The following is a 119,551-nucleotide window of genomic DNA, read 5'->3' on the forward strand; positions in this document are numbered from 1 at the left end:
TTCCCGATCTGTGAGCAGAAGATGGCTTCCAGAAGAATAGCCATGTTCTTTCAACTGCAGATCAAAAGAGCCCCATTTTGTGTGTGGACACTTTGCATGCTCTTTCAAAAAAGGGTCTGACTTTCCCAAAGAACTTGCTAGTGTAGACATGGCCAAAGTGAACAAGGAATGTAATGTTAATGTCAAATAGCTTCCTAAAATGTAAAAAGATACACCAAGTTCTGTTAAAAATGTTTATAATCTTTGGAACATAAGTAAGGTATCATTTTAAGTGATTTATTTTTGTCTAGTTAAGGGCAGTAGCTCTTTAGACATGCTGTCAAATACAGTGAATGAAGTCTACCATAGTTAAGGCTGATTTTGAAAATTAACTTTATCACAATTCCAGCCTCTTACCACAATTCCTCATGCTCTGGTACAGTTAAAAATGCACATCTACATAGATACTCCAATGGTCAAGATCTCTCTCTCCTTCATTCAAAATTGCATGTGGCTGGAAGATGATATAGAGGCAACATCATTTAGGTCTGGAAATGCAAGAAGGTAGCTGCAGAAAACTGTGAGCCAGCAGTAGTACAATATATTGTATTATGTATTTCTGATTTAAATTGTTTGGCTTAACATGTCATAAATGCATATATATTTACATACCATAAAATAAATAAATAGATTAAGATGCACATTTATTTTATAAAAATATGTCCTGTATTGCCTATATGGAACTGCATTATATTAACATTTATTTTCATTAGGGATCTCATGCAAAACCCATTAAGTTTAGCAGGAGATTCTTTCCACTGATTTCAGTGAGATTTGGATGAGGCCCTAAAATGAAATGTAACAAGAAAGAACAGGGTCTAACTTTATACCAAATGTAAAAGCAAAGCAAGTTCCCACTTCTCTGAGTGGAAAAAATAACTCACATCCTTTTCTCAAAATGACACTTGCAGGAAACTGTCCAGAGTTGTGAATAATTGATAGTAATCCAGGATTGCATATAATGAAAATAGACTGAGCCACCAGTGATAACATCATTAACTTTTGTGGCTTTTAGTGTATCTGGATTTATCCCTTATTTTCATGAGGAAACAGAAACCTAATCTATGATTACATAAGAAATCACAGTTGTTAGTCACCTTCCTCCATCTGACCTAGAGGTGAGAAGGCATGACCTTCAGCTGCAGAAAAACAGACTGTGACTTGGGGCATTAAAGAATCTTGTTCCAGGAGCAAGAACAAACATGAATATCTGTAAGACCTGCCATTCAACAGAGGGCAGTCGTAGACACACGCGGAAGCTAGTGTTTTATACTGGGAGGACCGGCAAAACCTTTCATCTCTTTGTAAATGTTTTCCTTGGATTTTTCTGATGCAAGAGGAATGCAGAGATTACATTAGAATATTGATCAGCTGAGCCCATGGCACAAACCCATATGTAGTTATTAACTCTGAAGGCTCCCAGAAGTACAGCTGTATCTTGATACACAAAGTACTGGTATAACATTAAGAGAATATCTATCACACTTCAGATATTAAAATTAAGTTTTAAAGGTAAAAATATAAAGTAATAAAGAATATTGAGACTTAAATTAATATATATTTAACTAATTTACAACACATGTACTGCACTAGCATATGCTTTACAGCAAAGTGAAAATGCAGATGTTCAGTTATCCCTAGTCTAGGCTGCTTTCCAATGTCATCTGAGTCATCTGATGAGTCATATAACTGAAATGTGCAGGAATTCTGCCAGAGAGGAAAAAAAACACATTTTCCCCAATTACTGAGAAGTAAAATATTTTTGGAGCAGAGCTCAGTATGTGTTAGGAATATTAAGGGATTGATTCTTGCTTTGTCTGACATTGCATTCTTTCAAAAAGCATGCAGCCTAGATTCCCTTCTTAAATCCTTTTTCATGGCTCTGTGTGAAACAGAGTACAATACTGTATTTCACGTTCAAAGAGAAAATGACTTTTACTCATTCATCTCTTCATCATATTTAAAATCTACAGCCCCAGGACCAATTTGACCTGCACTTTTTAAATAAAATGTGGGCTGTAGAAATTTGTGGGTTTTAGAACTTTGAAGGTTTACGTCAAAGTAAGATGGATTTTGAAGAACGAACAATATCCCTAGTTCAGTTCAAGTTTCCATTGCTATACAAAATAATGTGTTGAATTCAAACCCTAGAACCCACTCCACCTTGAAATGTGATCTTTTGACGACTACCTACCCTCCGAGTGCTGGTGATACTTTTTAAAGTCACTGACAGTCCTACTTATGACAGCTTAATTAGTAAATAAATGAAGATGCAGAGCTTCACCGTTTAGGTGGTGGATGGTCGTATTAGCTGGTCTTTTGTTAATCCACAGACAGCCTGGCTTTGAGCAAGCTCTCGGCTCCATGGGGGAGGAGGGGTGAGGCTGAGCTCCCACCTCACGTGCTGATGAAAATCAGCTCATGTGCCACTCTTGGCACCCATGCCAGGAATTGCTGACCTCTGCCTTAGAAATACTATGATGTGTGGTCAGTTTTCCTATATTAATAAATGCCTGATGAGGAGGGTCGGGAAAAACAATGCTGGAAAATAAAATCACCACACCTCTAGTAGTGCAGGACACCTTCTGCCCTCAGACATTCATGAACAACTCCCATGACCTCTGCAATTGGAGCAATGCAGAGAGCAGAACTTGGGCTGTTATCAGCAAACACTGCAGAGGTATGAGAGGGGTAGCCAAGTTTGTCTGCATCTTCAAAAACAACAAGTCGTCCTGTGGCAACTTATAGACTAACATATTTTGGAGCATAAGCTTTCGTGGGCAAAGACCCACTTCATCAGATGTTGCATCTGATGAAGCGGGTCTTTGTCCACGAAAACTTATGCTCCGAAATATCTATAAGGTGCCACAGGACTTCTTGTTGTTACTGCAGAGGTAGAAATCTAAAGAAAAGGGGATAAAAGTTGATTACTGTTTCAATCAATGCAGAGCCAAAGATCAGAACAGAGTGGTCCCCAAATCAAAGTATTTTCCCTGTACGTTACATTATAACCTCTAGTACTTATAAACATTGCAGTTTGCTAGAGAAAACAGTAGTACAGGCTGAACCTCTCTCGTTCAGCACTCTTGGGACCTCACTGGTTCTGGACAAGAGAATTTGCCGGACCATGGGAAGTCAATATTGTCTAGCAGGAACACCAGCACTTCCACTGCTTCCTGGGATCTTAGAACATATTTAGGAGTAATTTATATCTAAATAACAGCACAGAACACAGAGAGCCAGGAATGGTGGCTGGAAACAAACATTATGAGACCACTGGAAACTTGGCCCCACCCATGATAAGTGGTCAGCTGGCTAACTAAATTCCTGCCAGATTAAGGATGTGGTCAGACGTAAGTGTCAGAATAGAGAGGTTCAACTTAGATTATAAATAGGCTATTGCAAACCAATGAATCTCTACAAAACAGCACTTCTGGTAGGCTCACTGATGACATTGCAACAGGGCCTCTGCTCAACGGTGGGCTGCTTCCTCATGGCTGTGTGTAGGGAACTGTTCCGCCCAGTCTGACATCCCTTCCTCTCTCTTGTTCTCACTGAAGCCCCTCTCACACTCCAGGAATTGTGGTGCATCCTGTCCAGGATTTAAGAGTGCTCCCTCTGTCACTGGCTTTCCAGCCAGGTCACTCTGTGGTGCCCCTTCCTGAAGTAAGTCTCACCAAACTGGCTGCTTGGGTATTGTTCCTTCTAATACAAAGCTATGTCACTTCCTCAGCAGCTGAACATGGGCCCACCCGCTGCTCCAGGTTCAGCTCCAGGATGTGCCAATCTCTGGCCAAGTGCTGCACTGTCCCAAACCTTGCTACTGTTTTGCTGTCTTTTCTTGCACCTCCACATGGGTGGTATGTCAAGTAGTCCTCTGCCTCACTTCTTCCACATCCCACAAACCCAGAGTCCCAGTACCATAGCTGCCAGCCCTGTCTCAGGAGACCTAGAGCCTGCAACCCCCCTCAGTCCCAGAGCGCTAGGAGGGAGATTGCATGGTGGTGCTGCTGCTTCCACCACCCTGGAGCACCAGGGGGGAGAGTGCAAAGTACCACCACAGCCCTCTCCAGCCTGACAGCACTAGGGAGGGAAGCTGTTGCAGCCCCCTGCCTCTCAGCCCCAGAAGGTGGACATCATGGCCTCAGCCCCTTGAACTCAGTAGCATAGCTGAAGTGGGGCCTGGGAGAGGATTGTAGACAGGGCCATATGTGGCTGTTTGGGGAGGCACAGTCTCCCCCAGCCTCTTCTACTTCTTGCCCATGTTTCTCCACTCTTCCATGTCGGTCCTTCCCACAGGACCTGGGCCCCTGGACTTTTACTCTCCCACTGGGTGCCCTCGTTTCCCTCTCTAATTCTGCAATACCTAGAAGTTTGTGTGTTCTTTCTCTGCCCTGTGTCTTTCAGGTGATAAAACAGCACTTTTTTTTTTTTTTTTTTAATACTTCCGTTCCCCAGGGTTTTCATATTGGAATTACTACCATTTCCACCCTACCAGAATCACTCCTTTTTGCCATTTAGCATGTTAAATAATTACAAGATAACCCTTAAACTGCTGTCAGAGAAATACTTAAACAATGTTGTGCATGGTATCTTTACTTGTGATATATTCTTGCTGATATTAGTAGCTGTCTCAAGTTCTTGCATATCAACCCATTCATTCAAGTACAATATCTTCAAATTTACCTCAACTACATGTTAGAATAGGATTCTTTTCAGTGAGTTCTCTTGTAATCGGGAGGAAAACTTCATTTTGTTTTTCATCATTATTTGCCCCGCTGAAAGCTTCTGCTAAAATGGCTCTCATTGTCAGAGCTTCTAGCTATGTTAGCAGGCCCAGTAAGACATGAATGTGACTGCTCTGTCTGACCTCCATGCATTCTGCTGATTGCCTGCATATTTCTGGTATCTTAGTACATGTTGAACCTCTGTAAGCTGGAACTCTCCCTGTAGTCTGGGATGATTTTAGTTAGCTGGATGATCACTTATGGGTGTGGCCGCGTTTCCCCATGGTCCCAGAAAGTTTGTTTGCAGCCACCAATCCTGGCTCTCGGTGTTCTGTGCTGTTATTTAGCTGTAATTTATCCCAAATGTCTTCTAAGAGCCCTGTAAGCAATGGAAGTGTTAGTAATGTGATAGAAAATATCGACCTCCCATCATCCAGCAAATTCTCTTATCTGGCACTGTTCAGATCCTAAGGGTGCCAGACGAGAGAGATTCAACTTGTATCTTTGTTTATTTACAAATAGCACTTCTTTCAGCTCCCCTTCTTTGAGCTTTTTATAATGGATTGTGCTGTTGTCTTACTTTTTTTATTCTTCATTATAATTATTGCTATTTAAGGGATTTTGTTCGTGTCTTTAACTGCCATTTTGCATGCTTCATTCCAGCATGGAAATAAGATGATTTCTGGAGAACGTCAGTATCCCAGCTTTGGCTACCGTAGCTACTGTTTTAAGCCCTTTATAACATTATCATTTAAATTCTGTCACCAGTCACACAACGATTATTCACAAAATCAGTATGTTTACTTGTAAATAATTCCCAATTAACTTTCTTAAAATTCCAGGTGGGTAATTTTCCATTACCTTACACCCTACCTTGCCCTTGAAAAGTAGTAAGAATAGGGTAACGATCTCTTCCCATTTCTTCTTTCTTACATATTTCTCAATTGCATTTACTTGCAATATCTGTTGTTATAATTCCCTGGTCTAAGCAGAAAAAAAAAACAAACCTACCATCTGCTGCATTAAGTCTAATTGGGGTGCCTCCATTTAAAACCACGGGATTATTTTTATCAATTAACTTTTCTAAACAGGGGCCATATTTATCAGTTCTTACGTCCCTGAAATTTAGTAGTTATAACACTGCATATAATACGTGGTCTTATAGCTCCAGACATTTTAGTTTCCCTTTGGGTTATAGATATTATAAATCCTTAAAGAAAAACTCCTCTTTGGCATTGGGATCTCAACAGCATTATATGTTAGGTTGAATTCTTCTCTTTCTAGTAGTTTCACTTTCTCTTATGAACGTACAAACGGCTCATCCTCTTTCTAGTTGTCAGTCTTGCCTAAAGGCAAAATACCCTAGAATTTTAAAAGCCACCTTTTCAGCCAATCCTGTTTCCTGGGTACATATGTTAACTGATGTAGGTATTCATTTCCAGGTCATTTCCTTTTAGTTCTTGACCATCTGTTAGCAGACTGTGCCCATCCCAACAGAAGAGCGAGATCCCTCTAGCAGTCATATTTCTCCATTAATTCAATTCAAAAATGGATTTAATACAGTCTTTGACAAGTTGATAATATACATAGAAGTATTTGTTCCCTACCCTTGCTGCAGTTTTCATTTTTTCTGATTTTTATCATTTGTGATATATAATTTATTACTTTTACATAAATGCAATAAATCTTTCTTTCATTACTAATATGGTGCCTATTCCTATTCCTCCAGTATTTATAATTTTTTTATAAAAATATAGGCTGTGTCTGCAGTACACCTTTTCCTGTGCTAGTTGACTCTTCCCTCTTCACCAGATACTTTGAGAATCTCCTTACAGTTTCCACATAAGACATTCTACCAATTTTTATCTTTTGTATCTTTTTCACTTGCCATGTTGCAATACACCCTTTGGGTGCTGGCCTGTGATTACATTCGACCTCTGTCCCCTCTATACAAGTTTCATGGGAATATTCTCCCCTATGTTTACCAGCTCTTGTTTTCCCTTTACAAAAACCTGCTACACAACCATACCATTGGCACTGGTAACACCTTAGCAGATGGGGAATTTATGATTTGGTTCTGAATATCAGAGATCCTGGTAGCGTTAATTTCTCTGGTAGAGTCCCTGTCATAAATGGAATTAGAATCATTAATGATCTCTTGTTTTCTTTTCCTTTGCTAATCAGGTGCTTGCTTACCTGCTCTGATGTCTTCTCTAGTGCTCATTATTTGACAGCCCTAAAAACACTCCCTATGTCACCTCCTTCCTTTTGGGTCACATACTTTAGTAGCTGGCAACTTCTTTTAACTTTACCTAGCATTTTCATTTTGAGCAGTGCAGCAGCTTGCTCCTTATTTTACACTCAGCTAGCAGACCCCTGCATCTCCTAGCCTTCTAGCTCTTATAATGTCCCATGTGCTTTTTAAAATCCAGGCAGCTGCTTTCCCCAGATTCACATCACCTACTTTTATTTCTTGGGCTGGGAATCTTATAACACTTCAGTTCCTTCCTCAGCTTTGTTCTTTTGCCGATATCATCATCGTCATCTGCATCCGCTTCCTCTCCCTCTCCCTTTGTAGGGATTCTTCCTCTCTAGCAGAGTTTTCAGTTTTTAGCATTACTATATGTGGGATCAAAAAAAAAATCCTTCCTCTCTTTCTGGCCTTACACCAGCCTCACCTGCTCCTACTCAGCTTGACACCATCCTCCATTAGGGATTTCTTATCAAACCTAATTCTCCCCCAGGTGTAGTGTGGCAGGTTAACCATGTCGCACTCTGGTGGTGATTTAATGGGTCCTGGGCTCCAGCTGGTGCCACTCCTGCCATAGCAGTGGCAGCTGGGAGCCCTGGGTCCTTTTGAATTGCCAGGCCCTATAGCAACTGTCGCTGCTCACCCCATTGGCACAGGAGAATCAGGCTCTACCAGTTAAGCTGACACTGGGGCAGTCCCAGTACTGAGCAGGATGTGCTGCACCTGCCACCAGTGACAGCCAACACCAAGGGATATCAGCCAGCTCCCACCAGGGCCACTGGGGGGTCTTGCTTATGGTAACGGGGGTGGAAGTCTGTAGCTTTCACTTGACTTGTGAGGCTGTCAGGGCTTGGCCCTGGCTCTGCCCAGCACCTGTTCCCTTGCATCAGTGTGTAAACTGCCCTTGGGAAGCAGGAGTGCTAGTAGTACGGAAGGGGCAGGAGAGCAGTGGAAAGATGCACCCCATGCCTAGGATCCCTCTGTTGGTACACATGGTTTATACTTTGTAACGCAACCTCAGGCTTGTCCTTGGGGTCCTTGCACTGTGTTGTGGTTTAAAAGCAGCTTCAGAGGCCTGCTGTGTCCCTCGCTCTGCTTCCTGTACTCATAGGGGCTGGATCACAGCATCACCAGGCCATTCTCATCATTGGCTAGTCCAAAAATGCAGCCTTTCAGGGAGGAGGCTCGCTCCTTGCCTGACGTGGTGTGCGGGGAACCCAGTCCCCTCCCACACATCCTGGGTTCCAGCCCAGGGACCCTAGACAGCTCAGGCAGGAGGGGCTTCCCTCCTTGGGCCTCCTAGTGCCACAGTCTGCCTCCCTGAGCCAGACCCCCTTTTCCCCAGTACCTTCCTCCAATAATCACAGTTCCTCTCCCTTATAAGACCTTCTCTCCACAAGCCCAGTCCATCCTCTATCACCTTCCCCTTCCTTCCTGGGGGAAGCTTTTTTTCAAGGGCTGCGCAGACCTTGATTGGCCACAGCTGCTTAATTAGCCCCAGGTGTTGGCATACCCTGGTGTTGTAGGCTGCTGCTTCCTGGGGAACACAAAAGGACACACCCAGCTGCCTATATATCTCCCTTCCGACAGGGTGGTGTAGCTGGCTGCGGGCCTGGGTCTATCACAATGTATATAGTGACAAATTAATTTTCTCAAGCTGTGTTAACAGTGGGCTACAGTGTGTCTTGCAGCAATAGAGGTGTTCCTCGGGGAAAGTTTGGGAACCTCTGGCTTAGGCAATGCTGTGCTGGGTACAAACCCTCCAGTTTCAGCCATGCCATCACTGCTGCTACCCCTGCTACTGTGGCTATGCTGCTGATTATGCTTGTGGTAGTTGAATGGTAGTGAGCACAAATCTGCGCACGTGAGTAGGGGAATTACGTGCACATTGTAGTACAGCTAGAGACAAAATAAATTATAAAATGGGCCTCAGGAGGTCATCTAGTTCATCTCCCTGTACTGAGGCTGGTCCTAAATCGCCAATAATAGGTGTTTGTCTCATCCGGTAAAAACATCCATTATTAGGGATTCCACAGCGCCCCCCTTATTACTCTGTTCAGCTATCCTTCAATTAAAAGCTTTTCTTAACATCTGCCCTAAATCTCCCTGGCTGCACAGTAAGTCTATTACTTCTTATCATACATTCAGTGGACATAAAAGAAAATTGATCCCAGTCCACTTTCTAACAGCACTTAACATATTAGAAGACAATTACCACCATTCCTCTCCATCATCCTTTCTGAAGATTAAACATACCCAGTTTTTTAACTTTTCCTGCACATGGATCCAGTTGCTGGATCCAGTTTTCTAACCTGTTTACTGTTTGTGTTGCTCTCCTCTGGACTCCCTTCAGTTTGTTCACATCTTTGTTGAAGACTGATGCCCAAAACTGGACACTGGACTCCAGCTGAGGCCAAACCAGTCCTGAGTAGATTGAAAACCTGTCTCCCACGTCTTACATGCACTAGCCCCCCAGAATAATATTAGCTTTTCTGCAACTGTATCACTTTGCTGGTTCACATTTATACCACCCCCCTCCTCAATTATTACCACTGTTTCATCAATTATTCCACACTGAGCAGCTGTACATTTGGCTAGCACCTCCAAACAGAAAGGGCTGCCCCAGGTTCTAACCTATTTTGGGCTCCCATAAGGTTATTTGTCTTCATTCTCGTACCAGAGAGACACAATCCCTAGTAGCTTCTCAGGCTCACCTTCAAAAGTAAGGAAGTCATCTCCTTATTCCTACAGACTGGGAAAACCATTCTACGGTAGTGGGGATGAATGTCTTAGAGCTAGAATGTGGGTGTGGGCACCTCACACATTGAAACTGGCACTGAGGAAGTGGACTGAGGAAATCGAGAAGAGTTGTTCCAGGTCCAGCTTGCTTAGTGACCCACCTGCAAAAACTGAGCACTTTCCAGAGAAAGGCATAGTGAATACCTGCTGTGAAGTTACAAGGGCAAGTGCTAGAGAACGTTGGGTGCATACCAATGGCTCTCACAGGTGCACACCCGAGCATTTTTCCTAAGGTGAGCTACATGTTTGGATGTAAGTGGAAAATGTCCATCATCCAGAGAGAGGCCAGAAGTTCTGATCATTCCTGCTAAGCTGTTCCTCCCTGGGACTGAATACAAGACGGCCTGTGGCCACTGAAGAGTTGCAGCACCAGTTCTTCAAATGAAGTATGGGAAGATTGGGGCATGTGTGGAAAGTGTAAAATAACATAGTTGAGGTTTTTAAGTAGAGACACGGAGACTTGCAAATTTATACCACTCTGGCTTTGGTGTTTCAGTGAACGTTAATGCTCCATTTTTTAAAAATTAAACCAGGAGTACTATTTGAAGTGTGGTCTTCATTTCCACCCCTGTTTTATTACTATCTGCTATAATATTACAGTACCACAAAGACTGCAGCTGAGGTCAGAGTCTTATGGTGCTGGATCAGGGACTCCACAGTTACAACTCCATGTTATTTCATATGTAAACATCTGAAACCCCGAAACTGACGATTTGTAAAATCCTATGTCCATGAAACTGACCAAAATGGACCAGAAATGTGGTAGGTCCCTAACTATGGAGAGGACCTTGGTGTATAGCAGGTGACAGAGGTAGGGCATGTGGGAGGGGACTGTCATGCTTTGGCAAGGCCCCCGGAAGAGAGGAGATGGTTCCAAATTAGCTGACACTTTCTAGCCTCGTATTTACAGTAGCATAGTGCAGCAAGAGCAGCTTTGACGAAATATTGCCTTGTAGGACTGCAGTTACCTCACTCAGAAAGTCAAATCAAATCCCAGCCCTGATGTCCCAAGAGTTGTTCCTGTCTCTGTCATTGAGAAAAATGACCCAAGAGCGAGACTTCTAATCAAATTGCAATCTTTGGAGAAGCAGCAGCACAGATAAGTAATGCTCCCTCTTTCCTGCCCCAAACCCAAATACTTTGGAGGGTCCGCCCTCCTATCCTGTGACTTTGGACACACAAGCGGAATGATATAGACCTAGACATCTCTCCAGCAGGATCCTACGTTGTTTACCAACAAGTCAAAAATTTTTTTGCTTCCACCAGTACTGCTGCAGAAACAATCTAGCTGGGGAAGAACACACAGACACCATCAGAAAAAATCACCAGCTAAGCACTGATTGACAAATACTTTTATTGATGTTATTTGGCAATACAGTGTGAAGCAAAAAGGAAGAAGTTGCATACTTACACTTTGCTGAGACTATGGTTAGGAAAAATCTTACTTTGACTGAAGTGATCAAATGGTTATGACCATCAAAACATCACTTTACAAAGTTACGTTTCTGACCATCATTACAATCAATTGCCTGCTTCTCATTTATTCTGAAATGCTGAGGCTTTTAACAGATTGTGTGTGTAATACACCCTTCATTCCACTCAAAAATAATAACCTTTATATTTAGTAATGGTAGGAAATAATTGACATTGCAATTATTTTTAACACTCTATGGCTACGTCTACACGTGAAGCCTACATCGAAGTAGCTTATTTCAATGTAGCAACATCGAAATAGGCTATTTTGATGAATAACGTCTACACGTCCTCCAGGGCGGGCAACGTCGATGTTCAACATCGATGTTGCGCAGCACCACATCGACATAGGCGCTGCAAGGGAACGTCTACACGCCAAAGTAGCACACATCAAAATAAGGGTGCCAGGCACAGCTGCAGACAGGGTCACAGGGCGGACTCAACAGCAAGCCGCTCCCTTAAAGGGCCCCTCCCAGACACAGTTGCACTAAACAACACAAGATCCACAGAGCCGACAACTGGTTGCAGACCCTCTGCCTGCAGCATGGATCCCCAGCTGCCGCAGCAGCAGCCAGAAGCCCTGGGCTAAGGGCTGCTGCCCACGGTGACCATAGAGCCCCGCAGGGGCTGGAGAGAGAGCGTCTCTCAACCCCTCAGCTGATGGCTGCCATGGCGGACCCCGCTATTTCTAAGTTGCGGGACGTGCAATGACTACACGTTCCCTACTTCGACATTGAACATCGAAGTAGGGCGCTATCCCCATCTCCTGATGAGGATAGCAACTTCGACGTCTTGCTGCCTAATGTCGAAGTTAACTTCGAAATAGCGCCCGACGCGTGTAGCCGTGACGGGCGCTATTTCGAAGTTAGTGCTGCTACTTCGAAGTAGTGTGCACGTGTAGACATGGCTTATAGTAGCACATCAACATTGAGATTGAGATTACTCAAGTAAATTGTTTTTAATCAATTTTGTCACCCTATTTTCAATAGCAACAAGGGCTAGACCCCTTTTTTTTTTCCTTAGCAGCCTCAAAAAAATGACACAGAGAAATGATATAATGGAATTACAGGCACCTTAGGAGAATATAATGATAAGCCAAATGAAAAATACAGTACAGGTTGGACCTCTCTTGTCTGGCACCTGAATGGTTCTGAACCAGGGTAGGTTAATGCTGCCTTGCTGTCCACCAGCCCCATCCCAGGCTCCCCTCCAGGCCATTGGTTGACTCCCAGTTATCAGCTTCCGGGCCAGTGGCTCGGCTTCTTGGCTGCCAGCCACTGGCTTCGCAGCCCCCACCAGCCTGGCTCCACAGCCCCCACCAGACTGGCTCAGGTGGCAACTGTCCAGCTCCTGCTGGGCTCCCAGCTGCTGGACTCCCCAGCTGGCCCCCACTCCTGGCAGCCAGGGTGCTCTCTCTCTCTCTCTCTCTACTGGACCATGGATATTCCAGTCCTGGATTTCAGAGGTTCAGCTTGTACAGAGACTGAGCTGATCACACAAACCACCACCACCACCACCACATTCCCCAGTGCTACAGATATGGCAGAGTAACCGATAGTTAATGTAATTTACTTCTGGGGAAGAATCAGAGATAAACCGTACTTTTACAGAAGTCAATTTTCCCTTTGCACTTTCTTCTGAATTTTTTAAATCAAATTACTTGCCACATAAAGCTGTGTAATAGTTCACTTTTTATATTGCCTTCACATATCAAGCCCTGTTTCCAAACATGGCTGCTAAGGGATCCCTTTTTGCTCTTATTAAATAATTCAATAATAAAACTAGTTTTTGCTACATGTTAGAATGGTTTTGTTCTTTCAATGTAAAAGGCTAGTGCTCTGAGGACATTCCACGAATGAAGCCTCTGCTCCTTGCCACTTGCGTCTTAGAACACTGGGGGTGCGTCTACACTAGCCGGCTACTTTGAAGTAGCTGGCACAACGTCGAAATAGCACCCATCGCGTCTACACGTGCCGTGTGCTATTTTGATGTTGGAATAGATGTTAGGCGGCGAGAATCGAAATCACTATTCCTATCTGAAGATGGGAATAGCACCCTACTTCAATGTTCAACATCCAAGTAGGGCATGTGTAGATGATCCACATCCCGTTACATCGAAATGGGGGGTCCTCCATGGCGGCCATCAGCTGAGGGGTTGAGAAACACTCTGTCCAGCCCCTGCAGGGCTCTGTGGTCACCGCATGCAGCAGCCCTTAGCCCAGGTCTTCTGGCTGCTGCTGCTGCTGCAGCTGGGGGGTCCATGTTCTGTGCACAGGGTCTGCAACTGGTTGTCGGCTCTGTGGACCTCGTGTTGCGCAGGCCGAATATTTCTGGGAGGGGTCCTTTAAGGGAGCTGTTGCTCTTGCCCCAGAAGGGCTAGTCCAGCCTGTGACCCCGTCCACAGTCTTTGTTGGCTCCCTATTTCAATGGAGAATGCTTGTGCGTGTGGATGCTCCACATTTCCTTCTGGGGCAGCTCCTATGATTTTATGATAGTTCCCCATTGCTACTTTGACGTTGAACATCGTCGGCACCAGCCCTGGAGAACGTGTAGCTGATATGCGTGGAAGTAGTCTATTTCGATGTTCTTACTTTGAAATAGGCTACTTTGATGTAGTGCGCTAGAGTAGACGTCGCCTGGGAGGTAGATGTCTTGGTTGATGTGAAATTGGGAGTCAACTTTTGGGAGGAAAGCTGGATGTGGCCTGTGCTGAACCTTGTGCTTTTGGAACATAGTGTAGAGAGGCTCCAATATTAGAGCCTTGAGCCGAGACAAAATCCTGTCTGAGGTTATCACTACCAGAAATGCCACCTTGTAGGAGGGGTATAAAGGAGGGGACAAGTTGCCACCGGTTCAAAAGGCAGCCTCATTAATTTGGAAAGGACAAGACTGAGGTCCCAGGCTGGGACCAGTTGCCACATGTGGATGTAGCCTGTTGAGACTTTTCCGCAAATGACCATAGGTTGGCAAAGACTGACCCGCCCTCTAAGCCTGGACTGAAGCAGAGATGGTGGCCAAATGAACTCTTATTGATGACATGGACAGCCCCTACAGTTTGAAGTGGAAAGTGGTATAGAAGTGAGTGCTGGGGAAAGACAGTTTTGCACCATCCAGATGGAAAATTTCTTGTCATAGGAAGCCATAGTGTAAGGTTTCCTATTGAAAAGGAAGACTCGTCTAGCCTGGCCTGAGCAGAAGAGCTCCAATGGATTTCAGACATGGATCTTCCAAGCCATGAATGACTCAAAAGTTCAGGTGCTGTGATCCTTAGCATTAAATCCAGGAGGAGTGGTAAGATAACTGGGGCTTCCATGGACATCTTAGGTAGAGATATTTCAGTGTTGGTGGGGCCAAGCTGAAGCTAACAATATCACTGAAGCCTGTTTCCCCATTATCTTCAGGAGAATCTCATGATCTCTTGAATGAGATCTATTTATGAAAAACTCTACAGCTGGAAGGCTTAGTTTAGTACATTGAGGCATATGGCTCATGTGTGGCTATTTAATGACCCATTGAGATAGTCTGCCAACTTGTTCTGTACCCCAGAATTAATTTCTGCATTGAAGTCTTTCCATAGGCAGTATTTTTACCCTAATTTGATAATACCTACGATCTCAGTGCTGATGCTATATATGATACTCATTTTTAACATTAAAGTTACTAATGAACATTTATAACAGATTTGAGATAAGTTATTTGGAGCACTTCTAATTGTGGCAATTTAGATTATTTTTAAGTGTGAAAAAACTGTATGAAATAATAAAACAATAAATAAATAAAAATGGGAAATTTCGTGTTTTCCTTTCTAGAATGCAAACACAGCAAGGTACTGCTTAAAAAAAAAAAATCTGACCTGAAAAATTTTCAGGGATTATGAACTAAAAACATGAGACTATAACAAAAGCCCTGAAACAACTATATCCGTAATGGGAACTATCATTATTAATGTTGAACTTCCAGAGAGTAGACAGTATTCAATAGAAGCATGTTGCCAACATAAGTATTCTCCAACTTCAAAGATTCGGGGCTGAGTCTGTACTGTGCTGAGATTCAAAAATAAGATTAAAATCAATATGAAAAAGTAGAGAGTAAACCTTTCTGAAACCAAGGTTGAACATTCTGAAACAGGTTGAACTCCAGTTCTGGGCACCGCAGTTCAGGAAGGATGTGGAGAAATTGGAGAGGGTCCAGAGGAGAGCAATGAGAATGATCAAAGGTCTAGAGAACATGACCTATGAAGAAAGGCTGAAAGAATTGGGCTTGTTTAGTTTGGAAAAGAGAAGATTGAGGCGGGGGGGGGATGTGATAGCAGTTTTCAGGTATCTAAAAGGATGTCATAAGGCAGACGGAGGGAACTTGTTCTTCCTTGCCTCTGAGGATAGAGCAAGAGGCAATGGACTTAAATTGCAGCAGGGGAGATTCAGGTTGGACCTTAGGAAAAAGTTCCTAACTGTCAGGGTGATCAAACAGTGGAACGAATTGGCAAGGGAGGTGGTAGAATCTCCATCACTGGAGATATTTAAGAAGAGGTTAGATAGATGGCTTTCAGGGATGGTCTAGAAAGTGCTTGGTCCTGCCATAAGGGCAGGGGGCTGGACTCGATGGCCTCTCAATGTCCCTTCCAGTCCTACTCTTCTATGATTTTATGATAGTATATAGTACATTCACCATACGTTTACTGCCATCTGCTGCCAAACATTTATACTGCAATAGCTAATATGCAGAAAACAAGCTAGTAAAATAAGAAAAACACATGGTATATTTAGAGTTCACAGTGTTTGACATAATCCAGCCTTTGAAATAGAAATGTTCTTATAACTACAGACTAGTAGGATTATAATGTTACTAATGATGTTGCTATACATATATATCTTCATACAATTAGAGATTTTCATAAAGCAAAATCTCATGATAAATTTATTCCAGGAAATGTAAAGGCACATTACCACCTTGAAACTTCTGGTCTTATATTTGAGCACAAGTTATTGGAATATATGTGCAATTTCCCACTTCTCTTTTTCTGCCAGATTCTTTTAGAGAATATGACACATGAGTGACAGAGCCCTGGTTGAACTATAAAAGCTCCAGCCCCCTGACATACTAGATGATGGGTACTTTGACATTTGCCAGCTCACAGGAACAGAAGTTGATGGCAGTGAAACAATGATTAGAACAGCTGAAAACACGCTCATATGTTTGCCAGTGACAGGAAATAGTGCAATTTTTGGCTTGAAGGGCTACAGTAAACATCTCACTTACCATTTCTGAAGGAAAACCAAAGATTTTTAAAATTAGATAAAATGCATTTTTTGCAGAAAGAACTCCAATCAGTGTCAAGAAAGACATTCAGTACAGTCATTTTCAGCTCCCCAAAGCTGTACTAGCTGACTTCCTGTACTTGCTCTATATAATGAATCCCTCACTCTCAGAAACTAGAAACATCATTCCATGAGGTCACAACTGACTTCAAGTAACTATTGTAGAACACAGTTTTGCAAAGCCTCTCTTACATCCCAAGAACTTACCTTCTTTCCTCAGAGAGAGGTGTGAGGGCTACTAGAAAAGCATCTACTTAAGTTCCTTTGCGTGTGTATTTTCTGAAGTAGAATCTTATAAAGAACACCACATGAACAGCCCTGCTCAGTCAGATCAAAAGTCAATTTAGCTCAGTTTCCTCTCTTTCAGCAGTGGCCAATACCAGATGTTCCAAAGGAATGAACAGAACAGGTAATCATCAAGGCAACATCTGCACTACAGTGTGCTTTTGAAAGACACCCTTTGGAAGATCGCCTTTTGAAAGCATGCATCTACACACAAAAAGCAGAGCGAGACTGAGATCTGCTCTTTCGCAAGACTGTGTCCACGCAGCTACCGGTGCACTTTTGAAAGAATGGGCCAAGAAACACCACGGATGGGGTTGCATGGTGGACAAGCCCTTTGGGGCCCTGCAGCCAGCCGCTCCCTTGAACAACTCCTCCCAAACACCCTCACCCTGCACATGCTGAGGCCTGCAGAGCTGTCACAAGCTCCACAGAGCCCAAAGATGCCTGGAAGACAGTCACCATGGACAACCATCCTTGATGCCATGCTTGGCCACCTCACCATGGTGGTCATGGCTGCCCTCCACCTCCTTCTGGGCGTGATTCCCCCCCACTGGGGCTCTGGAACCACTTGAACTGGAATCCTGTTGGCAACCTCCCTCCCCCCAACCCCACTGCCTCTGGAGCCACCCCAGCAGCACAAACTGGTGGGAGCAGCTGGTGCTGGGAGACTGGGACAACACCAGGTGGGTGTTTCTGCACGAGCAGGCGGACCTTCCAAGAGCTCTGCCACTGACTCACCCCAGCCCTGAGACACCAGGACACTCCCATGTGGCCCGCCCTTTGCCTTGAAAAACGGGTGGCCATTGCCTTCTAGAAGCTGGCCACCCTGGACAGTTACCAGCCAATGGGGCACCAATTCAGGGTTGGCAAGGCCACCATCAGGGCTGTCACCATGCAGATAAGGCATGCTTGGGGCACATACCCACCACATGGAGGGGGCCCTGGGGCAAGGGGGACCCTTGGCAGCTTGGGGCACGGGGAGGGGTCCGGGCACATCCCATCACACCCTTACAAGAACACATGCCCTCCTTCCCATGCAGGTTGTGCCTGCCATCAACGGCATGCTACTGCACAGGGTCGTCCCTGTGGGGGCATGGATGCAGTGGTCATGCGATACGCAGCTCACAGCTTTCCAAACTGGCTTCCGAACTGTACATTCCTACATAAAAGAGTGCTTTATCAAAGTACCAGATTAGCTGTACAGTGATTTAAAAAAAAAAACAAAACTGTTCTGAATCTAGCGTCCTCCAGAAAGAAAAGGTTCTGGAGAGAAAGTCAGGAAGCGAGTGGTACAAATACACACATGTAAAGAGTGAGGAAACAGAGTACATAAAAAGTTTGTGAATGTACTGCAGTAAAAATGTATTGCATTACGAATCATTATGTGTGTGCCGTTCTTAAAACAGGATTTACAGAAAGTATGGTTTGATGTTATTTATTAAGGACCATCTTGTATTCACATGCATTGCAGCTCTTGAGTTTTTTTTTTGTTTTTTTTTTTAACTGAATTTGAAAAAAAATGGCTCTTCTTGCTATTTTGGTTGCCAACTCCTGAGCTAACTAAATACGAAAAAGATCTTCTGGAATTAATTAGTAAAATATGTAATTGGAAAATTCAAACAAGTGTTATTCTTAAACAAATGTCCACCAACATGAAAGCAAAGTGCAACTGATGCTTTTCACACAGCCACAATGAAGCAGGAAGGTAAGAACAATTCAGTTCCCTCATTATCTGCAATTATTTCAGAACTGCGTCTCTCAACTGACACCACGAGAAGTGGGTGAAATAACATCTTTTATTGGACCATCTTCTGTTGGTGAGAGAGACAAGCTTTTAACCTTGCACATGGTTCTTTCAACTTGGCAACTGCAGTAGTGTGTTACATTGGTAACAAACCGCTTGCATGGGGTTTGATCGGAGGGGTTACACTGGTAACTTAAATACCACTTTTAGTGCATGGTAAGAGAGAAGTAGCCGTGTTAGTCTGTATTCTAACAAAACAAACTAGCAGTCATGTAGCACTTTAAAGACTAACAAAATAATTTATTAGAGTGCCACATGAATGCTGTTTTTTTTAGAATATAGACTAACATGGCTGCCTCACTCTTACTATGCACCAGAAGTGGTATTTAAGTTATCAATGTCTCTTGTGAATTCATTCTCACAATTAATAAAAAATGAGTGGAAGCTGCTTTTCAAAGAAAAACCGATCTTTTAGGAAGACTGAAAGGGAAAAGTTTATTTCCTAGTAAAAGAGAGGTGTTCAGGTCAAAACTAAATTGTGAAGAGAACACACATCCATCCCCTCACTCAGACAAGTTTTCTTCGAACAGCTCTTTTAACCTGGTCACTCAGAGCCAATTACAAAGGAAAAAAAAATGCTAGGCAACACATCCATTGAAGGTCTGGTGCTACTGGTACCTAAAGACTCCCTTAAAACTAATGTTACTGTCTATAAAATGCGATAGAAGTATTGGGAAAAAAAAAGTAGTGCTAATTTACAAACCAAATTTATCATATAAAAAACACACCACGACTTCAGAAATTATATAAAAAGTTAACTTTATTGTAAGTACATTAACACTGAAAGAACACACTTATTAGATGCTTCACTGTGCACCTGAGTTGTGACCCACTGTGTGATACATACAAACACTGATAGGCAGTATCTATTCACTGAATTATTTCCAAACTATACTACCGTAATAAATCTTAACTGACTAAGTTTATGAAGTACAAGTTAAGAGGTATCATCATCATCATCATCAACAACCATGGGCTCAAGGCCATTGGTGTCTGATGCCTTAAGAGGTATCAGAATTGAAATTTATTCAAGTAAACAACACATGAAAATATTTTAGAGAAGTTATGTTTAAAGAGTGGTTCTACTCGGAAAAGTGACTATACAAAACCAGCACTGGCTTACATAATAGATCTGCATAGCATGGATTTTCCCTCATTTTAGTAAAAAAATGACAAATTAGTTCTTAGAGCTTTTCTTACTTGTCAGCCTAAGGTCACTCTTGTAGTAATCAAGACTCAGTGAGCTAGAAGATTACAGACCATCTTGTACCTCAGCAACAGAATTGTTCATTAAGCTTTGTTAAGTTATATGCATGAAAAGGCATTCAAGGAAATGGGGCTGCAAAGGTCTTATGAGAGCACAAATTTGCTTTGCAGAACTTTTCTTACTTGCCATGACGCATACATAACATAGCAAAAGGCTCAATTTGCAGAGTTGGAAGGTAGAAAAAAAATAACTTTATACTTTGCAAGAGAGCACATTTAATTAAGAAATAATTGAGAGCAAACACCACAATGTCATTTATACAGTCACTATTCAGAGGAGAACCAGGCTTCAAAGCTGCCACAACAATGGACCGAGTTACAGTGAGCTCTATTTATTGTACCTGACTTCCAGGCTATGGCCTCCTATTTGTCTGCAGCATCAAACAGTTTTGTGAACTAACACTTGTTCACACAGGTACTGAAATATTTAACACTTAAACTCTTTATGAAAAAATGTGCATAAATGAAGTAAATACTGTGTGCACACATACAGTATTAGTATCAGTTATCTGTGTGGACAGGTGTTACCGCACAGAAAGTATGCATGGAGATGTATGCTTGCAATGAGCTGCATGCAAAGAAATGGAGGTCCCAATGAAAATCAGTACCTCAGATTATCCCATTTAACTACTCTGTGACCTCAGGAGAGTCATAATTTTTTAATCAGTTCATGGTAACTATTTTGAACTGGAAAGCAGCATTTGTTTTTGCAAACCAAAAGCAAACATACTCAATCTGTAATGGCTGTGAGACTTAAATCTATGTTAACAATAACTTAAAAACATGATGTGGCACCGTGAAAGACATCTTCCCATTTATGTACCTCAGATATAATACAGATATATGTTGGCCCTGGGTTAGATACACATGTTTAATTTTAAACATCTGCTTACATCCCATTGTCTTAGATGGGACTTAAGTGCTCTTCTGAAATACAGATGCTTTTCTGAACTGGGTCTTTATGTTTTTTGCTGATGCATGTTCCCTGCTCAGTTATCTTAAGACATGTGGCCTGGCTAGGAAACAGTGACACCATGTGGAGGAGTAAGCATTTACTGAAAAATGAATATTATTTTAAAACATGCTAGCAGGGAGGCTTTTGAAAGGCACAATTGGCAATTAGGTTCTCATCTGCCCTTTGGGTCTTTGAAAATTTTCCTGAACCCTTGGAAAGTAGCATTTCAACAACTATTCATCTGATTACATTCCAATAGCTGAAGCAGCTTATGTGGCTATGGTCACTATGTTAAATTATGAGGTAATGATGTCAGAAAAAAGGATAATCGAGGAACATAGTAACACAATAATACAAGAACAAGCATTTGCAGAAGCCCTTTTCCATCCACAGAGCACCACAAAGAAGTTTAAAAAAGTATGAGTACATCAATTTCACTGACATGAAAACCAGCACAGAGCAGTTAAGTGTCTTGCTCAAGGTCACATTAATTCCACAGATCAGGAACACCACCTAGACCTCCTGCATCTCCATCCTTTGCCCTATTCGAAGTGCCACAGAGTTCTATGGCTGTGAGATTAGCAAATATTCAAACACATATGTGCCATGTTACGTGCAATTAATGCAGGAGGAAAAAAAGCAATGCTGCCCCAATGAAATCCAACAAACCTCAAATTTGGGCTAATACGATTATACAGCATCAGCAATCATAGTTTAAACTTTCCTGTTGAAAGTTATTTCAGGTAAGTCAGAGATTCTACTACTGAGTCCTCAAAGGTTTTTAAAATATTGTTTAAATACTAGTTAGGAATTCAGGGCAGTTCCTTAGTTGTGGTGAACCTGAAATATATTTGATGAATATTGTATTTTATGGTAAATTCTAAAAATAAGGGATAATTTCTTTAAGCTACTTTGGAAATACATATACATATGAAAAAAAGCCATGACCCCACCCAGCAGCAGAAGCACTGAAATGATCTAAAAAGAAATGGCACATATCCTCACTGAAGGCAGTAACTGGATTTTATCACGTGTTAATGACAATACTCAGCTTAACTTCTGTCTTGGCATAATGTACCTTTCCCTTCAAGACATATGTTTTACTATGCATAGGACGAAAACATTTGCAAGTTATACAAAAACACAACTTTCTAGCACATAATATAAAAAGACAAAGTCAAAATATTTACATTAACATTTACACAGGACTGCAGACTAATCTGTAGTTTATGACTATTTAATTCCATGATTAGGTCCTCTGCAACATATTTCATCTTTTGAGTCAATTAAATAAGAAATCTTTCATCCACCAAAGTTTTGGATGCCAAATTCTTCTGCCCAGCAGTATTACGAATAAATCTAAAAATCTAAAAATAATAAAATTGAACACATTTCTTAACAAAGGGAGAACCATTTTAAATAATTCATTTTCTGTACATGATATAAAGTAATTAATCAATTATGTACTGCATCAAATGTTGGGACTTTCCACAACAGTACAACTTCAATAGGCAGGCTCCTGTACTAACACTAGGCTTCCTTAACATTTGATTTCAAATAAAGGACAGATATTATTACATCTCAATAGTTAAGAGTCTGAGTTAAGGGCCTTTAAAAACCTGTAAGCTGTGGTCACAATAATGGTAATAATGAATGACCTGGATTGCCTTTCTGTCACACTAACGATATTGTAAGTGTGGAGAATCAAGCAATTTGTTATCATGTCCACAATAAGAATCCTTTAATTATATTTGTAGCATCCCTTCCCTTATAAGAAACAGACTGAAACCCACAAATATTTATGACTTTTGTACTTATTACATCAAAACTTTACATTCATATTTTAAAACAGTTTATATCATATATTCCAAAAATCTTTACAACTGGTAACATTTATAAACATGATCAAATTTATCACATATGGAATTGTGTGAAGCAGAAAGAGGAAGAAAGTACCCATTCATGGAAATGCACTTATGTTGGAGATTTCCGAGAGGAGCATAAGAGACCTAGGTGCTCAGCTCATTAGATTTCACAGGATTTGGGCACTTAACTCCCTTATGCCCCTTTCAAAGCCTCAGTATTAGCTACGTTGGGACTCTGATTAATTTTCATTGCTCTGTTTACAGTGTGGGTTTTTCTCTTCTTTTTTGGGGGGTGGGGGGACACTTATTTGTGTCTTATACAGACATGGTACATAAAACACACAGTGTACTTTATTAGGGGAGTCATAAATCTTTTCTTAGTTTATGAGAAAATCCAGTATTCTTAAAAACAGTTTTGTAGTATAGTTTCCTGTGAATACATCCTGTTAAATACATATATTAGATACACCAAGTTACTTTTAAAATACCAGGTTTAAAAATGCAAATTTACCTCCTGTTGTAAATATGTGAGAACAGCTGCTAGGACAAAACTTTGGGAAGCCAAATCCACAACAGAGAAAAACAGGATGTCAAAGATAAGAAGCGTGGCCTCGTTGCCGTAAAAGAGAACATCGCTAAAAGAATGTCCTTCATCTATAGAAAGAAAATAATTTGTTGCAAATATATAAATTAAATCTGAATTTCTGTAATAATAATTTGTAAAGTTCTTTAATACAGATCAGCATGTCTTCTAAGATTATACAACATAACTGATAAAAAAAATAATGGAAACTAAGAAGGAAACACACCACAGAAGCATAATCATGATGTTGTTCTCAACCAAAGAGCACAGCTTTTAAAAATAATCTTACATCACTTTCCTGACCAAGTGCCAAATTTTCAAAAACAGATGTGTTGCATTCACAACTACAAGCAACTAATCTGAAAGTCTGAACCAGATGGTCAGTGAAATGAGCCATTTTTATGCCTATCTACATTCAAGTTACTTGTCACAGCTCAAGTCAGTACTGTCTCCAGCTCTAATTCAGCAAAGTAATTAAATGTATTTAAATACTTTGCTGAATCAGGACCTCAGCAACAGGAGGTCTTTAATTACGTCTCCTCATTTAGTTTTCAAGCCAGAGTGATCTCTTTGTTTTAATATAGTGTGTTTTCAAGTTTAGATCATTTATCCTCTTTGTTGTCTTTTATCAATAGGTAACATTCCCTACAGAGAAACATGAATGTATACACATAGTAAAGAAAAAGAAAGAATATAAAAAGATCAGAACACATTTTGCCCAGGAAGCATAAAATCCAGTAACAGATCTACTTGACTATAAGTAACTGGAGAAGAGATATCATCCCCCAATTTTTCCACAGCTTCAAGGAAGTACACGTCTAATTTGGTTCCCAATGATTAGCCAATTTACATATATCTTATGGTGAATATCACTAGGCTGCACCTTGACACATTTCAAGGAGTATCTCCATTTTCTTCTCTCAAGAACTTGCCAAACAAGGCCCAAACACAACTTACACTGTGTGTGGTTAGCACCCTAACCTTCCCTCACAGCTGGGCTGGAGCTGCAAGCCCCGCCACACTTGCCTGCAGGCTCTGCCCTGTAACTCCCATTGGTTGGGAACCGAGGCCAATAGGAGCTGCAAGGGGCAGTGCCTGCATAGGACCATACATCAGCACACAGAACCACCTGCCCCTCCCTCTGGGACTGCTGTACCAATGGGAAGCTACCCCAGGTAAGTGCCCCAGGCCTCAACCTTTTGCCCCAGCTCTGAGCCCTACCTAGCAAACTAACTCCTATCCAGATCCTGCCCCAGCCTTGAACTTCCTCCCACCCACATCCACACCTCAGTCTCTTAGCCTGACCCCCTCCTGTACTCCAAACCCGCTTCCTCCCAGTCTGGAGTCTTCTCTTGCATGCAAAATACCTCACCTCCAGCCCCACAGCCCTCACCCCCTGCCACACCTAACTGTGCCTCAATTAACAGCTCCTTCCTGTATTCTGAACACCTCATTTTTAGTCCCGCCCCCAGAGCCTAGGGGACCTCACAAAATCTAATAGCTCCAGGCCCCAGAAGAGTTAATCCAGCACTGGAGAAGCTATAATGAAAGCTGTGCAGACTCATCCTCCTCATGTCCTTCCACTAAATCCTGGAGTCCTAAGGAAACTGAACTTCAAGAAAGATGGGGAGGTGAGTGGATATTGCAAATATGTAAAGGCAACAGTCTTAAGTAAAGAGAAGTTACTCACCTGTGTAGTAACGATGGTTCTTCGAGATGTGTCCCCATGGGTGCTCCACAGTAGGTGTCGGGCTCGCCCCGGCACCGCAGATTGGAAATTTCCAGCAGCCTCCATCGGGTTGCGCATGCGCCGTTGCACGTCGGTCCTTTGCGTGCTATCGGTCACGTGCACGATCCAGTCCCCACCAGTTCCTTGACCGACCACCCAGGATGCTTCTGAAAAACACGAAACAGAGCTCTGAAGTGGGGAGGAATGGGTGGGTAGTGGAGCACCCACAGGGACACATCTCGAAGAACCATCGTTACAACACAGGTGAGTAACTTCTCTTTCTTCTTCAAGTGGTCCCCATGGGTGCTCCACAGTAGGTGACTACCCAGCAGTGACCCCAATTAAGGAGGTGGGTACCCGATTTATGTGCAGCTTGCCCTTGAAAGGACTGCTGTCGACAGGCATGTATCCTCATCAAACACCCGGTGCATGGCATAATGCTTGGCGAAGGTGTCGTAAGATGACCAAGTCGCCGCTCTGCAGATGTCTCTTAGCGCGATTCCCTTGAAGAAGGCCATTGATGCCGCCATCACTCTGGTGGAGTGAGCCCTGGGCGGAACTAGCAGAGGGGTCTTATGAAGCTCATAACGCAGTCTTATGCAGGATACGATGTGATTTGAAATCCTTTGTGAGGACAGGCCTTCCTCTTTCGACCTGGGTGCGAGGGACACCAGGAGTCTGTCCGTTTTCTGGAAGAGCTTAGTTCTGTCTATGTAAAAGGCCAAGGCCCGCCTGACATCTAGTAGGTGCAGCCGCACCTCCTTGCTGGAGTTGTGAGGCTTACGATAAAATGAGGGCAATACTATTGGTTCGTTAATGTGGAACTCTGAGGAAACCTTTGGAACGAAGGCTGGGTGTAATCGTAAGATCACCGCTTCCTTTGAGAATACTGTGCAGGGCGGCGTTGCCATTATTGCTGCAAGTTCGCTCACCCTACGGGCTGACGTAATTGCGAGAAGGAAGGTTGTCTTCATGGTAAGTAACCGGAGGGGTACCGTGGCCAATGGTTTGAAGGGTGGTCCCGACAGCGTGTGGAGGACCAAGTCCAAGCTGCATGACGGTGGTAGCAGTTTCCGAGGGGGGTACAGGTTTGCCAGCCCCTTTAGGAACCGAGTGACGATAGGATGGGCGAGTATGGTTGGCCCTTCCTCTTTGTGTTGAAATGCTGATATGGCTGTGAGATAGACCTTTAGTGAGGATAGGGAGAGCCAGTCTCGTTTTCGCTCCAGCAGGTATTCTAGAATTACAGTTATAGGGATGTCCAAAGGAGCTAACTGCTTAAAAGAGCACCAGGAGATAAATCGTTTCCACTTCTGCGCGAGTCCTTCTAGTTGAATTCCTTTGACTGAACTCCAAAACTTGTTTCACTCCCTCCGAACATGGGCTCTCTAAGGCGCTGAGCCATGGATTAGCCACGCCTGTAGGTGGAGTCCTTGAGGATGTGGGTGCACTATGGACCCCTGAGCCTGCGTGAGAAGGCCCGGCACTACTGGGAGGGGGAGTGGTGGGCAGCATGACATGCGCAGAAGCAGAGGGAACCATTGCTGTCGGTCCCAGGTTGGGACTATGAGTATCATGTGTGCTCTCTCCCTTTTGGCTTTCTCTAAAACCTTGTGGATGAGTGTTGTGGGAGGGAACGCGTAGAGTAGAGGGCCCTTCCATGGCACCATGAAGATGTCCCCCAAGGATCCCTGTCCTATGCCTGCTCTGGAGCAGTACTGAGGGCATTTCTTGTTGTTGTGAGTGGCAAACAAATCGATTTGGGGAAACCCCCATTTGTGAAACACTTGTCGGAGCAGATCGGAACAGATCTGCCACTCGTGCGTGAGTGCAAAGCGTCTGCTGAGTTGGTCCACCTTCACGTTGTGGACACCTGGTAAGTATGAGGCTTTTAGGGTTATATTGCTGACAATACACCAGTTCCACAACCGGACCGCCTCCGCGCAGAGCGCACGAGATCTGGCCCCTCCTTGTCGGTTGATATAAAACATAGTGGAGGTGTTGTCGGTATTTATCCCGACTACTTTGCCGTGCAGGTATTTTCGAAAACGTCTGCATGCATTGAATACTGCTCTGAGCTCTAGTATGTTTATGTGCAGTGTCTTTTCTGAGGGGGAACATAGCCCTTGAGTTACTTTGTTTTCGATGTGCGCTCCCCATCTTATGTGGGATGCGTCTGTCGTAAGAAAAATCGTAATTTGTGGTTGGTGGAAGGGCACCCCTACTAGCAAGTCCTTGGGATCTGCCCACCATGCCAGTGACCTTCGTACCTCCATTGTGGGCAATACTGCCCTGTGGATGGTATGGACTATTGGTTTGTAAACGCTCGCCAACCAATGCTGCAGGCCTCGCATATACAGCCTGGCATTCTGTACCACAAACGTGGTGGTCGCCATGTGTCCCAACAGCTGTAGACATTAGGATTGGCACTGTGGGGCTGTACGTCATTACTTGTACCAGGGATTTGATGGCGCGGAAATGGGCATCAGGCAGGTATACTCTTGATGTAATAGAGTCTATGCGTGCCCCTATAAACTCTATATTTTGCGTGGGCTCGGTCTTTGATTTCGAAAGGTTGATAACTAGGCCCAATGAGGCGAATGTGTTTGTAGTGACGCGTATCATGCGTAGGACCTCTGCCTTCGAAACCCCTTTCAGTAGGCAGTTGTCTAGATATGGAAAAATGAAGACACCCTGCCTGTGTAGGTAAGCTGATACTACCGCCAGCGTTTTGGTAAAAACTCTGGGCGCCTAAGAGAGACCGCATGGAAGAATTCTGTATTGGAAATGCTCCCTGCCTACTGTGAATCGGAGAAAACGTCTGTGTGCTGGGTGAATTGTTATATGAAAATACACGTCCTGTAAGTCGAGGGCTGCAAACCAGTCTCCATCATCCAGTGCCGTGATTATGGAGGCAATTGTAGTCATCCTGAAATGCTGTTTGTGCAAATGCAGGTTGAGGGCCCTTAAATCCAGGATTGGCCTCCAGCCTCCTGTCTTCTTCTCTGTTAGGAAGTATTGTGAGTAGAAGCCTTTGCCTTGGAAATGTTCTGGTACTCTCTCCACCGCCCCAAAAACATGAGATGGTCTACCTCCTGTTTTAACCTTGTCTCGTGAGAGGGGTCCTTGAAACAGGACCTGGTGGGAAGTTTCGGTGGTGGTAGTGATTGGAAGGGGATCATGTATCCTGTGGCTATAATCTCCAGTACCCATCTGTCTGCAGTGACGTTTCGCCATTGAGAACAGAATGGTTTGAGCCGATGGTAAAACGTGCTGAGATTGCAATTGAGAGATGGTCTTGATCTTGCAGTCCTCGACATACCCGTCAAACTTGCTGTCTCAGGGCTTGCCTGGAGGGTGCACGACCCTGCTGGGGGCGACGTCTGGGGGCCCTATACTGCTGCTGCTGTTGGTGGCGCCCCGGTCATAACCCCGTTGATATTGTGTGTGCTGTGGTTGATAAGTGTAATGCCTTTGCTGTGGGTAAAACTTCTTCCTCCTGTACAGGGGGGTGTATATACCCAGGGTCCTAAGTGTGGCTCTCGAGTCCTTGCTGGAGTGTAGGACCAAGTTGGTTGAATCTGCAAATAACCTTTGTCTATCAAATGGAAGATCTACAATTTTTGTTTGCAGATCTCTGGGAATACCCGACGTCTGGAGGCATGATTCCCTATGCATTACCATTGCTGTGGCTGTGGAACGTGCTGCCGTGTCCGCCACATCCAGGGCAATCTGAACTCCTGCTCGTGAGGCTGTGTAGCCCTCCTGGACAATTGCTTTCAGAACCGGTTTCTTGTCCTCTGGAAGGAAATCCATGAGGGAGGTAAGTCTGGAATAATTGTTGAAGTTGTGGTTTGACAGGTGTGCGGCATAATTTGCCATTCGCAGTAGTAAGGTAGAGGAGGAATAGACTTTCCTGCCGAATAGGTCTAATTTCCTCGCATCTTTATCTGACCCTCCTGACTTATATTGGGGTGTCTTGGCTCTATGCTGTAATGATTCGACCACCAGGGAATTCAGCTGGGGATGGCTAAACAAGGATTCCATGCATTTGGCTGGAACAATGTATTTCTTATCCGTCCTCTTATTCGTGGGTGGGATGGAGGCCAGAGTCTACCATATATTGGTGGCTGATTCCATAATCGCTTCATCTAGTGGGATGGCGATCTTGGATGAAGCTGGGGGTCTCAAGTTTTTCAGGAGTTTATGATGTTTTTCCTGCACCTCTGCTATTGGAATGTCCTGTTTGTGCTGCCCTCTTGAACAGTTCTTGGAATTGCTTAAGGTCATCCGGGGGAGAGATATCCCTGGGGACAACCGCCTCATGTGGGGAGGACGAGGAGGCATCGCTATGATATACCTTCTCTAATTCCTCAGGTTCCTAACTCTGTTCGTATGCTTGCTCTTTTGAGGGTTCAGGAGGGGGATCCAGGGCCTTTGGACCACTTTCCGGCTGGGAAAGCTGTGATCTTCCCACAGAGTGAGACTGTGTGAAGGGGTGTTGGCGAGGTGTGGATGGGGATCTACCCGCAGATCTGGGCCCCTTGTGCCGGTGTTCAGTATGGTAAGGACGGCCATAACAACAGGGGCAAGGGCCTGGTGATGGAGATCTGGAGCACAACCGGAATGTGTACATATGGTGCCTAGAAGGGCGTGACCTCCAAGATGATGTTGACAATGGCGGAGATGCTCTGTGTTAGTATTCATAGGGATCCCTGCTGGAGGTTGGTGAAAGTTGTCTGAGCCAGGGGGATGGTGGTTGAAGAAACAGGGATGGAGGTCTGAAGCAGGCTGTTGGAGTTGCTGCCTGGAGTATCTCGGGGCCTGGGGGCGGGGAGCTAGGTTATAATGGCAACGTGATGACGTCCAGAGATGGGCTGCGGTGCCGGGTTTTGGCCTTTGCTTTTCCCCGTTCCTGAGTAGCAGGTGCCGCCCCCTCCGGTGCCAGGGACCTCGGCACCGTAGTCGGCGCCACGCTTGGTGCCGCTGTGCACGGTGCTGGGCAGGTAGTTTCCTCTGGCACCGTTGGGCCCTGTCTTGGGTACCCTTGTTCTGGTGCCGTCGGTGCCGCGATGCTCGGTGCTGCCGATTCCGGCGCCTGCGGGGCCCTCGGTGCCGACTGCTTAATGGTCGGAGGCCCTTGCACAGCTGTGTCGCCGCGGTCTTCCCACTATGAGTGGCCAATGGGTCAGGGCCCTGTGCTCCGCTCGTCCCGCTAGTGGATGTCACCAGTGGGGATTGAGCTGGGGAGAGCTTCTTCTTCTTTTGCACAGAGGAGGTTAGGGAAGTTGCCTTCCTCTTGTGCGACCCTGAGGGCCCCTCTTTGTGGGGCTTCTCTGATGGTCCAGGTTGGAGGGCCTTATCAAATAGAATCATCTTCAGCCTCATTTCCCTGTCCTTTCGGGCTCTAGCTGTAAGATTAGAGCAATGAGGACACTTTTGTGGAATGTGGGTCTCCCCGAGGCAACGAATACACTTGCTATGCCCATCTGAGGCAGGCATGGCCTCACGGCATGACTCACATTTCTTAAACCCTGGCGAAGACATTGCCCAGCATTTAAGTCTTTGAATGTTAATAGAGCACTTAACATCTAGTCAGTCCTGGAACAGACAACGTTCGCGGCCTTAAGATAGCAGACCTGCCTGAGGCGGCCGCCTCTGTTCTTCTCTCTCTCTCTCTTTTTTTTTTTTTTTTTTAAACTATATACACCTCTAACACAAACAACTTCAACGGTAATAACTAAACTATCAACTAATAACTATTAACAGTAAGGAAACACAGTTTTATCTTTCTCAGGCGTTGGAGCCGGAGCAGATTCCGTCTGCAGCCGTTGGCGGTTGAGAAGGAACTGGCGGGGACCAGATCGTGCACGTGACCAAAAGCGCGCGAAGGACCGACGCGCATCGGCGCATGCGCGACCTGACGGAGACTGCTGGAAATTTCCGATCTGCAGCGCCGGGGTGAGCCCGACACCTACTGTGGAGCACCCACAGGGACCACTCGAAGAAGAACAATAGTTCTTGATGAATAAACTTGCTTTTACTTCAGAAAATGGCTTTTGCAAATTCCCCACTTCAGGGAGTTTAACAAGCAATACAACCACCAACTCTGCAGAAAGGCATTCCAATTAAACAAGGACTACTGGCCAGATGGTTGGACTGCCCACCCCTTCAATGTGAGCATCAGACCAAGATGCCAAGTCATAAAGAGTACTGAGCAAACATGTACACAGCTCCAGGCAGCAACCCTTTGCTTATCTAAGACTGAAACATTATAAAGGCATGCCACTAAAGCACAATGCTCATGATCTGAAGGCACTGTCACTCTGGCTAATGCACAGCATCATCTCCCGTACCTTCACAACCCTCAACGTCACACTACTGTGTAGTAAATTTCAATTTAGACTGTGAACCTCAAGGACAGGGGCATACCATTTTAATGTGTTTGCACAGCAACCTGCACATTTATAGTGAAATAAGTAATAAGTAAAGAGATCAAGATGATACCATTGTAAAATATACTTTTTTCCATTGGTTCCATGAACTCCATGCCAAGAACTCGTTCAAGCAGCAACTTGTCCTTGACAATATAATCCATATCCTTATGAACCTACAAGATAAAAAAAAAACAAAACACAACCGAACCTGCTAATAATCAGCTCTGGGATCCTCAGAGTAAAAGGTCTAGAAGTGCACTTTAAAAAACATGGAGTGTGACTACTTACAACAACAGTTTGAATTTAAAGACCACTGTTTACTCTGTTTACTCCTGAAGGAATCCTGATCCAAAAATTTTAAAAAATTCTGCACATAGTATTTTAAAATTTGACACATTTTATTTGCCAATATGTAGCTGTGGAAGCTCCAGCATAGCAGTGGGAAGCACAAGCCGCTAGCTACACAGAGGTGCAAGATCATCCTCCAAATCAGTCACAGGACATCAACTCAGTGGTGATGATACACCTGATAGTGCAAAGGCCAGGCCTGCCCCTGAAATCCAGGTCGGAGCCTCTATATTTATTTATTAACACGTAAAATGTGCAGAACTTTGCAGAATTTAAAATAGTGTGCAGAATTTTTATTTTTGATGCAGAAGTGCCTCATGAGTAGTAGGGCCAGCAACTCACTAGGTTGCGCAGAACAGCACAAGGCACCCCATGTGTGCCCAGGCAGGATCTAGTGGGGGAATCCTGGTGTGGGGCAATCTGGGCACAGGTGGCATCTGAATGTACAGGGGCTTATTGGGGGGACTCTGTATACCGGAGCAATGGGATTCTACAGCGGACTCCAGGTGAAGGTAGTTGGGGCACAGCAGGAGAGGTGAGAGCACTCTGAATGTGAGGCCCTGGGGCTCAGCAGAACGTGATCAGGATTGCTCAGCGAGGACACTTGGGCGTGGGGAACTGAAGCATGGTGGCAGTGCAGGTGCAACTTGGGGTTCAGAGAGGTGGGGACCAGGTGCAGTGGGCTCAGGGGATGGTTTCAAGTGTAGCAAGGAGGGGGTTTGAGTGCAGGAAAAGGTTTGGTTGCAGGAATGGGGGTCTCGATGCAGTGGGGTTGGGCAGATGGGGAACAGCTCCCTGCACAGTGACCACTCCCTTTGCAGCCGAGGAGTGATTTGGGAGGTACAGAGCCAAAGGAGGTTTCTGAGGGTTGATCTGACCTGACCTTGGCCTATCCAGTCTATTCAGAGGAAATGTGCTTCTCTTTCACCTCCATCTTAGCTAGGACAAGCAGCTGAACCCAGCACAGGACAGGAGCCCCTCACCAGGATGAGACTGAGGAGGGCTGTGTACAGGGGGATGGGGCTCACAGTGGTGAGCTGAGGGGTGGGGTGGAGCTCAACAGGATTGGGTCTGAGCTGGCCCCTGCCCCACATTCACCATAGTGATTTGCTTTTCAGCAGTTGCTCTGGATGCCCAAAACGACACTCCCATGCTGCTGGAGAGGGACGCATAACTGCTTTGGTGGATTCAGTTTGTTTCTCCATCAGAAAGTAATTTGTCTGCAGAGAAGCAACAAAATCTACACAGACCATGAATTCTACCCCCAGGAATAACAATTATACAGTGAATTCATGTGAAAAAGGGACTTGATCAAGTGAAAAGTATGTTGGTGTTGCACAGCAACACACTTATTTTTGCCTCCTGCAAAGCAGTACAGTAGTAACCATCTGATCTCTAATGATCAGTCTCTAAACTTTTATTACAAAAGGTAAATGTAAAAGGTAGATCTCTTATGTCTCACTCACATTCTATTTAGCTTTATAAATAAAGTTTGTCTACATACATGGTCAATAAAGGAGCCAAGAAATTTATTCATGGTGTGGTATGCCTTAGTGCTCTGTTCAAAAGTAGTCGCAGATGATGCTAAAAGTCTAGCAGGACCATGTTTCTGAAAAATATTACGAGGTGAAAAATTAATTTAAAGAGTGCACACACCTCTGGTCTGTCATGTTTTAATATACACAGCAAAATGCCAGTATAAAAATATCATACTTACCCTTGTTAGGGTTTCATGAATCCTATCATACTGCTGTCTCATCTTGCTTGAAATGGAAATCTGAAATGTTTGGCCATCTGTGTTGGGTAATAAGCCTCTTTGACTACATAAATTTTCCTGCACAATTGAAACAACAAATAGTATAAAGAAATGGAAATATGCACATACATGCCAAAAAAACCCCTAAGAGTTTGTCCATCTCTTCTTTCTCATGCAAGTACAGAAGGTTTGATACATCTGAATATTTGAACCCTTTGGCATTGTTAAGTCTATTACAGCAAAAGCATTTTAGGACAAGAACTCCTGACAACTATATTCTACTTTAGACTAGTGTACAGTTTGTTAGTTTTAGAACATTTTTGATCTGCATGCACACTCTTCACTTTGTTAGATGCTTACAATATATTCAGTTAATTTTTTGCTATCCCTCACCCTTCTCCTATAAATTCCAAACTCTTTCCATCTTTTAATTTGTTCATACTTAAAAAAACAAACCCAAAACCTAATGGCAAAGAAAGAAAGACAGATGTTTCAAAAATGGGATGTTTTTACAGAATGAAAGTGCTTCTCTCTATTATTATTTTAAATTAAGCTATGAAGGGAATAATGTGTGTGTGGAGAGGAGAAATCAATTTAAATGGAACTTTTTGGGGGGTTAAAAGCCTGACATTTTAAAATTACGTTTGTCCTTATTTAGTAGATTGTGAAAGTTCTTTGTTGCTTTATAGTACTCTCTTTTCCTTCCTACTTCATCCTGCAGGAGAGAGTTGAAATTTAATGACAGGTCACTAATATCAAGTTAATTTCACTGCATGATTAAGCAGATGCATATTTTAGGATGGAGTAGAAAACTTCTATTCAATCTCATTTCCAATGCCACCAGAGAGCTGAATTTTGAACCGAAGAATGTGAGCAGACTAAACTGCTTTTTCTGCAAGTGTTTTTCAATTTTCCCTCTTTATGGAAGTCTTAGTAGACACCTCTTTACAGAGCGCTAAGAGAATCGAAAAGAGGCTGTCAAAGCAACAGTATCTAACTGCATGAGAAGAATTAATATTTTAGAAAGACAGGACTTTCCATAACTCAAGCAAGCAATCTCTGAAGTAGAAATTATTCCTGTTACGGGACCAACTCCTACAATTCTCTCTATTTCAGTAACATGATGACAAACAGAATCAAATATGGCCTAACACTGTGCTCTTGTAAAACAAAAATTCTTTATATTCAGTTACAAAAAGGGAATGAAAAGATGTATATTTGTATTTCCTTTACATACCGCTTCTCTCTTTAGGTTCATGTTCATTTCTTCCATATTGGTATCTGCATGTCCATGCACAGACCGACCATGGATATAGTATCCAAAACATCTGTGTGACAAGAGAAATACTGAAATCTGAAAAATGAAAAGGGAAAAATTAGTTTATTTAACACATGGATTCAAAACTACCCTACCACTTGGACAAAATAAGTCCTGAAGTATGTGTGTCAGAAAAGTGTTTAGTAACAACTTGCGTAATACATATAATTTAATTTTGCCAGTTTAAGATTTCAGATTATTATCAGCGAGTGTCACTATCCGTTTTCCTCAGTAGAAAATCTAAGTAAAGGACTCTCAATAAAAATGATAGCTTTTATTCTGTTAAATTTTTTTAAAAGGCATTCAGTGGGGTAAGTTCAGTTGTTTCAGTTCAATTCCCAACAAGTTATCTATAACTGAATTCTACTCAAGAAGAAATATAATTTGTCTCTCATAATAAATATGAAAGCTGTCATACTAAATAAAGCTGTTTGGGTCATCTCCAAGTAGTAAATTTTAGTTTAGCTCTACAGGCTATCTTATACATCAGAGCAGGAGTCAGTTCTCAGATTCCACAAGGAATGGATAACTTGATAGTCACCGGTTCTGTTTGTTCTCTCTGGGGCACCTGACATTGGTCACTGCCAGCAGACAAGATATTGGGCTACAAGGACCTCTGTTCTAACCCACTATGTCCATTCTGCAGTGATCCCTGCCCCTGGGTGTCCCCTGACATTTAATCAGTTAACTGGTTAAACTTAATTTTGCCAAGTTAACTAATTAAATGAGATTTTATGTCCCTAATCAAGCACATAAATTCTTGCAATTCCTGCTATGAAAGTACCACATGGAATGCCATATTCTTACTTTCAGATACACACACACATATATGCACATCTCCTAGAACTAGAAGGGACCTAGGGAGGTCATCTAGTCCAGCCCTCTGCCCTCTTGGCAGGGCCAAGCACCATCCCTGACATCTATTTGCCCCAATCCCTAAATGGCCTCTGCAAGGATTGAACTCACAACCCTGGGTTTAGCAGGCCCATGCTCAAACCACTGAGCTACCCTTCCCCCCTAAAAAAATGACATTGTAAATAAAAGACCAATAGCATTATCTCTCAAGTGTAAAAAAGCTTGTTTCCTTAGCAATTGACTGAACAAGAAGTTGGACTGCATGGAATTGTAGGCTCTAAAGTTATTCGTTGTTTTGTTTCTGAGTGCAACTATGTAACAAAAAATAAAATACAATAAAATAAAATAAAAATCACATTTATAACTTGCACAATAAAAGAGACTGCTTTATGGTACTTGTATGAAGTGAATTGAAAATACTATTTCTTTTATAATTATACCGTGCAAATAACTGTAATAAAATAATATAAAGTGAGCACTATGTATCTTGAAGTCTGTGTTGTAACTGAAAAATCAATATATGCAGCTCTAGATCCCTCCCTCTCAGGGCTAGTCACTAGCTGAGGAGCACAGCCCTGGCCACCTCGGGAGGAGCTGCTGGCCTGGAAGTACTGTCCTGGCTCCCTGCTACAGCAGTCCCATGTTCACACTGCCACGAGCGACCCCCTACCTCCCAGCCCTGAGACCTCCTGCCCTAACTTGTGCACCTCCCACTTGCCTTGACTCTTGCACCCCTTCTCCCTCCCTTGAGCCCCACACCCCCCCCCACCATCCCTCTGCTCTGAGCCACCCACCCTCAGTCCCTCCTCATCCCTGAGCCCTCACTATGTACTTCATTCCTGAAGAATACTTTCACTGGGGGAAAGCACGTACATTTTTCATTTATTTTCAAAAAAATACTTCCGTTAAAGACCCAAGCAATGCCAGGTACATTTGCTACTACATTATATTTAAAGTTAAAAGTAGGAACTCTTAATATTTTCTAATATAGTAATCCATTTTAAAAATTAGCTATTGCAGAAATGAAATCAGAAGTACTTACATTGCTCATGGAGCACAAATCAACAAACTGTCTTATTTTATCTTCTACAAATCTCTCATAAAATACAGCAAAGAAGATGATCTGAAACAAACCAGATATTTATTTATTGTTCATCAGCTTTGACTTTCTTTTCTTAACTATAGTACACATAGGTTAAAATGTAGCTGTTGCAAATGACAAACTGCAGGAACTTTCAGCCTCACATTGGGTTCCACAAAACCTGGCTACCCTATCTGATCTCCTCCTCCATGGAGGAGAGCTTCATTAATCACTTAAAAGCTTGGTTTAAAATCTGAAGAGTCTCCAATACTATTTAAAAACTAAATAAATCAGATAAGGGAATTCTCTCTCATACAGGAAATTTCAAGATCGTGACTGCATGACAGGATCACATGTAAGCCATGAGAACCCTTGTGACTTTGATAACATTTTGGAGTCTTGACATGGTAAATAAGCTATAGGTCCTGATTCAACAAAGCACTTAAAAGACACTTGAAGGTCTCCTCAAAGATGTTCTTCAAGTGAAGTGATTTGGTCAGCTAGGTCAGAGTTACCTATGTCAGAGCTGTACCTGTAGCATGGCAATGACTAGCCAGAGGACAGAAGACACACCAAATCTCAGAATACGGCTCCAGGGAGCTTTGTAACTCTCACTGTTTCTTGTAAGACTTGAAGAAGAATCCATTAATGCCAGGTTGGAAAATCCAACAACCTGAAGAGAGAGATATATATATAAAAGGCTTATTTTTAAATTAGGCACCTATATGTAATACAGCAATGAATAGCATCCTGAAAAACCATCCGTTACTTTCATTCTAATTTCCTCTTCTTGAGAGTTTCAGTAAATAATAAAAGTTAACATAAGGCAGGGACTGGGAAAGGAGGGTCTACTTGGGACAGTGAATGCACAACACATGATGAGCTTTAGAAATCACAATCCCCTAATGGGCATTGCTGCTGACATGCCCTGAATAGATTTTTTTCTTATTCATAAAATGGACTATAGCAATACCATATACAGGCCCATATCAAAACACTGGCTTCTTCTGTTAAGTTAACATTTCCGAGGAAATCTTTGAAGGCCACCTCCCATTGCTGTAGAGACCACATACATCAAAAACAGTCATAATGTGACATCAAATTTTTATTTAAAATTACCTCCAAAAAGAAAAGAACTGCAATCACTTGAAAGAGTGGATTTATTTTCCTGACAGTCTGAATTTCATTCCACTCATTTGCTATAAAATATGTCCTCCATATGCTCACGGGTGCAGAAACACTTTTTATGCCCCCTTCACCTAGATAGAATACAAACAGTAAAGCATTCAATATGTTATTCTTTAAGAAAACAATGTCTGAGTTTAAGGGGAGCTAGTTTTACAAACAAGTACGTTTTCAGTTACCTTCAACAGCTTTAAGGACTTGGCCTTTAGGTCGTTCCCAGTCAATAAAGAAAACATCTACAGTCAGTTGTGATAAGAGCTTATGCAAAAATTGAAGAGCCTAAGAATATCATACAATGAAATGTAAACAAACCTACAGTAGCATTTGGAAAAACAAGTCATGACAAATAAAAAAATAAAAAGAAGTCACAACAAATACATTCCCAACCATATACGAGTCTAACTTCATTAAGTTGACATCATAAATTATTTTGTAAAGCATTTGAAATATTTAAAGAGTTACACATTATTGTAAATCATGAGTATGGCTCATCTATGGGACTTCATATTAATTGGCAATATGCAGATATAGGCAATGCTTAAATTTTCTTGATAATATTAGACAATGTAAAATGCTTGACAAAAATTGACTCAAAAGGGAAGAAAAGCTGGTTTCTGATGGCACAAATAGGCATATTACTATTTTTAGTACAAAACAGTATCCAGCATAATTTAAATACTTCCCCTCTATAGGGAAATCACTAAATTCTAAAGTGTACACACAAGTTGCCACTCTACTAAGGGAAAGTGTAACAAATTCCATTCAATGGCAAGGAACTTTTTGGGCCACAATTTACAATAGCGATGTGGATTCTTTTCCTTAGAACTCTGTTTTCTGATAAAGTTTTAACTGTTATTTTACTCAAGTCCCTTTCCACCTGATTCTCTTAAATGCGGATCCTGGCCACACCATGATCATCGCATAGGTATGTAAGCACAAAATAAATGTTTAGTTAGATGAGATCAGGTTATTTTTATTTTGGATTTAGTGTGGGGCTTCTCATGCTGGTTGATGATTTTTTCCCCCTGTACTCTATAATTTCTAAACTGAATCCCAGGGAAGTAATTCTGTGTTCCAACTGGAAGGCGGGTTCGAAAGATGCTAATGAGGTGCTGCAATGAATATGCAGTGCCTCATTAGCATAACGGCAGTCACGGCGATTCAAAAGTGTGGCTTTTCAAATCGTGCGCCGCACGTGGAGACAGGACCTACCGAAAGGACCCCCCCAGTTTTCGAAAGCCCTTCTTCTGATCACCAGATAGGAAGAAGGGCTTTCGAAAACTGGGGGGGGGGGTCCTTTCGGAAGGTCCCGTCTCCACGTGCGGCGCACGATTCGAAAAGCTGCACTTTTGAATCATTGTGGCTGCCGTTATGCTAATGAGGCACTGCATAGTCATTGCAGCACCTCATTAGCATCTTTTGAACCCGCTCATTAACATGCCCCTTTTGAAAGGGGCTGTAGAGACAGTGGAATAGTTTGAATTATTTTATTATATCTGGCAACCAAGTATGCTTATTTACTTTCTTGGCATTTTTCCAATCTTTTGTTTTGTGAAGAAATTACTTTCTTTAAGGCTGTAATTTGATTCCTGTGTTCTAGAGGAGCGTCTGTGTGAATCCTGCCTAAAGCAAGGTTAGCTATCAGATTACAGCTAATTTCTTTTCTTTGTTTTGAAACTATCTCCTAAGCAAAGGTGAAAGCTTGGGGCTGCCCCACAGGGAGCTATCCAAGTGTGATTTTAAGGCGGGCTTTTCCACTTTGTGGCGGTGGCACTACCTATCAGGGTCAGGGAATCTGTGACCTTGGGGAGCATTTTTAAGCAGAGCCTATAGAGGCAAGGTATTTTTAAGGTTTCTTTTGGGCTCCCACTTTCTGCTCTCGGAGTGTCAGAGTGGGGATTTAGTCCTGACCAGAAATATTTCATATTCACCTGTTTTCCTTCCAAGGATAGGAAAAATCAGTTTTGAAGGAAAAAAAAATGATTTTGCCCAAAAGGATAAACTTAAAATAATTATTTTTTCCGTAGATTAATAAAATGCATTGTAATATTCAGGATATTTGTAAACAGGCATAATGAAAAACTACATCCATTAAACTGTTATGATTGCAATTAGAGCAAAATATCTACCTTTAGAGCAAAAGCACATCCTACATATGTAACAAAATCCTTTTCTTGAGACGGAAGTGGTAAAAGAACTGACACAAACCGCTGTGCCTGTTAATGAAGAGCTACAATTAAATAATGTACACTGCACATGTAATACCACACTAAATACCAGAGATGACTGAAAAACAATTAACACTTTTAAATTAATTTTGTTGAAATTTCTCATGTAATAGTTCTGACTTTTGAAAGAAAGATTTTGACCAACTTTATTAAATACACAGAAGGCACTATGAAACCAAGATGGAAGGGAAGATGCAAACACAAAGATTAGGCACAAAACAGAGAATAATATGTATACAACTTGCCTTGACACTCTGATCAGAAACGGTAAAAAAAGGAAAAATTTGTGTGTAAAAATGTGACTGGAATATCTTTACTCAGAAATTAATATCTGTATCATGAATCTGAGAATCCTTACTTACTTTGAAGAAAATAAGCCAGTAAAGCCCTGTTCCCACTGTGATGATAAAGAAAACATTGGCAAGGTCTCCCGCATAAAACAGCAAGAACTTCAAAACTGTCTGTAATTATAAAAGTGTATTATGTAAAGCTCTAAAACAGGAAAGTTACTTTATATACGCAGAGGTTCTCACATGGTGGGGTTGGGAACCTAAAATGGGTTGCAATCACATTTTAAAAATGGTTCTAAAGGCTGGTACTAGGACTTGCTGGGGCCTAGGACCACAGCCTGAGCCCCAACACCTGGCTCAGGCTTTGGTGCCGGGTCCCAGTAAGTCTAATACCAGCCTCAGGTCTAGGTTACAAGCCCCATTCATGGGGCTGAAGCCCTCGGACTTCAGCTATGCCCCCAACCTCAAACCTATATGAGGGGGCTCAGGTTTTGGATTTGCCCCTACCACGAGGGAGGTGGGGCTTGGATTTGAGCCTGCCTCCTCCCTCCAATTGGAGGTGGCAGGGCTCAAGTTTTGGTCAGACTATGGCTGAAAAGTGGTTTCCATTACAAGCCATCTTCATACCTGCAAGTCAATAATAGAGCTCCCTATCCGTCTCTTCCAGCCAGCAGTCTTCAGAAGGGACCATAAAACTGCCAATCCACCAAGCACACCCAACGCAATCTAAAAAGAATGAGAACATATTGCTTGCAGATTTGTTTTGTCTTTTTTTAGATAAATGTTAACAAATACACTAACAGATAGGGGAATGACTTACATCTGTCTGAATTTCAGCTTCTGATTGAGTCATTTCATAATTAACTGAGAAGGAAACCTAAACATTAGGATTAAAAAAAAAAAAATTAATTTCGTTCAGATGCTACAACTAGTGTTCCAGCTATCCTCATTATGGTGTACATCCTTCATATTCCCCACAGAAACTACTGAGTGCTTGATATTGCTCCTTCATCAACATGAATCAGGGATAACTTCACTGAAGTAGACTGCATTACACCGATGTAAGTAAAAATAGCAAGCCCTTAATAACTAGTTTGCTTAGGTCACACATGATTTTCCAGAACACACTGGCAACTCAAAACATTAAATGATCTAAGATAGCTCTCCTAAGAGAGTACATCTGCTCTTTAAAAAAAAAATACAAACTAACTAATAAACAAAAAATGGTCACATGAATATTTAAAGAAGACATTAAATCTTTGTCCTGTGGTTTCAGACTGAATCTCTATATGTTTAGCATTATGACTTTTGGAATATCTAAAGTCTAGAAGAAAGTGGACATGCATACCACACTCAACTCGAAAAATAGTCTGAGACTACTGATTGTTGCCTTGGTTACTGAAAACATGCACGGTGGCTGCTGAGAACACCCATAAGGTCACTTTCACTGGATCGGAAACTAAAAATATTTAGCTGCAGAAATACAAGAGTTCATAAAAGGCAGACTGTACTTTCATAAGTTATTTTGTTAACAGGGCAAATGTCAAATTTGTCTAAATGGGAGAGTGCTCCATCACAACTGACTAACTAAGGTACAAATTTTTAGGTGCATCAGCCTTCCCCCCACTTATTTAAAGACTCCCTACTTTCTGTTGTCAGATGATATGGCCCACACTACTACTCCTGCCACATGCAGCTGACTCCAAATGGCTCTTCTAAAGGCAGGGTGGCGGTTTTTTTTTTTTTTTTTGGTCTGATTGAAGGCACTATTTTAGACAAAAAAGTATTTTTCTCCATACGCTCTTCTCCTCTTCCATCACGCTACTCTGAGCAATTCTAGCATTCAGCACAGTGAACATTTCCTACGCCAAATGCTTCCATGAGAATCCTATCAGTATCAGAGGCCTGAGCTGATTAGAAGGGTTCATACCAGGAGAAAATGGAAGGATATTTTGAAATTAGCAGTTTGTGAATGTTTATTCACTGCGAGAACAACCTTTCTACTATATGAAATCTAATTTTTTTCATTCTTTAATGCTTAGTGTTCTATTAGAAGTGACACCATACTAAAGGAAAAGACAGCGGACCTTAGCAGTTTTGATCTTTTACAAGTACTTGCATATGATTAATAGGAAGTAAATATGGCATGGGTGTCTGAATTAATGCATGAATTTTAGAGGAAAATATGCTATTTCTTGATCAAAATATTATATTCAGTGCATTTAGTCCACAAGAGTTGCTTTCTCTTGAATTTTTTTATACATTGGTTTCTATTTTTTAATTTGTAATTCAGCATGCTATACCACTATAGCAAATGCACAGTGAGGGCTTGTATGAACCATCCCCTCCGTCCTTCCCCGTTCCCAAGGACAGTAAGTTGCAGCACTGTTAAGTGCCAGTCTAAATATGCTCCCAGTGCTGCTGCTGTGATCCTGTTGCCATAACAGTGCTTTAATCTCGGCAGAGTAGACAAAGCCTTGCTATTTTAATTTATAGAAAGTACAAATGAGGGAAGTGGAAGAGGAAAAGATTTTCAACTATTTTGTTTTAAAAATGTATTCTAGTTTGAGATCTGCTAACCTTAAAATGAACAGATTTAGAAATTCTGCTGTTTTCATCTTTAAATGTGTAAAGTGAAAACTCAAATGTAACTATCAAAGAATGGAGAGCACCATTGATAATTCTGTCCTGCTAGAACAACAAACAGACAAGAACTCACCATCACGCTCTGGGTATCTGGGTTTTGGACAAGAATATCTTTGTAGGCAATGGTAATTAGAGGGGGATAGATAGTTCCTCTCTGAGTACTGGAAACAAGACGAATACTGTAGAAATACAAATAAAAACATTTTTGCTGGAAAACACAAACTGATTGGAAAGTAAAACACTAAATATAAAAAAGAAATCTGATCAATAAAATTAGATTCAGAAATATAACAGTACACTGCAATTGAAGTGACTGCAATACAAACGTGTACCTTCACCCTCTCTACACAAGAACTTTACCATAGAAACTGAGTTTTCAAGAGCATATGGATATGCTCTTAACACACATGCTTAGAATCTTCTAATAGCCACTTGCCCCTTCCTGCCTCTTAGAATTGTGAGATCACACATAAATTGGGAAAAAGGGAATTTTGAAGTGTGGGATTTATTTCAAAATGCCCGTGCCTATATACACACACATCTTCTAGAACTGGAAGGGACCTCTGGAGGTCATCTAGTCCAGTCTCCTGCCCTCTTGGCAGGACCAAGCACCCTCCCTGACATCTATCTGCCTTAATTAGCCTCCACAAGGATTGAACTCACAACCCAAAGTTTAGCAGGCCAATGCCCAAACCACTGAGCTATCCCTCCCTTGAAGCGTGACTGGCTGCCATTATGATAATGAGGTGCTGCACATGCATGTCAGTGCCTCATTAACCTGTTCCAAAGTGCCTCTTTAACATGCACTTTCTGAAAGAGAGGGCATGTGTAGATACGGCCAAAGAGAGATTAAAAAGACTGGAAGTGTACATCTTAGAAAAGACAACCAAAGGTGGTATGACAGATGTCTATAAAATCATGAATGGTATAGAGACAGTGAATAGGGGAATGTTATTTATTCATTCACACACCACAAGAACGAGTGGGTCCTCAACTAAATTAATCAGCAGTACGTTTTAAACAAATAAAATGAAGTACAGTCATACCCGAGATACACCCATTCAAGTTACGAGAATCTGACTTTATGAGAAGTTTCATTTAATACCCCTACTTCAGCTTACGAGGCATTTCTTTGCATTTACGAGGACCAATTTGGAGGCTGGCAGCTCTGGTAGGCAAGCACAGAGGGGATGGAGTTGGCTGCATTGGTCTTGACGAAGAGCTGTGCCGGGGGGCGGTGGCGTCCTGCGAGAGGGCAGCAGTCTGGTGCGGGGAGGTAGACTCGTTTGAGTCCCAGCAGTAGATCATGCTGCTCTGTGAGACATAGATGCTGGGCGCGCAGCCCATCCCAGCCCCGCTACTGCCACTCACCTCCCAGGTGGGTAGGGGGAGGCTGCCCCCCCAGCCCTGTGCAGCTGTGCCTCAGGCACCACTCGCTGTCTGTGGCGCTCCCTCCCATTTAGCGCCTGGCTTGCCACTGGCAGGGCCTCTCTGCTGTGCCGCTCCACACGAGAGAGGCATCGTCCCTCACCAGCCAGGGGCCCCTTGTGCCTGCCTAGCTCCCCATGCGGCCAGCCCCTGGCAGCACCCCCTCCCCACTTAACCTAAGCTGCGCTCAGGCCGGGCTGCCTCCCCATGCCGTGCTCTGCGCTGCCCGCACCCTTGCACTGGATTTAATGGGATGTGGTGTTGTTTTAGCATAAATGGATGTACATTTTGGGGCTCAGGAATGCATAAAATTTTTTCCCATTGAAATTAATGGTAATTATATTTTTGACTTAAGAGAATTCACCCTAAGAGGGGGTTTTCAGGAACGAATTACCCTCGTAAGGCAGGGGAAGACTGTACCTCAAAAAATGCACAATCCACATATGGGATGTTGCCAAGGGATGTTATGAATGTCAAACTATGAGTAGATTCAGAAAAGGATTAGATAAGTTCATGGATACAACTGCAAACTCAGGTGTCTGTAAACTTGCAACTGCCAGAAGCTGGGACTGGAGAGAATATCAATCACTCAAAATTTGCCTGTTCTGTTCATTCCTGCTGAAGCATATCACAATAGCCACTCTCAGAAGATAGGATACCAGACTGACCATTGGTCTGATCCAGTATGGCTGCCATTATGTCTCTAGTATGCCAAATCATAGCAATTATGCATAGTTTGACCCATCTGATCAGCTTTTGAGCTATGGCAGATTAACTCCTGGGTGCTACCTTCACATGCCACAAAAATGTCTGGTTTCAGAATGGTAACCATGTTAGTCTATATCTGCAAAAACAACAAGAAGTCCTGTGGCACCTCACAGACAAAGGGATAGACTAAAATGTCTGGGGAACCTGGGGTGGGGTTTGACTCAATATTGGTAACAACTAAGCCCCACTGAACACGTAAAACATTGGAGCATGACCTTCCTTGATACAACTGAGGCTCGGGAGAAAAAACAGATTATTTATAGAGCAAAAATTTATTCACCTGATGGTTATTTTGCTAGCAATACGAATTATTCTTGGTTGTCTTCCCAAGTCATTCTCTTGTCCACTTAAACTATCCACCAAAAACATCCGACGAGTCAAAAGCCAATTGTTCATATTGCTGCCTATGAAAACAATATGGTAAAGCCACATAATGCCTTTAAAAATTAATTCAAAATGAAAAAGGAATGAAAAGTCTGACTAAAATTGAAGTGTTTTACATTATTCTATTAATGATCACAGATTTATAGCTATTATTTGAATAGGACTACATTATATTCTTAGATTTTCGTTATTATATGTCCATTTAACCCAGTGTGTCTCTGACTCAAATCCCACCTCCCCATTCTTCACCTCACAATAATGTATAATAACTACAAAAGCAAGGAAATTCTCATTTAAGGACTGGACTTCAGATGGCATGGATTTCCCCAACTCAGGTTCATGGTGTTTTTCACCCTCCTTGTGCCTTTGCGCTGTCCACCAGGACACTACAATTAGATGTAGTAGTGTATTAACATCTTCTAACTTTTCTTACCTTTTATTTGTTTCTTGTCTCTCCCTTTCTATTTCTCTGCTTGCATCCATCTCTCAACCTTATCTTCCCACATTCCCCTGGCCTTAAACATTTTTCTCCTTTTCCATCTTTTTTGCGCGCTCTTAAGTACACACTTTCCTTTCCACAACACCCGTCCCAACAAGCTCTCCTTTTTCACTTCTTAGCTCCTCCTGACCCCTCTCTCTGAGAACGGTTCACTTCCCAGTGTCCAGAGTCATGCAGAATACAGCAAAGAGATGACTGCCAGCCAGCACTGCTGAAAAGGCAGCTAATGTGCACTTTGACATCTTCCCTCTCAGAGCTATCTAAACAATGATCTTGGAAATGGTCTCCCAACCCAGGTTAATAGGTCTACAAGGCTTCTCTTCACAGGAGTATCTAAGAACAGGCTCTACCAGAGTGAGAGCATAAGGAGAGAAGAGCACTTATATACTGCAGAGAAGCAATCAGTGCTAATTTAGTAGTAAGACGAGCTGTAAAAATGCAGATAGTTCTACCAAGTTTAGTTTTGATACAAGTTATACATATATGATGCATGTTTAGAGATCTCTGGAAATGCCAATGGGAGTGTTAAAGAATTTATCTGTGGATTTCTTTGGCTTTTGTAAGTTTTAATTAAATTAATATTTTCTGAATCAACAAAAAAAGACAGTTACCTATTTTGTAACTGTGTTCTTCAAGATGTGTTGCTCATGTCCATTTCAAGTTGGGTGTGTGCAGGCAAATGCCCAGCTGCTGGAAGCTTTTGCCTTAGCCAGTAGCTATAGGGTTGGTGTGACGCCCCCTGGAAAGCCCCACCTCAGCTATTAGTTAAAATACTATCTATCAAGTACTAAAACTGTTTACACTTCTTCAAGAACTATTTACACTACAATAGACTACTAGCTAAAGAATTGAGCAGAGAAAGCAAGAGCACCAAGGACTGGCAGCATGGCGAGAAGGAACTGAATCGGGGGGGGGGAGGGGAGGAGAAGGGAGGGCAGTGCATATATTGGTCGCCATATCAGCATCACTCCAGCAGAAGCCGCACTAACCCTATGGCTACTAGCTAGGGCAAAAAACTTCTAGCGACTAGGCATGAGCCCACGCACACCCAACTTGGAATGGACATGAGCAACCACTTGAAGAAGAACTGGATTTTCTTTCTATGCATGCACACATATAATATTGTGTGTGAAGGGCTATTACAGAATCACACACTTTATATAATGACTTAAATTCACTGGATTGGCTATGCTCTTCTCTGCTTCAGTGCTGGTGTATCTAGAAGAGGGGAGCACAACAGCAATGGTGGCATTAAACCTGGGGCCAACAGACACCAACCCTGATCTTTGGCACAAGACTAAAAACCTCAGAGCTGTTCTTTATGTCTGAAACCAAGGCCCTTGCATGTTCTGGCAGCTGGGAATCAGACAATGATAGCAGCTCCATAGCCACACCTTCACTAGCTGAGGGGAATGCACAGGTAGCTGGTTAAAACTAGCTTTAAAAGTCTGCTTTGTGCTTCCACAGAAGAACACTGACTTAACAGGCCAGTGATTCTGGTCCAGATTTATTAGCACAAGCATTATTCAAGAAACAAGGTAAATGGAGGGTACCACTGTGTTTAAATAAAAGAGGCAGTGGAATATCTACATTTGTAGTGATACAATCTTCTCATGAGCCCAGGTGGAAGGCTATGCATTAAAAACAACCTAAGCTCATGTACTCATTATGGTTAATATTTTACATGCTCAAAGGAAATTTGCCTCCTGTACATAAATGTACGCAATCTTCTTTCTTCCACATGGTATTCTGTATTATTAATTTCCCTAGGCAGTTGATGTGCTATGCCAGATTCCTGCATGCAAAATACTCTGACTCATGTACATGGGATCACACTCAAACGCGCACTTATTCATCTGAATAACTGTATTAGGGGACGAATCCTATATTCAGTGTGCTAAGAATTGGGGGAAAGCTGTGTTAGTCTGTATCCGCAAAAACAACAAGAAGTCCTGTGGCACCTTATAGTCTAACAGATTTAGTGGAGCATAAGCTTTCATGGGTAAAGATCTGCTTCATCAGATGCATTTGACGAAGTAGGTCTTTACCCATGAAAGCTTATGCTCCAAAAAAAAACTATTAGTCTATACAGTGCCACAGGACTTCTCATTGTATATTCAGTGTGCATCTCAAGTAACCAGATAGTGTACTGAGGAACTCTCCTGCAAGTGGCAGAGGGGAGGAGGGGTCGTAATACTTTCCGATTCTTTTTTGGTGCTCTGGGAGAATCACCATACTGTTCCTGTTGCTCTACTGCCACCTCAGGTCTGGATCAGCTCATGTTCCTGCTATGCTGCCAACACAACCTATGTTGGAGGATGAATGGTGGACCCCTGCAAATGACAATACTTAATCTATTCCACTCCTCTCCAAAAATGTAAAAAATCCACCTATATGTTAGGGTGGAGGGAACCCCCAGACACTTGAACAACTTGCCAGCTGCTTCTTCACTTCCCAAACTCTAAAGATCTTCCATAAGCCTGTAAGCACTGGCTTGACTGTACATATATCAGTTAGGCCAGTGCAGAGCAAGCGCATCCAGCCAAAGCCTTCTGCTCCGACACAGAAAGAGGGTCAGGTTTTTGCTCCAGAATCCCTATTACACAAAGCAGATGTTTACAATTGCGGTAAACTGCGATACCTTTAAAATGGAGGAGTAATTTTATTTTTTAGGAGCAATAAAAACTATTGGGACACTCATGTTCACTTATATTTCTATCAATGGTACATAAATGGATTTAATTACAGGAAGTGTAGTCCGTATGATATTCCTACCTTGATTCACAGACATTTCATTGTATTGAAGATTTAAGTTTAAAATTGGCACGGCCCACAGATGTTGCTGTCCGCTATCATCATCAAGATATTCAAGATATATATCATAAAATATTGGATTAGCAAAATCCATTAACAACTTGGAAACAGAAATGGTACACTATAGAAAAAAAGTGATCAAAATATGTAATGAAATAATTAGATGACAAAAGTGACCTTTTTATTTTGAAGTTATGAACTCCACCCCCTCAAACAAATTAAAAAATCTTTCCCTTAGGAAGAGCATGCAATGTGACATTCCAGCAATTAAGTTAGTTAAAAATTATGGATTTTATACAAACTACTTCACATTTTCTGAATGTGAGAAGACTTCAGACTCAGAAAGTACACCTCTAACTCAGTGATTCTCAAAGCGTGGTCTATGGCTATGTCTGCACAACAGCCTAAACTAGAAATAAGCTACACAAATTGCGTAGCTTATTTCAGGTGCAGTTCAAAATAGACTATACACATTGAAATAAAGTGTTACTTCAAGGCATCCCTTACTCCTCCTGTAACGAGGACTACATGGATGCCGAAATAGCGCGCCCATTATTATGGAAAAATATTTCAAAATAACAGGTGTGTTTCCAAGACATGGAGTTGCTATTTCGGGAAACTGAGGTACCATAAAATAGCTCTGCCATGTAGACTTAGACTAGCACAATAAACAACAGCTGCACAAGAGAAAAGCTAGCACCCTAACTCACAGCTCAACTTACCCATTTCTTTTCACAGATACACCTTCACTGACAAGATTTAAAAATGACAATTAAAAGCTCGAAAATAAAATTTTACTTCATACTTACACTTTGTTGATAAGTTGTTCCAAAAATATAAGCAGCATTCAGTCTAGTTAGCGTGTCAGGACAAAGCTGGAAAAAAAATTAGATTTTTTTGGACATTTAACTCAAAAGCACAACTTTCTCAATTTGCAGAATACACAGCACCTATATAGTTTTTACGCTCACTCTTCTAACTAAGATTTATTTAGTTTAAAAAGAAATACTAATTCTAAAACAGAATAAAACAAATTATTTACCACGGTACTTTGAGTATTGTCTCTGCTTATTCACATTTATGGTGCGTTCTTCATTCTGCCAGAAAACTTCTCAACCTCGTGGAAAGCAATGTCCAACAGGGCTGCATGACCATCCTCTCAAGGCACTAAGGCTATGTCTATACTTGTGAAATCAGTCAATTTCAGATATGCATTTGCATAGCTAGAATCGATGTATCGGAATTGACTTATTTCCCTAGGGAAGGCCTAGCCTCTGTAGTCTCGTGTTGACCTCCGTTACTCCACATGATAGTGTGGAGTACAGAGGCTGACATCTGAGACCAGAGAGATGGATTTTGTTGTATCTTAACCAGACGTGCAAAACTGAACTCCAGAAAATCAATCGCCAGCACATCGATCTTAAGGTAAGTATAGACAAGCCCTGAATGTTCAGACCTGGGATTACCTAAACTATGCAGCCTCACTTTATTGGTTCTTGCTGCTAAACCCCAGAGTCCCATAAGAAAAGAACTCCAAGGGAGAAAGGAAGGTGAATATGAATATGCAGATATAACACTCATGACTGCAGAACCACCTTGCTGAAGTAAGAACCAAATAGAGAACAGAATCATGTAAATGTGTGACTAGGACCTCAGGAATCATTACAAGCATATTGTTGATATTACCTTAGTCCTACACTTTCTATTAAATATTAACAATATTAAATTGTTAGCATCATATCTCTGTGCATAATCTAATACATTAAGACAGGTACTGAGTTGCTTTAACTGATTCACAAAGGCTACAAAAACTTTTATATTTAGGAATAAAAATAGTTTTATCCCAAAAAAACTCAAACCCTTCTTAGCACCAGGATGGAGTGTCTATTTCCCCATGGGTGATAGTGCACTTTGGAGTTTAGTGATCTGATTTGGAAGAAACTCAGACACCACTTTTCCAATCAAGGCAAGATCATCTTATTCTGAGGAAATATGATAAAGAAGATTCTGAAACTTGCAATTCACTCACTCTTCTAGCGGGAAGAGAGAATTTGAGATTCTCCAACACCTGTCCTAAAGAGCCTACCAGCTCACTCTTTGACAACTCATACCTAAGGCCCAACTAAAACGCCTTCCCAATGTTATGTTCCAACAAAGCCAGACTCCCTCAGTGCTCTCCAGAAGAGTAGGCGCCTGTGGGTACGTTTGCTCTAGGAGATAAGGTCAAATTTATTAAGGTTGATTTTTAGCACCTGATTTTGTAAAGTTGAGGTGGCATATCTACATCGCCACATGAAGTTGATGGAGTGCATCCCCACTAGGGTGGGCAGCTTTGACTTTCTTAGAAGTCCCACAGTTCCTGCTGCCTTCCTGCATTCTGGGTTAAGCTCCCAGTCTCTGACGGTACAAAAACGTGCCTTCCATAATGCACTTATCTCCTCCCCGGCTTTTGAAAAGCAACATCAAAAAGTGTTTTTGTGTCCTGTTTCACTGGGTACCTGTGCAGATGCATGAACACTGTTCTGCTTCAAACTGTTGTGGCAGGTGTTGTGAGCACCTCACACATTGTGCTGCAGTATGTGCAAAGCCTAAGCAGCTGTCAGAGTGATGAAGACTTGGAAGAGGACAATACACACACGAATGAGAAATACTGGAGGGGAGGAATGGGGAGATGCTGGCTGCGCTCGATGTTTTGTACACAGTGGAGCGTCCATTCTGGTGCTGTGAAACAAGCTGACTGATGGGACCTCATTATTATGCGGGTATGGGATGATCAAAAACGGCTGCAAAACTTTCTCATTATTCCACTTTCATGGAACTTTGTGGATTGCTTTCCCCTGTTCTGAAGCAGAGCAATACCAGAATGACTGCTCGGACAGTTCAGAAACAAGTGGCAATACCTCTGTGGAAGCTTGCAATGCTAGACAGCTACCAGTCAGTGGGCACATCTACAGGGGGGCTAATGTAATCCAAGTAGCCATGGCAATCTATACCCCTCTGCTATGAAGGTCAGTGACTCAGTGAGATATGCAGGACATAATGGGTGGTTTTGCTGTGATGGGCTTTCCTAACTGTGGTGGGGCAATAGAGTGCACATCCCTATCTTAGCACCAGACCACCTTGCCACAAAGTACATACACAGCAAAAACTACTTCTTGGTGGTGTTGCAGGCTCTGGTGGCTCACTAGGACCATTTCACCAACATCAACATGAGATGGCCGGGAAACGTAAATGATGTGTGCATCCTTAGGAACTCTGGTCCATTTAGAAAGTTGCAGAATGGAACTTTCTTCCCATACTGGAAAATTACCATGGGAGACGTGGCGATGCCAATAGTTGTCCTGGGAGATCCAGCTTACACTTGCTCCCTTGGCTCATGAAGCCATACACAGGCAGTCTAGACCGCAGTAAGGAGCAGTTCAACTGAAGGCTGAACAAGTACAGAATGGAGTCGGAATGTTTAAAAGCTGGGTTCAGGACCTCAGCAAAAGCAACATTCCCCTCATGGTGGCAGCCTACTGTGCGCTCCACAATTTACAGGAGAGCAAGGGGGAAAGTTCATGCTCGGCTGAAAGGCCAAGGCACATCTCCTGTCCACAGTTATGAGCAGCCAGACACCAGGATAATAAGGAGAAGACAGTGAGGGATGCTGCTAATGGGAGAGGCTTTGAAAAACAGCTTTATGAATGATCAGACAGCAACATGACAGTCATGTCTGTTGCTGTTAAAGGTGTCCCCTGTATGATGTGTGCTGAACTGTAAACCTATAAAATGGCCCCTGCCCCTCTTGTACAACACAAGCAATAAAGACACTGTTTTTGAGAGGTTATGAGTTTTTATTTAGGAGAAAAAACGAAGCACACAGTAAAGGAGTTCACGACCAAGGGTTTCAGAGATGGGTAAACAAGGCAAGAGGTGTTCTGCAATCACAGACAGGGATACGTCAGCCTGGTGCTCTGAGATGCATCCCTGGGACGAGAATGAAAGGCTGCCCTTGATCTCCCCGCTTCCCACACTGTGGGGTGCCAAGGTGGGGGAGGGTATGGAACATAGTGAGGAGGGCATGCGGTTCAGCATGGGCTGCAGTGGGACTCTGTTCTTCTGCACTAGGCAATTCAGGAGATCTGCTTGCTGCATTATCAGCTTCATCTCCTCCTAGATCTGGATTTCATGCTCTCTGAGCACTCTCCTTGCCTCCCAATCCACCATCCTATCCTCCAGTGAGATTCTCCTCCCTGCATTTAACTGCACCCTCTCCATGAGAGCAACTTGCATGTGCTTCACTAACATATCTTCCTGTCAAAACAAAAAAGCAGTCAAGTAGCACTTCAAAGATGAACAAAACCATTTATTAGGTGAGCTTTTGCGGGACAGACCCATTTCTTCAGACCATAGCCATACCAGAACAGACTCAATATTTAAGGCATAGAGAACCAAATCAGAGAGCAGAGGGGCGGGGGGGGGGGGGGGGGAGAGGGAGTCAAGAATTAGATTAAGCCAAGTATGCCAAAAAGTCCCTGTAATGGGACTGACAGTGAAAAACCCATTACAGTCAACATACTACACCAACTACAGCGAGCATCTATGCAACACACTCTCTAAGAAGCTGAGGAACCACTTGATCAAAATCCTTTACAATAAACAAAAGATAATTAAAAATGAACTCTCCGAAATTGAAATCATCATCAATCAGGCATCCACGCAAGACCCCACAGAACGAGGCTTTACCTGTGCTCGACAAGAAATTTATAACACACACTTCCACTTTCTGCAAAAAAGACAAGAGAATAAATTTTCTACATTACTTCATACCTCAGGATACTTCAACTACAATAACGACAGCGCAGCTAACAATATTGCTAACCTTTCCAGCTACCAACTCAGCTCAGAAGAAGAGTCCCTCTTATCCTGGGGTCTTTCCTTCTGCCCTACTTCCTCAACAAATTTAATACAATTCTGTGGTGACCTTGAGGCAGTCTTTCGCCACCTCCATCTAAAAGAATTTTTCCAGCACACCTATGAACAACAGTCTGACTGACTCAACCACCCCACCAACAACAAAAGAAGAAGAACTCTATGTGGACTCCCGAGGGTCGTAGTGAAAGCCTGGATTTCTACGTACAATGCTTCCACAACTGTGCTCAGGCTGACATTTATACACAAACAATGCCAAATGAGACACAATCTCAACTATGCTGAACGCTACACTGTCCACATTCTCAAAAATAACCCAGACATTATAATCAAACCAGCTGGCAAAGGGGGTGCTGTTGTCATCATGAATAAGTCAGACTATGAACAGGAGGCAGCCAGACAACATTCCAACACCACATTTTACAGACCTCTCTCCTCTGATCCCACTTTGGAATTCCTAAGGAAATTATAACAACTACTTAAGGAACTCCCTGCTGCCACCCAGGACCTTATCCACTCAGACACACCATCTGAGCCCCAGCCTGGATTATTCTATTTACTTCGCAAAATCCACAAACCTGGAAACCCCGGACACCTTATCATTTTGGGCCTTGGCACCCTCACCACTGGACTATCCAGTTACGTCGACTCCCTCCTCAAACCCTATACCACCAACACTCCCAGCTATCTGCAAGATACCACCGACTTCCTGAAGAAATTACAAAACATCAGAAAAGTTTCTGACAACGGCATCCTTGCCACTACGGATGTAGAGGCTCTGTACACTAATATTCCACACAAAGACGGATTACAAGCAATCAGGAATAGCATCTCCGATGTCAACACAGCCAATCTGGTGTCTGACCTCTCTGCAACTTTGTTCTCACTCACAATTATATCCGATTTGGGGACAATTTATACCTCCAGATAAGTGGAACTGCTATGGGCACCCGCACGGCCCCACAATATGCTAATATATTTATGGCTGACCTGGAACAATGATTCCTCAGCTCTCATCCTCTATTACCCCTCCCTTAACTTAAGATACATTGATGACATCTTTATGATTTGGACCTATGGTATAGAGACTCTAGAAGAATTCCACAGAGACTTTAATGATCTGCACCCCATCATCAACTTATGCCTCGATTACGCCAGGCAAGAGATACATTTCCTGGACACTACAGTACAAGGATGGCCTGATCGGTACCACACCGCACCGGAAACCCACTGATTGCTATCCTTACCTACACCCTTCTAGTTTCCATCCTGCACACATAACTAGATCCATTGTTTACAGTCAAGCCCTTTGGTACAATCACATTTGCTCTGATCCAACCGACAAGAGACCAAAAACTACAAGATCTCTACCAAATATTCATAAATTTCAATTACCTACCAGGAGAAATAAAAATAACAAATTGACAGGGCCAGACGAATACCAGAGATCAGCTACTCCAAGACAGGCCCAAAAAAGCCAAGAACAGAACACCACTGGTCATCACCTAGAGCCCCCAACTCAAACCACTGCAACACATTGTTAAAGACCTACAACCTATCCTTAACCAGGATACCACACTCCAGAAGGCCCTAGGTGACATGCCTGTTCTTTCCTACAGACAACCTCCCAACCTTATGAGGATTCTAACCAAACAGCCACAGTCTGTAGTGCAGGAATACCGGTCCTGGGACTTTTCCTTGCAACAAAGCCCGCTGCCAGCTTTGTCTACCATATCTATTCTGGCAATACCATCACTGGACCTAACCAGGTTACTCACAGAATCACGGGCACATTCTCATGTTTGTAACCAACCAGGCTCGGGTTCCCCAGAAACGAGGCTGCACCCAGAAGGCGAGTGCTATATTTGGTTTATTGAAAGTGTGACGCCCGCGACGGGAGACCTGGAAACGCCGCAGTCACCAGTGGGGGAAAACCCAATGTGGTCGGAGCTTTGCTCAGGGGAGAGGCTCTGTAACAGGCCTCATAACACAACTAATAAAGCTTACACTCATTTACATAAGATTGCTTAAAATTGCCTATGCATTACTTTTACTATCTCTTGTGGCCTACTGCCAGCTTAGGCTTAAAGTTTTGGCAATCATACTTTTTTGCAGCTGTTTGCCTCGGCAGGATTATTTAGTTTGCAGCTTTTCACCTTGTGCAGATTGGTCTGTTTGGAATTCTCCTGAGGATTCACAGAGGGGTCAGACTGCACTCTCGACCATTACAATGTCTTCTCGCACCCTACAATGTTCCTCAACTAACCAACAACTGCCAACAATGCCCAGATGCTTTGTATATTGGACAGACTTCAAACTCTCTCAGACAAAGAGTTAATGGGCACAAAACAGACACCAAAACATTCCTGATCCACAAACCAGTTAGTCTACATTCTAATGGAGTGGCCCATTCTGCTAATGACTTTAGAGTTTGCGTCTTATTGAAGAACAATTTTCAGTCTGCTTTAAAACGAGAAGCTGCTGAACTCTCTTTCATATTCAAATTCAACACATAACACGTAGTTTGAACCGGGATGCAAATTTTCTGGGACATTACAGCAGCTCTTTGGCATACTTGGCTTCATCTAATTCTTGACTCACCCCCGCAATCCCTCTGCTCTATGATTTGCTCACCTTGACAATTTTTTTCTGATTTGTCAACTTTGATTACTGTTTTTGGTTCTCTATGCCTTAAATATTGAGTCTGTTCTGGTATGGCTATGGTCTGAAGAAGTGGGTCTGTCCCACGAAAGCTCACCTAATAAATTATTTTGTTAGTCTTTGAAGTGGTACTTGACTGCTTTTTTGTTTTGATAGTATATAGACTAGCACGGCTCCCTCTCTGCTATTATATCTTCCTGTGTTTGTTTTTGCCTTCTGATCGGTGCCAATATAACGGCTGGGAGTGGGGGCAGTTGTCAAAATGCAAGTGAAGGCCAAACATTAGGGAGATACATTTACTGTACATAAGTTTTACAAACACACAAAGTAATTTAATGTAAGAACATCTGTGGTAAACAGTAGTAGGCATCCTTCAGTCTGCATAGACTATGGATCGCGCCCTGTTTGTGTGGCAAACAACAGAGATGTGTTATGTACAAGGACAAAGATTTGCTTTTTGGTGTCCTATTCCCTGTGCAGCAATTACTACACAGAGATCTTAGGAGACCTGTTTGACTTGGTTTGCTTCTAGTCATGGCAAGGCACAGATCGGGGCATGCTTGCAAGTCATCTGTGGGACTGTGGATTCCAAAAGCAGTTTCTGCAGATGTGCATGTTGCAAGTCGGGGCATGGTGGCTTTTGGGGCTGTGACAGTCACAGTTGTCATGTGCTTCCCCTCCCCCATTTGCTGCGACAGTGAAAGATTCCCTTTTCCCGGGAACAGGGAGTTGGGTGGGGGTGGGAAGGCAAGGCATGGCAGTGTGGCTTGTGCTTTTGGGGCTGTGTGGCTCTTGCGATTGAAATGTGCTTCCCCACCTCTTCGGCTGAAACAGTGACAGTCTCCCTTCCCCCAGGAGCCTGATGAAGAGTAGAGAGAGGGATATACCAGGCATGGTAGTGAGGCTTGTGCTATCATAGCTGTATGCCCTTAAGTTACGCACACCTTTCCCTGCTTTCTTTAAGTTTCAATGTGAGATATTAATCTTAGAATAACACACATTAATAAGGAATGGATACTGCCTGAAATGGGGACAGAAGGCTGGTCAGTAAGCTCCACTGCTCTGTGTGGCAATGACGCCAGATTACTTACTTCTGGCTTGGCGTGGAAACATGTTTGATTGTGGAGAACAGAATAAGGCAGCTCTCCCCGCAAACCCTGTGAGAAGGATTAAAAAGAGTACCATTCTGAGAGCTTTCTAGAGATGTGCCCAGGAGGACTGATGCTCCATCCCCAGACACGTTAACAAGTTGTTCTTGGAGGCCTGAGCTACGCAGATACAGTGTCTGCTACAGACCAAATCCAATTGCCTTAACCTGTAGCATGATTAAAAATGAGAACTCACCAGAGGTGCCCTTCCTGCCATCAGGATCCAGCTACGAAATGTCCTGGGAGGAGGGGATGAGATCAAACGTTACAAAAAGTTCCTGGTCATTGGTTAGATCAGCTGCTCTGCTTGTCTGCTGACTATTTTCCTCCTCCTCCTCATCTACCATTTCTTCTTCATTGTTGCCAGCGGCTGCCTGAGGAATCTCTTGGACGGTATTCACGGCCTGTGTTTGAGCGGGGGAGGTCCCACCCTAAAATCTGATGCAGCTGCTCTTAGAAGTGGCATACTTGTGCTGATGCCGCAGAATGTCCGTTTGCTTCCTTTGCCTTCTTTTATGCCTGCCTCAGCTCCTTTATTTCCACGCACACTTCTGGGCATCCCTTGTGTATCCTTTTTCCAACATGCCCTGTGAGATTTGTCATACGTGTCTGTATTTCTTTGGCAGCTTCATAGTTTTGCCAGCAAAGCTCCACCTCCTCACCCTCCTGCTCCAGGAATAAGGTGATGGATGACCCGCATGCGCCACACTGGAGCTTGTCTGCAATGCTGGGAACTCATGACCAGATGTGCTGCTGTGGTGTGCTGCCTGCTCTGCTCACCAGGCTGGCCAAACAGGATATGAAATTCAAACTTTCCTGGGATGTTTCCTGTACACCTGGAGAGCGGCAGAGCTGAAAATGCTGGCCAGTGTGGTCATATTTGGACACTGAGAGACACTTCCAGGAAACAAAGAACATCACATTTCACAATGTTTCATCTGCACTACCCTAAACTTGGCCATACAAGGTTGAATTTGGCATCACTCATCGTGAAAAGCAGTACAAAAAAAAAAAAAAATTCAAGCTTAGAAGCCCTTAAAGTCAGCAGAAGAGAACCTGTAGTGTGGACTGATTGCTTAGAAAAATGAACCTAGCTGATAGCTGAAAGTTCAGTGGGTAGTACATTGGCCTTATAAACCTAGGATTGTGAGCTCGATCCTTGAGGGGGCCTTTCAAGGGTCTGGGGCAGGTCAGATTTAAAAAAAAAACAAAAAAAACTGTAAGGGGTGGCGCTTGGTCCTGCTAAGAGGGCAGCGGGCTGGACTCTATGACCTTCCAAGGCTCCTTCCAGTTCCATGAGAGGTGTAGCTCCATATATTCTTAGAAAAGAGGAGGAGATGTGGGGAGGGGGAGGATATGATAGAGGTATATAAAATCAAGAGCAGTGTGGAGAAGGTGAATAAAGAAAAAAGTTATTTACTTGTTTCCATAATATCAGAACTAGAGGACACTGAATGAAATTAATGGGCAGCAGGTTTAAAACTAATAAGATAAAGTTCTTTTTCACACAGTGCACAGTCAACCTGTGGAACTCCTTGACAAAGGAGACTCTGAAGGGTAGAACTACAACAGAGTTAAAAGAAGAGCTAGATAAATTCATGGAGGTTAGGTCCATAAAAGACTATTAGCCAGGGGTAGGAATGGTGTCCCTGACTTCTGTTTGTCAAAGGCTGCAGATAGATGGCAGGAGACAAGTCGCTTGATCATGGTCTTCGGTCCACCCCCTTTGGGGCACCTGGCACTGACCACTGTTGGCAGATGGGATACTGGGTTAGATGGACCTTTGGTCTGACCCAGTAATGACCATTCTTATGTTAAAATCAGCTAAGTTCAACTTACTCACCTAATGTAGGCCTGAGATCCTAACAATTCACTATTTATACCAAGAACAAATTTAAGAGAAGGAATCATGGGGCCATGCAAATACAGCTGCCTATGAAATGGAAGGAACTGACCAGTCTGGGACCTTGGCTCTCAGTGACTGATGCCACAAGAGGCCAGCACACTATGGTTTCTAGAAGGTTGCTAGGTATTCAGGAGTCACACTGGTGGGAATGGGAGAAGTGTTCTTATATCTCCCAAGTGGTCACCTTGAACAAGAAATCACCTAAAATGCTATTTTTATTAAATTGTCAATTCCATGGCCAGAATAAGATTGCAATGAAGAAACTCCAGTTATCTGAACACTCAGGGTACTATATTTGTGCGTCTGTTCATGTTGGTCTCTTCTCTAAAAGACAACCAATACTTTGACAGCACAGCAATAACGCAATTGAAAACACTTGCCTGTAAGACACCACCTTCCAAATTCTGCCATTTAAGAAAGCTTCCCTCTGCATCATATGAAGCTGCCATCAGCTGCAGTTTTATATTCTAACAGAAGACAAAAATGTTTTAAAATACCAAATAATAATTATAGGCACACATTTCACATTTTTCAATACTTCACTAGAGCCATGAAATGTTATATTCATTCTCTTTTTATATTTTGTAAATGTAAATATTAATCTTGATTCCAAGATTAAATGCTTCTTAAATTTACTTTTCAATTCTTCTGATGATATCTTTATCATCAGTGTGATGTGAAAAGTAAAGGTTGTAAGAAAAATATTGACTACCTTTTTTCCATAATAATTTGCTGATTTGTTGGAATCGAAGGCCGCATCTACACTAGCAAGTTCTTTTGAAATATTTTGAATTATTTGAATTTGAATTTGAAATATATTGAAAGTGGCTCTCTGAAGTATCCAGTGGAGTTTCTACACAAAAAGGTTCTTTCGAAATTAAATCAAAAGAACATGGCACTCCTTTTGAAAGCACTCTTCTACTACCATTTCAAGAAGACCGCCTTCTTTCGAAAGAAAACGTGTAGATGCTCCACCGGCCCTCTTCCTCCCCTCCCCGCCAAAGGAGCAGCGCTTGTGGCACCAGATTTTTCGATCCCTGCCCTGTTCTTTCAAGAGTGGGGGCTGTGTGGACACTCCTTCCAAAGTGCAGATCACTCTTTTAATCTGCTTTTTTGTGTGTGGATGCTCTCTTTTGAAAGAGTTCTTTCGGAAGAGATCTCCTGGAAGGACTTCTTTCCAAAGATCACTGTATTGTAGACGTAGCCAACAGTTTCTAAGGAGATAGTTTGATTTTGATGAAGTTGTTTTAAAAAGCAAGCAGGGTTCCAAGATACTGAAAGTCAGGTACCTCAGGGCTTCCAGGGTTTGTAGACCTAGGGCATCTCACCAGGCAGATTGCCTCAAGTCAAGGACTCTTTTGTGAAGAATTGCAAAAATTTTGGGGTTTTATTCCAAATCAAAATGAAATTAGTTTTCAAAGGCATGAAATCCCTCATAAAACAAAATACTTTTGGCCACTCTTCTCTAGTGAGCCATTTCTTTGGCTATTTCCTAAACACTGTGTGTCATATTATGCCATCGATTTCAAAACAAAGTGCTCCAAAGAAATTAAATAGGGTGTCTGCTTAATAATCAATGGACTGATATATTCTTTGAGGTACAGCCAGGGCAACTACTGGTGAAGAGTAAGCATAACGGAACACTGTTTTTGATAGGTTCTTAAAACCTTTGGTTTGTTTCTCAGCAACAGAGTGCAGAGAAAATATGCTCTTCTAAACAACTATTTTGTCATCAAATGATTGTCTTTTTGAAGAATTAAATAAATTGAGACTAATACAGTTAGCCGCAACATGAAAACAATGGTTTAATCATAAAAAGAAATAAAAACATCAAAATGTTAGTTAACAAGCTACTGAGTAAATTGTATGTGAGACAACTGGATGATGGTGGTTGTCATTTCTGAATGCAATTAAGCAATAACTGAAGATGAACTTGGAAATGTAATTGCTAAACAGTTTATTACAACCAGCACTCTTTTTTGGTAACTTGTTCAAGTTTTAGAGAGCATTTAACTTAAATTTATGACGATTGCATGCAAAATAAGGAATCAGTGGTATATCTTGTAAGAAAAGGACATTTTGTATTAAACTCCCAGGTCAAATCCATGCCTTGTACAACTCAATTAGCCTCTACGGAGTTATACCAGAGATGAATTTGACCCCCTAAATATCTTCATGTTTTATAATATCATTTTTATGCCTACCTTGTTTGCTCCTTTAAAACTGAAGCTTGTAGGAAGCTGGGTTGTATCAAGTACTTGAGATGCTAATCCTGGTTGGTCACCATAATACAACCATGGAAGATTCTGTCTCCTGCAAACAGTTATATTTTGTTTTTTTCACGTGGCCTTGATGTATTATGCAAGACTACACATCTGTACGAATTTCTGGGTAAACACTGATATTGAAAAAGTGTGTGAATTGATAATGTTATAGAAGATGTAACATACCAGAAGGATACTGAGTGAACAGTGCCTAAGCCTGCTGTTTTTGCAAAGACATATTGAAACAGACCACATGCATCACTACTGGTAGAGCTTAATGAGTTCATGTTCATCACACACATATTTCCAAGTGCTTGGCACGATGTTAGATTGGAGTACAGCTATGAAGAAAAAAAAATAATAAAGAAAACTATTGCTGATTGTCACATACTGTTGGTAAGGCAAAAATGAGGTAATTAAGAGCTTAACAACTCATCTCTACAGCTTTAGTTTTACTCAAGATTTTTACTTTGTTTATATCTAATATCTTCACCCAAGAAGACATTCGACTCTACATTTCTATTTGGATTGTGTATGGCAACACACAGCCAACATTATCCACGTTTTATACACAGGTCACCTGGATTTCCAGATTTTATTCTTTTAAATTTTAGGTTATGATCTAATTGAACAGTAAATTCAAAGTTTGAGGCTCAAAAATTCTGTTTTTTTGACTTCAGATGCTCATGTTGTTTAATGTCAAGATTTCTCCAAAGATCTAAAAACAATCAATACATATCTAACTTGATTACATTAACAAGCATCATATATTTCCTCTTCTGTGAATGTTTCACCGTATTAAAAATGCAGAGAATGCAGATTCTGTAGTCATTATTTCCGTTCACAGAGATTAAAATTCAATGATTAATTGAAACCTAGTCGGTAAAGCCAGCAGCCAATCATCACTGAAAACTTGAGCCAATGATGAACATCACGAAATAGCCAAGATAAGATGACAACTGATCATGAAGTATTTTAAAATATATCAGCATTTTTGGTTTCCAAATGAACCCTTTTCTACAAGTTATTCATACCTTTGTTAAATTCCTTTCGCTCTAATTATCTGCTGGAACTTGGGTAAGACCCACACCTATACGTAGGTATTCATGTGGCCCTCACCCTCTTAGGAGCTAAGCACTTCACAAACATTAATGGGTTACTCCTAACAAAATAAAGAACAACTATCATCCCTACTTAATACTGTAGATGGGAAATTGAGGCATAAAAGACTAAGGCGACGTCTACACTAGCCCAAATCTTCGAAATAGCCATGCAAATGGCTATTTCGAAAATTACTAACAAGGCGCTGAAATGCATATTCAGTGCCTCATTAGTATGCTGGCGGCCGCAGCTCTTCAAAATTGCCGCTTTTCGCTGCTGCGTGGCTCATCTAGATGGGGGTCCTTTTGAAAGGACCCCACTAACTTCGAAGTCCCCTTATTCCTATCAGCAGATAAGAATAAGGGGATTTTGAAGTTCCCAGGGTCCTTTCGAAAAGGGCCCCCATTTGGATGAGCTGCACGGCAGTAAGAAGCTGCAATTTCGAAGAGCTGTGGCCACCAGCATGCTAATGAGGCACTGAATATGCACTTCATATGGGCTAGCGTAGACATGGCCTAAGTGACTTTTACAAGAAATCTGTGGCAGAGCACAAAACTGAGTTCTGATCTTCTCAGTCCCATTCTTGTGCCTTAACCAGAAGCGCTCTTTTCTCTGTGATCAGAAAAGACTCTAATTAACCAAAGCTGACATAATAAAATGAAAAACATTAAGTAATATTTTTAAGAAATCAAATTTAAATCTCAATTTTTAATAAAATGTGCGTTTTTTGTAAATTAACCAAAGTCTTCACCTTTATCAAACTGAAGAACCATAGACTCTCACAATCGTCTGTTTTTTTAGGGCGCGGGTATTCTTTCAAAGATGATTTTTCACTTGTTTGGGAACTCTTCTCCTATACTAATAACTGCCACTAGCCTTGATTACTGACTAATGTTCTTTTTGTAAACTCCATATCTATTTTCTCCGCTATGTATATTGTAATCTCTAAGTTTTCTTTAAAACTAAATTGAATACATCAAGATTCAAAAATTGCCACGTATTACGATTTCAAGACTTACCAGACCAGATTAATACTTCTTTTAAGTAAAATACAAGACAAAAATTCAAAACATACTCAAAACTTACCAAACAAGCAGCTGCTGACGCTTGTAGGTGTTTTATAAACCATGCTGATATCACTGTTAAACCCTGTAAATAAGAACCATTACAATACCTTCTTTCAGCTGCAAACAGAATGTCAATCAACTCAATATATCATACACTGGAAAATAATATGGCATAACTATTGAAATACTTGGTGCTTTTTTTCCCCTAACTTTTCTAAGAGCTCTTCTCATTGAAAAATATTGTCCATTTGGAACTGACCTATCACTAAAAGCTACCGCTTGGTACAAAATATGTACTATTACAAAGCAAAAGTTTGTGCTGCTTCAATAAGTTATATTAATCTCCAAGATATTAATGCCTGAACCAAAAAAAGAAAAGACTTTAGCCTTGCACATGCATGCTGCTACAAGTGGGCAGATTGTACTGCCCTTGAAGTGTGCCCGTGACTTCAAAGGGACTTAGTGCTGTTACAAGGGTCCATGTATGTGGAACAGCTTCAGGATTTCATTTGACAAAAACCTCACTGAATTTGATAATTATACACAGGCTCCTAACAAATTCACAGCTATGTAAATCATGTCATGGACTGAAATTTGGTGTTCTCCTGTGAAATCTGTGGGACAGCATTTCTCAAACTGTGTTCTGGGCAATGTGAATAGTTGTTCCGTGAAATGAATTTGATGCTAGTGATACTTTTCCTTCTAAAATATAAATTGTGTGTGTATCAAAAATACTAAGGTATGTGAATAGTATTTAGATTGTAAGTATATTAATATTTATGATGCATTCAAAAGAGTATAAGTCTTAACATGTGACTTGTGCCAAAACAATCAGAGCTGGTTCAGATTGTCTTGGCACAAGTCATGTTCAGAGAAACTATGTGATGCTGCACCTGATAGGAGGATCCATCTCTCCAGCACTGTTCCTAATAAGCAGATTTGTCATCAAAAGATGCAGAAAAAACTCTTCCCATTAAAAAAAAGTGAAATATTTTTATTTTCCAGTAGTTTTTTGTTAAAAAAATTCATAAAAACACAAATTTAAAAATTAGTTTTCCACACCTAATTTTTATTTTCCTTTTTGTCATAAAAATGTTTTTTTAAGCTTTCAGGAAGCACAATCTTTTTCCGAACAATACTGTCCTTTCTATTTTAGTACAAAAGAACGTCACCAACCATTGTTTTGACTGTTATACTGATGTTTTGTTTTGCCTTTGTACTTAATTGTATGTTTACTATCTGTCCTCCTAGCAGAAGGAAATTAGTTGTTCATTCAGATGATTTTCTCTTGTTTTTTTTTTTGTTCTTTGTAAAGTAAAAGGCATCTAAAATAAACTTAACTCTCAAATCAACTTTTGAGCATTGACGTGTACAAATTTTTTGGTATGAAACCCTCTGCCCCTCAACCAGCATGGTGTGTTCCACCAATATATTCCAAGCCCAAAAGAGTTCCATGGCCAAATTAGTTTGGGAAATGCTGGGATAGGATAATGTTTGCCTTCAATTTTCTTACTGAATGATGTTAAAAAAGGTACTGAACAACTAGTGCTAAATAAATTGTTAGTTACCACACACACAAAAAAAAAAAAAGCATATTCTAACTCTGGATCTATATAGAAACATCCAATTTACATCAGTTAGAGATCCACTGTGAATTCAGGGAGGCATACAAGTTTCAATGCTTACGTTTGCTCACAGATGATAACTTAAAGAATTCATCTTTCTCCAGGGAAAGAGAAAGACATATCAGTGTACCCAATTTAGAAAATGAAAGAGAGTATAAGGAGGGCAACTGACTTACATAGTCTCTTTGGTTTATAAGAAAAGAGAAAGTATAGTTTTGAAGCTTGGCCATTTCTTTTTAATTATAGTTTTATTTTACCGATTTCCAGAAGAGTGAGAATGAGTGTTCTCTAAAAGGATGTCTCCAAGCCCTTTGAAAACTACCATTTTGTTGCACCACTCCTTTGGAAGACCTGTGTTGTAGCAACTTTCCCTCAGAAGGAGAATCTAGCAAGGATATTACATGCGTTCAGTAGGAATAAATGAGAGTCAGAGAAAATGAAATCTACACATATCACCTCAGTTTATGCTTGCAACACCTAGATTGCCAAGTCCTGAACTTACGCACACGTTTAGTATCCCCCTGAACTACCAGGCCAGCCCCACAAGAGTAAAAATGTTATAGTACTGATTGCTTCAAGAGATATTTCAAAAATCACCAAAAACTAGCATGAATCCACAGCTGATACATTTTACACCACGAACACAGAATATTGGTACTATTTCAACATAGGTAGCAACACTTTCAGTCCTGAATGCTGCTTGACACAAGGATTTTTGAAGACTGCTTCCAACTGAAGTAATACAGTATTTAACTTACATAGTTCTAATTGAACGTACAATAACTCTGCAATGAGTTACCTTATACATCTTCCCCCAGCCTAAAACAAACTGACTTAAGCGCCCCAGCTGTTTGGGGGTGGAGTAGATATCACTTGTTTTGCGCAATTTCACATGAATTAGCTCATATCTCCCCAAGGCTAGAAGCTAGCTATTTGGTACAGGGTCACAGAAAGAGTAAAAAGTTACATTAATGTAACATATCACAGGACAGAGTCTATCTGACAAATCTTGCAGGTGCCTGGAACCAATTCTGTGCTGATTTAAATAGTAATGTGGATAACCAGTCTACAAAGCCTTAAAAAGGAGAGCCAGGATGAGATATATGGTCTGCTTCAGGACAGGCTACACCCCATTTTGTGTTTAGACATCAACACGCAATTTTAAAAGCTGTTGGAGAGAGAACCATACCCAGCACATTTACTCAGAGTTGTTTTGTTGTCTAGTCTGTACATATATATAGTCTCTAGCACCTTCTCGTTAGTGGTCTGAAGTACAACCTACACCAGTCAGATTGGCTGTGCTGGTCACTGTAACTATCACTAAACTTAAACTAGAGCTTTCCTTCCTCTGTACGTTACAGAGGGGCTTCCTGGAAGACTTTTAACATCCCTTGACAGAGCAGTATTGAATGACGCTGGATAACTACCTTTCATTTATATAGCACTTTATATCCCAGGATCTCAAAGTACTTAAGTGTTATATGACCTTTTTACACAGATATAAATTGAGCCATTGAAAATGTAGCTGCCTTGTCCAAGATCACGCAGCAAATTATTCACAGAATCAGAACTATCGCCTGGTCCTCTAGACTTTCAGGCCCCAATTAAATCAGTTAACTATGCCATTTCCTTGATGGACAAATACTTTCTCACATAAGACCTCTCACTGAGAGGCACTACTGTACATGCAGCAGAATGGAATAGAGCATGGAGAATGATAATAAACTAACTTTGCTAGATATACAAGTACATGAAAAACTGAAATAATGCCAGGAATGAGAAAATCTGCCACTAAAATTAAATTGGGTTTAAAAAAAAAAAGCTTTTTATTTTAAAACATCTTACCACAAAAAACCCCAAATCTACTATATAGAGAGTTTGTGCATTGGTCTATCTGTGTGTCTGTCCTTCTGTCTGTGAACTGGTTAGATCAAGAACTCCTCCTAAATGGTAAGAGCTAGGATGACCAAATGGTGTGCACAGCTTCCTCATATCATAACTTTAAGCATGCTCAAGGTTTGGTTGTGCCAGGACAATGTGAAGTGTGATATGAAGAAAGCACATTCCACAAAATGGAAAGGAAGGGGTGCGAGAGCAGGGACAGCTATACTCACAAAATTACCACACCAGGGCAGCAAGCCAGGGAACAATTATGCTAATTAATGACTACAGTGGGGACAGCAAGTATCCCAGCCCTAGGGAGCAGCAGCTGTCTGGCAGCATGGACGCCACCATCCCAGCCTGCCCCAGGGAGCACCTACTGGCTACTGTGTAACCCAAGCAGTCTCAAGGCCACCAGAGACACACACACACCCTACCCTGGGCCAGCCCCGTGGAGAAGCCAGTGGGTGGTGTACACAATCTCCCCTACCCAGGGCAGCCCTGGGGAGAAGCTGACAGGCAGCCTTCACAGCTCGACTACCTCTGAAAAAGGCCTGTGGCCAAGGCCGTGCAGCCTCCCCCACCCCAATCTGGGCCAGCTGCAGGGAGAAGCCAGCAGGTGAGCAGTGTGGCCCCAGCCACCCCTGGGGAGGGGCCCTCCCCACAGCTGGCCCCTAGGCAACACTGCATAAGTCTTCCAGTCATAACATGAGGCAATTTGGTACAGTTTTAAGACAAAAACCACTTACTAGTTGTCCATAACGTACAGTTGCAATTGCCTTTGAGGGGAAGTTTCCACTGCTACTGAAGCATAACCCTCCTGTCTGAAAACATAAAATTACAAGACAGAAATTCCAGTTAAAAATATACATACATATATAACATAACTTCCGTGCTTCATACTTCAATATAAGCTGTTTGTTTCACTTACCAAAATATTTGGGTCTGAACAGTCACAAGACTTGCTTATATTGATGAATGTGTGTTCACATCGTACACACCTATAAATCACACATACACAAAATACAAACATGAAGAGATCACTTAAAACAGAGTTAACTATAAGACTTCATAATGTGAAATGAACTGCTAGCAAGGTATTCCTTCAAATGTTATTAGAATAAGCTTGTTCAGTTATGGGAATGGAATGTGTAGCAAGAACCATAAAAGATAGACATAGCATGTTGGGAAAGGGTCACCACAGTTTAAGGAGAAATCATGTCTTGTCAATCTACTTGAATTCTTGGGGTGAGGGGGGAATCAACCAGCATGTGAACAAGGGCAATCCAGTGAATATGGTGCACTTGGACTTTTTGAATGCCTTTTAATAAGATCCCTCACCAAAGGCTGTTCAAAAAATTAATAAATGATCTAGAAAAAGGGCAAACAAGCAGTCATGTAGCACTTTAAAGACTGACAAAATAATTTATTAGGTGATGAGCTTTCGTGGTGCAGACCCACAAAAGCTCATCACCTAATAAATTATTTTGTTAAAGTGCTACATGACTGCTTGTTTGTTTCGTTAGAATACGAACTAATATGGTTACTTCTCTGTTACTGGAAAAAGAGGTAAACAGAGGTGGCAAAATCTGCAGACTCTACAAAATTACTCAGTATAATTTAGTCCAAAGCCAACCAAGAAGAAATACAAGGGGGTCTAACAAAACTAGGTCCTGGTGGTCACTCGATAATCAGTAGAATGTCTTCATGTCACCCTCCTATTTGTGAGTCCATTGATGGCTGATCAGCCCAATTTTGGATCTGCAGATCTTATCACAGAAGGGGCAGATGTTGGTAGCTGTTGGGGAGAGGTGGGACAGTTTCTGAAACTCTTTTCTTCTTCTCCGCTTCTCCTTGTCTGCACTGTGGGAGGACCTCTCAAATTGTGCCACCCTCTCAAGGATTACTGTTCTCCACTAGGGATGGACTTGGGCAAGGTTTTCCCCCAAGTGCTGATGCTGATACTGCACTTTTTCATGTGTGCCCTCAGCATGTCCTTATATCACTTCCACTGGCTCCCCAACGCTCCTCTGTCCTTCTGCAAATTCAGAAAAATTACTCTGTTTTCGGAGGCACTGCTCAGATATCCAAACCATGGTGACCAGTCCAACAAAGTTCTTGAAGAATGATAATGGCTTCAACTCTTCCAGGATGCCAGTGTTTGTGCACTTATCCTCCCAAGAGATCTTTAGGCTTCTTCTGAGGCAGTGTTGATGATATTGATCAAGTGCCTTCAAATGATGCTTGTATGTTGTCCAGGTTTCACATGCATAGAGTAGTGTTGGAAAAAAAGTCACTGCACGGGACACAAGGAGCTTTGTCTTGGAATAGATGCCCTGGTTCTCAAAGACTGTTTGTCTCAGGTGGTCAAAAACAGAGCTTGCACAGCTCAGATGACGCTGGATTTTTGCATCAACGTCGACTTTAGTGGAAAGATGATTTCCAATGCATGGGAAGTGCTCCACATTTTCCAGCAGCTCTCCATTGACCTCAGTAGAAGGTGCATGAGATAGTCCCCTTGGTGAAGGTTGGTGGAGCACCTTGGTATTTTTATGCTCAGTGTGAGGCTGAGATTCTCATATGCTTTGATGAAGGCACATAAGATGGTCTGAAGGGCTATGGGAGAAAAAGCAGCAACCATATTGTCATCCTCACACTGAAGCTTCATATTTGAGGTGGTAGTGGTCTTGCTTTTAGCCTTTGGTCTCCTGAGACTGCAAAACTTCCTATTCGTTCTATAGACAATCTTCACACCATCTGGAAGCTTGCCATCAATGAGGTGAAAGGCCATAGCAATAAAAATGCAGAACAGTGATGGGGTAATGATGCAGCCTTGCTTGATTCCCATTTTGACCTCAAAGGGGTCACTTTGGGATCCATTGCTGCTCAATACTGTGGCAGTCACATTGTTGTGAAGCAGCCTTAAGATGTTAATGAATTTTTTGGGGCAGCTAATCTTTGACAGGGTGGTCTACAGGACGCTAAAACTGACTGAGTCGAATGCTTTGGTCAGGTCAATGAAACTCATATATAAGGCTTGCTTTTTGTTCACAACATTTTTCTTGCAGTTGGGCAGTGAAAACCATGTCTGCTGTTTCTCAGAATGATTGAAAGCCACACAGGGATTCTTGGAGAATTTCTTCTGAGAGTGGCACGAGTCGATCTGCAAGGACTCAAGTTAAGATTTTTCCCTGCTGTTGCCACAGAGAGATTGCAGGAGAGTTAATGGCGCAACAAAATGATAAAATTCTGTGTTGATAAGTGTCAGATAATGCACACCAGAAAAGAAATCCTAACTATACATAGAAAATGTTGGGTTATAAACTAGAATTATCACTCAAGAAAGATCTTGCAGTCAGTTTTTAATGCCTCTCTGAAAACATCCACTCAATATGCAGAAGCAGTCAAAAAAGTTAATGTTAGGAACTGTTAAGAAAGGGACAGACAGTAACACAGAAAACATTATAGAAATCCATATTATTCTCACATCTTGAATACCGTTTGCAGTTTTGGTCATCCATCTCAGAAGAGATGTATTGGAATTGGAAAAGGTACAGAGCAGGACAACAAAAATGGCTACGGGGCATGGAACAGCTTGCATATGAGGAGAGTTTAAAGACTAAGGCCGTTTACCCTAGATGAGAGACCGACTTCTACTGGTAAGAAAGACCAGCTGTCCTGCTTACATGGAGCTCTCCGTCAGCTCTGTGCAAGCTCGAAAACTTGCCTCTCTCATCAATAGAAGTTGATCCCACAAAAAAAAAAAAAAATAGTACCTCACCAACCATGTTTCTCCTTTATCCTCGACCAACAGGACTATAGCCACTGCAGGTCCATCAATTTTTTTTACCCAAGATGGTCTGATTGTCCCTAAACATGGGACTACTAGACACTGGAAGTAGATGCACTCTTTGCCCCTGGTTCGTTCCTCTTCCTCCCTCCATTCTGGAAATTCTGGGAAGGTTGGTCAGGCATTGCCAATCACGGGGCACCCCAGCTTTTCCCCATGATTGCTTCAGCCCAAGTTGCCAGACTATAGCGGTCCAAACGGTACGTCATTAATATAAGAACATATATGATCCCATTCTACCACTGATCAGAAAGAAAAAGTTTTTAATTGTAAATTTAGAATCCTGGTCCTGCAAGGTAATGAGCAACCTCAACTTCTGCTGACTTGAACACAAGTTTAAATCTCTTTGCCAATTGCTATTTGGATTGCCACAAAGCAATAGCGACTCCCTATAGTGGGGCAACAGGAAATGCTGCAATTAGCCAGAAATATTCACGTTACCCAACAGAGAGCTTGTTCCAAGAAGCATTCCATTTAAATCACTACATCATCAGGAACCATATAAAGCAGCTCTGAATATATCAATTTAGAAGAAGCAAGAACATTTACCTATTTCCTAAGAGATTTGAAGCAGCAAATGATGGTTCGTTACCATCACAGCGTACACACACTGCTTCATTCAACAATGTGCCGTTAACATCTCTTTCCACTAAGTGAAGAAAAAATAAAGTAAATACAAGCAATAACATCATAGATTATGCCAGCGGTTATAAAGCTGCTTACAAAAATAAAGCTTTAAAAGAACGTGTCTCAGAAAATCTGGTTCAGAAATTAATGCAGCATCAGTTTGCATTTTCTAACATTCACAGACCACAATATACATAAAATATCCTGTGTAAATTAACATACACACCCCAAACACACATACAGACAGGCACAGTTTTAATGATACACAAGGGAGGAAATTATGTTCAAAAGAACAACAGACTATTTGCAAATTGCAAAAATTTGGAGTAAGAAGTAATTCTCTTTGAACAGCAGTAATGTAACCATAATTATTCTGGGATAAGAAAGAAGAATTTCAAAATGTAAGCTTCCAAGATGACTAATAAAAATCACAGATTAATAGTGTTGAAGAACTAAAGTAGAGATGCTGCACAAAGATATCACAAATGCAGGAATACTTTTTCAAACTCTTTTGGGCTGTTTCTTTGAGGTTCCATTTTCATATTTTCAAATTTTAGATTATTTGCTTGATGATAAGAAAAGTGTTTTGTATGCCTCATGATGCTTAATGGGAGATGTTTCAGACAGAAATATTTTCTGGGTCTTAGGAAAGGAAGAACAGTTTAATATTAAATGATAACTGAATGTGTCTTAAAACCATCTTCAAGAACATATTTTTAAGACTTAAAATCAGTGATGAGGAAGAATGAGCCTAATACAAAGACATCTGGTTTCTGTTAAAAATATATATAACTTTTACATAACAATCTATATACTATACAAGCTAGGGCCTGCATCTGGCCACTTTGCCCCCTCCCCAACATGCTCCCCAGGCCAGGCATGGGACAGACAGCCCACTCTGCTGTCCCTGGCTGGGCAGCTGGCCTGCTCTGCTGGTCCAGGCCAGGTAACCAACCCATGCCAGCCCTGGCCAATCAGCCAGCCTTGCAGCAGCCGCAGTATCCAATCACCAGGCAGCTGGCCCCAGCTGGTCCCTCAGCTGGTCAGGTGGCCCTGTAACAGCCAGCCTCAGCTGGGTAACTGGCCCTGTGGCATCCACAGCAGCCATCCTTGGCTGGGTATGCAGTCCCGCAACAGTCAGCCACAGCCAGATAACCAACCCCGTAACAGCCAGCCCCAGCCAGATAGCCAGCCTCATGGCAGTTGCAACAACTGGCCCCAGCTGGGTAACCAGCTCTGCAACAGTCATAGCAGCAGGCCCCAGCCACATCACTGGCCCTTTGGCATGCTGGTTAACTGAATGTATCGGTTTTCAGGTGTCAGGTAACAGGGCATTCGCTGTATACAGTAAACCCTTGATATGCACGATTTTGAGATGCACTTAACTTGCATTAAGGCAAGTTAAGTGCAACTCAAAATCCCTCCCTCCCCTCCCCCCGGCTCAGCCTCCCTGGCTCTGCTCACCACCCACGCATGGCCCCAGCTCACCCCCTACCCCTGGCTCTGGCTCACCACTCCCAGGTGCGGCTCAGGTTCAAACTCCACCGTTCCGTTCAAACCCCCACGCACATGGCAGCAGTTCCATCCTCTTGCCCCAGTTCAAACCCCCCACCTCACCCCCGCAGCATGGCTCACTGCCCAAGCAGGACTCCAGCTCAATCCCCTGCCCAAGTTCAACTGCACCCCACCCCTGTGGCTCTGGCTCACCTCCACTGCAGCCTTAACCCACTCCAGGCTTAACCCCCAAAATACCCTCCCATGGCTAGGGCACTCATATTTCACTGTCCCAAATATGGGACAGGGAGATATTGGGGGGAGGGGTGGCTCCTCATGGCTGCACCAAGCCCCAGGGAGCTGGCGCCCTCCCCACCCACCCTCAGCCCTGGGGAAGCAGCAGCTGTAGGCACTCCCCACCCAGAGCCCTGGGGAACCAGCTGCCATGGGCATTCCACAAGGGAAAAAGCCACCCCTGACTTACACGAAATTTCATGTATGTGAAGTTACGTGGGAACGCAACCCTCGTATAAATCAAGGGTCTACTGTACGCTATATATGTGCATCTGTCTGTCTGTCCGTGAGCCCAATTGTCTTAAGCAGTAAGAGCTAGGCCCACCACATTTGGTATCCAACTTCCTCTTATCATAACTTAAAGCAAGGTCATGGTTTGGTGGTGCCAGGATAATGTGATGTGCCTGGAATGCAACTGTTTCATATCAAATGGAAAGGGTGGGGTGTGATAGCTGGGACAGTTATACTCACACATGACGACAAGGGGACAGCAAGCAGAGAGGGCAGTTATATTCATGCATGACCATGAGAGGTCAGTGAGTGCCCCAGCAAGCAGCTGCTGGCTGGCAGCATGGCCCCCACCACACTAGCCTGCCCCAGAGAGCATCTGCTAGCTGCCATGTGGCCAGTCTGGGCTGACTCCACCCTGGGGAGCACCCCCAGGCCAACCCCACCCTACTTATAGAATCATAGAATCATAGAACACTAGGACCGGAAAGGGCCTCGAGAGGCTATCGAGTCCAGTCCCCTGCCCCGACAGCAGGACCAACCACTATCTACACCATCCCTGACAGACATCTATCTTATCTGTTCTTAAATATCTCCAGCGAAGGAGATTCCACAACCTCCCTTGGCAACTTATTCCAGTACTTGACCACCCTGACAGTTAGGAACTTTTTCCTAATGTCCAACCTAAACTTCCCTTGCTGCAGCTTAAGTCCATTGCTTCTTGTTCTATCCTCAGAGGCCAAGAAGAACAAGTTTTCTCCCTCCTCCTTATGATACCCTTTAAGATATCTGAAAACCGCTATCATGTCCCCCCTCAATCTTCTCTTTTCCAAGCTAAACAAGCCCAATTCTTTCAGCCTTTCTTCATAAGTCATGTTCTCCAGACCTTTTATCATTCTAGTTGCTCTTCTCTGGACCTTCTCTAATTTCTCTACATCTTTCTTGAATTGGGGTGCCCAGAACTGGGCACAATATTCCAGCTGAGGCCTAACCAGCGCAGAGTAGAGCGGAAGAATGATCTCTAGTGTCTTGTTCACAACACACCTGCTAATGCATCCCAGAATCATGTTTGCTTTTTTTGCAACAGCATCACACTGTTGACTCATATTTAACTTGTGATCTACTAGAACCCCTAGATCCCTTTCTGCTGTACTCCTTCCTAGACAGTCTTTTCCCATTTTGTATGTGTGAAACAGATTATTCCTTCCTAAGTGCAGCACCTTACATTTATCTTTATTAAACTTCATCCTGTTTACTTCAGACCATTTCTCCAATTTATCTAGATCATTCTGAATTATGACCCTATCCTCCAATGTAGTTGCAACCCCTCCCAGCTTGGTATCATCTGCAAACTTAATAAGCGTACTTTCTATGCCAATATCCAAATCATTAATGAAGATATTGAACAGAACTGGTCCCAAAACAGACCCCTGTGGAACCCCACTTGTTATGCTTTTCCAGCAGGATTGAGCACCATTAACAACTACTCTCTGGGTACAATTAGCCAGCCAGTTATGCACCCACCTTATTGCAGCCCCATTTAAGTTGGACTTGCCTAGTTTGTCGATAAGAATATTATGCGAGACAGTATCAAATGCTTTACTAAAGTCTAGGTATACCACATCCACTGCTTCTCCCTTATCTACGAGTCTCATTATAGTGTCAAAAAAAGCTATCAGGTTGGTTTGACACGATTTGTTTTTTTACAAAACCATGCTGGCTGTTCCCTATCACTTTACTACCTTCCAAGTGCTTGCAGATGACTTCCTTAACTACCTGCTCCATTACCTTTCCTGGCACAGAAGTTAAGCTGACTGGCCTGTAATTTCCTGGGTTGTTCTTGTTCCCCTTTTTGTAGATGGGCACTATATTTGCCCTCTTCCAGTCTTCTGGAATCCCTCCCGTCTCCCATGACTTTCCAAAAATGAGAGCTAACGGCTCAGCTACCTCTTCTATCAGCTCCTTGAGGATTCTAGGATGCATTTCATCAGGCCCTGGTGACTTGCAGACATCTAATTTTTCCAAATTTTTCCAAATACTTGAGCCCCTTCTCACCCCTGCGCCTCTCTCCCCTCCCCTGAGGTCCTTCTCACCCCCTTAGGTGGGTGCACACAGCCACTCTCGTCTGCCACAACTCCTCCCCTACATCTCACCCTCCTGACTTTAGCCCACGCTCAACCTCCCAGCCCTGACTCCATTGTACCCTCCACTCCCAGTCCCCTGCTCTGAAGGACATGAGCAATGCTGGGTAACTCTTCTAGTACTAAATATTTCTACAGCAAGTTCCTGAACTTAGCACATAGCCAAAAAGCAAACTCTGAGGTGAGGATGACAGTGTGCTTTGCAACAAGAAGTCCTGTGGCACCTTATAGACTAACAGGTATTTTGGAACATAAGCTTTCATGGGCAAAGACCCACTTCCTCAGAAGCATGAGTGGGGGGTTCCAGAGGAGGGTTTAAGTGTATGTATTTATGAAAAGGAGAGAGATGTTTTTGCATTGCTCCTGTTTCCAGTGTAAAATAAAGAACAAGGAGTCTATCCTACATCTGAGAAGGTTTGAAACAGGAGACCTATGTTTCAGTTCAATAATCCCTGTTAAAAGAATTCTTCAGAACTGTGCCACCTTGCAGCAAAGAATAAGATTTTAAATGTATCAAACTGACAGAAGCCTTTTACGCTTCAAGCAAGTCTATAAAAATCAGGATATCCAAAGACCATATCCTACACTTGCCTTTTTGTTTATAAAAGACCTGTTGCAGGAACAGCATAAACACATATTTGACATAAATGAACACTGAAGTCCATTGAATGTATTAGCAAATTTTCTTGCTGTGAACACTCTGACTGGTCTAGGCTGAATCTTGCAATCCTTATTTAGTCAAAAACCATTCACGTAACTAAGGGGTGCAGCACTGAGGTACTTGTCTCAGGAGAGCCATTGAATGAGACAGTTTTAATCCACAATAGTTTCTTTAACCAGACTCTACTGCTGGTCCTTATGTGGGATCAGTAATTTCTGCATTATGTGGCTGGAAACTCTTTACCTTTGTTTATAACTAATACATTTTGATAAACTTGCTATTATTATTCCATTTTTTCACTTCAATCGGTACTGCTACCTGCCAGGGTTGGGCAGAGGGGGTCTGGTAAGATTAACGAGTCTTTAGTTTCACCTGTTACTTTCAAATCCAAGGACAATGGTGGCTACAAGACAGTTTTGTGTGCTATGGATTTGTTTTTTTGGGTGCAGTGGGAGGGGAGAAAAGTCAAACTTAAAAACCAAGATAAACACACTATACATTAGAACTATTGAACAACAGTATGATAATTTTGCTGTTTCTGATTGTTAGTATTACTCACCATGTTGTTTTGACTAATGCAAATGTTTAAGATCAACATTTCATACAGTGTATACACGTCTTACCTAAAATTTCGTTAATGGAACATTTACATTTTCCTTCCGTAGTTAAGCCTTTGGGACACGTAATACAATTCCATCCATCTTCAGTAATGCCATTCTAAATAAAGTTTAAAATATTTGTAAAATCCTTTATTAAAGTCTATCAAAACAGCTAACAGTGACCCATATATTATTTAAAACAGAAATTATTCTGTTATTTTAACATGGCTAACATTCACAAAGCTATCTGAAGAACACACTAGAGTTCCTAGCAAAGAAAACCTTTGATATATTATTTGGGTCCCCATTCAGACTTAAGGATCTATGTAGACTGATCTGTTTAGAGGTCTGAGGTCACAATACCATACCTAGCTAGCATGTTAAGAGGAGTTTTTAGTTAGCTTTTAAAAATTATTCAAATTAGTTGAAGCCCATTTATGCAATCTTAAAAATAAAGTGCTGTTTAAAACTGTTTAATAGTAACAGAGAGGAAGCCGTGCTAGTCTATACACTATCAAAACAAAAAGCAGTCAAGTAGCACTTTAGAGAGTAGCAAAATAGTGTACTAGGTGAGCTTTCATGGGACAGACCCACTTCTTCAGACCATAGCCAGACCAGAACAGACTCAATATTTAAGGCACAGAGAACCAAAAACAGTAAGCAAGGAGGACAAATCAGAAAGAGATAATCAAGGTGAGCAAATCAGAAAGTGGAGGGGTCGGGGGTGGTGTGTGTCAAGAATTAGATTAAGCCAAGTATGCAGATGAGCCCCCATTGTGACTCAGAAAGTTCCCGTCCCGGTTTAAACCACGTGTTAATGTGCTGAATTTGAATATAAAAGCCAGCTCTGCTGTTCCTCTTTGAAGAACGGTGCAAAAGTTCTTTTTCAGTAACAAACATACCTTGAGGTCATTAATAGAATGCCCCATTCCATTAAAATGTTGACTAACTGGTTTGTGGATCTGGAGTGTTTTGATGTCTGTTTTGTGCCCATTAACCCTTTGTCTAAGGGAGTTAGAAGTCTGTCCAATATACAAAGCATCTGGGCGTTGTTGGCACATGATGGCATATATGATGTTAGTGGAGGAGCATGAGAAAGCGGAGGTAGAGTGAGGAGCAGGGATGGAGCATGAAAGCACAAACTCTTAGTGCGCTGAAAGTGCTGGGAGGGAGGGAGAAGAGTAGGAAGTGCAGGGTTCCAGTGTCTCAGTGGATAAGAGGTGTATGGGGGAGGGAATCAGAGAAGGTCCATGAGCTCCAGGTGGAACCCCAGTGGGCTGCGGACTGCTGTGGCCCACTGAGATGGACCCTCTACTGTCTACTTATGGAACACAGCATGGTCGGTGGTGCTAGGACAGGTAGGAAGTCTGCCACAGCACCCCTGCTGAGCCAAAAGTAAGCCTGCACCCTAAACTCTGAATCCCACCTCAAATCCTGCAGGCTGGTCTAAAGATGTAACTATATTCTGGTGCAGGCATCAGCAATTTTGTTCAACAGGGTTGTTAGAAAAAAAGTCTGAAAACCACTGCCTTAAGCCACGCCATCACTGCAGAGCATGGTGGAGAGAAAGACGAGAGTGGGACGTCACTATTCTACTCCCCTATTCTCATCTTATCTCTCCAGAAGTTCTACTATAAGGCCAAATGACGAATACTATGTTATAGCCAACACTAGGGCATAATAAGCCTTAAGACAAAGAGAGAAGACAGAAATGGAGTTATGCTTAAGAAGGTTTTCCAGATCCACAAGAACCACCTATGGCTTTAAAATAGTGGGATTAAAGAAGCTGATATGAAGTTACACTTTTACTTTGTCTAGATACACAGTAAGCATTGATAAGGTAATTGTCAAAAGTGAATAAGATATGTATAATTGAGGATCAAGGTAAACATGGCTGCTCGTGTTAAAACTCAGATGAGGTGAACAAAGGGAGGAAGGTAGAAGGATATTGGCTAGGCATTACAGTGCTGAGTCTATAAAAATACCAAAAATAGATAAGAAAAAATAAGCAAAAAACTAAGAAATTAGCATACGGGCCTCATAAAAAGAGTGGTCTTTGTGCAGAGAGTGAGCCATCTGTCATATAGGCTATGTCTTAGAGAGACAGCCATGTCACTACAGCCATGCTGCTGGTAAGGTATACCGTGTAGCTGCTCTCCTGCCAACAAATAAAACCACCCCCAACAAGGGGTGGTAGCTTTGTCATCAGGAGAGCACTTTGCACTGTCCACACTGGTGCTTTTCACTGTTAAGCCACGGAGTTGTTTTTTTCTCATCCCTGACCACAAAAAATTAAATGAATGAAAGTACAGTGTAGACTTCGACATAACAATAAGTTTATAATATAAATGGAAAGAACCAAGGAATAAGAGATTAAACCATCACTTACAGTACCTTTATGTTGTTTGCTCACTCATGATATCTACTTTTTCTTAAATTGGTCAGCTTTTAAGCTACCTGTATGTTCTACATCTTGTTTGATTAGAAAAGTACTGGTTGTACATGAGAATGAGCAATAAACTTACTCTGGGCAGGTTTGCGCTCGCCTATCAATTCATTTACTTTGGGTATTACTGTTTACGTAAGTGTCCTTATCCTAGCTTCACTGAAATTGTCTTGGCATTTGCTCACTTTTGCAAATGTAAAACTCACACTCTTTCTGTATTACAGAAATAAAAAAAATTTCCTACAAAAACTAACAAATTTCTTGTCTTATTTTACAGTGGAAATGGAAGCTTCCCATATTTGTGATTAGCAGCTAAAAACTCTAAGATGGATCACAAGTTTCACAAATATGGCACTCTGAACACAAATGTTGAAAAGTTCTAAATAAAAACGCTGCTGATATAAAAACTTACAAAAGACCTGTATACTGAAAAAAAAGCATCAGTGTGTAAAACTTAATACATACCATATTCTCTGGGCATTTTTCACAGATGACAGAAGGCCCACCATTATTAGAAACCATCTTGAATCCTGGTAGACATACACATGAAGTACCTAAAAAGTAAAGAAACATATTTTTCACCCCAGTTTATACAAACAAAAGCCCACTCTATCACAGAGTGATTGTAATGCTGTTAAAACAGAGAATCACAATTTCCTGATCAAGGAAGTATGATGTTGGAATACGAACTGCAATAAAAACTGTTCCGGGCAAGGGGCGTTCCAGGAGGGGACCCTCCTGGACTGAGGGCAAGCTGAAGGACCTCTGTGCTCTATGGGAAGGCGGGAAGAGGAGGTCCTTCACCAAACAGGCGCCCGGCAGCAAAAGGCTGAAGCATACAAGAGGCCTTACTGCCTGAGGCCACCCCAGCTGCACTGGGAGCAGCATCCACATCAAAGTCAAAGAGCTAAGGTAGGCCTACTGTAAAGTCCCCAATGCTGCCAGACCGTTTGGGGGCACAGCCTGCACACTGCCCTCCCTACAGGGAGCTGCACAGGCTCCTGGGGCCGAGGAAGGTGGCTGCCCTGGAGCACTTGGTGGACACTACCCTCCCTGTGGACACTGATGAGGTGGCACGCCCCTCTGGCACCACCAGGCCCCCAGGCAGGGACCAGCCCACCAAGACCGAGGGCAATGACAAAGGCTCCAGCAACGGGACCCTTGTCAACGTCCTCCCTTCCGGGACACCCAGATGTGCCTCATCTAGCCGAGCCTTGCCCGAACCCCTGGAGGTCACAGCCAGTAGGTACAGGGCGATTGGGATGTCACAAAGCCCGGAGAAGCCCCCCTACCCCATGGAACAGCCCTGCAGCCCACCTATCTGGGGAACGAGGGAGGGGCACCAAACACGGCCCGACCCTCACCAGGTGGGAAACTCTCAGCACCTGGGAGCCCATGGGCCATTGGACAGCAAGAGAGTGGGGGTGGAGGCCAGGGGCACTGGCCCCCTGGGGTTGGGACACAGCACTCATGGGTCATCCCTCTCCCCTTCTGCCTCCACAGGTCCATCATTGGGCAGACGCCACAGCCCATCCGAGCAGGCCAGTTGCAGGGGACCTGGAGGCACCGCATTGCCCCAGTCCACAATCCCCGCCCATCCAGGCCACATGAAGACAGAGCTGGTGGGATGAGGAGGTGGCCCCCCACCACAGCCGTTTCCCCCCCCCCCCCAAAAGGCGCCCACCACGTGGTGGACCTGTCCCTGGCTGCCCGCATCAAGCTGGCTTGTTGGCTCCTGGTCAGGACAGGCACACCTGGCCCACCCCCAGTGCCCCCCTGCACATCCTGCAGAGGCCAAGCCCGCAGCACCCCCACACCACCCCTACCACCCTGTGGTCCTGGCCCTATCGCAGCCTCAAAGGGGGCCCCAGACCCAGGGCAGCAGAGAAAGCTATGGCCACTGCAACACCTGGCCCTCCACACCACTGGACGACTGAGCCCTCTCCCATCCCAGCCCCTCTCCAAGTTTGGTCCTCCCACCCAGCCCCCTGCTTCTCCTCCATGGAGCGTTCCCCCCATGCAGCGCACATAGTTTGATATGTTCTGTTTGGTGAAACACATTTATTCCCCAACAGTTTTGTATCACGTTTTCCACCCTAACTCCAGGTCCCCAGCATGTGGTGGGAGAGTGGGGAGCGGGATGGGGGATTGGGACAGCCTGTGGGGCACTGTGTGACTGGGAGGGTTGGGGCAGGCCCTGGGCAAAGGCCTGGCACAAGGCCTCCCAAACCCTGACCCCATCCCTCTGGGCCTGGTGGCACGGGACAACGAGCAGCTGTTCATATGCAGCCCCAGGTCCGTGGCCCAGCCCTGGTAGAAGGGCTCCCATCTACCCTCCACAAAATTGTGGAGGGCACAGCAGGCAGTGACAACTGCAGGGACATTTGGGAGGTTGACATCCAGCCTCATGAAGAGGCTGAGAAACCTCCTCTTCAGCCTCCCAAATGTCCACTAAACTGTGCCCCTGGCGTGGTTGAGGTGGCCCTTGAAGGTGTCCTGGGCTGGAGTGGTGCATCCAGTATAGGACCACGTGAGGCACAGGTGCAGCAGGTACCTGGCCTTAGCCATGATGCAGGGGGGCACTGGGATGTCCCCATGCGGGAGCTCCTGCAGGGGGACATATGACCTCCTGCATCCGGCATCCCACCCATAAACCACAGAACACCCAGGCATCATGGGCCCTGCCCAGCCATCCTGTGGACACGTCCAGGAAATGGCCCCTCATGTCCACCAGGCCCCGGAGTACCACCAAGTGGCACCCCTTCCCATTAATGTAAGCACACCTTAACAACCAATTTCCAGGTCCAACTGCGAAACGTCCTGGGAGGATGGGATGAGATCCAAATTTAAAAGTAGTTCTTATCTGTCGATGAGAACAGCTGCTCCTGCTGAGCATTGTCATTGTCTTCTTCTTCTTCATCCACCATGTTTTCCCTGCTGTTGCCAGAGGAATCTGTTCTGAAGTACCTCCGTACCTTTGGGTGGGGGGTAGTGGTTGGATGCTCCCGAAAGTCCCACGCAGCTCTTGATAGACACAGCATGTCTGCAGTGCTAAAAGATCAGTGGTTTGAGTATTGGCCTGCTAAATGCAGGATTGTGGGCTCAATCCTTGAGAGGGCCATTTAGGGATCTGGAGCAAATGGGGGTGGGGGAAGGGATGGTGCTTGGTCCTGCCAAGAGGGCAGGGGACTGGACTCAATGACGTCCAAAAGGTACCTTCCAGCTCTAGGAGATGTGTATCTCCATATATTTGATGTCTGTTTTCCTCTTTTGTCTTCTGGTATGCCTGCCTGAGTGCCTTTATTTCCACACAGCACTGCTGGGCATCCCTGGTGTATCATTTTTCCATCATGCGCTGTGAGATCTTGACACAGATGTCTGCATTTCTTTTGCTCCTTTGCAGTTTTGCCAATACAGTTTCATTCCCCCAACCCAGCAATGAGGTCCTGGATCTCCTGCATGCTCCATGCTGGAGCTTGTCTGCAGCCCTGGGAACCATATGTGCAGAGGAGGTGTGCTGCCTACTCTGCTCACCATGCTGGCCAAACAAGAAATGAAATTCAGACTTTCCCTGGGCCATTACCTGCATGCCAAGGCTATGTCTACACTTGGGCAAAACTGTGAAATGACCATGCAAACTCAAATCCCCTCATTCCTATCAGCTCATTTTGATGTTTTTAGGGTCCTTCTGAAAAGGACCCCCATGTAGATGAGCCACACGTGAGCATGCCACCAGCCACACTTTTGAAGTGCCGTGGCATGCAAATGAGGCAGTGAATATTCATTTCAGCACCTCATTAGTATTCTCCAATTTGGCCATTAGCATGGCCATTTCAAAGTTTTGCCCAAGTGTAGACATGGTACTGAAAGTAGTGGCCACTGTGGTCACACTGAGGCACTTTGGCACATCTACAAGATACTAAGAATGTCGAATTTCACAGTGCTCCATCTGTACTACCCTAACGTTGAACATGCAAGGTCGAAGTTGACATTACTCCTCATGAAATGCACGAGCACAGAAGTCCACATTAGGAGCTCTAAGTGGAACAAACCATGTAGTGAAGCCTGATTCCTCAGAAAAATTGACCTAAGTCACCTGAATTCAATCTAATCACTTTGTGTAAACCAAGCTTAAAAATCAAATTCAAATCAAATACGGCAGAATTGTGAAACTATTTGTCTTGCAGAGCTTTCATGAGGCAACGTTATTGTCTCAGGTTGATGAATGGACAGCAAATTCCACCCACCTTTGTTTTTTCACTAGAGCAAAGGGTCCCCAACTCTGCCATGAAGCCACTGAGACCTCCATGCCAGTCCCAAGCCTGGATGAAGGAGGAAGTTTGGTCAGATGTGTGTCGACGCGCTGACTGTCGAACAACAGTACAAATGAAATCTGATGCCAATGCAACCAAATGTTAAGATGCTGGCTCGGACATCGCCCAGATAAACAAGGTCTGCGATACCACTCGAGTGATCGGGGTTGGGTTGATAAGTTGGCTACTGAAAGAAAATTACACCTAACACATATGCTATCCATTGGAACATGGAATCTCCGAACACTGTGGGCAACTGGAAAATTAGAGCTGCTTCAGAAGGAAATCGATATCGATGTGACATACTTGGACTGGCAGAGATGCGTTGGATGGGATCAGGAGAGATATGCGGTTGTGAAGTCATTTGGTCAGGAAACGAAAGGAAGCATGAAGCAGGAGTTGGACTCCTTCTTAGCAAAACAGCTAGAAGAGCATTATTAGGATACAAACTGGTGAGTGCAAGAATGATGGTTGCGTGATTTGAAGCAAAACTGTTCAACATCTCAGTCATTCAGGTGTATGCAACCACATCGGACAGTACAGAGGAAGAGTTTGAGCTATTTTATAAAGACTTGACAAGACGGTGGAGGAGATATCGAAGAAAGATGTGTTGATCATCAGAGGAGATTGGAATGCGAAGGTTGGAACAGATAATGAAGGTTGGGAGAGAGTCATGTCATGGGAAGGTCTGGATATGGAGAAAGAAACGAATGAGGTGAGAAACTGTTAGAGTTTGCTACAGAGCATGAGATGGTGATTTGCAACACGAGATTCCAACAAAAGCACTGTAGGAAGTGGACATGGCGATCAAATGACGGGAGGTCCAATAACATGATAGATATGATTTGAAAAGAAGAAGATGGATAACATCAGTACAGAACTTTCCAAGGAGCAGATATAGACTCAGACCACAGTCTAGTGATTGCAAACATCAAGATAAAAAACTCAAAAGAAAATGTAAGACACAGTTTAAGAAAAGAAGAGACGTGGCGAGGCTATGTGAGGAAGAAACAGGGAATGCATACAGAACAGCACTCAAAAGAGAAGATTAAGAATATCGCCACAGAGAAAGACCCAGATAAGAGAGTCACAAGGATAGCTATCACTATAGAAGAGGCAATTGAGCAGACTGTTCCAGAAGAAGAAAGATAAATAAGAAGTGGATTACCCAGAAGACACTGAAGTTGGTTCAAGAGAAAAGAGTGTTAAAGATCACAAGAGATGTTTCTGAGATGGCAGAACAGCAATATAGGATGAAATGCAATGAGGTAAGGAAAGCAGCCAGAAAGGATAAGGAAAAATGGTTAGAGGAGCAATGTGAAGATATCGAGAGGTATTACGGTGAATGTAAGAATAAGGAGGTGTATAAAACAATTAGTAATATTAATAGGAAAGGGCAACCGAAACAGATGGCGATCAAAGATGAGAACGAAGAAGTGCTCATGAACAGGGAGAAGATTGTGCAGCGATGGATGAGATATTGCACTGATCTATACAAAGCACAGTTGGACCCGAGTGTCTCAGAGACTGATTGAAGAACTGAAAGAAATATCTCCCTGGAGCATCAAGAGCGAGACCGATATTTCAAAGGAGGAAGTAGAAAAAGCAGTGAAATGACTAAAGAACAACAAGAGCCCTGGAAATGATAAGATCACGGGAGAGATGATCAGGTATGGTGGAAATACACCAACTATGTAATATAGCATGGAAAGAAGGGAAGGCACCTAAGGAATGGACAAGATCCATGCTCATGACAATACCCAAGAAAGGAAGTACATTGGAGTGCAAGAACTACAGAACGATTGCCCTAATGAGTCATCTAGGTCAGGTGCTGATGATGATACTGACTGAGAGATTAAGATCACAGATAGAAGAACATATAGCAGACGAGCAAGCAGGGTTCAGAAAAGATAGAAGTACCATACAGCAGATATTGGCACTAAGACTGATAGTGGAGAAAGCTCGATGAAAGAACAAAAACGTATACGCTTGCTTTGTCGATTTTCAAAAGGTATTACCCAGTATAGATCAGGAAGTGACTTGGGAGGTATTGGAGTCATACGGAGTGGATAGCAGACTAATATGGTTGTTGAAAGATATCAGTGATAATGCGGAGGCAGAGGTGAGAGCATGTGGGGAGTTGGGAAGTTCGTGTAAAACAAGTAGAGGTATGAGACAAGGAGATCCAATATCGCCAAGTATCTTCATCACACGTCTGGAGAGAGCGATGGACAAGATCAAGTAAGAGGTAGATGGGATATCTGTGCATAGGAAAAGAAGTAACAACTTGAGGTTTGCGGATGATACAGTTATCATTAAGGAAGATGAGGAGAAGCTAGCGAAAATGGTGTGGGTGTTAAACGAAGAAGGGAAGCGGTACAGACTGATTATGAACATTGATAAAACAAAAACAATGGTATTTGGAGATAAGGAAATAGGAAGGAAGATCAGCGTGGATGGTACTGAACTAGAAAAATGTAGAGAAGTTCACATACCTGGGGAGCAACATAACGTATGATCCAGACTGTAAGAAAGAAATAGCTACTAGAATAGCGAAAGCAAGAGCGAGTTTGAAGGCGATGGATAAGATCTGGAAAAGCCAAGCAATTAGCTTAAGAACGAAGCTGGGCGTCTAGAAAACGTGTTTATTCAGCAGCATGTTGTACAGATGTGAGACACGGGTGATAATGAAAGATTCGAAAAGAAGAATATTGGCGTTCGAAAGGAGTTGTTATAGAAAGATTCTGAGAATAGGATGGATGCAGAAGGTCGCCAATGAGGAATTATATAGGAAGATACAGCCGAAAGAGAACCTGCTGCAGAAGGTTATAAAACGGAAGCTACAACTATTTGGATATATTTGTGGAATGCATGATGAACAAAAAAATCAAGACCCTAGTATTGGGCATAATGGATGGCTCGAATAGGAGAGGCAGACCCCACACAGAATGGATAGATGATGTAGTAGATTGGTGAGGAGCTAGTCTACAGAAACTAAGCCACTCTGCACTGGATAGGAAAAGATGGAAGGACATAGTGAGAGAGGCATCAGACACCAACCAGCCCTGAGCCCACAGTTATTGATGATGATGATATGAAAGGGTCCCATGACAAAATTCCCTAGATCACTACTTTCCTCGAGCAGGATCACTAACTCAGTACCCATTAATCCCTGGAGAGCGATCAGTGGACTCAAGCCACCATCTCGCGAGTACCTCTGCTCCCGTGCAAAGAGCCAACAGCCCGATGGCGGACATGCCCAAGGTGAACTAAAGAGCCCAGGGCCAGCAACCCTCGCCTGTCCCTGCATAGCGGGTGACCCGTAGCTCAGCTCCCAGAGACCCCGCCAAGTCACGGCTTCAAAGGGGACTTTATAAAGGCAGTCGGAGGCAGGGGCGAGCCCCAACATGCCGCAACCCCGCGCCCAGCCCAAGCCCTCCAGCTCGCCCCAGAGTCGAGGTTACCTCCACCTTCCCCCACCCCCGGCCTCGCAGACGGAAGACAGGTTGGGCGTCTCTCCCGCCCCCCGCGGCTGAGCCCCTCGCCGGCTCTCACCCCCGGCGCTCCGCTCCTGCTGGGGCCCGCACTGGCCGCACGCCAGGCTGGAGATATCGAAGTAACGGCCATCCCCGCAGTCCTGGGGCTGGCGTAGCGGCAGCGAGAAGCTCTGCCCAGTCGACAGCCGCGCGCTGAGCAACAGGAGCGGTAGAACCACGGCGCCACAACGCCCCGCCGTCGCCATGGCTACTCAGCTCCCAGCGCCCTCTCCCGCCGCACGCGGATTGGCGAACCTCCACCTCCCGGGGGAATTAAGAGTCCCGGCTACGGGCAGCCGGAGGGTCCAGAAAGAGTCCAGGGCGCGTTCCCTCTCAGGAGTCCCCGGGAGCTGCGCGTGGGAGAAAAGGCGTGGCTGGCCCGCCGTCGCGCGCCTCTTCACCTCCGCTCCTGCACCACAGGGGAATGCGAGGCTGGGCGTGTGGGAGGGAGTTAGAGACCGGGGAGCCGGGCGGCAGAGCGCAAGAGGGCGGAACAGGATGCAAAGTAAGGAAGAGAAGAAAGCTGCGTGGGCTGAAGAGAAGAGATGGGAAGGTACGAGCATCCACGGAAAGGGCAGCGGACCCCTTACAGGGCGATGGCATAGACTACGGGCGAAGCAGGCTGGAAGGGACCTCAGGAGGTCATCAAGTTCAGTCCATTGTCCTTCTGGCAAGACAAAGGCGCCCCCCACCCCTTTTTTCCCCCCTCAGTCTGTTTGCCCCACATCCCTAAATGGCTCCCTCAAGGCTCAAGCTCACAATCCTCAGATTAGGAGGCTAATGCTGAAACCACAGAGCTATCGCTTTGTCCAGATTGTTTTTGTAATGGAGCTAGGCCTGCAGGCCAGGATGAAATTAAAAACTAATAGGGAGAAAACAACGGAAGGGACAAAACTCGGGAGACTTTTTTCTCTCAGCTCAGCTTGGACTGTCTGCTGCTCTATTGGAAGGAGGGAAGGTGGCTGTATTGTGGTGTAGAAGAAAAGTGGATGGATGAGGTGGTCTTTTTTCACAAAAGTGTCTTTTCTCCAGCTGTCAAAACGCACCTCTACCCCTGCCCCCCCTACCCCATACCTCTCTAACCTCTATCAAAACTTCTGCACCTCTCTACACTAGCTGTCATTATTATTCCTGACACAAATTACCTCAGTTTATGATACTCTGTGCTTGGAAACTTTTATTTATCACACCAGTTGCTTTCTCATAGTTCCCAATTGGATACACATTTCAACAGGAACAATGACACTCTTAAGGTTAAATATACACCTCATAGAGCTGGAAGGGCTCTTGGGAAGTCATGGAGTCCAATCCCCTGCTCTCTTGGCAGGGCCAAACACCATCCCTTTTTTTTTCCTCCCTGTCCCCTCCTTCTTTCCTACTTGCCACAGATCCCTAAATGGTCCCCTCAAGGATTAGGTTCACAACCCTGGGTTTAGCAGGCCACTGCTCAAACCACTGAGCTATCCCTCTAGTCACCTGGTGACAGCGACCTTCACCTTTCTGCACAACTAACATCTCTCCTGGAGATAGCAAAGAGGCCTAGTTCTGATAGGTGCTCAATTGCTCTACATGTTGTGTTCCACCAACTATCTTGTATTTTTACAATAAAATAAGAAAAATGATGTCCCCAAGCAGCATGACTAGAAAGCTGGAAAACCTCTTCCTGAAAAAACTGGCACCTATTTCCAAACCAAAATTGAAGATATTTGCTACTCTAGGATTACCATATTGGACCTTTCAAAAAAGAGGACACCCCTGAGAGGGAGCATATCTGTATCAATGTCCACCAGCTCCCCTTGTATTAATGTATTACATATATCAGAGGTCAGCAACCTTTCTGAGGTGGAGTGCCAAAATGTGACCTTCTGGTCTCTATGTAAAGTCTGAGTGCCAGTGATACCTTTTAGAGTAACTAATAGTCCTACTTACAACAGTAGGCATCCTTCAGTCTGCATAGACTATGGATCGCGCCCTTTATAGTTTCAATTGAGGACTTCATTTACAGCGTCTACTGTGACTATGAAGACCCACACGAGAGTGACAGTCCTTGCTGCATCTCTTGCAGATGGGGTGGGTGTCTGTCAAGTCCTTATTGTGCTTTCTGTGCGTTCGCTTCTCCTCTGCTAGCTGTCTGATCCTCATCTCGCCCTTCTGAAGGCCCCTGCGTAACCCCCTGCCTCCATCTGTTGCGGTCGTCTGCTAGTTCTTCCCAGTTGTCCAGCTCGATGTCTACCTCTCTGAGGTCTCTCTTGCAGACATCTTTGTAGCGCAACTGGGGGCATCCGGGAGGTCTTTTGCCAGAGGCTAGCTCACCATACAGGTTGTCTTTTGGAATCCTTCCATCATTCATCATGTGGACGTGGCCAAGCCAGCGGAGCCGACGCTGCTTGCGGAGGGTGTGCGTGGTTGGGATTCCACCTTGCTCCAGGACGGCGGTGTTGGTCACTTTGTCCTTTCATGATATTCCAAGGATGCACCTGAGGCAGCGCAAGTGGAAGACGTTCAGCCTCTTTTCCTGGCGGGCATGCAGGGTCCAAGTCTCGCTGCCATACAGGAGGGTGCTGAGGATGCAGGCTCTGTAGACTTGCATTTTGGTGTGAGTGTACAGCTTGTTGTTATTCCACACTCTCTTGCTGAGTCTGGACAGAGTTGTGGCCGCTTTTCCGATCCTCCTATTTTGCTCAGTGTCCAACGACAGGGTGTCAGTGATGGTGGACCCGAGGTAAATGAACTCGTGGACGACCTCTAACGTATAGTTGTCAATGCTGATTGATGGGGATTCAGCAACATCCTGACCGAGTACGTTTGTCTTCTTTAGGCTGATGGTAAACCCAAAGTCCTTGCACGCTTTGGAGAACCGATCCAACAACTTCATTGATGCAGTTTTACCTTTTATGTCTTTAAATCTCTGGCCGGCCGGGTTTTTTAAATATCTAAAAACGTCCAGGATTTTAATACAGGTTAAATCTCTCAGCCTGGATTCTCTGGTCCAGCAACATCCCTCGTGCATCAGAGCAATGGATGTTGCTGGACCAGAGAGTTCCAGCTGTGCTGAGTGCAGCTGAGCCCTGCTGGCAACCCACTTGGGGAGCCCCAGAGGCAGCTCCAGGACAGGGAGCCAGGTCAGGGAGCCCCACTAGAGGGAACCCAGCAGGAGGTATGCTCCCTAGAATCTCATGCAGCAGGAGTTAGGGAGCCCCACTGTCGGGAGTACAGCCTCAGTCGTGAGTCCCTCAGCTGGGAGCCAACTGGAGTGGGGAGCTTCACCAGCAGCCTTGCAGCCTCAAGCCTAGCCTGAGGGGGACCCCAGCCAAGGTGCCTCACCAGCAGCCCCACAGCTAGGAGGACTACAGCTGGGGTTGGGAGGGGGACTTCAACCAGGCTGGAGGGGACTGTGGCCCAGAAGTGGGGAGCTGACCACCCACAGGTTCCAGTTGGGCTGGGAGAGTCCTGTGGGGCCAGGGGCTGGGAGGAGACTCATGGGGTTAGGGGTGGGAGCTGCCTGGGGGGGGCACAGAGCCCACCTGGCAGCCCCATGAACCCCATCCAGGCCAGAGCTGACCCATGGTGCTGGGGGAGACACATAGGGCCAAGAGGAACCCATAGGGTCAGGAGCTGGCTGGGACACACAGCCCCACTGGCAGCCCCAGGTACCATGACTGGGGCAGGCTCGACCAGATGGTGGCTGGAGCGGGCTGGAGCATACCATGGCCCAGCCCAGCCCCCACCCCCCCAACTAAATCTCCTGCACTGTGCCATTCCCAACCCTTCCCCGGCCAGCATGGGGCCCAGCCTAGCCCCCAGCAGAGCTCCTCCCCCCACCACCACGGGGTCCAGCCCATACACTTTGGATGTGCACTACAACAAGTTTATGCCTAGAACTTTCTTCCAGCCCAACTTCCAGAGCTGCAACTGGGCCTCTAGTTTAATTAATTGTAGTTCCAAGCATACCAACAAGGATTGCTTACTTTCCTCTTCAAATTGTTTCCTAAAGCCTTCTCTGATATTTAGTGCCCCACAGTGCACCCGTCTATTTGCCAAGGTATCTGACTGCTTAAAAGCAGCAGCCAGGCATTCTACTCAGCAGTTCACATATGAGTAAACTTTTTGCTTTTGCCTTCACCCATATTATGTAGCATGCAACATGTGGCTATAGCCATGGGAATATTTTACTCATTAACCTGCAGTGTAGACACCTCCAGTGCACCTTTAATTGGCCAAGTGCACATTCAGCAGTAATTCTGCACCTATTCAGCCTGTTGCTAAACTGCTTCTTACTGCTGTCTAGGTTTCCCACTTGTGTACGGTGAACCTATTTGGGATGCCAAAAATGCTTCCCTACTTATTTTTTTAAAATGGACACATTGTTCCATATTTAGGCCCGGGGGGTGGGTGCACCTGCAGCTGCTGCTTTCCTGGGGTTCTGGGGCCAGGAGTGCCCCAGGCTTCGGGGTCAGGAGCACCTGTGGCTGCCACTTTCCCAGTGCTTGGGGCTGGGAAAGCCTGCATCTGCCACCTTCCCAGGGCTCCAGGCAGGGAGCGCCAGCAGCTGCTGCTTCCCTGGGGCTGTGGGAATGGGGAGCACTAGCTCCCCAATGATTGGTGCAGCCAGGAGGAGCCACCCCTCCCCCCCATATCTCCCTGTCCCATATTTGGAGCAGGGAGATATGGTTGCCCTACACTTATGTCTTCATGGCTACGTCTACACTAGCCCCAAACTTCGAAATGGCCACGCAAAGGGCCATTTCGAAGTTTACTAAGGAAGCGCTGAAATGCGTATTCAGCACTTCATTAGCGTGCGGGCGGCCACGGTGCTTCGAAATTGATGCGGCTCATCCCGACGGGGCTCCTTTTCGAAAGGACCCCGCCTACTTCGAAGTCCCCTTATTCCCGGGAATAAGGAGACTTCGAAGTAGGCGGGGTCCTTTCGAAAAGGAGCCCCGTCGGGCCGAGCCGCATCAATTTCGAAGCGCCGTGGCCGCCCGCACGCTAATGAAGCGCTGAATATGCATTTCAGCGCTTCATTAGTAAACTTCAAAATGGCCATTTGCGTGGCCATTTCGAAGTTTGGGGCTAGTGTAGACATGGCCCATAAGTCATAGCATTAAGGGGTATACTGGGTCTCCAAGGATTACTCTGTGCATCTTGACTTCAAGTTCTTATGGTCTGGGAAGACAGTCCCTACTTGCAGCTTTCCTAAAGATACATGCATCAACCACTTTTTCAGACCACACTGCACTGATATCAGTGAAATGCCCATGGTGAGCCAAAAGTGCCTGCAAAACCTTGGAGAAATACTCTATTGCATGGTGGTCCAGCATCAGAATTGGAATGTGTGCCACCTGTCAACCTTCTACAGTTAGGGAAACCCATTTCTGCAAAGCCATTTTCAATTTAATGTGTGTTGCCAAGAATCACTGTCTTTGCACTAGGATGACATTAATGGCCTTGCTCTCTTGTGTTAAAGCCCAAAATGTCAATTTCCCCACCACAAACTGGTTTGCAGTGAACCAGTAGTGGTCTGGAGTTGCCAGCTTCTACACTGCAATCCCACCTTGCTTTTATTCTGAAAGTGTAGCTTTTATTTGGGCATCCTTGCTCCAGCGCACTGGGGCTAGCCTGGCGTGCAGCTCCAGAAAGGTGGTTTTCCACATCTGCAAGTTCTGCAGTCACCGTTTGTCATTCTAAATCTATGCCATGATGCAATGCCACCACTCATGCTAGTTTCCTGAGGCACCATGACATTCCACTATATTCAGGTGTTCTGTAAATGCTAAAAGCAACCTAAATGTATTGCTTTCCATGTATGACAGTCTGTTAGGTACCTGTGACTGCTGTTGCCTTTGTTACTTTCAGAATAACTCCCCTGCTAGGCTCAATACACTAGTGATAGCTAGCAGAGTGCAGGATCCCTTCTTCCAGCTGGAGGTGATGTGACAAGCAAAAAACAAGTGGTGTTGAAAAATGCCACAAACTGAAGATGGAAGCACATGGAATGCTGGGACAAAAACTAGTGTATTAGAGGGCACTGAGCATAAAACTATAATGCTCTGCAATCCTCTCAACCTTCCCACAAGCTTTAGCAGGAGAAAGGGGAGAGCTGAACTGTGCACTGCTCTCATTGTCAGTGCAATTTCTACACATGCCCACGCACTTTGCCAATGGAAGAGAATGTGAATATAACACCAATTTTTTAAAGTGCTTTATCACTGATCAAACTCTTGGTGGAAAAAAAAAATCTGTCAGTGAAGACATAACCTAGGGCAGGGTTTGGCAACCAAAATAACAAGGAAAGCCATTTTTGAATTCAGTAAAAAACTCAATAATTCAAGAGCCCCCATGCATATGAATATGAGACAGTTCTTAAATAGTGTCAAAACAATTTTTGTAACCCCTGTTTTAAGAATAGCACACACAAAATGATTTGCAATGTGATACAAATTTACTGCAGGATGTTCACAAACTTTTTACATATTCTGTTTCCTCACACTTTATGCATATGTTTGTACTACTGTCTTCCTGATTTTCACTTCTGAACCTTCTCTCTCTTTATAGGATGCTAGATTCTGAACAATTTCATTTTTGTTTTTGGAATCACTGTACAGCTGCTCTGATACTTTGATAAAGCACTCTTTTACATATTTGCCATCCATGAACGGCTTTCTTTGTTTCATGATCTACTGAGTTGCCACAAAACTAGCCACAGGACAGCTACTTGGTGATTTCACCCATTTAGCGAACGTGTTCTCACTTTGCTCTGCTTGGCATAGCAGCTCCTCCACAGCTTTTTTTCAGGAATCTGCAGCTGGATACTGATCAGCAAAAGTAGTGTATTTTTTGAGAAAACACCTCTCAAGGCTGCATTTTTTGTTGTTGGCAAATTTCTCATTGCAAATGAAACAAAGGGAGCCCAGCTGAACTTGCTATAAATGCAAAGGATTGGGTGCATTCAGTTTGAAAAAAAGTGTTTTCATCTTCGATTTTCCTCTTTTTAAAGCCATTCCAAGCCCACTTTAATTATGACAGAGAGGAAGCCATGCTAGTTTATACACTATCAAAACAAAAAGCAGTCAAGTAGCACTTTAAAGACTAGCAAAATAGTTTATTAGGTGAGCTTTCGTGGGACAGACCCACTTCTTCAGACCATAGCCAGACCAGAACAGACTCAATTAATTTAAGGCACAGAGAACCAAAAACAGTAAGTAAGGAGGACAAATCAGAAAAAGATAATCAAGGTGAGCAAATCAGAGAGTGGAGGGGTGGGGGGGCGGGGGGAGGTAAAGAATTAGATTAAGCCAAATATGCAGACAAGCCCCCATTGTGACTCAGAAAGTTCCTGTCCAGGTTTAAACCACGTGTTAATGTGCTGAATTTGAATATAAAAGCCAGCTCTGCTGTTTCTCTTTGAAGAGCAGTGCAAAAGTTCTTTTTCAGTGACACACATACCTTTAGGTCATTAATAGAATGCCCCATTCCATTAAAATGTTGACTAACTGGTTTGTGGATCTGGAGTGTTTTGATGTCTGTTTTGTGCCCATTAACCCTTTGTCTAAGGGAGTTAGAAGTCTGTCCAATATACAAAGCATCTGGGCATTGTTAGCACATGATGGCATATATGGTGTTAGTGGAGGAGCATGAGAAAGTGCCCATGATTCTGTGAGTAACTTGGTTAGGTCCAGTGATTGTATTTCCAGAGAAGATACGTGGACAAAGCTGGCAGCAGGCCTTGCAGGAATAGTGGAGGGAGCAAGTGGGAGGGAATAAAGGGAAGCTGCAGTGGGTGTTTTAGCAGCCAGGATGGGAGTCCCTGCCACGAGAGGTTTAGCCTTCTGGATGGGGCTCTTGCCCTTTCTTTTCCCCTGGCCCTTCCGGGGGAGGGGGGAGCATTTGGGGATGGGTCGCCAGAGGACGCCGCGGCGGAGGCAGTAGGAGCCCCGGAGGCTGCGCCCACGCCCTCAGTTGACATGGTGGCAGAGTTCCGGGTGGCCCTGGACGAGTGGGTTGCTGTTTCAGGGGTGGGAGGGGTGACAGTGGAGGGGGGGATCCCTGGATGACCCTCCAGTGGACACGGAGGTCATGTTGGTGGGTTTAGGAGGTAGGGGGTTTGTTGAGGGTGGGGGCCTTTAAGAAAGAGCAGGGGAGGCGGAAGAGAGGGGAAGGGAAGGAAGGAGTGGCTGCCCTCCCCCTCCCCCAGTGGCTGGGCTGAGGACCCAGTCAGATGGGGGAAGGGCAGGGCAAGGGGAGCGAGATCAGGGAAAGGAGAACACAAAAAATGGCCACAACTCCGAGCACAAGATGGTAAGATGGCTCCTGTTTCTGCACTGGGATGTGAAGGGAATCAAACTCTGTGCATGTGTGAGGGTGTGAGTGTGTGGGGGGAGCTCAGGCACTTGACTGAAACAGAAATGGGGGGGCAGGCCCACAGGAGGGGGGATTGGAAGGAGGGGTGGCACAGCCAGCTTAGGGGGAGCGGGGGGGGGGGGGCTAATGGGGGAAGGGGTGTGCCCACCTGCGCCTGGGGGGTGGGCCTGCAGCAGCTGCTGTGGAGCCTCTGGAAGCCAGGGGGAGAAGGAAGGGGCATCTGGTTGCGGGGGGGGGGGCCCAGATGGGGAAGGCAGTAAGGGAAGAGGTGGCTGCAGGGGTGGGGCAGGGGCCACACCCTAACACCCCACCCCTGGCTATGCAGCTGCCCCTCTGGAGCCCCGGTGGAGAGGGGCCCCTCCCAAACTCACCCCTCCCCAAGCCACTCCACAGGAGGCTATGGAGGGAGCCCAACCCCCACTTTAGGAAAGCCCCTTACCTTCTCCAAGCAGTGAGGATGCAGCAGCTGCTAGATGAAGGGGTGGGCCCAAATGGGGGGCCAGCAGTCTTCCTCCCAAGGATGGAAACAAGGGGGGGCCCTGCTAAAGGGCAGGGGGCAAGAGTCCCCCACCCTCCATCCACTCAGCAGCTCCTAAGAGAACTAGCTGGAAGGGTGGAGGAGAAAGAAACAGCCTGTCTGCCTGAGGCGGGAGGGAAGCTGACCCCAAAAAAGCAGGGGGGGGAGGACAGCCCTGCAGGGGCTTCAGGCAGCCAGGGGCTGTCTGTTTGCTGGCACCTCACCTCCCAACCATGTGGGGGGGGTCCCACAGCAGCAGCCCTGGAGGAGGCCTACAGGGTCCTGCCTGGAGCACCAGCAAAGCAATCACAGGCAGCTGGGGAGGAGATGGCTCAGGCTAACTGAGGCCAGCTGACTCCATGAGTGGTGTAATAAGAGGCCTTTAAATACCCTTCACAGTGGGAAGGGTGGGGAGCAGCTCTGGTCTGGTCTGAGAGGAGAATATCAGAAACAGCAGAGGGAATTTAAGGAGCTTCAGTAGCAAGTGTGTGGACTTCCTAGCCCTGGTAGCTGTGGGCTCAAACACAGGTTGGGTAGAACTGGTCACCCAGCCAGAGCAGGTCATGAGGGAGGACTTACGACTACTGCAGCCTGCAGAAGGTACCAGGGGAATTGTCTGGGGAAGAGCTGCTGTACCAAAGGCTAAAGGAATCAGCCCTTCCTAGTAGCAGCTGCATAGGGTCCTTGGGCCAGAACCTGGCACAAATGGGTAGGGGACTGGGTTCCCCTCAGACTACCCCTCACCCCAGCAAGGGCAAGTGGAACCAGTGAACTGAATAGAGGCCAGAAGCCCAGGAATGAGTGTGACTTTGTCATACCCCATTAAATTGCCTAAGTTAGTGTGGCAGCAGTGCATTGTGGGTACCTATCCCACAGTTCCTGCAGCCCTGTTGCATTTTGGATTTCTGAGCTTGTGTCTTAATGCGGGGGGGGGTCACCACAAGTGTTCTGGGTGTCTTATGTCGTCATCATCAGAGTACATTTCCCCCACTTCCTAGAGAAAAACAAAAAACAGGAAAGGGAATTCTCACAATGGTTTTACAGTGCCTGCCACACATCGTTACAAGGATAACATGGATCCAGGGAAGCTTCAATCTTCTGTGAAGTGCTTTATGATGACTTCCCACACTGGGCTGCAGTGTTCTCTGAAAGTAATGAGCCTGGATGATGAGTACCTTGAGGTGGGGGGCATTTCCACATGTCAAGAGCAGAAGAGGAACATGGAGCTGGTGGAAGCATTGGATGTGCTGTACACTCTAGAACACAGGTTCTGGACCTGTGAAACCAGCTCAGACTGGTGGGGCTGCATCATTTTGCAGGCATGGGACAATGAGCAGTGGCTGCAAGGCTTCTGCATATGTAAGTGCACTCTTGTGGAATTTTGCAAATTGCTGTCTCCTGCCCTGAAGCACTGCGACAGCTGAATTAGACTTGCTTTGACAGTTCACAAGTGTGGCAATTGCTCTGTGGAAGTCTGCAATGCCAGACAGCTGCTGGTCAGTGGGAAATCAACTTAGTGGGGGCTGTTGTCATCCAGGTAGCCAAGGCAATCAATAAACTTTTTCTTTGAAAGACAGCAACTTTGGGGAATGTGCAGGACATAGTGGACATTTTTGCTGCTATAGTGTTCCCTAACTGTGGTGGGACCAGAGATGTAACACATCTCTCTATCCTGGCACAGGACTTCCTGGCCTCAGAGTACATAACCTCCAAAAGGTACTTCTCCATGGTCCTATTGGCGTTACTGGATCACAAGGTTGGTTTCACAGACATTAAAGTGGGATGCTCAGGGAAGGTGCATGATGCACATGTTTAGGAATTCTGGTCTTGTTATAAAGCTCCCTAGGGGTACTTTCTTCCCAGACCAGAAAATTATCATTGGGGATGTGGAAATGCCCATAGTGATTCTTAGTGACTCTACTTATCCCTTGGTTCATGAAGCCATACATAGGCAGCCTGGACTGCAGTAAGGAGGTACTCAACTACAGATTGATCAGGTGCAGAATGGTGATAGAATGTGCCTTTGTCCATTTAAAAGCCAGGTTCAGGTGCCTTCTGACCCACTTAGACCTCAGTGAAGACAACATTCCACTTGTTACCTGCTATATTCTTCATAACATTTGTGAGGCAAAGGGGGAAAACTTCATGCCTGTGTGAAGGGCAGAGGCAGATCTCCTGTCCAGTAATTGAGTACCCAGACAAAAAGGCAATCAGAGGAGCATTGAGAGGTGCAGTAGAAACCAGGGATGTCTTGAAAACTGGGCTTATGAAAGCGTGGGCAGGTGCTTGAATCTTCTGCCATTAAATAGCTTCCACCCCATGATGTAAGCTTGCCCTCTATGAATTGTCTCCATCCATGTGCCACCACACCCAATTCCAAAGCATGTTAACTAATTAGCAAAACTCTTTTTCTGACCTACTTTGTTTTTATTCATGGGTCCCTAATGGCAGAGGGGTGGGTATAGGGAAAACAAGGGGATAATGATCTCACGTGTGGTAGAATATGAGCTTTCTGCTTTGCAGTGATTCTGTGGGAGTGGACTGCATTCATGTCCATGACCTTCCCCCTCTCATTCTGGGGCCCTGATGGGAGAGGACTGAATATGGGGAGGCAAATCTGAAATGGGGCATGAATAGCAGGGAGCATCTGGTGTTACTGAGGTCAATTATTGACTCCATGAACACTGTCTGCCTGGTTATTAGGGACAGCACTTTTTTCATGATTTTGTCCCTCCGTTGTTGCATATGTTGTCTGTCCAGGGTGGTTTGTACACATTCTTTGTGCACCTCTTCCAAGTGTTCAGCCACGAACTCTTGTCTTTTTCCTCCTCTGTATTTGTGAAAGACTCACTTTAGCTGGAGGGTAGCCCACCTTTCCTGACACTCCTACTTCCAAGGACAGTGCCCATGAAAGACAATCAAGCTGAAATATTAAGTATATTATCATTAGCAACATTTTTATCTTTAGTTGGAATAATGAACATAGTGACAGAATGAAAGCCTGTCTGTCTCTATGGAACAACATATGTCCATGACAAGGTCACTCCTGGACTCTTAAGGCTGAGAATGAATCAATCTAACCAGCAGGATTCAAGATCTTCTGCAGCTGCTGTTTACCTTGCAGACATGGTCAGGGTGTTTAATGGCACTGTGACTGCATTAGCATAAGGTTGACATTGCAAAATTGATTTTGTTGTTCCACCCTGTGAAATCAGGTTTACAAAAGGTGTCAGAGCCCCTTAAAATCAACCTAATTAGATGTATGGTGAAGACTGACACTTTATAAAATTGACCTAGGTCCCTTGAATTTGAATTTTTCCTTTAGTGTAGACATAGCCTAAGTCATCTCTTATATGAATGAGAACCTCACCCTAATCCATTAATTTCCTGTGATACCATTGCTAGTATTCTAGGCCTTGTCCAACCAGAAAACACTCACCTTCCATCAAGTGGCGACTGCTGGGGAGAGACACAAGGAGTGCACTGGCCACATGATTGCCCTCCATGTGACTTCTCCTTGTGCCACCCCAGCACAGTGGACGGTTGCCCCTAAGCAAGTGTGGGATCTAGGACAATCTCCCCCTCCACCCCAGACCCTGCCTCTTCTCACCCTGCCCCCACTCAATCCCTTCCCCTAAGGTTCCAGCCCTACTCTGCTTCCTCTCCATCTGTTCCTGCACCTGCTCCACCCCACTCCATCCCTTCCCACAAGCAACACAGCCCAGGGACTAATGAGGCATTGGGCTCCAGCAGCAGAAGTTAGGGCCCCTCACATGCTCACCATCAGCAGCAGGAAGCAAAGAGACCCAGCCCCAACCTCCTCTTCCACCTCTCAGAGTTGCTGCACTTCCTGCCACCAGTGTGTGTGGGGTGGGGGCAGTTCCACCCTTTCCTCCATCCCCTCTTCTGACTGATATGGCGGGGAGCAGGAGAACAAAGTGGGCTAAGTTGCAGGGAGTGTGTCATGGCCTCATTCTGACTGTGATGCCAGGCCCCCTGCTAGTCCTGCAGTCTGCCCTGCACCCTACAACATGGGGCTCAGTGCTGGTCCTTTGCCCCTTGCTCCCATGATGTTTTTTGCAGGACAGGCATATGACCCTCCATGCCCTCTTCCATGTATCACTCCTGTCTCCAGCCAACCCCCTGTGAATACTATTCCAGGCAGCACTAAGGCAGAATTGGAGAATACACCCCAGCAACAAGAGGCAGAGACTGGAACAATCGATTATACTCACGAGACTCTGCACCTCAACTGAAACAGACAATGTGCACTCACAGCTAACTCACACTGCCGACTTGGACGATGGTAAAGAATCCAGCTAGGCTATGTTACGCATGCGCAATTGTGAGCGCAAGGGCCGGCACAAGATCAAGGCTTCTGAGCACGGCTTTTTGGTGGCGCATGCGCAATGAAACGCGGTGACGACCGGTGAAGGAGGTCACGCACAGACATGTGTCACTTCCGGTTGAAAAGGTGCCGGGACACCGAGCCGTAAGAAGTTGCGTTTACACATGCGTAAAGCGAGGTCTGGCGTAAATCATTCCGGCGGGAAGAGGTTGTGGGGTCGCGCATGTGCAGTGCAGTCTAACCTGAAGTCTGGGGCGCGCGCATGCGTGCGGGCTCGGGGGTCTGTTGGGAAAGGGGAAAGAGAGGGGCGAGAACGCCATCTTGCTGTCGACTTTCCGGACCTCCGGAACAAGGCGCTCTGCAGGGAGCCGCTTCCTCGTGTCGCGGGCGGCGGCGGCGTCGTGTACGGTGGGTGGGGAGCGGGCTGAGCGGCAGTGGTCCTGGCCCTTGGCCGGGCGCCCGTCACTGGGGCGGAGGGTCTGCGCTGGGAGCTGGCTGCGGCCCGCTGGGGGACACGCTGCTGGTTTCTCCAGCTGCTCAGGCGGGCTCCGCTGGAGTCCCGGCCTCGGCTCTGTGATGCCGTCGCACTTGGAGGCCCATCGGCCGCTCCAGATAAGCCCTTCTCGGCCCCTTTGTCCCATCTTGTCCGCTCCCGCTGCGGGGAGCTCGGGCTTGTTTTCCGCAGGATCGGATCACAAACGGCCTCTGGCGGGGCTGGGGCGCTCCCGGCTTGGCGGGGAACGACCGCTCCGGGCCCCGCTGGCTTCTGGATGGTGGATCCTGGCGACCGAGCGGGCTGGCGCTGGAGGCGCCCGGGTCGTGCCTCGCTTGGAGGAGGAAGGTGCTCTGATTCCCAGTCATGTGATGTGCCGGCAGTGGCCCTCATCGGGCTGCGGAGTGAGGCCTCGAGTGTGTGGGATCGCTCGTTGGCTCGGGCTCGACACCTGCTAGCTTCTCCTCAATAGCAGCGCCGTGCTGAAGCCTTCTTCTGTGTGCGCGAAGGGCCCGTCTGGAGCAAAGTCTGAGTGATGTCTACAGTGAAACTGAATCGGTTCGGAAGCGCCTTGTCTTGCTTCTCGAGCTCACTTTTTACCAGTTTCTAAGTTAGGGATTTGCTTTCCCACTTAGTTGGGTTTTTTAAAAATGAAATTCATAAACATTAGTCAGCCACTTCAGTTTGTTATTTGGTTTCAGTTAATGTCATTCTCTGGCTTATGCAGGCTTTTTTTCAGTTGTCCTTCCCAGACCATGAATTTGATTGCATGGAATCTGGATATGGAAAATCATACAGTGCTGAGTAAGCACCATTGTTATGGTGATCTGGATTTATGAACTTGGATTTTTGTTGATTGGTAGTGAAGGTGATCCTGGTGTGAAGTTTTGCTAGGTGATGAAAATCTTTGGAAGTTGTTTTCTACTGAAGCCTTTGTGGTTTGAATTTGTGAGTATGTAGGGCTTTTCCAGAAGCCTAAATGTTTATCTAAACGTTTGCTCTTCTTTGAGTGCCTCTTCTTTGAGTGCCTCGTTCTATTGCTGTTTTGGGCTTATATGTATGTTTATAAAAATCGCTTTCTTGGGTTATTCATTTTAAGCTATCTGATGACTTGTTCATCCAAAAAAAATCAAGGGCATAATAAAATTAAACAATTAGTAAAAAAAATTATTAGATTACCTTGCATTTCTCTGTGTGGAACAGCTTGATGTTGATTTAACTTTGTGGTTATCTGAAGTTAACTTGTCTGGCTGAAGTACAAGAAACTGTATGTTGTGTCCATGGCGTATGATGGAAAAACTTGACAGTTGTCATGACTGAAGTAGTGACTCTAGGTGCTCCTGGGTTGACAAAGTACTAGGAAATGATTTTTGGTCATAGGAACACAGCGATGCTAGAAAACTGCATCAGAATGCTGCATAACTTAGTGGGCAAATGGACTTGACTTTTCAAGAAACGAAGGTACTTTTAGAGAATTCTTTCTTTGCTCATTGGCATTTGCTGTTTCATCTGTGGAGAAGATAGCATATACAAATGTGAGAAGCTGAATTCCAACGTCTGTCATGATAAAACCTTCAGTCTTCCTACTTTAGGCAGTTGTTTGTAGAAAGTATTGACAGTTTAGAAGTTTGCAGAAATTTGGCCTTTTTTGTACTAATTGCAGTGATACAAGTTTTGTGGTTAGTTGAGGTGAGTGAACCAGAGAGTTCAGTAAGGTTTCTTAGATTTGTGGTAAACTAGAGCTTTCTTAAGAATGCCAACAAATTATAAACTGCTTGTTAAAGTATACCACTTGTTTACAAAAGACTAATTCAGTGTATAGTTTTTCCTTGTTTCTGTAATATAGGTGTGCTATGTAATCCTGTAGCTTGTCAGATCACATTCAGTGTTTCTTGAGGGGAACCTTGCAAAAGAGATTAGTTAGTAAATTTGTGTACTCACTGAAATCAGTTTGGAATTTTTGGCTCTTTCATACAGTTGTCTGTCTTCAGTGCAATATCAGACTGGTGGTAATTAGCATGTTGCGTTGTGCACATCAAAAGCAGGTGGATTTCAGAAGAACTGGACATGTAATCTTGAAATGGATTTCTACACTTTTCAAGAACTGAAATAACAGAGGGTTTTCCCTCTATCTTACTGGCAGATGTATTGCATTTCGACAGTTCATTCTGGCACAACTGATGACCAGTTGATCTCAGCATGTTTACATCCTTTACAGAAGTCACCCATAACATTTGAATTTTCTTTCTTACTCGTTAAACGGATTCATTGGCAGAGATGAAATGCATGGCATTGTGTCGACATGCAGTATGTTTCTCATGGTCCTTTTTGGAACAAGGAAGGAATTCTCAATAGTAGTGAAACTTGTGGTTTCGTGACAGTGCTTGGCTGTTAATGTTATCCATTGATATGGACGTGGCACAATATGTAAACAAAATTCAAATATCAGTCATTAATTTATGTTTCATTTTGTTTCCACAGTTAAGTTGATTTTACAGAATTTATCAGGTCTTCCAGCAAAAACAGGTAAGCTGCTTAAAGCTTAATGCTTATCACTGATTTGTTTGTTCCAAAGATCATGCATGGTCTCTTCTCTCCCACTTATGAGTGGGAATTAGGATTTACTATCCTGGGTGCATGTGGCTGCTGCGGTTAGCTTCCTGATTACTTGAAAGAGGCATCGTTGAACTCTGAATAAATATACCCATTGATGAGCAGAACTGGTCAGTTGGTAGACCAGCTTGTCTGAAAGTTTAAATACATTGCTGATGAATTACTCTTAATGCTCAGTGAAGCAGATATTCTTTTTGTCTAATCATCTACATAGACTTCTCAGTGCTGTGATGGAGTGTGTCCCATTAACACTAAAAGAGAAGATTTTGGTCCTTAGTATCAGGTAGAGATTTCTGGCACATAGCAACCATGCCATGAAGGACTTGAGGCATTCCTTATTTATCTTGGATGGTGAGAAGAGTGACTTATGTGGATTTTGTTGCCCTTAAGACAGAGTGTATTGACAGTTACGTGTGTATATCCAGGTGGAGAAGCTAATTGTTCTGAGTACTTAACTATTACAACATTGTCATGGATTTGAATGAGAGAGTTTTTGATTTCATAAATCTTGACTGACTGGGATAGGGATCATCCTTAAACACGTCTAGTTTAAGTATTAAGATACTGTAATAGACGAGTACTAAAGACTTGCTATCGTGTACCTTTTTGTCTGCAGGTGATTTTTTGCTGTGAGTTGAGCTCAGAATGGCTGTAGTCATCCGTTTACAGGGGCTTCCTCTTGTTGCGGGTCCTGCAGATATTCGTCGTTTCTTCTCGGGATTGAATATTCCTGATGGAGGAGTGCATATTATTGGAGGAGAAACTGGGGAGGCTTTTATTATCTTTGCAACAGATGAAGATGCACGACGTGCCATGAGCTGTTCAGGAGGGCTTATCAAAGACTCCCCCATAGAGCTCTTTCTCAGCAGCAAGACTGAAATGCAAAACACAATAGAAATGAGCCGGAAAAGATTTGATCGTGGAGGAAGAGAAACAATGTCTGGGTCTAGACGAACAGGTGGTAGTAATTCTGGTCCATCAGGTGTTGGGAACCTTTCAAATTTAGTTGCATCTGTTACAAAAGGAATAAATAAATCTGGATATGTTCCATCAAATCGCTCAGAATCTGGCTTTCATACCAACGGCACAAGGCATGGTGATTCAACTATACCTAAATCTAACTATAACCAGTCAAGAAGGGAGCCACTGCGTTCAGATGATGTTTATTTATTTCTACATGGAATACCATATACAGCAACAGAACACGAAATACGTGCTTTCTTTTCTGGATTGCGAGTAGAGGGAGTGATCTTCATAAAACGTCGCAATGGCCTAAATAACGGTGATGGTTTGGTAAAATTTGCTACTCGTCATGATGCCTTAGAAGGGTATAAATATCATAGACAATACATGGGTCGAAGATTTATAGAAATAAGTCCAGCTAGTGAAGAACAGTGGATTAAATACGGTGGCAGGGTAGACGTGAAGGGTGAGGTTGCTCAGTATTTAAGCAAGGAGCGTTCTCCAATGAGACGGTCAAACTACACTCCTTCAAGAAAACATTCTGGTTCAAGATCTCCTCCAAGGAGACCCAGAACACGCTCTCGTTCACCTCCCAGCCAGGAATTTTATATACACTTAAGAAACCTGTCTACTTACGTTGAGAAGAGAGATCTGAGAGTTTTCTTTGAAGAGCTGGAGTTGACTAACAACCAAATCAAGCTTTTATTGGATAAGCAGCAGAGGAGGACAAGAGATGCCTTTGTGATGTTCAGGAATCAGAAGGATTATGAAACTGCACTGGGATTTCATAGGATGTTTCTTTTCAATCGTCCTGTTTACATTTTTCCTATTTCTAAAAGATCGATGTTGAAATTTATTGAATCGTATGGGAAAAAGGGATCACAAGAAAGAGATGGGCCTGGCCAGGCTGTTTCAGAAAAAAGTTACAGAGAGGGGCATCTTGGCCCGAAGATATGCGTATATATAAGAAACTTTCCATTTGATGTGACAAAAGTTGAAGTGCAAAAGTTCTTTGCAGGATTTGCTATTGATGAAGACGATGTCTACTTGCTTTATGATGACAAAGGAGTTGGGCTAGGAGAAGCATTGGTAAAATTTAAATCTGAAGAGCAGGCAATGCAAGCAGAAAGTTTAAATCGTCGAAGGTTCTTGGGAACAGAGGTACTTTTAAGACTTATATCTGAGGAACAGATGCAGGAGTTTGGCATAAATGTCCCATCATCAACATCAAGTGGAAAAATGCAGGTTCATTCGCAGGCCTTTGACAGAGGTGAGCATTCCCGTCCATCTGGTTCACCAACTGGACAACAAGGACAATCTATGCACTCATTTGGGCATCCTGGGAGCTTTAGGCATCCTCCTGATATTAGACGACCTTCTGAAGATTTCAGAGGTCCTCCACCTTTTATGGATTTTGATGGTGATGGCGAAACATTTGGTAGGATGGAACATGGAAACAATAACACAGGAGGCTTTCCTGAGGGAAGATTTATGTCTGATCCAAATTTCAGTGGTGGTGGTTCTGATCATGTAACTCCTATTAGATTAAAGAACTTGCCATTTAGAGCCACTCCTAATGAAATTCTGGATTTTTTCTATGGCTACAGTGTCATTCCGGAGTCTGTTTCTATACAGTATAATGAACATGGATTACCTTCTGGTGATGCCATTGTTGCTATGGCAAATTATGAGGAAGCAGTGGCTGCTATTAATGAGCTAAACGACAGACCAATTGGCCCACGCAAAGTTAAGCTAAGCTTACTTTAAAGAGAGGGTGTTTCTCAGATTAAAAATTAGGCCTCACAATATTGATGCAGTAAGATGGGTTTTTATTTACTAATATTTGCTATTGGAAGATGCAGAAGAAATATTTCCATAAACAGGAAGTTGTAAATGGTTCATGTTTAGTTATTTTGCATTGTTTCAAATTGACATCTGTAAGGCTTTTTAGAAGACATCTTAGATTACTCATTTTTGTTTTTATGGCAGATGGAGAATTCAGTAATCCTAATGGATTATCCATTGACTTTCAAGGTATATGTCTTGATATTAAGACATACAAACATCGAGTTGTAATGCGGGGGGTTAGTTTTTGCTCTCATTCCATGCTTCTGTGATTCTGCATCATTTGAAAATGTAGAATTGCTTGTTGATTTGATTGTACAGATATGTCAAAAAACAACAGTTTCAGTGCCACCTTTATTAATGAATATCCTTGGGCCTATATTCAACCCTCTATTTTAGAATAGGTAAAATGTAAACATGACTGAATTTCTTAATGTTAACTGTTTAGTCTTGTTCAGTTTCACATGGTCATGGACATCTCAAGATAGTTTCATAAAATTAGCTTTCTGTTCGTATTAGCTGGCTGTGCAACTTAAAAAATAAAAATAAAAGGATTTACAATTTTATGGATACCTGTTTAAAATTTGTGTACACGTTGTCATCTAAAGCTTTTACTGAACACTTGGCCAGAATCATGCTGACCAGATTTCATGGGAGGGTTAAAAAGTGGATATTCAATATATACTGCTCTTTGTAAATAGTTTTAGCTCTAAACGAGTACTTCTTGACTTATGGACTGCCTATGCTGTCTACAGTGTGGATTGCAGGTTAAGTACCACTGTAATTCTGCCCAAAACTCTGTGCAGTACCCTATGTCTGGTATCCTTCCAGCCAGAGATCCCTTCACAGAGTAGGGCCAGGAGCATAGCCCTGGTCATTTGGCTCAGTAGCTGGACCGTTGGACCTGCTGCACAGGGCCAGTGGTCAGACCCTGCAGCCTGAACTCTGGCATCTTGCCACATGGGGCCAGGCAGTTGGGACCCTTGGAGCCCGGCCAGAAGTAGAGCAACAGGTGTGGGCCAGCAGACAGAAGCCAGGACCAGAGATCCACCTAAAACCTGGGGATGCTGAATCAACCCCCGTAGACTCGTCATTCCCAGTGAACGTCTGCCCTATCCCAGACCTGCTCAGAGAATTACTTTCCCACACCAGGTCCCCACATGGCATTCATCAGTTCCATGCTGGCGGGAGCGCTCTTTCAGGCTGCCAGACACTGTTTCCTCCTCAGCCACTTGGTCCCCGCCACACGAGTTCAAAGATTATGTAGCATATACCTGTGTGCTAATTGGTGCACAAGCTGAGAGGTGCTCTGAAGTCTATGTTGCTCAAAATTTGTTGGGATTATCTGCTTTGTCTCAACGTAATATGTTGTCAACGGTGTAGAGTGAAAGGCAGGATACGTGGGTTTTAGCATCCCACAGCCCCATTCTTGAAATTATTAGGAATAATTTGGAATTTATAACAATTCTCAAAGGCAAGCCAGTTCAGTGACCATGGTATACAGACCTGGCAATACACCCAGTTATTTACTAACCTTTTCCTGTTGGAACAAAAAAAACTTTAGTTTTATATCTAGATACTTAGACTATTCTAGGTGGTACATGACTACTTTTAAAATTTAAATGAGAAATAGAAAATAAGGTTGCTTCTTATTTCTTTTGTTCAGAAAATGTTGGGTTCATTTTCAATTGTGATATATTTTGTGTTATAAGATAAAGCAGTATAATAACATTACTGTTTAAATTGCAGGAGAGATTTGCAAAACTTATCTAATAGAATTTAGATGCTTAAAAGTCCACCCTGTATTTTATCTGACTGTTAGTCTCCCACAGTATCATTTTATTGCATGAATTCCCTACTTTACTTTTGTAAAATTTTGTTAATATGCAGTTTTTTAATTGTATATAGTACAAGGTAAAGCATGCTTACTGACAGCTCTAAGCTACATGGAGTTGTGGGTTATTACAGTATTTTAAAACATGTCTCCTGAGTATCTGTAATATTCTGCCTACTTCGTGTATGGGATCCTTCCACATACCCTTGTCCCTCGCTATACGAGCACAGTTGGTTCCCAATTTTCTGCTCGTAGGCAAAAACTCGTAAGAGGGACATTAAATTACCGTTAAAATACACTTAGTCTCTGATTGGTTCCAAGTGCTCGGAGTGGCAGCAGGTGGCTCTGCTTTTGAAAGGTAAGTGAACCTGGGGTTGGGAGGGGGTTAAAGGTTGGGGGCAGTTTGGGGCCATGAGTGGGAGGGAAGGTTAAAACCTACAGGCAGCTCAGGTGGAGGAGGTGGTGGTGGTTTGTTCTTCCCAGCTGCAGCAGAGGTACTGGGGCTGGGAGGTGCAGCGGGCCAGGGGATTTGGAATGGAACAGGACAGGGTGGGTGTTGGGACTGGGCGGGGGGTGGGGGGGGAGTTGCATGGGGGAGCTGTGGGCTGGGGGAATGTTGGGACTGGGCGGGGTGGGTGCAGGGAGTTGCCACGGGGAGTGTTGGGAGTGGGCTGGGCGGGGCTGTGGATCTCCTCACCCCTCTGTCCAGGGACCCCTGCTGCCATCTCTGCTCCAACCTCAGGGCTGCGGGTCTCCCTGGCCAGGAACCCTGCGGCTGAAGCTGAGCCAGCCTCAGGGCTGTGGGTGTCCCCAGGCCAGGAACCTGGGGGCTGATTCATATAATTGGGGGAAGTTCACTCACATAGTGAACAATGGTAAGTATATGTGTCCCTCGTTTTAGTGATTGCTCGTAAGTAAAGTACTCGTTAAATGAGGGATGAGCGTATACCATTCATGTGGGTTATATGGGGTTTGCCAGCATTCTTGTACTGAAGAATGAACAGCTTAGGCTTTCTGGGGTTTTGTATGTTTGGATGTGAGGGTTAGTGTGTCCCACTGTATCAATGAGAGAGGTTAAAGCAAATTTTTGTCCTACGGGGCAGATGAAGAACTAGAATTGTCATTAAGAGAGAGCAGTTGTTGACAGTGAAGAAAACAAGAACAGGTGACGTAGCCTACCTTTTGAATTGAAAGGGGCTGATTCGTCAACAGCATTAATCTAGCTAGCGTGCAATACGTTGCATTTTTTTCCTTACTGAACTTTCCTAGAACACCGTGACAGCAATAATGACTTGAAATCAGTTTGGATTTTAGGATCAACATAAAGTTTGGTTGTTATGGGGATTTGTTAAATGCTTCCTACATGTAGGAACACAAACTTAATAGGAGACCTGTAATACACTAATCAAATTGTTGTGATAAAAGTTTAATTACCAAATTTTAAAAGCCCAGAGATGGAAAACTTTTGGATACTGTTATTGCTACTGCAGTTTTTTCTGTTGTTCGAGAAATTTATTTTGTGTACCTTTAGAAGTGTGATTTGCAAGTTCTTCACAGCTGCATTTAGACCTTAACTTTGCACTCACATCCCTATTTTGAATAAAAGGGAGTAGGAGAAGAAAAACAAGAAGCATTATACCTTGTATTTGTAAAACTAAAGAATTTTAATGGGAACCATGTTTTGTAGTGGATCCTTGTGAGTAGTTTAGTTATGTATCCCATCTTTTTTGAAAGGATAGGAAAAAGGCTTCAGTACTTCTGCTTTAAAGCAGTGCTCTGGCTGTACATGGAGAAATCAGTGAGATGAGAAATTAAGATAACAGTAAAAATTTCAGAAGTGACTTTGGCTCCTGAGTCAGTTTCGCAGACTTTGTCTACTGTCCCTGACATTTAAATTCAAGTTGAAAGTGGTTTCAGTAATAAGCTGGTTTTGAATCCAGCTTACTTTACATGGAAAATATCAAAACTACCACTCTTTGCATTGGAAAAAATTTCAACACCATTGAAAATAATGGCTTGTTAAATAGGAAGGATCTATTGTTACTATTATTCGCTGTAGTGACAAATACAAACTACTAATGATTTACATTTGGAAAAAGCTTGGGTAAGATTTCTGTACACTACTTCTAGCTTATTTTAAAGTCCTCAATTATTTTAGTTCTTAGAAGACTTAGTATCTTAACAAATAGAAAAAAATTATAAGCTTTCAAACAAGTTCCTGCAGTGTTAAGACATCTTGAAGTAAAAACATATGTCTCACCACTTACTTGCTGTTTCTTTGAAGTGTGTAAAAGTATATGTAGCTGTCTCTGTGAAATGGTTTCTCCATTTCCAGGGCTGCTGTTCATTATCTACTTTACTGAAAAGTTGTTTTTCTGTTCTTCAATAAGCTAGAAAAAATGGTTACTCTTGTAACTTGTTCTTCAAGATGTGTTGCTCCTGTCCATTTGGATGTAAGTGTGCGGCAGCGCACACATGATGTGCATGGGTGTTGGAAGATTCTCTCTCCCCCACCCCCCCGAAGCGGTACCTGTCGGCTTGGTTGTAGCATCTCTTGCAGCAACGTAGGCGACGTTGTCTATAAATAACCTTGCTGACTTGACCCTCTCTGTTTCTTCATACTGGATGATCTGTTGGAGGGGAGAGATCCAGCATGGACAGAAGCCGTGCATCTCAAAGAGCAATAGTTACGGGTGAGTAACCATTTTTTCTTTGAGTTACTGCTCTTGTGTATTCTAGTATGTTAATTACTAACAGTATGCCCTGGAGGTGGGACCAGATCTTACTTCAGTCTGGTAGCTGACTGCAGGACTGCTCTGCCAAACCATTGTCTCCGTGGGCATATTACACCAAGGCCTAGTGCAAGGTGAAGGTTTGAGCTGATGATCACATTCCTGCCCTACAGATGTCTGAGACAGGTGTATGTTCCAGTGATGTCATTGAGGAGGCCTGAGACTATGGGTGTGTTGTGAGGAGTGGGGCAGAGACCTTGGCCCATTTGTAGCCAATCTTAATGTAAGATGTGATGTAGGATGACAGGTACTGGGAAGTAATAGGAGTAACTTTCATGGGGTCCACAAATGATACAGAGTTGGGATTTGCAGAACAGTTTAGTCCTGTCAGTGTAGAAGGTCAGGGCCCGTTGCATGTCCAGGGCGTGCATCACCCTCTTGCTTTGAGACATGAGGTTTAGGGCAAAAAAAGTTAGAACGATATTTTAGTTAATGTGAAAGGGGTTACAGCCTTAGGTGAAAACACAGGATGTGGGTGTAGGTGCACAATAGACTTACAGAACAGCATGTAAAGGGGTTCAGGCTTCAGAGCCATCAGCTGTAATACTTTTCTGGCTGATGTAATGACCACCATCCACGCCACATTATACAACAGGTATGCCAATGGGCACATGGCCATAAGGTTCAAAGGAATGGCCAATTAACTGTGATAATATCAGATTAAGATCCCGGGGAGGCACAGGGTCTCTCACTGCAGGTTACATCCTATATAGACACTTAAAGAACTATACCCCCATGAGGTCTCCACACAGGTACTGCCCCCTCCCAACTCCAGCTGTAAGGCCAAGATGGTGCCTAGGTGAACCTTGAGCGATGATACTGCAAGACCCCCATGTTTAAAGTAGAACAGGTAACCTATAACAAGGGCAACAAACAGGAAATCTTTTTGGTAAGACACCACAGGGAAAACTTTCCATTTTACCATATGTCACCCTGGTGGATGGCTTATGTCTGTCCAGTAGCACCTCCTGCACTGGTTACAAACACTGGAGCTCCCTGTGATTCAGCCACAGTGTTTCCATGCCATGAGGTGCAGGGAACATAGGTTTGGGTGCTTTAGTTGGATGGGCTTCTGCATTAGCAGGTCAGGCAACAGGGATAATTGACAGATACAGGAGAGTGGGGTACCACAACTGCTTGGTCCAAGCTGGGCCTATGTGGTTTACTTATGTTCTGTCCTGGATAGGACCCTGGGTATCAGAGGGGAAGCAGGGAATGCATACAGGAACTGTCCCACCCATGATGTGGAAAGTATCTGAGAGGCCATCCTGGCAATTACAGACCAGTAAGTCTAACGTCAGTACCACGAAAAATTAGTTGAAACCATATTGAAGAATAAAATGGTCAGACAAATAGAAGAATATAATTTGTTGGGCAAAAGTCAACATAGTTTCTGTAAAGGGAAATCATGTTTTACTAATTTATTAGAGTTCTTTGATGGGGTCAACAAACATGGATGAGGGGTATCCAGTAGATATAGTGTACTTAGATTTCCAGAAAGCCTTTGACAAGATTACTCACCGAAGGCTCTTGCATAAATGAAGTTGGAGGGATGAGAGGGAAGATCCTTTCATGGATTGAGAACTGGTTAAAAAACAGGAAACAAAGAGAAGGAATAAGTGGTAAATTTTCAGAATGGAGAAAGGATAACTAGTGGTGTTCCCCCAAGGGTCAGTCCTAGGACCAGTCCTGGTAAACTTCTTCATAAATGATCTGGAGGAAAGTGAGGGGGGGAAAGTTTGCAGATGATATTTAACTGCTCAAGGTGGTTAAGACCAAAGCAGGTTGTGAAGAACTTCCAAAGGATCTCACAAAACTGAGTGATTGGGCAACAAAATGGCAAATTTAAATTTAATGTGAATAAAAATAAAGTAGTGCACATCGGGGGGGAAAATAACTGCAACTATATATACCATATGATGGGGGGGCTAATTTAACTGCAAGTAAAGAGATTTTTGGAATCCTTGTGGATAGTTCTCTGAAAACATCCACGCTGTGCAGTGGCAGTCAGAAAAGCAAACAACATGTTAGGAATCGTTAAAAAGGGATAGAGAATAATCACAGAATCATAGGGCTGGAAGGGACCTCAGGAGGTCATCTAGTCCAGCGCCCTGCTTCATGCAGGATCAACCCCTACTAAGTGATCCCAGCCAGGACTTAAAAACCTCAAGGGATGGAGAATCCACCACCTCTCTAGGCAACGCATTCCAATGTTTCACCACCCGCCTGGTGAAGTAGTTTTTTCCTAATATCTAACCTACACCTTTCCCTCTTCAACTTCTGACCATTACTCCTTGTTCTGCCATCTGACACCACTGAGAACAGTTTCTCACCCTCCTCTTTAGAGCTCCCCTTCAGGAAGTTGAAGTCTGCTATTAAATCACCTCTAAGTCTTCTCTTCTGTAAACTAAACAAGCTCAGATCCTTCAGCCTATCCTCATAGGGCTTGTGCTCCAGACCGTTAATCATTTTTGTTGCCCTTCGCTGAACCTGCTCTAGCAAATCCACATCCTTTTTATACTGGGGGGCCCAAAACTGGACACAGTATTCCAGATGTGGCCTCACCAGTGCCGAATAAAGAGGAATAACTACTTCTGTAGATCTGCTCGAAATGCTCCTCCTAATGCACCACAGTATGCCGTTAGCTTTCTTGGCTACAAGGGCACACTGTTTACTCATATCCAGCCTTTCATCCACCATAACTCCTAGGTCCCTTTCCATTGTACTGTTGCTGAGCCAGTCGGTCCCCAGCCTGTAACAATGTTTGGGATTCTTCTGCCCCAGGTGCAGGACTCTACACTTCTCCTTATTGAACCGCATCAGATTTCTTTTGGCCCAGTCCTCCAATTTATCCAGGTCCCTCTGGATTCCCTCTCTACCCTCCAACAAATCTACCTCTCCCCCTAGTTTTGTGTCATCCGCAAACTTGCTGAGGGTGCAACCCAGTCCTTCATCCAGGTCATTAATAAAGATGTTGAATAACACCAGCCCTAGAACCGAGCCTTGCAGCATTCCGCTTGAAACAGACCGCCATCCAGATATTGAGCCATTGACCACTACCCATTGGGCCCAACCATCAAGCCAGATTTCTATCCATCTTATAGTCCAAGGATCCAATTAATATTTCCTTAATTTATGGACAAGAATGTTGTGGGAGACCGTATCAAAAGCCTTGCTGAAGTCAAGGTATATCATATCCACAGAGCTTGTTACCTCGTCATAGAAGCTGATCAGTTTGGTGAGGCAGGACTTGCCCCTGGTGAATTCATGTTGGCTACTTTTGATCACTTTCCCCTCTTCCAAGTGCTTCAAAATGGATTCCTTGAGGATTCCCTCCATTATTTTCCCAGGGATTGAGGTAAGGCTGACGGGTCTATAGTTCCCTGGATTGTCCTCCTTTCCTTTTTTAAAGATGGGCACTATGTTTGCCTTCTTCCAGTCATCTGGTATCTCTCCTGATCTCCAAGAGTCTTCAAGGATAATGGCCAAAGGTTCAGCAATGACCTCTGCCAATTCCCTCAGTACCCTGGGGTGCATTAAATCCAGACCCATGGACTTGTGCACATCTAGTTTTTCTAGATAGCTGAGAACTTGTTCCTTCCCCGCAGGTGGCTGCCCTCCACCTTCCCATACTGCATCATCTAGGACCGTCATTGGGAAGTTGACTTTGTCTGTGAAGACTGAGGCAAAAAAAGCATTGAGTACTTCAGCTTTTCCTGCATCATCTGTCACTAGGTTACCTCCCTCATCCAGTAATGGCCCCACACCTTCTCTGATAAGAGAAGAGAGAGAATATCTTATTGCCCTTATATAAAACCATGGTACAACCACATCTTGAATACTGTGTACAGATGTGGTTCCCTCATCTCAAAAAAGGTATATTGGCATTAGAAAATGTTCAGAAAAGGGCAACTAAAATGCTTAGGGATTTGGAGTGGGTCCCAGATGAAGAGAGATTAAAGAGACTAGGACTTTTCATCTTAAAGAAGAGGGGACTAAGGTGGGGGGAATATTACAGAGATACATAAAATCATGAGTGGTGTGGAGAAAGTGAACAAGGAAAAATTTATTTGTTCCCATAATATAAGAACTAGGAGACACCAAATGAAATTAATGGGCAACTATTTAAAGTAAATATAAGGAAGTTCTTCACACAGCGCACAGTCACGCTGTGGAACTCCTTGCTAGAGGAGGCTGTGAAGGCTAAGACTATAACAGGGTTTAAAAAAAGAGCTAGATAAATTCATGGAGGTTAGGTCCATTAATGGCTATTAGCCAGCATGGGTGAGGAAGGGTGTCTCTAACCTCTTTGTCAGATGTTGGAGATGGATGGCAGGAGAGGGATCTTTACCTGTTCGATTCACTCCCTGTTTTGGCAGCTGGGCATTGGCACTGCTAATACCAGGCTAGATGGACCTTTGGTCTGACCCATTATCGCTGTGCTTATGTAAGGATCTGCTGGTATGGCCCTGAAACGAACAAAATTGGGGGCACTTCCTGTTGAGGTATGTGGCAAAAAAGATGCACCCTGTGGTAACTCCCATAATAAGTCCTGGGCTACATCTGTTCTTAGGGACTACTTGTGAGACCTAAAGGACTGGATGAGGCTGTCTGCCAGGCTGTTAATTACCCCCAGCAAGTATGATACCCAAATCCGTATGTTCTGCCCTATGCAAAAGTCCCACAGCCATACAGCTTCACAGCACCGAGGTGAGGACTTGGTCTATGCCCAGCCTCCCCTGGCTCCCAGTGGTTGATGTGGAATGTCACCATTGTGTTGTCCATAAGGACTAATACAGACTGGTCCCCGGGATGTAATACAAATGCCTGGCACTCTGTCTGTATTGCCTGTAGTTCCCTGACATTGTGGAAGGACAGATCTTGCTTCATCCACAGCGTCTGGGTCCAACACTGCCCCAAATGTACACCTTACCCCATGCCTGAGACATCTGCTACCAGGGTAAGCTGGGGTGGAGTCGGGGTAAAGAGTACCTCTTTGCACACCACCTTTTCCTGCATACACCAGTATAGGATTCATAGGGTCCCTGGACAGCAGGAACACATGCTAGCGACTCTTGCATGAGATGGAGGTGAGCATGATGGAACATATACATGAACTGGACCTGCTGCATGACAAGCTCCCAGGACCAGCCCTTTAGGAACTCCTCATCCAGGTATGGAAACACCTGGATGCCCTGCTTTCTGAAGAAGGTAGCCACCACCACCACCACAATATGCTTTGTGAAGACCAGGGGGACTGTGGCCAGGCCCAACAGCAGTACCATTAAATGGTAGTGGCAACCCACCACCACAAAACTGAGAAATGTGTGGTAGGCAGGAATAATACAAACATGAAAATAGACATCCTGCAGACGGAGAATAGCAAACCAGTTGCCCCAGTCCAGAGCTGGGATAATGGAGGCCAGGGACACCATGTGGAATTTGAACTTTTTAAAGGCATTTAGCTTTCTGAGGCCCAGAATAGGCTAGACGCCCCCTTTGGCTTTGGGAAAGAGAAAATAACAGTAGAAGACCTGTCCCCAAAACTCCCTTAATCTCCTCCATGGCATCTAGGGATAACAGGGACAGCACTTCCTGTACGATGAACTGCTCATGAGGGGCCCAGAGAACTGGGAGGATGCAGGGAGCATATGGAACTAATTCAAATAATAGAATCATAGGGCTGGAAAGGACCTCAGGAGGTTAGCTAGTCCAGGCCCCTGCCAAAAGCAGGATCAACCCCAACTAAGTCATCCCAGCCAGAACATTGTCAAGCTGGGACTCAACCTCTAGAGATGGAGGATCCACCACGTCTCTAGGCAACGCGTTCCAGTACTTCACCATCCTCCTGGTGAACTGGTTTTTCCTAATATCCAACCTACACCTCTCCCTCTGCAACTTCAGACCATTGCTCCTTGTTCTGCCATCTGTCACCACTGAGAACAGTTTTTTCCATCCTCTTCAGAGCTCCCCTTCCAGAAGTTGAAGCCTGCTATTAAATCATCCCTCAGTCTTCTGTAAACTAAGCAAGCCCAAATCCCTCAGCCTCTCCTCATAGGTCATGTGCTGCAGCCCCACATTCTTTTTATACCAGAGGGCCCAAAACTGGACACACTATTCCAGATGTGTCCTCACCAGTGCTGAACAGAGGGGAACAGCGACTTCTGTAGATCTGCTCACAATTTTCCTCCTAATGCACCCTAATATGCCATTAGATGTCTTGGCTACAATGGCACACTGGTTACTCATATCCAGCCTTTCATCCACCATGACCGCTAGGTCCCTTTCCGCTGTACTGCTTCTTAGCTAGTCAGTCCCCAGCCTGTAACAATGCTTGGGATTCTTCAGTCCCAGGTGCAGGACTCTGCACTTCTCCCTGTTGAACTGCATCCTCCAATTTATCCAGGTCACTCTGGATCCTTTGTATCTATCTCTCTTCCATCCCTACGGTGCTGAGACCCCCATTGTCTGAGGTGATCTGATCCGAAGCAGTGTAAAAGTGGGATAGTGGGTTGGTAAAGGGCAGGGATGGATCCAGAGGGGCTACTGGTTCTCTACTCCTGGCACACCACCAAAAGTGGGGCTTAAGCTCTTGCTGCTTAGATGCAGGGTGGTCCTGAGAGGAGTAGGAAGGCTGTTGTCCTCCCTAGAGAATCCCTGCTGGAACTGAGGGCTGGCTGATAAGGGTGTGCATGCCTGTGCTGCGGGGAGCCATGGTATGAATATCCAACAACTTGAGGGTGACTCTAGAGTCCTTGAGGCTGTGTGGATGGGAGCTCATTTTCTCCACAAACAGCCTCTCCCCATTGAAGGGCAGGTCCTGCGTGGTGTGCCGGACCTCTGCCAGTAGCCCCAACACCTGTAATCAGATCCCCCACTGCATAGCCATTCCTGTGGCCATTGTACGGGTTGCCAAATGTTCCAAATCTAGCATATCCTACAGAGCTGTTGAAGATGCCACATGCCTCTCCTGCAAAACAGCAAAGTCCAATTTGTCTGCTGGTAGTCTATCCTGGAACTTGGCAGGGCTATCCAGCAGCTGAAAGCATACTGGCTGAGTAATGCTACGTGGTTGGACACCTGGAGCTGTAAATAACCTGTAGAATAAACTTTTTTCTTAAGCAAGTCTGGAGTTTTGGCTTCCTTGTTTTTAGGAGCAGGCCCTAGCTTCACCTTGTCATTCTCAGTGGTTAACAGTGTCCACCACCAGCAACCCCAGTGGAGGATGGGTATGCAGCTGTTCATACGCCTGTTGAGACACAAAGTACCTCAACCCCCGGGGCCACCCAGGGATTAGAAGCTGGGGCCTGCCACAGGAGTTCTGTCAAGGTCATGATAGTTTTGATTAGCAGAAGTGTGACCCTTTCCAGGGTCTCTGAGGACCACATAACCACTGTTGGGTTTGCCTTCTCCACTTCCTTGGCAGGAAGGTTAAGGGCCTCTGTCACCCTGTGAAGGAGGTCCTGGTGGGCCTTGGTGTCCATAGAGGACAGCGAGAGGGACATGCCTGCCACCGCATCTCTGGTAAGAATGAGGAAAAGTCAGCAGGGAAGGGGTACTGTCCTGCTCTTTAAGCTCCTCTTCCTCTATCTGGCCCTTAGGGCTGGGTCACCCCCTCTGAAGGGGCTGCAGGTATGACTGGTCATCCTGCTCTGGAGCCGGAGCCCCTCCAGCAGCTGAAGAGGCCCATCCCCCTTTCCCTGCACCTGGTGGTAGGCCCAGAAGGGCCAATGTACTGGTGCTTGCCATTGTGGATACCAGGTCTGCCATGGGGCCAGGAGGAGCCAGGAGCAGTGCCGTCATCTGGATTAGTACTGGGAGCTGTGCAACACAATGGAATCCACCTCTGTCTGATGTGTACCCCAATGTGAACCAGGGTGGAGCAGTGCCAGATGGGT

At 44.0% G+C, this 119,551-nt stretch overlaps 2 protein-coding genes across 5 annotated transcripts; one reads left to right on the forward strand and one right to left on the reverse strand.

Annotated features, from left to right (window-relative positions):
• Positions 1 to 19,444: 19,444 nt before the first annotated feature.
• On the reverse strand, positions 19,445 to 88,188 carry TMEM67 (transmembrane protein 67). Its single transcript, XM_074986941.1, has 28 exons — positions 87,907 to 88,188; positions 80,504 to 80,592; positions 77,617 to 77,710; positions 72,098 to 72,197; positions 68,630 to 68,699; positions 68,448 to 68,522; positions 64,212 to 64,274; positions 62,211 to 62,365; positions 61,965 to 62,073; positions 60,141 to 60,227; positions 49,941 to 50,006; positions 49,093 to 49,252; positions 45,715 to 45,838; positions 43,312 to 43,417; positions 41,413 to 41,469; positions 41,220 to 41,318; positions 40,665 to 40,763; positions 40,204 to 40,290; positions 38,254 to 38,353; positions 38,009 to 38,148; positions 37,422 to 37,562; positions 36,851 to 36,931; positions 34,873 to 34,989; positions 33,597 to 33,713; positions 33,384 to 33,488; positions 31,602 to 31,704; positions 23,294 to 23,436; positions 19,445 to 22,284 (listed from the first exon to the last, which is right to left on the reverse strand). Exons 1-28 carry the CDS (start codon positions 88,091 to 88,093, stop codon positions 22,204 to 22,206), a joined length of 2,955 nt encoding a protein of 984 aa, XP_074843042.1. The 5' UTR covers positions 88,094 to 88,188; the 3' UTR covers positions 19,445 to 22,203.
• Positions 88,189 to 101,255: 13,067 nt separating this feature from the next.
• RBM12B (RNA binding motif protein 12B) lies at positions 101,256 to 107,597 on the forward strand. Of its 4 annotated transcripts, none has more exons than XM_074986944.1 (3): positions 101,256 to 101,291; positions 104,088 to 104,132; positions 104,836 to 107,597. In XM_074986944.1, exon 3 carries the CDS (start codon positions 104,865 to 104,867, stop codon positions 106,947 to 106,949), a length of 2,085 nt encoding a protein of 694 aa, XP_074843045.1. In that variant the 5' UTR covers positions 101,256 to 101,291; positions 104,088 to 104,132; positions 104,836 to 104,864; the 3' UTR covers positions 106,950 to 107,597. The 4 variants fall into 4 exon arrangements, with proteins under 4 accessions (XP_074843045.1, XP_074843043.1, XP_074843046.1 ...); XM_074986942.1 differs by lacking the exon at positions 101,256 to 101,291 and adding an exon at positions 101,409 to 101,521; XM_074986945.1 differs by lacking the exon at positions 101,256 to 101,291 and adding an exon at positions 101,534 to 103,067.
• Positions 107,598 to 119,551: the final 11,954 nt, after the last annotated feature.

The sequence above is a fragment of the Carettochelys insculpta genome, chromosome 2, assembly GCF_033958435.1.
Source record: "Carettochelys insculpta isolate YL-2023 chromosome 2, ASM3395843v1, whole genome shotgun sequence".
In the NCBI taxonomy this organism is placed as follows: Eukaryota; Metazoa; Chordata; order Testudines; family Carettochelyidae; genus Carettochelys; species Carettochelys insculpta.

Excerpts from the sequence above, each read along its gene's own strand:
- TMEM67 (XM_074986941.1), bottom strand. The coding sequence starts at position 88,093 with ATGGCGACGGCGGGGCGTTGTGGCGCCGTGGTTCTACCGCTCCTGTTG. Across the intron at positions 62,074-62,210 it reads GTTCACTCAGTATCCTTCTG|GAGACAGAATCTTCCATGGT; the intron begins GTATGTTACATC and ends AACTGTTTGCAG. Across the intron at positions 23,437-31,601 it reads AAAAAGTATATTTTACAATG|ATGAAGGACATTCTTTTAGC; the intron begins GTATCATCTTGA and ends TTCTTTCTATAG.
- RBM12B (XM_074986944.1), top strand. The coding sequence starts at position 104,865 with ATGGCTGTAGTCATCCGTTTACAGGGGCTTCCTCTTGTTGCGGGTCCT.